Genomic DNA, 133,940 nt, shown 5'->3' on the forward strand with positions numbered 1-133,940 from the left:
CCCATTGATGCAGTAACACTGCAGGGCCAGCTTCAGCAAAACTGGGGCTTCCATTGGAAAGTAACAATTTCCATTTATTTTCTTAACTCCCATAGATCATGGATGGTTTTACAAAACTTGGTGTAGTGGTTAAGCGTGGTGTAGTGGTTAAGAGCTGTGGTTTGGAGCGGTGGACTCTGATCTGGAGAACCGGGTTTGATTCCCCACTCCTCCACGTGAGCGGCAGGGGTTATCTGGTGAACTAGATTTGTTTCTCCACTCCTACACATGAAGCCGGCTGGGTGACCCTGGGCTAGTCACACTCTCTCGGCCCCACCTTCCTCACAGGGCGTCTGTTGCGGGGGGTGGAAGGGAAGGTGATTGTTAGCCAGTTTGATTCTTCCTTAAGTGGTAGAGACAGTCAGCATATAAAATCAATCAATCAATCAAAGTTTTAGTTCAATATAGTATCAGCTCTGAATAAAAATCAAAGTTCGGTTAAAATAATAAAATAAAATAATAAAAGTTGATGATTTGGGGAAGGATGAGTTGAAGAAGAGGAGGAAAGATCTGGTGAACTGGATTTGTTTCCCCACTCCTGCACATGAAGCCATCTGGGTGACCTTGGGCTAGTCACACTCTCTCAGCCTCACCTACCTCACAGGGTGTCTGTTGCGGGGAGGGGAAGGGAAGGTGATTGTAAGCCGGTTTGATTCTGCCTTAAGTGGTAGAGAAAGTCGGCATATAGAAACCAGCTCTTCTTCTTCTTTCCACACTGCATTGGTGCAATTAACCTTCCCATTAGAGTACCACCTGGGAGAGCTGATAAGCATTCCAGCCATAAACAATATTGCTCCATGCTGCTTCAAGGAGCAGTCGACCACACTGGCAGACTTATTGATGCAGAAGTTGGCTAGAGCAGTCACAATCACAGTGCATTTGTGTCTCACAGCTTGGCGATATTCATCGTATTTGTCCCCCCGCTGTCAACGTTGGGTGGAATGGACGTTCCCGCATTGATTGCAGCTAGGGTTGCCAACTCCGGGTTGGGAAATACCTGCAGATTCTGGGGGTGGAGCCTGAGGAGGGCAGGGTTTGGCGAGGGGAGGGACTATAATTCCATAGAGTCCAGTTGCCAAAGCAGCCGTTTTCTCCCGGCGAACTGATCTCTAATAAGCAACGAGCAATTTTACAAACAATTTTTTTTACAAATTTTACAAATATACTCCAGTCAGAAGAAAAAGTCTAAAAAGAAGGGCTAAGAAAACCGGAAGAATACCAACTTGTTTTGTTTGTTTTTTAAAGTGGAAGGGGGGGAGTAGAACCATTATAATATTAATTAGCTTTTTTCTTAGATAATAAAGTTTTATAAGATCTAATCCATTATAATTGACAGAGATGAAGGCTTGGAAAATAATGTATTAATATATTATGTGTAGTCTCTTTTTTCTTTCTTAATGGTTTTTTGTTATTATTATCTTTTTTCCCTGCTTATTAATATTATTATGTTATTATTTTTGAAGAGGTATAATATAAGGGGGAATTATAATATTAAAATAATAAGGTAGCAGGATTAGAAGTTATTAGTACAAAGGAGATACCAATTTAATGCTGGGAGAGAGGTGGCCAGTGGGGAAGTTCATCATATTTTATTAGATTTAATATAGAAGACGAACGCCTAAGAATTTGTTAATATTTTTTTAATACGTTATATGGGTTGTATTGTCAAATGAATATATTATTTGTTGAAAAATAATAAAAAATATATTTTAAAAAAAATCTTCTATCCGTCACCTGCTCGTACTCAACAACAAAAAGTGTGATGAGTAGGGTGGCCACTCTCCAGATGGTGGTTGGAGATCTCCTGCTATTACAAATCAGTCCCCCTGGAGAAAATGGCCGCTTTGGCAATTGGACTCTATGGCACTGAAGTCCCTCCCCTCTCCAAACCCCACCCTCCTCAAGCTCCACCCCACAAAATCCCCAGGTATTTCCCAACCCGGAGATGGCAACCCTAGAGATGAGTTGGGTGAAGCCATGAGAAAAAAAGCAGAACACAAACACACAAGGCTATAGAAAAGAGCAAGAGTCCAGTAGCGCTTCTGAGCAGAAGGCTTTTAAAAATGAGGCTTGGGTTTCTCTCCCGCCTGCCCCCGTTCCTTTCAGATAGCTCCATTTTTGTGTGTTTGTGTGGGGGGAAACTTTTATCTCGCTACAGCTAATTACAAAGCAGCATTTCAAGGGGCGGGGACTGAAATGCTTCCTGATCTGAGCTTGGAGACTGCTGGTGCAGAGATTCCCAAGTGTGGGTCCAGTGAGCAACGGACCTCAGGTAAAACTCCCATGCATAAACAACCTTAGTAGTGCTCGGGCTGAGTCTGCATCTGAATACTTTGACCTCTCATACGCATACATCCTCAAAGCGGGTTTGATTCCCCACTCCTCCACAGGAGCGGTGGAGGCTAATCTGGTGAACTGGATTTGTTTCCCCACTCCTCCACATGAAACCTGCTGGGAGACCTTGGGCTAGTCACATTCTCTCAGTCCCACCTACCTCACAGGGTGTCTGTTGCGGGGAGGGGAAGGGGACTGTAAGCCGGTTTGGTTCTTCCTTAAGTGGCAGAGAAAGTCAGCATATGAAAAACCAACTCTTCTTCTAAAAGCTAGACGTGGCCAGGGTCTCTCTGGACCTTCTGAGAAGGTCTGGTTCCTTCCAGTCATATTCTGAGCAGGTGTCCATTTCCTCGTTTCTCTAGGAGTGGGCGCTCGTTGGAAAGAACCTCACGATGGTCAAAGTCAACTCCAGGGTTCCCAGGACAGAAAGCAGGAATGTGAGGAGCAGCCCCTGGACCATTCAATTGAAAATATCAAAGTTGCACTTACCTGTAACTGTTGTTCATCGAGTAGTCATCAAGCTGTGTGCCAGGGGCCTGCTGCCTGGATTGTATTATGTCTACCCTTCACCATTTTCATTGGTTGTCAGGCTGTTTCTGGGCACAATTTTCAGTGCTGGCTGGCTGTAACCTTTAAAGTCCTAAACCACTGCAATGCCCTGACAAACCTGTGTGCTCTTCCCAGGCCCTTCGTCATGCCCTCTCCTATTGGAAATATAGGGCGAGAACACATGGTCGCTTTAGCCTCCTTTAGTCCGTTTCAGCCAGGATCGAGCGCATGCATTTTCACCGAACGTGCGTTTGATCCTAGCTGAAACGGAACAAAGGAGGCTAAAGCGACCGTGCGTTTTCGCACATTGTGGTTGGCTACACAGAAGAGGGATTGCTCAAAAGCAGCACAGGAAAAGAGGAAGACCCAACAAGAGATGGATTGGCTCTGTAATGGAAGACACGGCCCGCAGTTTGCAAGACCTGAGCAAGGCTGTTACGGATGGGACGTTTTGGAGGACACTGATTCAGAGGGTCGCCATGAGTTGGAAGCGACTTGACTGCATTTCACACACACACAGCACAGGTATAGGTCCTTGGCTGTCTGCACCTCCTGCTGACATTGCTGGATCCAGCTCACTGTTTTGTAGCAAAGGAGCTGCCATTGTGGTTGTTTATTACTTTAAGGGTGATGGACTTGCCCCCACTTGCTCGACCCCGAGTCAAGTCTCCAGTTTGTGCCGTTGCCAGCCCGCCTCCCCTTGAGACGCCGCCGGCTCGGCCTTTCTCTGTGGACGGACTTTGGATCTTCCATGATATGGGACACTCTGGATTTACCTTGGCACTATAGAGCCGGTTTGGCCATTAAGTGCATCCCTACCAATCTGGTGTATTGGCTGATTCAGCCGTGTGCACTATAGAGCCGCCTTGGCCGAATTGTGCATCCTTTTCTGTTTAATTTTAGGTAATCGCCGGTTTAGGCTCCTTTTTGATTTCATGTATTGGTGATTGTTCTGTAATTAGCTATTGTAACTGAGGGATTTGTAGTGTTGTATGATTTTTTATTACATTAAGGGTGAGGGATTTATAAATGTAGACATAGGGGGGGAAGTGTTTATTGGTTTGTTTATTAATTGAGCCCTCGTACTGTTGTTTCTACTAGCTTATTCTATTACAGCATAGGTATTTGTTTGCATATAACCTCCAGGAAGTAACAGGAGATGATCTGCTATTTCAACTGATCTCCGGCCAATAGGGGTCAGTTCACCTGGAGAAAAATGGCCGCTTTGGCCATTGGACTCTATGGCATTGAAGTCCCTTCCCCCCAAACCCCGCCCTCCTCAGGCTCTGCCCCCAAAACCTCCCGCCGGTGGCAAGGAGGGACCTGGCAACCCTAGTCATGTGGGTGTGAGAGCGATCTGGCTGCGACATCTGTCACCCCATTGATTGCCAGGGTTGATTCAGCTGATCTGGCTGGCTAGGCAGGTGTCCCCTACCTCCCTCACCGCTCCAGGTGCGTCCCTCCCGAAGCTGCGCACTCGCTGGAAGAGGACGACCATCCCAGATAGAAGGAGTGTACCGTTCTTTGGTCAAGGATACACGATACCCTAGACATGTGGCTGCCAAGAAGGAGGAGGAATAGAAGGTTTTTATGCCCCTTTTTTCTCTACCTCTAAGGTGTCTCAGAGCGGCTTACAATCACTTCCCCTTCCCCACAACAGGCACCTTGTGAGGTAGGTGAGGCTGAGAGAGTTCTGAGAGAACTGTGACTGGCCCAAGGTCACCCAACTGGCTTCATGCGGAGGAATAAGGAATCAAACCCAGTTCTCCAGACTTGAGTCTGCAGCTCCTAACCACTACACCACGGTGGTTTTTCCATGGACTTTACAACGAAGGGAAAGGGGAAAATTTCCTTGGAAGATAGCAAAACCACAGCTAACTTTTGTTTGTTAGTTTGTAATTATTTGTCTGTGTATTACATGTTATCCTGTCCTTCCTCAAAAATGCACAGAGCTACAGATATGTTTCCCCCACCCTTCACTTTAGCCTCCCAACAACTCCAGCATGGTGTAGTGGTTAAGAGCAGTGGTTTGGAGCAGTAGGCTCCGATCTGGAGAACTGGGTTTGATTCTGCACTCCTCCACATGAGCGGCAGATGGTAATCTAGTGAACCGGGTTGGTTTCCCCGCTCCTACACACGAAGCCAGCTGGGTGACCTTGGGCTAGTCACACCTCTCTTAGAGCTCTGTCAGCCCCACCTACCTCACAGGGTGTCTGCTGTGGGGAGGGGAGGGGAAGGGAAGGTGATTGCCAGCCAGTTTGAGTCTCCCTTAAGTGATAGAGAAAGTCGGCATATAAAAACCAACTCTTCTTCTTCTTTCATCAGGTAGGTTAGGCTGAGGGAGAGTGTCTAATCACCTAGTGACCTTCGTGGGACATTAAGCATGTGAACCCAGACCTCTTTTTTCCTAGTAGAACACCTTAGCCATTACCCCACACGGGCTCCACAATAAAACAGAGGCCAAAATCATGATGTTGACGCTTGTAAATGTTCCAAAAGAGCAATTTTAAATCATCGTGTACTCCTCGTCGTCGGATTCGTCATCAGCCCTCATGGTAGGGTGATAGTACATCACGGTGCTTATGCCGACCAACCAAGCTGCAATCATTCCACCGATAAATATGCAGAAGGCAATTATGGCCATATTTAAGAAATCCTTGGTTTCTAAATGCACGAGGCAAGAGAAATGGAGTTCTTGTTGCACTGGGCCAAAAAGCTGGAGACCCTGAAAGGACTTGGGTTCACTGCAGATGATTTTGTCGGTGTCTGTGAGCATAAAACACGAGAAGGATCAGCATTTTAAGAAGCAACCAGTAAGTCTGTAATTGGTTTTCTACTTAACGCTGACAGAGCAAGGTCCCCCATAATATTCTTGTTGACAAATTGGGAAAATGTGGTTTAGATCCTATTACTGTTAGGTGGATCTGTAACTGGTTGACAGATTGCACCCAAAGAGTGCTTGTTAATGGTTCATCATCCACTGGGAGAGAAGTGACACGTGGAGTGCCTCAGGGATCTGTCCTGGGTCCTGTGTTGTTCAATATCTTTATAAATGATTTGGATGAAGGAATAGAGGGGATGCTTATTTAATTTGCAGAGGATACTAAATTGGGAGGGGTAGCAAATACGGTAGAAGACAGAGCCAGAATACAGGATGATCTTGACAGGCTGGAGAATCGGGCTAAAACCAACAAAATGCAATTCAACAGAGATAAATGTAAAGTTCTGCATTTAGGTAGGAAAAATCAAAAGCATAATTATAGGATGGGGAGACTTGTTTTAGCAGTGTGTGCGAAAAGGATCTTGGGGTCTTAGTAGACCAAACACTGAACATGAGTCAGTAGTGTGATGTGGTAGCTAAAAAGGCAAGTGGGATCCTGGGCTGTATCAACAGAAGTATAGTGTCCAGATCACTTTACTCTGCTCTTACTAGACCTCACCTAGAATATTGTGTTCAGCTTTGGGCACCGCAATTTAAGGATATAGACAGCTGGAACGTGTCCAGAGGAGGGCAAGGCACCTCCTCGGGAGGTGGTAAGGTCTCCTTCCCTGGAGGTTTTTAAGCAGAGGCTAGATGGCCATTTGTCAGCAATGCTGATTCTGTGACCTTAAGCAGATCATAAGAGGGAAGGCATCTTGGCCATCTTCTGGGCATGCAGTAGGAATCACTGGGGTATGTGGGGGGAGGTAGTTGTGAATTTCCTGAAATGTGCAGGGGATTGGACTAGATGACCCTGGTGGTCCCTTCCAACTCTATGATATGCATGGATAAAGAGCCCTAAGGAGAATGAGGGAAGGGTGCAAAGTCCTCTATCATATATCTAATTCTGGGCCTGCCCCCAGTGCAGATCGAAAAACCCAAAGAATGGGGCCATGTATAGACAGGAGATATTTTTTTACAAATCTGAGAGCCCTCAGGTTTGTGGGAAAATTCCAAAAGTCTTTTTTTTTTAATGGTGGGGATTCAAAATCCCCCAAAGCAGAGCAGCATATTATCTCTGCTTACACCAGCTATGTCAAGAAAAACAGATATCACGGTCTTTCCTTCCCAAGTTGCACCCCCCCCTTTTCTCAGAGAGCAGGCAGTAAGGCAGGGGTGGCTAGGAGGATATGGCGACCCCTCCACTGTTTTCTCCTTCCTCCCTCTCCTCTGCCTAAGAAAGGTGATCGAATGGCAGAGGAAGAGACCTGGAGAGGGAGAAGGCCACTGCAGCTCCCCCTCCACCTCCCATAAGTTCCTTGGGAGTGAGACAGAGAGAAAGGTGGGGCCAACCAGGCAGGCCCTCCTCAGGAATTTCCCAGCCCGGAGTTGGCAACCTAATGAGGAGGCCTGGCAGCAATCGGAGAAGCAGCAGTTAAAAGACGGAAGAGGCTGTGGGGAGGTTGAGAGAGGTTGTCTTGTTTGGGGGCTTCCTAGAGTCACCTGGTTGGCCACTGTGTGAACAGACTGCTGGACTTGATGGACCTTGGTCTGATCCAGCATGGCCTTCCTTATGGTCTTATGTCATTTGTGATGGATTAATATCTGTTTGATATGCATAAATATTCTCTCCAGGATCGGAGGAGCGTACTGAATATATTTGGTGCTGTGGAACACAGGCAGGATAATGCTGCTGCAGTTGTCTTGTTTGTGGGCTTCCTAGAGGCACCTGGTTGGCCACTGTGTGAATAGACTGCTGGACTTGATGGACCTTGGTCTATCCAAAAGACCAAGGTCCATCAAGTCCAGCCACGGGGCTCCCGGCAAGCCTAGAGCTTGTAAATATTCATTCAAGTTGTATGTGCTAAAAGGTGTGGGAGCAATTTGAGGGAGCAACATGCCATTTACAAAAAGAAAATGCCATTCTTACGGAATTGTGAACAATGGAAAGATTATGTATCTCACAGAAAAGGTCTCACTTGAAAGCTCAATTGTAGTCTCCTCTATCCAGGTACAAAGCTCCAGCAAAGCACAGTCACACCTCCAGGGGTTATTGTGTATCCCCAAACTATAAAGGTGGTGCAGGTTTTCAAATGTGTCGTCATCGATATAACGCAGGCTACAGCCGCTCACATCCAAGTAGGTCAGCATGCCATTGCCGCTGAACGCGACCGCGTCGATCAGCGTGAGGTTCGCGTTGCCTGAGAGATTGAGCAGCATCAGCTTTCCCAGCTGGGATAAAGTATGGTGAGCTATGTAAGAAATTCTGTTGAAACTGAGATCCAGGTAGATCAACTTGACTGTCCCGGTAAAGGAAAAGGGCGGATCCATCGTGAGCTGGTTGTGGCTACAGTCCAGGTAGACCAGTTCGCTTAAATAGTTGAGTTCTATCGGCGGTAAAACAGTGAGGTTGTTGTTCGCCAGAATCAATTCTTTGCTGGTCCGTGGAATGTTGCTCGGAACATTGTGCAATTTCTTTCCTTGGCAATTCACTTTCCCTGGCTCACAGGTGCATTCTGCTGGGCACCCAAAGCTCTTTTGTGTCCCTATTATTCCCATTAGAAGAGCCAGCCACAAGGATACGAAGCCGTGAAAAGAGGGCCGGACGCCGTGCCCCATCCTGTATATCTTTTCTCTTTGAGTAGGGAAGGAGAGGTCTTGGAAACGCCTTCCGAAGTTCGAAAGCCAAGGAGGGCCACTTACTGCTGAAACTGTCCCGTGTGGCCTCAGTTTCTACCGGTTACTTTTATGACATCACCAGCTGGGTGCAAACTGAAGTGATGTCTAGCTTAGCAACAGAAGAGGCACAGCTAGGGTTGCCAACCTCCAGGTACTTTGGCAAACGAGAGTTAGCGTGCTGTCAGTTAATTAGCAAACATAAAACAGCAATTAAACTGCATTCAACTCAATTTATATACATGAAGAATTAGCAAACATAAAACAGCAATTAAACTGCATTCAACTCAATTTATATACATGAAGAATTACATAGTATACAAAGCTTATAGCCAACGTAGTATTGTAGCTTATCAACAAGTAGTCAACATATATTTACAGTCCGTATGCACTAACATTGAAGTGCACCATAAAGTCCTGAATCAGGATTGTTTCCTGTGTCCAAGAGGAAGCGTGTTAATAACAGCTAGTGTTGGTCCCTGAGCAAGGCTGTGATAAGCTGAAACAGAAAGGATACCGGTCTTCTGTTGAAGTGAAAAGACAACTAACTTTACCTCTTGGACACAGGAAACAATCCTGATTCAGGACTTTATGGTGCACTTCAATGTTAGTGAATACGGACTGTAAATATATGTTGACTACTTGTTGATAAGCTACAATACTACATTGGCTATAAGCTTTGTATACTATGCAATTCTTCATGTATATAAATTGAGTTGAATGCAGTTTAATTGCTGTTTTATGTTTGCTAATCTCCAGGTACTAGCTGGAGATCTCCTGATATTACAATTGATCTCCAGCCGATAAGAGATCAGTTCACCTGGAGAAAATGGTCACTTTAGCAATTGGACTCTATGGCATTCATAGAATCATAGAGTTGGAAGGGACCACCAGGGTCATCTAGTCCAACCCCCTGCACAATGCAGGAGATTCACAACTACCTCCCCCCCCCAGTGACCCCTACTCCATGCCCAGAAGATAGTCAAGGTGCCCTCCCTCTCATGATGTATCCAGTCCTTTTTCATTGTCAAGATATAAGGTGAAAGATGCAGGTAGTTTTTGTTCCAATTGTCCAAAAGGAATGGGGAGGGCAAGCTGTGAGACAGCAGGAAGAAATAGTGTTTGTATGTCGATATTGTGCTATAGTGCTGTAACGAGCTATTACCACTTACCTATTTGAAATTGTAACAGAACTATCAATGTGCTATAGTATAAACATTGAGGCCAAAAATAAGATTGGAGAGTCAGTACAGCAGCCATCTACTGTATAAAACTAATCAAATAAAAATAAATCACCATGCTTCTCAGAGTCATTGCAGAGTTGCCGTGGAATACTTGTGGAATAGAAAAGTCGGGGTGGGGGGGACAGGAACACGGGCAGAAAAATCCCACTCCATCGCCAAAGCACATGCCTCTACACCTGCAGCAACGAAATCAGCACAGAGAATCCTCACTGTGTGGAAACAGCCAAATTAAGTTACCATTTGCAATTATGTTCCCCTCCGGATGCTAGCTGTTGGTTAGATTAATTTATTGCTGGTTTTAGACAACTGAAGGGAAATGTCCCGATCCTGCTCAAATATGGCTTGTGTTGTGTGTGTGTGTGTGTGTGTACATCTGTCCTCAGGAAAAGGTTTATGGGGAAAAAAACATGAATTCATTGTCATTATAATTTATTGCGGTTCTTGACCAGTATTACAAAGTTAAAACATCATTAAAACAACAATAGTTCAATACAACAACAAAATTAGCTGCATGAACATTTTTTTGGAGAGCGAATAAACCCAATACAGTTGAGCTAGCCAAATGGGTTTAAAACTCTGCCTCAGCTTTAATATCATTTCCCCGTGTCTTACATACCCCTAGATAGAATTTGGCTACTTGTCTGGATACCCAGTGGTTTCTATCAGACAAAAGATATTCCAGTTTAGCTGCATCAGATTCATCAAGAAGCCCAACTAACACTGGCTGGAGATATTTTGATCTGGCCTCCTTGTAATATGGACATCTCAGAAGCATGTGCTGTGTAGTTTCCACCTCCCCCATTGAGCATAAACATAATCTTTCTGAGTAAGTGATCTTTTTGAATCTCCCTACCAGTATGGCAGAAGGAAGTGCCATGCACCTTGCCAAGAAACCATGAGTTTTGATGATATAATTCCAACTAAACCCAAAAGAGCCATTGTTCCATTTCACAGGCCTCTGGAATTATAAGACTGTTTTAGGTCCTGCTGGAGATGGAAATTTTGGTGAGTCATTTCTTCTCGCTAGAATTTAAGGAAGTAAGGAGAGAGAATAAGACGCCATTGTTTCTTATCAGTGTAGTGGGAAATTATATCTTTAGATCTGCTTCTTGGAAGACACATCATTGTCTTAGAGACTATTAGGGTGTGGATAGTCTTAACAATAATCGCAGTTCTAGTTACCTTCTAGATAAACTTGCGATGAATAAACGTATCTTATCTGACACACAAAAACATCATTCCCTAGAACAGCTAAAGCTACAAACATGCAGATCTTATTGACCTAATATAACTTATAGGCCCAGTTCAGATTCGTAGCAGTCCATGCATAATCACTAGTAGAAAGGCATAGCTGGCAAGATCATGAGACACCAATTTATAGTGCCTTAAATGAAAAGCTGAACATGGTATCAACAAGGACATCTAGGAGCAGATGTTATCAAGTCTGCAACCTTCTCCCCCACTGTTAAACCAGGCATTCACCTCTGTGACGATACCTTTTTCCCATCTGGGGATCAACCGTGTCCCTTTCTGAGCAAGAAGGAAGCATGAGTAGTTCTGAGATGTCTTTGAAACTCTAAGGCTTTGGCTTTGACGTTAATTCTCCAGTCTCTAAAGATTGCCTTCAACAGATTAACCCTGAAACCCATCTCTGTATGACTCAGTTTGCCAGCTACGAACTATCCAGAATATCATCTTCCTTTTCCTTTAGAAAGGTTATTGAAAAAAATGCCTTATGGTGAATCAGCCCATTGGTCCATCAAGGTCAGCATTATCTAAGACTGACAGCAGCTCTCCTATGTCAGACAGAGGTTTTTCACATCATCTACTACCTGATTCTTTTAACTGGAGATGCCAGGGATTGAACTTGGGACCTTCTGCATGCCAAGCAGATACTCAACCACTGAGCCATGGCTCAGATCACTGTACATGATTATCAGTTCCTTTTTTTTATCATTTATTTAGAACATTTTTATGCCACCTCTTTACAAACCCTCTTGAAGTGTTTTTTTAAAAATAATTTTTTAAAATTTCACATCTATAAAAATACAAACAAAAGTAGGGTATGTGACAACATAACAAAAACAACACCATACAATACAAACATAAAACATAAATTTAAAAAACAAGCAATTTCTGGGTGAACATATAGAATTTTGTTTCCATTTCAGTAACTTCCCTTAGTTGTACTCTTCTAGCTATTTTTAACATTAGATGTGCTACTTTTTACTTACTTACTTTGCATTTACATAAACCTTCTTGAAGTGGTTGACAAGTAAAATGTGAGAAAAACTGCCACAGATAAAATTAGCTTACAAAAATTCAAGCCATTAACATAGTATATTAACTACGGAATAAAATGTCTAGCAGCATAAAGAGTCTCACGAAACCGACTGAAAAACAAATTGGAAAGACTGGTGCCAATGCCAAAAAAGCCCTCTCTGGAGGCCACCTACCTCACCCCTACGGGCATGGGCACAGGGGCTGGGGAGGAGGAGCTTAATTGGTGGGTTGGTAGGTATGGGAGGAGGCCGTTTATCCTCACAACTGCCCTGTGAGGTAGGTTAGGCACAGAGACAGTGGCTGCCCCAAGATCACTCACGAAGCATCATGATAGAAGGCGGCTTAGAGGAGACATGATAGAGGTCTATAAAATTATGCATGGTTTGGAGAGAGTGCACAGGGAGAGGTTTTTCTCCCTCTCCCATAATACTAAAACGCGGGGTCGTCTGCTGAAGCTGGAGGGTGAGAGATTCAAAACAGATAAAAGGAAGTATTTCTTCACACAACTCACAGTTAAATTGTGGAACTCCCTGCCCCAGGATGTGGTGACGGATGCCAACTTGGAAGGCTTTAAGAGGGGAGTGGATATGTTCATGGAGAAAGGGCTATTCATGGCTACTAGTTAAAATGGATACTAGTCATGATGCATACCTGTTCTCTCCGGGATCAGATGAGGATGCCTATTATCTTAGGTGCTGTGGAACACAGGCAGGATGCTGCTGCTGCTGCTGCAGTCGTCTAGCTTGTGGGCTTCCTAGAGGCAAGTAGTTGGCCACTGAGTGCTGGACTTGATGGACCTTGGTCTGATCCAGCAGGGCTTTTCTTATGTTCTTATGATAGAGTGAGGATTTGAACTGAGGTCTCCCAGTTCCTAGTCCAACATTCTAATGACAGCACCACACTGGTTCTCATCGTGTGAGGAGATCCCTTGAAGAAATTGCTTTGCTTACTCTGCCTACACACCCTGAAAAGGCACCTCAGACTGCAATGGCCCCTAAGGTAACATGACAAGGGTGGAAATAATACAAGGTTGTTAAAGGAATGAAGAATATTGAGAAGGCATTACCCAGCCTGGATCTCAGAGAAGCAGAAAATTGCCAGCTTCCAGGTGGTGGCTGGAGATCTCATAGAATCATAGAATTGGAAGGGACCACCAGGGTCATCTAGTCCAACCCCCTGCACAATGCAGGAAATTCACAACTACCTCCCCCCCCCAGTGAATCCTACTCTATGCCCAGAAGATGGCCAAGATGCTCTCCCTCTCATCATCTGCCTAAGGTCATAGAATCAGCATTGCTGACAGTTGGCCATCTAGCCTCTGCTTAAAAACCTCCAGGGAAGGAGAGCTCACCACCTCCCGAGGAAGCCTGTTCCACTGAGGAACCGCTGTCACTGTTAGAAAATTCTTCCTAATGTCTAGATGGAAACTCTTTTGATTTAATTTTAACCCGCTGGTTCTGGTCCGACCTTCTGGGGCAACAGAAAACAACTCGGCACCGTCCTCTATGTGACAGCCCTTCAAGTACTTGAAGATGGCTATCATATCCCCTCTCGGTCTTCTCCTTTTCAGGCTAAACATACCCAGCTCCTTCAACCTTTCCTCATAGGACTTGGTCTCCAGACTCCTCACCATCTTTGTTGCCCTCCTCTGGAGACGTTCCTGGGATTACAACTGATCTCCCGGTGACAGAGATCAGTTCACCTGCAGAAAATGGCCACTTTGGAAGGCGGACTCTATGGTATTGTACCCCATTAAAGTCCTTCCTCAGGCTCCACCCCCAAAATCTCCAGGTATTTTCCAACCCGGAGCTGGCAACCCTAGAGACACAGCAGCAAACAGATATGAATAAATCATATGTAGTCAGCACCTATACCCATTATTTAGACAAAGCAGGTAGCTTAATCAGGCATATATGGGTCTCCAGTTTTACCCTAATGATAACCCTGAGAGTTGAGTTGCCAGCCTTGGGTTGGGAAATACCTGGAGATTCTGGGGGTGAAGCCTGAGGAGGGCGGGGTTTGGAGAGGAGGGACTTTAATGGGGTATAATGCCATAGAGTCCACCTTCCAAAGCAGTCGTTTTTTCCAGGTGAACCGATCTCTGTCGCCTGGAGATCAGTTGTAATAGCAGGAGATCTTCAGCGACCGCCTGGAGGTTGGCAATCCTACCTGAGAGAGAGAGGCTGACCCAAGGTCACCCAGTAAGCTTCATAGGAGGGTGGAGGTTGTTGCTTCCAGTCTCTCCAGTCCAAGTATGACCCTCCAGCCACTGCACCACACTGCTCTGTCACAAGGGATTTGAGGTTGTCATTCATACAGTGTGTTTATACAGGAAACTACTTGATAGGGCAGGAGCAGACTTGGTAGGGTTCTCATCTTCAGCAGAAGTCTACCCTCCTCTAATCTCCTCCTGAGATGCCACTTTCAAACATTCAGTGACGCTTAACCCTCCAGATGAAAAAAATGTCTCATTTAATTTTTGTTTACTGTCTGGAACCTGATGCTTAAGCCGTGGCCCATTCATCTTGCAGCCCGACACCTGAGCACACAGGATTAGAAATGGATATTTTCTTCCTTTAGGTGATATGATATTTTGCTCACAAAGACAGCCCTTAACCACCAGTCGGTCTGAGAGACTCGGACTAAAAACAGAACTTCCAATCCTTCGGTTAAACCACCGGTGTGTCAGATCTGGTTATTCATTCAAAAAAGGCGAAGAAGTTAACGGAATCAATCTGTTTGCAACAGAACAAGTTATCCTGTTGATCCATGGTTATTTTCCCTGCGATCTTAATTAAATTACGGACAAGGTAAATAGGTTGCATTATCCCAACTCCACCTCTCTTTGGAGCTTTTAAAGGATTAGTTTAGGGCCATACATTCTGGGTGCGGGAGTCTAGCAGCACCCGAGAGACGAACGGGATCTTCAGGCTTTTGAGAGTCAAAACTCCCTTGCTCAGATCACCAGATATTTTGTGGTTGTCTGATGAAGGGAGCTTAGACTCTCGAAAGCTCATTCCCAGAAAACCTGGTTGGTCTCCAAAGTAGGCTTGCCCGGTCCCTCTTCGCCACCAGCGGGAGGTTTTGGGGGCGGAGGCTGAGGAGGGCAGGGTTTGGAGAGGGAAGGGACTTCAACGCCATAGAGTCCAATTGCCAAAGAGGCCATTTTCTCCAGGTGAACTGAGCCAGCGTGGTGCAGTGGTTAAGAGCAATGGTTTGGAGCTGTGGAGTCTGATCTGGAGAACCGGGTTTGATTCCCCGCTCCTCCACATGAGCGGCGGAGACTAATCTGATGAACTGGATTAGTTTCCCCACTCCTCCACACGAAGCCAGCTGGGTGACCTTGGGCTTCTCACAGCTCTCTCAGCCCCAGCTACCTCACAGGGTGTCTATTGTGGGGAGGGGAAGAGAAGGTGATTGTAAGCCGATTTGATTCTTCCTTACGTGGGAGAGAAAGTCGGCATATAAAAACCAACTTTTCTTCTTCTCTATCAGCTGGAGATCAGTTGTAATAGCAGGAGCTCTCCAGCTAGTGCCTGGAGGTTCAAACAACAAACCTCGTGCTTATTTAGGAGATTAACAAACGCAACAAAGCACTGATGTCACGCTGCTTCTAAGTATAATATTCTTCTGTAACTTTGTACAGACTCGGGAATTTGAAAATAGTATTGTATGTGTTTGTGGTACTTCTATTATATTTCTGTGTGCCATCAGGGCTTTGTTGTGTTTGTTAAGCGCCTGGAGGTTGGCAACCCTACTCCAAGGTGCTGCTGGACTCAATCTAGCTCTTCTACTGCAGACCAAGACGGCTACACTCCCGGAAAGTATATTCTAGGTGCAGCCTCTTCCTTATTTGGATATGTCTAGACGGCTAATTTCAATGGGCAGCGACTGACTCTCAGATGAATGACTCCGCGACTTCCGTTTTGCTTAGCTGGTGATTCAACCTGGTGGGAGGGGAGGTGCGGGGGAGGCAGGCCGCTGAATCAGCAAAACCATCGCTGTCATGACTCAGCTGCTTCTCCTCTACCAAAACAGGATGGTGAAGAAAATCTATTTTTAAAGAGGCGGGCGTTCGAGGAAGGCCCATAACCTCCAGGAATAGTGAACCACGTTACGTTTTACTCAAATCTGATAACGTGCTTTGCTTAATTTGTGGTTTTTAAAGAGTTGCCCTGGGCACGTCTAGGGTTGCCAGGTCCCTCTTCACCACCGGCGGGAGGTTTTTTGGACAGAGCCTGAGGAGGGCAGGGTTTGGGGAGGGGCGAGACTTCAGTGCCATAGAGTCATAGAATCATAGAGTTGGAAGGGACCACCAGGGTGATCTAGTCCAGCCCCCTGCACAATGCAGGAAATTCACAACTTCCTCCCCCACATACCTCCAGTGCCCAGAAGATGGCCAAGATGCCCTCCCTCTCATGATCTGCCTAAGGTCATAGAATCAGCATTGCTGACAGATGGCCATCTAGCCTCTGCTTAAAAACCTCCAGGGAAGGAAAGATCACAACCTCCCAAGGAAGCCTGTTCCACTGAAAAACTGCTCTAACTGTTAGAAAATTCTTCATAATGTCTAGATGGAAACTCTTCTGATTTAATTTTAACCCGTTAGTTCTGGTCTGACCCTCTGGGGCAACAGAAAACAACTCGGCACCATCCTCTATATGACAGCCCTTCAATTGGCAAAGAGGCCATTTTCTCCAGGTGAACTGATCTCTACCAGCTGGAGATCAGTTGTAACAGCAGGAGATCTCCAGCTAGTACCTGGAGGTTGGCAACCCTAGCACTGTGTGAAACACCTGCTCAATGAAAAGCGTGCTAGTTGGAACCGATAAAGCACGAGGGGTTTTATTTTTTAAGCAGCATTCTCTTTGTGCTGATACTCAGCTGAAGGCCTACCTTAGGGTTGCCAGCTCTGGGTTGGGAAATACCTGGAGATTTTGGGAGCGGAGGCTGAGGAGGGCAGGGTTTGGGGCGGGACTTCAATGCCATAGAGTCCAATTGCCCAAGCGGCCATTTTCTCCAGGTGAACTGATCTCTGTCACCTGGAGATCAGTTGGAATAGCAGGAGATCTCCAGCCACTACCTGGAGGTTGGCAACCCTACCCCATGTAGACACAGAGACATTCAGTGCAGCAGGCAATAAGTGGACAGTTGCTCTTCTGATGGTCAGAATCCCCCAGGCCAAAAAAGAAAGTGAAGATAAAACGATGGATTCTACCATCTTTTCTGTTTGACGGGGTATAATACCATAAAGTCCACCTTCCCAAGCGTCCATTTCCTCCAGGTGAACTGACCTCTGTTGCCTGCAGTTCAGTTGTAATAGCAGGAGATCTCCAGCCACCACCTGAAGGTTGGCAACCCCAGACTACCTTAGCCTCAAATATTTTTATAGCTGCTGGTATGAATCCCCTCCTCGCCTGAAATAAAACCTCACACATTTAACAGAACTTTAAAGAGCTGCGGGTTTGTAAAAATAATGTATCAACGGAGTTAGCCAGTGGGTGAGCAGGAACTCTGCTCCAGCAGCTTCATTGTTCTGTACTGTCTCTGGCATCAGAAAGATTTTGGAGTGACTAATGTTGTATTTATAAAGGATTACTCTATAAAGGAAGCCAGGGCCCTCAATTTGCAAGATCTGAGCAAGGCTGTTAAGGATAGGACACTTTGGAGGACATTGATTCATAGGGTCGCCATGAGTCGGAAACGACTTGACGGCACTTAAACACACACTCACAATGTTGTATTTTGAACTCCCTTTTACAGGGGCATTTTATTTTAGGACTTCTGGCTATTTTAAAACCTCTGCAATGATTCCGGCTATGCCATCAAGTGGAACGCCAGCCTCAGGGGGCAGCTTTGCATTTGTGGCTGCTCCTTCTGTAATATGTAGTTAAAGGTAAAAGGTAAAGGTCCCCTGTGCAAGCCCTGGGTCATTCCTGACCCATAGGGTGATGTCACATCCTGACATTTACTAGGCAGACTTTGTTTGCGGGGTGGTTTGCCAGTCATCTTCCCTTTACCCCCAGCAAGCTGGGTACTCAACTTACCAACCTCAGAAGGATGGAAGGCTGAGTCAACCTTGAGCCGGCTGCCTGAAACCGACTTCCGTCGAACTCAGGTAGTGAGCAGAGCTTGGACTGCAGTGCTGCAGCTTACCACTCTGTGCCACGGGGCTCCTAAATATGTAGTTAGGGCAGGGGTCTCAAAACTGCAGCTCCAGAGCCGCATGCGGCTCTTTGGCCCGTTGAGTGCGGCTCTTGCGCCCGCTGGCGCCGGCAGCCAGGCTGCGGAGCCGGCACGCCTGAGAGAGAGAGAGAGAGAGCGGGCGAGCGGACACGCTGTCTTTCCCCCAAACACACACCGTGGAGAATGGCCGGGTCCCCCTTTCCCTCAATGGTTGGGAGGCTAAAGCCTCCCCTACCCTCTAGCCGCGTGATTGCTGGGTGGGTGGCTCAGCGGTTCCTGCCCCCCCCCCCCGCCCGCCTATCACCTGTTGGGCGGGGCGGGCTTCCTTTGGTAGACCTGGCCTCCGGTTGAGTCCCATTGGGAGGCCATGTCTACCCACTGGCTTTCTTGGCGGTAGACCTGGACTCCGAGGAGGGGAAAAAGTCCCCCTTCAGAGGCCAGGTCTACCAATTGGCTTCTATGGGCCTCCGGAGGCCAGGTCTACTGCCAAGAAAGCCAACGGGTAGACCTGGCCTCCGCCAGAGGCCAGGTCTACCAATAGGCTTTTATGGCGGTTGACCAGGCCTCCAGACGAGGACACCGGACGGGGACGGGGAAATGGCAGGGACTTACCATTTAATTTTTATCAATAAATAAGATCACTATTAAGTATGATATCAAGTTTTATTCAGTGTACCTATAGTTTAATTAAGACTTAAAACGTTAATTAAAGTTTATTAAGTTAATAAACAGTGTGCCTACCTATATAGTTTAAGTTTAAGAAATTTGGCTCTCAAAAGAAATCTCAATCGTTGTACTGTTGATATTTGGCTCTTTTAACTAATGAGTTTGCCGACCCCTGAGTTAGGGCATTTTTATCCCGCCGTTTCTCCAAGGGTGGGGTGTACATCAGTCTCCCCTTCTCCAATTTACCCTCACGACCACCCTGTGAGGTAGTTTATCCAGAGCGTGACTGGCCCATGGGCCCCTCTCCGGAGCGGTGTCTGAACTTGGCTGCCGCAGCTTACCATACAGTGAAGAACCTTGCGCTTTGGTGGCAGCTACTGCCAAAGCACTATTTTTAAAAAACCTGCACAGCCGATCAAATGTTCAACAGACAATCAGAAGCCTTGCTGGACGAAAGCCCCAACTCACCCTGCCCACTTTTAAAAAACACTAGGTGGGCGCCAGGAAAGGTGGTACCCCCCCCCCCTCCAGCACCACGTTGCATTATCTATATAAAAACTTGTCTCTATGTGGCCTGGTTTACTGCTTCCTTTATCACAAGAAGACCTGCCGCTTTTTGAAGGAACTACGGATAGGATAACCACCCTATTTCTCCTCTCAAGGGAGAATTTTTAAACATATCTAAAAGTCTAGCCTCCTTGGCAAATCACGTAAGTAAGTAGCCGAGTTAAGCAAAGGTAACTAGATCGTTTTCTTGGTAACCGGATACCATTTCTGGACATTCACAAAGCTTTGTAAATATTTAAACTTTTTATGGAGAGCCAGATTGTTCCAGTGAGTCACCCTTAATATAAGCGTTTGAAAGCAAAGTATTTAACTTCACAAGAGGTCTATCTGAGTTTGACCCTGGGCTGTAGGGGGGATGCAGGAAAGCGAATCACAAGAATGCCCCCTTGGGAACAATGGGAGATGCCTGAAGGCCTATGGATATCATAGGAGACAGGGATGCCAATTGGCTTGCATGGGCTCCATTGACACAAATTAGAGGACAGAAAAGTTGCAATGAAAACGCGGAACAGATTTAGAGGTCCCTCTTGGCAACCAGCGGGAGGTTCTAGGGGCGGAGCCGGAGGAGGGCGGAGTTTGGGGAGAGGAGGGACTTCAATGCCATAGAGTCCAATTGCCAAAGCGGCCATTTTCTCCAGGGGACCCGATCTCTGTCGGCTGGAGATCAGTTGTAATGGCAGGAGATCTCCAGCTAGTACCTGGAGGTTGACAACCCTATGTGTGGCCCAGTGGTGAGAGAAAATGTTTTCCTGGTAGAAAGTCCCACTTTCACTCCCAAACATCTCACCTGGTGGAAAGGGCCATCAAGTCACCGCCAACGTATGACAACCCAGAAGGGTTTTCAAGCCAAGGGACACACAGAGGTAGCTTGTCATTGCTGGCCTCTGCATAGCAACCCTGGACTTCCTTGGTGGTCTCCATCCAAGTACTAACCAGGGCCAACCTTGCATAGGTTCTGAGATCTGATGAGATCCAGCTAGCCTGGGCCATCCAGAGCATCTCATTAGAGCATAAGAAAGGCCCTGCTGGATCAGACCAAGGTCCATCAAGTACAGCAGTCTGTTCTCACAGTGGCTAACCAGGTGCCTCTAGGAAGCCCACAAACAAGACGACTGCAGCAGCCCCATCCTGCCTGTGTTCCACCGCACCTCATATAACTGGCATGCTCCTCTGATCCATCACGACCAGTATCCATTTTGACTAGTAGCCATGAATAGCCCTCTCCTCCATGAACATGCCCACTCCCTTCTTAAAGCCTTCCAAGTTGGTAGCCATCACCACATCCTGGGGCAGGGCCTTGCTTGTGGGCTTCCTAGAGGCACCTGGTTAGCCACTGTGTGAACAGACTGCTGAACTTGATGGACCTTGGTCTGATCCAGCAGGGTCTTTCTTATGAGGGGAGGAACTTGGATGGGTATAATGCCATAGGCCATTTTTGCATGGTAATTAGCAGCGCATTCCAGGCTGAATGGCTCCTCATATTTTTTTGAATTTTACATGCTGAACCGTCATTCCGAAAGTGACTGCAAAGCCGACGCAGGCCTGCTTCTCATTACTAAAGAGCCCATTTAACGCAACCTTTGGTGTTTGCCGTGAAGAATCCCCCTCAAGGAACCATGCAAAATAAAAGCGGCGCGTTAGCTATGCACATGCTAATGGCTATGCAAACAGGAACGAAGGAGCAGCCAAGTAGGGGGTGGGTGGAATTTCTCCTTTTGTGCCGGGACCGTGAATAGGCATTTTTAAAGTCACATTTTTAAAAAAAGCTGTGAGCAAGCATCAAAACTGACCATGCAAAAATGGCCGAAGGCCTTTTATGCATGGGAGGTTTTGCCTTGGATTTGCTGCTTTCTAGATGCACATTTCCCCCATCCAAATTCTCAAAACTCAACAATAAGCCCCCATGCAGAGTTTTGAGGATTAGGATGGGGAAAATGTGCATCTAGAGAGTGGCAAAACCAAGGCAAAAACTCCCAGACATAAATGGTAGGGTTGCCAGATCCCTCTTCACTACCGGCGGGAGGTTTTTGGGGCGGAGCCTGAGGAGGGCGGGGTTTGGGAAGGGGAGGGACTTCAATGCCGTAGGGTCCAATTGCCAAAGCAGCCATTTTTCTCCAGGGGAACCGATCTCCATCGGCTGGAGATCAGTTGTAATAGCAGGAGATCTCCAGCTACTACCTGGAGGTTGGCAACCCTAATAAATGGCCATGGAGTCCGCCTTCCCAAGGGGCCATTTCCCCCAGGGGAACCGATCTCCGTCGCCTGGAGGTCAGTTGCAATAGCGGGGGGTCTCCAGCCACCTCCTTTGATCTGTTAGCTATATGCTTTTCAGCGTCTGAGATAGATATTCATCTCTCGCTATTTTCCACTTCCCCAATGGACAAAGCCACGGCGAAACGGGTCTTACCGGTCTCCCATCTCGGGATGAAGTCATTTCAATTCCAACTGCGGCTTTATCGCGATGTTATTTGATGAACTTTCATCTTACTGCGCTGGCCCAGTCGATGCTCAAGCGCAACGGAGGCAATCCAGCTCGGGTTTTCCACGTTTCTTTGGCGCTCGCCTTCTCTCCGAGCCCATTGGAGCCGCTTCGCCTTTTTGGTGTGATTCACACACACACTGCTCAATCACAGTTGATATTCCAACTAAAGTCAATGCATTTACCTGGGCTGAATAAAGACCTTGCACTCATGGCTCATGACCAATGCCGATTTCTCCACCCCCATCTCTCCCCTTGACATCACAGACTCTTCTGCAGACCACCCCTAATCCCATCATACCCACTATTCACATTTACACACTGTTAACATTTATATACTAATGCTTGCCTGAATTCACTCTCCTCTACTTAAAGACAGATGGATTCACTTTCTAGCTGTATCTGAAGAAGCGAGCTGTGGCTCACGAAAGCTCACACACCCTGCCAGAAAATATTTTTTGTTCGTCTTTAAGGTGCGACTGGACTCTTAACATTGACACACTAATGCTTGTCTGAATTCACTCTCCTCTACTTAAAGACAGATGGATTCACTTTCTAGCTGTATCTGAAGAAGCGAGCTGTGGCTCACGAAAGCTCATACCCTACCAGAAAATATTTTTGTTAGTCTTTTAAGGTGCTACTGGACTCTTGCCAGTGTTGGCATCGACAGACTTGGGGAACTCCTGCATATTGCTAGATGCTTAGATCGGATCGGATTGATGCAAACGGGAGTTGTGTGCCATCAGCGCTTGCTGTTCTTTGGCGAACCTCCCTGGAGGTTGGCAACCCCAGCCAGCACGGGACCGGCGACGCCGCCTCCATCCCCATCCCTCCATCCGAAGCCGGAGCAGCTGCCCGAGGGGGGCAAGGCGGGCTCCCCCGGGCCCCCGGGCCCGGCTCCGCCTCCCGCTCGGCTCCGGCCCGCGCTCCGCCTCCGGGGGCGGCCGCACCACGGGCGTCTCTGCCCTCCGTCCCCGCCCCGCGCCCACGACGCGTCCCGGGGAAGCGGAGAAGGCGACCCGCACCAAGGGCGGACCAGCCTCGGCCCGACCAGCGGGCACAGCCCCAGCCGCCCTCCCACGTCCCCGCCCGGGCAGCCGGCCAGCCCCCGCCCGGGGGCAGCGCGGCGCGCGGCCGTCCCTCCCTCCCTGGGTCCGTGCGCCCCGGCCGGCCATGGCTCGCGTGTGCGCGCTGCTCCTCGTCGGCCGCCTGCTGGCGCCGGGCGCCGCCTTCAACCTGGACGCCGACGGCCCCGCCGTCTACTCCGGCGCGCTGGGCAGCTACTTCGGCTTCGCCGTGGACTTCTTCGCGCCCCACCCGGCCTCGTAAGTAGCAGCAGGCGGGGAGGAAGGAAGGAAGGCGGACCTTTTCTCTTCCCCCCCCCAAAACCCCCCAATCTCTGGCAGGCTGGCGCCGGTTCCCAGAAGTTTTTTCTTAGACTCCAAAGTCTCAGACACCCCCCCCCAAACACCCCCAAACCCCCCCCAAAAACCCCAACCTCTGGCAGGCTGGCACCGGTTCCAAGAAGTTCGTTCTTAGACTCAAAGCCTCAAACGCCCCCCCCCAACACCTCCCCCCCCAAAAAAAACCCCAACCTCTGGCAGGCTGGCACCGGTTCCAAGAAGTTCGTTCTTAGACTCAAAGCCTCAAACGCCCCCCCCAACACCTCCCCCCCCCCAAAAAAAACCCCAACCTCTGGCAGGCTGGCACCGGTTCCAAGAAGTTCTTTCTTAGACTCAAAGCCTCAAACGCCCCCCCCAACACCTCCCCCCCCCCAAAAAAAACCCCAACCTCTGGCAGGCTGGCACCGGTTCCAAGAAGTTCTTTCTTAGACTCAAAGCCTCAAACGCCCCCCCCAACACCTCCCCCCCCCAAAAAAAAACCCCAACCTCTGGCAGGCTGGCACCGGTTCCAAGAAGTTCTTTCTTAGACTCCAAAGCCTCAGACACCCCCCCCCAAACACCCCCAACCTCTTGCAGGCTGGCGCCGGTTCCAAGAAGTTCGTTCTTAGACCCAAAGCCTCAAACGCCCCCCCAACACCTCCCCCCAAAAAAACCCAACCTCTTGCAGGCTGGCACCGGTTCCAAGAAGCTCTTTCTTAGACTCCAAAGCCTCAGACACCCCCCCCAAAACACCCCCAACCCCCCCCCCCCCAAAAAACCCAACTTCTTGCAGGCTGGCGCCGGTTCCAAGAAGTTCGTTCTTAGACTTCAAAGCCTCAAATACCTCCCTAAACACCCCCCCCCCAAAACCCAACCTCTTGCAGGCTGGCACCGGTTCCAAGAAGTTCTTTCTTAGACTCCAAAGCCTCAGACACACCCCCAAACACCCCCAACACCCCCAAAAAACCCAACCTCTTGCAGGCTGGCGCCTGTTCCAAGAAGTTCTTTCTTAGACTCCAAAGCCTCAGACACCCCCCCCCAAACACCCCAAACACCCCCAAAAAAACCCAACCTCTTGCAGGCTGGCACCGGTTCCAAGAAGTTCTTTCTTAGACTCCAAAGCCTCAGACACACCCCCAAACACCCCCAACACCCCCAAAAAAACCCAACCTCTTGCAGGCTGGCACCGGTTCCAAGAAGTTCTTTCTTAGACTCCAAAGCCTCAGACACACCCCCAAACACCCCCAACACCCCCCAAAAAACCAACCTTTTGCAGGCTTGCACCGGATCCAAAAAGCTAATTTTTAAGGGCACTTTCACACATGCCAAATAATGCACTTTCAATCCACTTTCTGTACACTTTCATGATGGTTTGCAAGTGGGTTTTGCCAGTTCACACAAAATCCAGCTCCAAAGTGCATCGAAAGTGGTTTGAAAGTGCATTGTATCAGCATGTGTGAAAGTGCCCTTATTAGTCTCCAAAGCCTGCACTCCCCAAGCCCCTGCAGGCTGCTGCGGGTTCCAAAAGTTCCTTCTTAGACTCCAAATCGTGCACCCCCCCAAAAATAATAAATCCCCATCCTCTTGCAGGCTGGCACCGGTTCCAAAAAGTTCCTTCTTAACCCCCCGGGGGCTGTTGGACAAGTCCCAGGTGGAGAGTCCTTGAGGGAGTCCTGGAAGAGAAACTGGAAATGCCTCTGTCCTGATCTCTATTCTGAGCACATCTCAGCTGTGGAAGCGGTTTCCTTGAAATGAATGGAGCTTTACTTTCGATCAGATGTGGCTGGAATGGAGATAGGAGCTTTTCTCCCTGCGCCTGCTCCCTCGCCTAGCTGTGTTAACAGCATCTATCTCTTCTTAAACCCTTGCAGTAAGGTGGGATAAAAAAATTGCTAATAAACAAGGTCCCCAAGCCCGCTTTCACTGCGGAGGGGGGATTTAAACCCCAGTCTCCCAAATCATTCTCTAACCACTGCACCACAATGGTGTTTGCATCTGTGTCCTGCCTTTCAGAGACTCCCCCGGGCTTATTAAGTAAAGTATTTATTTGCCAATGCAGTACCGAACAGTTGTAAAATAAAACTAATAAACCCCCATAATATTAAAAAAATACTCCACCCTTGGTAGTGAAATATTTATTTCTTTACCAGATTACTGTACCGTTTTTCTTTGCTGTTCAAAGTGACTTACAATGAAGAAGAGGAGTTGGTTTTTGTATGCCGGCTTTCGCTACCACTTAAGGCAGAATCAAACCGGCTTACAACCGCCTTCCCTTCCCCTCCCCACAACAACCCTGTGAGGTAGATGGGGCTGAGAGAATGGGACCAGCCCAAGGTCACCCAGTTGTGTAGGAGTGGGGAAACAAATCCAGTTCACCGGATTAGCGTCCACTGCTCGTGTGGAGGACTGGGGAATCAAACCCGGTTCTCCAGATCAGAGTTTGCCGCTCCAAACCACCGCTCTTCACCGCTGCACCACGCTGGCTCTACTTAGAGACCAACAAGAGTTTCAGGGCATAAGCTTTCACAAGTAGAGCTCCCTTTGTCAGACAGGAGTAGAAATGGAGATCTCTTGAGTCCTTTTATCTTAGAAGTTGGGAGAGATGTGGTAAAGAATGCTTGTAAAGGACGGAAAGCTTTACTGGTGTTCTTGACATTTAATTTAAGATGATTATTTTTGTTTAAGTGCTTATTATTTTTATTGGGGATTTCTCAATTTAAATGTGATGCTATTGTTGTATGTTGGTTTTAGGCGCAAAAACCGTCTGAGGAGCTTTTTTAAAACCAGAAATATGCCTTCCGGTCACAACCAACCTAAGGCGTCCCCAGCCAGGGGCTTTCAAGGCAAGTGGGAAGCCGAGGTGGTTTGCCATTGCCTTCCTCTGCAGAGCCTTCCTTGGTGGTCCCCCTTCCAAGTCCTGACCCTGCTTAGCTTCCGCGATCTGACCAGTTCGGGCTATACCGTGCCGCCTTCCTTTCCATCAGAAAGACAGAAACTTTTAAATTAAATAAGATCCAAAGGTCAAGAACCCTAAGCTACATCCTGCTTGAACCTCTTGACACCGAGTATGTCAGAGAATATTTTCCGCTTATGTATGATTCAGGTATTAAGAGGGATCCAGTTTTGGCTGAAAAGTTCAGCTTTGCTCTGACAGGTCTTCATATCGACTCCGGAGAAAATCATTAGGGTTGTAGTTAGACCTAACCTGGGGGGGGGGGGCGGGAACAGTCAGTGGTTTCATAAGCGGCTGGGCTTATGACTTTGAAGTGCATTGCCCTGATTTAATTGTAGTGGAGTGTAACATCAACGGTGTGACTGTGCGGCTATGTTGAAGAAGAAGGAGGAGAAGAAAAGTTGGTTTTTATATGGTGACTTTCTCTACCACTTAAGGCAGAATCGAACCGGCTTACAATCACCTTCCCTTCCCCTCCTCTCCTCACAACAGACACCCTGTGAGATAGGTGGGGTTGAGAGAGTGTGACTAGCCCAAGATCACCCAGCTGTTTGTTCCTTAAAACCCTTTTAATATTTTTTAGAAGCTGCAACGGTTAGAACTGAACATCCCAAGGTTGTTGTTTTTTTAAGTATGAAAAATTAAACAAATTTTTTTGGTTTAATTTTGGCGTGGTTTTGATGTCACTCCTGTTGTGAGCAGCCTCACTTGGCTTAAAAACAAGCCTTGACTCTGACTCCGGTAGGGGTCACGAGCAAAGTTTTCATCCTCGCATGATGGTAATCCAAGGTCTACTGCCCTGCGAACACAGACGTTGTGTCTAGCAATCATTGCTATCTGACGAAGGGAGCTTTGACTCTCGAAATCTTATATCCTGGAAATCTTTTTGGTTTCTTAGGTGCTACTGGACTCGAATCTAGCTGTTCTACTGCACACCAACACAGCTACCCTCTGCTAGTTGGACAACGTTGGTACTGTGGCTCAGTGGTAGAGCATCTTCTTAGCATGCAGAAGGTCCCAGGTTCAATCCCCGGCATCTCCAGTTGAAAGGACCAGGCAGTAGGTAATGTGAAAGGCCTCCACCTGAGACCCTGGAAAGCCGCTGCCAGTCTGAGCGGACAGAACTGACCTTGATGGACTGATGGTCTGATTTAGGGTTAGGGAGTTTCACATTTTGGGAGAGGGGCCGTGGCTCAGTGGTAGAGCATCTGCTTAGCATGCAGAAAGTCCCAAATTCAATCCCCGGCATCTCCAGTTAAAGGGACTAGGCAAGTAGCTGATGTGAAAGACCCCTGCCTGAGCCCCTGGAGAGCTGCTGCCGGTCTGAGTAGATAATACTGACTTTGATGATTCAGTATAAAGCAACTTCGTGTGTTCATGTGTTGTTTGCTGCCCTGAAAGCTCCGTAGCTGGAGCTCAAAAAGGCATTTCCAGACTTCTTTCCCCATTACTCTCCGTGACGTATCTACGAACTACGTAGAACTAGGCGGCAGCTAACTCTCTGGACCGCCACCTGATTGAAGAAATTGTAGCTTGTTAATCGTATGGGTTTAGCCAATTAATCAAATTTGCATGGACTTCTCACAGGTGAGAACAGCAGCATGCTTTCCTGACCTCCTTTTCCTACCCAGAATCGCTTTGGAAGCCCTATTCTATCGGTTGCTGGAAGTTCTTCGCCGCCTGGATGTATGCTGCATGGATTGGGAATAGCCCTGTTGAAACAGTTAGCAAAGCGGTTGTTCTTTTGGTTAAACATAAACAGGTAGAAGGGAACGCTATTGTCCTATGATTTATTATCATTCGCTCCAGATGTACCTCTGCGACTACACTGTGTGAAACGGCACTGTGTGTCTTAGGGACAGAGAGCTAATTTAACTGTGCTTGAACCCTGCTGGGCTGTTATGCAGGCCTCATTTCTCCCTTCCTTCCTCGCGTGGAGCATGATAAAGCAATCCTAGTTAAAAACTAACTCTGGCGACCAATGATGTGTGAACGCAAGCATGCATGATAACTGGAATTAATCTTCCCTTCCCCCCACCCCCGTCCCCAACAACTGGGATTCTAGACCAGTTTAATCCAGACAGAGAATTCCAGTTAGTGGGGGGAGAACTATAGAACTAACTCTTTGTACCTGGGCAAAGAATTGGTTTATGTATCTCTCCTCCCATACACAGGCATAAGATAATACTACCCAGCTGGGCACTGACTCTTTACTTTGTACGCTACGAGGAAATTCCTACCTGGGAAGTCATTGCAGGGATTTTCATGAGCTTTGCCTTTTCTGCGTGTCCCATTTGTTATGCATTTGTGCTAGGAAGACCATGGCTTCTCAGCATGGTGCTCGTGTAAATACTATGTGAGATTTGGGATGCTATGGTGTAGGATGCTATGAGATTAGTGTTGATTCCGATCAAAGTGCCTCCCATGAACGAACATCACCAGCTATATTAATGGACTACTGAGATGCAAGTGGCCTATTCTTGTGAATTGTTTTGGAATGGATTTTTTCATTGCTGGGGGAAAAATACAGAACTTCGATACTTGCCTTTTATGCATGGTTGGTTTCCATTGGATATGCTGCTCTCTCAATGCACAGTATTTGCCGTCGAATTCTGAAATCACTCTGCTCAACCCCCCCCCCCCCCCGACTAAGCTCCCAGAGTGCTTGGGATTACTCTGAGTAAATTTCTGCATGTGCTAGTGAAAATGCGGAGCGTCTGAACCAAGGGGGGAGTGGTTACTGATGTCATCGTTGTTATGCAGCTTGCTAGCGATAGATCAATCTCTCCATAGATCGCAGGCAGGGAAAAGGCACTTATGCATGAGACACCCCCCCTTGCAAATACTGCTTTGTAATTGGCTGTAGTGTTTTTTTTTAATACGTCACCAGCCTCATGGTGGGATTTTTTCATTTTAACCTAGCCGAGTTAGCCCCCTGTCTGGGAGGGGGGAGCAGTTGACAAGCACATTAAATGGAGACTGGAAAAATAAGCAGCCGCATAGGTCATTTGTGATTATTCCAGGGTTATATTGCTAGTCCTTCACACACAAACACAAAAAAATGGCTTTCATGTCTATCCTAAAGAGGATGGGTGGGTGGGGGGGGGGAAATGAGCCTGGCTCTATTCAATCAGGCTGAGGTCTGAAACTGACCACTTGCTGTGAAACTGACCAAAATAAGCAGCTGCCTAGGTGGTTTATGATTATTTCTTGCTAGTCCTGCATTTTTAAAAAATGTCTTCGAGGGGAGGGTTTGGATGAGAAAGAAAGACAAGTGGGAGGGAGAAGCAAAAAATGGGCGTGGGGAGAAAACTCCAAGTTGACAAGTATGCATAGAACCAGTTTTCGACTTGGGATTGAGGCGGACTTTAAACTCGGGCTAAAACAGCATCCAAAAAACCCAGGGAAAATGCAAGGGGACAGCGAGGTAGAGAAAACGTGCATAATGAAAACCAAGCCCCGAAGAAGTGGGGTGGGTGGGGGTGGATGGCGATGGAAACAGCCCGTGCATGAAAGGCCACTGTGTTTATTACAAGAGTTGCAATACTATCTTTAGAACATTGGAGTAGGGTTCTATATAATTTCCGATAGAGTCTGCAGAAAACGCCGACGAAAAGCGACATTTTAGAAGTTCTTCCATCTGGGTCCCCACCTCTCCACCCCAATGTTCAGTTTAAATCCAGGTGGGACAATGATGCATGTTCATAAATAATGTTTACTGCCGAGAGCATGGCCCGTATCGAAAACTCTGCACAATTAGTTTCGACTGTTGGTTGGGTTTTAGACTTCTCAGACAGTGGCCTTGTGTGTGGCAAACTGCTTTTTAAACTGAGGGGGAATTCCAAAAGCACTTCACAGATTTCACTGGGCAGGCCCGTACAGCTTACAACCTACTAGGCCGATCTCCGCCCCCACCAGGCAGGTATCACCTCTTCATGGTGATATTTGGGGTGCACCACCCAAGTGACCGAAGCAGCTGTTTTCGGAGCCAACATGGTGTAGTGGTTAAGAGTGGTGGTTTGGAGCGGTGATCTGGAGAACCAGGTTTGATTCCCCACTCCTACACACGAAGCCAGCTGGGCGACCTTGGGCTAGTCACACTCTCTCAGCCCCACCTACCTCACAGGGTGTCTGTTGTGGGGAAGGGAAGGGGATTATAAACCGGTTTGACTCTGCCTTAAGTGGCAGAGAAAGTCGGCATATAAAAACCAACTCTTCTTCTTCCTCCGACGGGGAGGCAAAGGGCATGGCTTGCACCAGTGATCACATCCCAGAAGCCTTGTCACTGCAGCCTGGACTGTGGCCACCACAGGAGCTGGGTACTCCTGTGCCACCTAGGGCTGCTGGTGCCACTTAGATAAGGATGCCAACCTCCAGGTGGGGCCAGGAGATCTCCAGGATCTTCAACTGGCCTCCAGGTTACAGAAATCAGTTCCCTTGGAGATGGCCGCTTTGGAGGGTGAACTCTGTGGCATTATACCCCACTGAGGTCCCTCCCCTTCCCAAACCCTGCCCTCCCCAGACTCTGCCCCCAGATCTCCAGGAATTTCGCTACCTGGAGCTGGCAACCGTTTGACAGTGACGTGGGAGGAAGCATGTGCCATACTAACCCCTGTCATCTCCACCTGGGTCCAACATAGGACAGAAGGACTAGCCCAAGGTCACCCAGCAGGCTTCATGTGGAAGAGGGGGAGAAACAAACCCGGTTCACCAGATTGGAGTCTGCTGCTTATGTGGAGGAGTGGGGAATCAAACCCGGTTGTCCAGATTAGAGTCCAATGCTCTTAATCACTACACCTGCATGACAGAATATGTTGAGCTAAGGGGTTCCTCACACACAGATCACACTTTGGGGCCAAGGTATCTCTCAGGATCCCAGAATATCCATTTTAAAAACGCTTTACAATCTAGCTGAAGCTCTGCCTTTTGAAGGGAAGAAAGCCCTCGGTGGGGAAGGAAGGGCAGGAATGACAAGAGACAAGCTCATCTTTATTTTTATTTTATTTTTTAAAAATTATTATTTTTTAAACTAGTTCACAATCTATTACATCATTCCATTCATATAGTATATACTATAAACAATTTCTGTCTTATCATTAAACAAATATATATAGTTGACTTCCCCTCTCCCCCCTCTGTCCATTTGATATTCTTATTTCTCTCTTTGTATTGAATGTCTAATTCATTGTAATAAGCCACCTTTACTGTTATCTTAAACTCTACTCTTTAACATAAGTATCTTAATTACTTCAAAAATTTTGAATGAGATCAAAACATATCCCTTAATGTTTCCCAAATTAAATTCATTTACACAGTTTGTTGTCCATGCCTCCCATTCTCCCACAAATTCAGCATTTTCTTTTTGATTTATTAATGCGGAAAGTTTTGCCATTTCAGCCAGTTCCATCATTTTATCTATCCAAGCGGTCTTATCTGGTATTTCAGATGTTTTCCATTTCATTGCATAGACCAGTCTTGCAGCAATAGTGGCATGTATCAAAAATGATCTCTGAGTCACTACAGAGTCTGGTATTATACTTAACAACACCACTTCCGGTGTTTTAGGGATATTATGTTGTACTATCAACCTTAGTTCGTTGTAAATCATATCCCAGAAATTTAAGAGACAGGCTCATCTGTATTGAGGCCTGTCAAAGGCTGTGCCGGAATAGCCTGCAAAATGGATTTGACTCTGCCAGGTTTGAACATCTGTAACCAGCTGTGTCTGCTCGGTGTGATGTCATTGGCCGAGTAGCACCACATAGCTGCAGCTACAGCTCGCTGGGGACTGAATCTTTGTCCATTCTCCCCCCTACTATAAAGCACCGTTTTGTTTTTTACTGTGCTGGTTAAATGTCTCAAGGTTTTGCTTTACTTGAAGACTGAAGTCTTTGCCTCAGCTTGTGACCCCTCAAGCTGGGTCTCAGGCAGAGGTCTTTCACATCACTTGCTACATTATCCTTTTAACTGGAGATGCCGGGGATTGAGCCCGGGACCTTTTGCGTGCCAAGCAGATGCTCTACGGCTGAGCCACGTCCCCTCCCCAAACATGACTGATGGAGTTACAAATTGTGTAGGGTTGCTTGACAAAAACTTCTTTTTTGCTGCCCACCAGATATTGTGCCCTGTTCTCACCTGCTGTCAAGAGAATCGCTGCTCTTAGGGGGGGTCTTACAAAACTGTGGATCATTCTGCTGGGGTTTCAAAGGCCTCGCTTCCCTTTCCCACCGGTCCTTTTGACCCTCTTGTCAAATTTTCTAACGTCCATTTTGCTGTTATGGATAGATGCCAGCAAGCTCCCTTTTAAGTTGTGACGTGCTTCCGATTAATTATGCTGTAGGCCGGGGTCTGCAAACTGCGGCTCCCGAGCCGCATGCGGCTCTTTGGCCCGTTGAGTGCGGCTCTCCAAACTTGGTTCGTAGCCCCTGCTCTCGCGCCCGCTCGCACCGGCAGCCGAGCCGGCGGGCCTGAGAGAGAGAGAGCGAGAGAGAGCAGGCGAATGGACGCGCTGTCTCTCCCCCCCCCTGCCGTGGAGAATGACCAGGTCCCCCTTTCCCTTGCCCTCAGTGGTTGGGAGGCTAAAGCCTCCCCTCCCCTCTAGCCGTGCGATTGCTGGGCGGGCGGCTCAGCGGTTCCTGCCCCCCCGCCTATCAGCTGTTGGGCAGGGGGGCCTTCCGCGGGGCGGGCTTCCTTTGGTAGACCTGGCCTCCAGCTGAGTCCCATTGGGAGGCCATGTCTACCCGCTGGCTTTCTTGGCGGTAGACCTGGACTCCGAGGAGGGGAAAAGTCCCCCTTCAGAGGCCAGGTCTACCAATTGGCTTCTATGGGCCACTGGAGGCCAGGTCTACTGCCAAGAAAGCCAATGGGTAGACCTGGCCTCCCAATGGGACTCAGCCAGAGGCCAGGTCTACCAATAGGCTTTTATGGCGGTAGACCAGGCCTCCAGACGAGGACTCCGGACGGGGAGGGGGAAATGGCAGGGACTTACCATTTAATTTTTATCAATAAATAAGATCACTATTAAGTACGATATCAAGTTTTATTCAGTGTACCTATAGTTTAATTAAGACTTAAAACTTTAATTAAAGTTTATTAAGTTAATAAACAGTGTACCTACCTATATAGTTTAAGTTTAAGAAATTTGGCTCCCAAAAGAAATCTCAATCGTTGTACTGTTGATATTTGGCTCTTTTGACTAATGAGTTTGCCGACCCCTGCTGTTGGCAAAGTCGAATCAGTGCTCTAGGAGCCGTTGACTCCTCTTGTTATTTTTAGTCCGTGACTCATTTCATACCGTGTTTCTCTTGATGCTTCTGTATTGATTCGGAAGAAAGGAAGCATGGAACTGTAAACCCAACAATTTGTTCAGCGAGTTCCGTTGAAGTAATTGGGGGTCATTTCTGACCAAAACTACTTGGGAACTCGCTGCCTGCTAGAGTTCACAATATCAGCCATGGGTAGAGAAAGGCATTACGGTGTCTGAAGGTGAAATCCCAAATAGCTTTCTCCCCAAACATGCTAAATTACATGAGTAATGGGTTAATTGCTGGTTTGAGGGAGGGGGTTAAGCATGTTAGATTAATTGCACAATCTTCGATTGAAAAGCCCAGTAAGGTAGGGTATGCAGTAAGTAAAATAATTAACACTGTCATCTTCTTGTGAAACTCTTGTTTGTTTTAGTGGTGCGTGTATAGCTGAATTTCCTGGCAGTGTGTGTCTCCGGTGTCGGTTATGTCTCTCTTCTGTCGGCTGGGAGCCAGCGTGGTGTAGTGGTTAAGAGCGGTGGTTTGGAGCGGTGGACTATGATCTGGAGAACCGGGTTTGATTCCCCACTCCTCCTCCACAAGAGCGGTGGAGGCTAATCTGGTGAACTGGGTTGGTTTCCCCACTCCTACACACGAAGCCAGCTGGGTGACCTTGGGCTAGTCGCAGTTCTCTTAGGAGCTCTCTCAGCCCCACCTACCTCACAGGGTGTCTGTTGTGGGAAGGGGGAGGGAAGGTGATTGTAAGCCAGTTTGAGTCTCCCTTAAGTGGTAGAGAAAGTTGGCATATAAAAAACAACTCTTCCTCTTCTTCTCTCCCATTTTATGACACATAATGGCACCCCAAACCCGACGCCAAACACATTTCTCTTTCTACTGTTACTTTTCTTGGAACAAGTTCTCTTTTTGTGAAATGTTTGGTTACATCATTAATAAATCCCGTAAAGGTTTTTGACATTCGAAACATGGTGCAGTGGTTAAGAGCCTTGGACTCTAATCTGGACAACCGGGTTTGATTCCCCACTCCTCTGCATGAGCGGCGGACTCCAATCTGGTGGACTGGGTTGGTTTCTCTGTTTTACAAGCTCAGCAGAACTGAGCAAGGTCCCTCAGAGCCCGGGTCTCTTCACACAGAGGGTTCCATCAGGTAGGGGCCATAGCCAAAAAGGCCCTGACCCTGGGCGAGGACAGCCGGGTAGACTTTAGGGCAGGGGTTACCAGGAGATTGCTTGTTGAAGAACGTAATGTTCTCTGGGGGACATAGCAGGAGAGGCAGCCCCGAAGGTACAAAGGCCCCAGGCCGTTTAGAGTTTTAAAGGTCAGCACCAGCACCTTGAACTTGATCCGGAAACCAATCTGGAGCCAGTGCAACTGGTGGAGTACCAGTTGTATGTGTGCCCTCCGTGGGGTCCCTGTAAGGACCCGTGTAGCTGCATTTCGGACCAGTTGCGGTTTCCAGAGCAACCTCAAGGGCAGCCCTGTGTAGAGCAAGTTACAGTAGTCTAGCCTGGAGGTGACTGTTGCATGGATCACTGTGGCTAGGTTGGAGCGGGACAAATAGGGCACTAACTTCTGTGCACGGAGAAGGTGGGAAAAACCGTCCCAGACACATTTGTAATTTGCCTCTTTAAAGTGAGAGAGGCATCCAAGATTACCTCCAGGCTCCTGACAGACGAAGATGGTACCAATTGTGTTCCCTCAAGGGCTGGGATCAGGCTGTCCTGCTCGGTCCCTTTCCGACCCAGCCAGAGGACCTCCATCTTTGATGGATTAAATTTCAGTCGGCTCTTCTTCAACCACTTCACTGCAGCCTCCAGGCGCTCAGCCGAAGTATTGGAGATAACTCCTGGCCGTCCATCAACAGATAAAGCTGGGTGTCTTCCGCATATTGGAGACATCCCAGCCCAAAGCTCCTGGCTAGCTGGGCGAGATATTAAAAAGCATTGGGGAAAGGATCGCCCCCCGAGGCACCCCGCACACCAAGGGGTGCCGGGTTGAGACCCTCTCTCCCAGCGATGCCCTTTGTCCTCGACCTTGGAGGAATGAGACCAGCCATTGCAAGGCTGTCCCTCGAAGTCCAATGTTGGCGATGTGTTGGGTCAAAAGGGGTGTCAAACTGAAGTCCTGAGGGCCGGATCCGGTCCCTTGAGAGCTCTTATCCGGTCTGCAAGGCAGCCCCCTCTCCCCCTCTCGATCTGGACTGGCGAAGCATGGCCCAGCCCGACCGAGTGACGTTTATGTCATATCCAGCCCTCGTAATAATTGAGTTCGACACCCCTGGCTTAACGCTTCGAAGAGCAAACTCAATTTAGGATTGCTCTATGAGAAACAAGAATGAAACAAAATGAAACTGGGCAGGAGCGCTCACGCAGACACCAAATTCCAGGTGTCGTTTTTTGGTGATCCCTCCCATATTGTTTTTTTTTTTTTTAAGTTGTGTTTGTAGATCTTCCACAGCCCTCTGAGAATGACAAAAGCCTTATTCCTTTCGGAGTATGTTGGCATGCATCCTATTTTGTGGTTTACCAGTACAGCGATTCATATCTGTAGGATCGACGTGTAGCACTCCAAGCCTAAATATTTGTGTTGGCCAGCATTGATGTCCTTGGCAAACAGTTATGCTGTGAGACAACAGGTTGGTATAGCAGCTCATAGGCCACATATTTTGCATTTAGTTGCTGGCTTAGAAGGTATTAGAATCAAGATATTGCTGTGAGGGTGTGCACGTTTGACTATTTCTTTTCCTCGCTGTGAAAACTATCATTTAAATCCTGTTAAGGCCAGGCTAGCCCAGTCTCATCAGATCTTGGAAGCTAAGCAGGGGCAGCCCTGGTTAGTATTTGGATGGGAGACCACCAAGGAAGTCCAGGGTTGCTATGCAGAGGCAGGCAATGGCAAACCACCTCTGTTCGTCTCTTGCCTTGAAAACCCTGTGAGGGGTCGCCATAAGTAAGCTGCAACTTGACAACACTTTCCACTGCCAGGATCAGGAATGTCAAATCAAAACCATTTGAGTGAGGCAAACAATTTTTGGTGTGGTTGATGGTAACGGTGTACAGGGGGGAAGAGTTTGCCCCTTTTGGGAGGGGCTGTGGCTCGTGGTAGAGCATCTGCTTGGCATGCAGAAGGTCCCAGGTTCAATCCCCGGCATCTCCAGTTAAAGGAACCAGGCAAGTAGGCGATGTGAAAGACCTCTGCCTGAGACCCTGGAGAGCCGCTGCCAGTCTGGGTAGACAATGCTGACTTTGATGGACAAAGGGTCTGATTCAGTGTAAGGCAGCTTCATGTGTTCATGTGTAAGGATTCACAGACATGATTTGGTTTATTTTTGGAGGAAATTTGTTGTTTTTCCATGTATTTCTGAGGTGAGGTGTTAAAGGCTGAAATTGCTTTATGTTACGTTGTATGAAATGGAACGCAAAGAATAATTTCCACAAGGTTGAGAAATCACTAATCCTCACATGTTGCTTTCTTCTTCTTTTTAATTTAAACACTAAAGATTCTGCTGTTTACTCAAGCCCAGTTGATGGAAACATCTGAGTTTCCAGATGACACCGCTGTCAGATAGAGTTCATCTTTCTGTTTCTTTTTGCGGGGTCTTGCAGCCCGGCTCTGTAGCCTGCCTGCAGTTGAAGGAGGCGCGTACCATGGGCTTTGCTGTTCCAGCTGAATTAGATTCTAGGCTTGGCAAGTGAAAGAGACATGTTGGGGAAAGTCGTGAAATACAGCCAAACCTCAGTGATCCAGACAAAAGGAAGTCTTTCTTCACACAGCGCATAAACTGTGAAACTCCCTGCCCCAGGATGTGGTGATGGCCACCATCTTGGAAGGCTTTAAGAGGGGCGTGGACATGTTCATGGAGGATAGGGCTACCCATGGCTACTAGCCAAAATGAATACTACTAGCCAAAATGAATACTAGTCACCATGCATACCCATTCTCTCCAGGATCAGAGGGGCATGACTATTAGCATTTGAGAGCCAACATGTTGTAGTGGTTAATAGCGGTGGTTTGGAGCGGTGGACTCTAATCTGGAAAACTGGGTTTTATTCCCTACTCCTCCACATGAGCGGCGGACGCTAATCTGGTGACTGGGTTGGTTTCCCCACTCCTCCACATGAAACCAGCTGGGTGACCTTGGGCTAGTCACAGCTCTCTTAGAGCTCTCTCAGCCCCACCTACCTCACAAGGTGTCTGTTGTTGGGGTGGGAGGGAAGATGATTGTAAGCTGGTTTGATTCTTCCTTAAGTGGTAGAGAAAGTCGGCATATAAAACCAACTCTTCTTCTTCTTCTCCAGGATCAGAGGAGCATGCCTATTATATTAGGCGCTGTGGAACACAGGCAGGACAATGCTGCTGTGGTCATCTTGTTTGTGGGCTTCGTAGAGGCACCTGGTTGGCCACTGTGTGAACTGCTGGACTTTATGGGCCTTGGTCTGATCCAGCATGGCTTTTCTCATGTTCTTACATTGCATGGGCTTCTGTAGCTCTTATGAGATTAGAAGGGGCCAAGCGACAGGATTGCGCCACACTTGCCGTGTTGTATGGCCAACCAGGAACTTGATACCCCTCCCTTCCACTGTGCCTAGCAAGCATCAAAACCAGGAATCTTGCTTAGCCTCTAATGTCTGTTGGATTGGGAGGGAAGGCAGCATGGTGCAGCCCGATCTTGTCTGGTCTCAGAAGCTAAGCAAGTTTGGCACTTGTTGAAGAAGAAGTAGAGTTGGATTTTATATGCTGACTTTCTTTACCTTTTTTTATAAGGAGAATCAAGCCGGCTTACAATCCCCTTCCCTTCCTCTCCCCACAAGAGACACCTTGTGAGATAGATGGGGCTAAGAGAGTTCACAGAGAACTGTGACTAGCCCAAGGTCACCTTGCTGGCTTCATGTTTCCCCACTCCTAGGGGAACCCAACCCGGTTCACCGGATTAGAGTCCACCACTCTTAACCACTACACCATGCTGGCTCACTTGGATGGGAGACCACCGAGGAATGCTGTGCAGAGGAATGGCAATGACATACCACCTCTGCTCCTCACTTGCGTTGGAAGCCCCTTGCTGGGGTGGCTAGAAGTCAGTTGCGACTTGGTGGCACGTACATACGTCTCTGGTAGATCTGGTGGGTCACTAGTTGTGCAAGTCTGAAGTAGCCGGTCCTAACTGTAGGCAAAATAGCACTTCAGTGGATCGCATCTCCAGAAACCAAGTCTTATTTTCTTAGCCATTACATTATACTAGTGCTCTTTCTGCTTCTCGATTCTCCTGTGCCTCGTATTGACTTATACTCACTCAGTTTTGCAGTTTGTGTACTTAATCGGTAACCTTCCGTGAAACAATGAGCAGTCTTGAACTGTCTTTTTTATTGGTTTGTTTGTTTGTTGCAGGACATTTCTTCTAGTGGGCGCCCCAAAGGCAAATACGAGCCAACCTGGAATTGTACAAGGAGGTCAAGTTCTCAAGTGTGGTTGGAATTCCAACAGAAACTGCCTTCCTATCATATTTGACTCTACAGGTAATGGCTGATACAGTAACAGCATCCGCTTTCCCGTGGTGTTTGAACTGTAGACGTGAAAACAGCTGATAACAGTTAAAGGTTTTGGATGGAGGGCCATCAGAACCAAAGCGCGTTGTGAGAGCCAGCTTGATGTAGTAGTTAAGAGTGGTGGACTCTAATCTGGAGAACTGGGTTTGATTCCCCACTCCTCCACATGAAGCCTGCTGGGTGACCTTGGGCTAGTCACAGTTTTCTCCAAACTCTCTCAGCCCCATCTACCTCACAAGGTGTCAGTTGTGGGGAGAGGAAGGGAAGGGGCTGTGGCTCAGTGGTAGAGCATCTGCTTGGCATGCAGAAGGTCCCAGGTTCAGTCCCCAGCATCTCCAGTTAAAGCCACTAGGCAAGTAGGTGATGCGAAAGACCCTGGAGAGCCGCTTCCAGTCTGAGTAGACAATGCTGACTTTGATAGACCTAGGGTCTGATTCAGTATAAGGCAGCTTCATGTGAAGGAGATTGTAAGCCGGTTTGATTCTCCTTAAAAGGTTGAGAAAGTCAGCATATAAAAACCAACTCTTCGTCTTCTTCTATTTTTATGAATATTCAAGATGACCATGGGCCTGTTGGCCAAGGGCCCCCTATATTACAAGACATCTTTAGGTTCCTGCTAGCATTGCAAAACTTTTATGTTGTAGGACCACAGAGATGCAAGGAATTTGAGTGAGAAATTCTGAATTGTTTTTGACATGTAAGCAGGGTCAGGCCGCTAACCAAAATATATGAAAATTCGGTGGCTGGGAAAATCAGCAAAGAGCATAAGAACATAAGCAGAGCCTGCAGAATCAGTCGTCCATTTGGTCCAGCATCCTGTTTCGCACAGCGACCACCCAGTTGCCTTGCAGGGCCAACAACAAGGCATTGAGGCCTTCCCCCAGTGCCGCCTTCCAGCACTGGTATTCAGAGGTTTGCTGCCTCCACGTTTTGAGGTGACGTGTATAGGAGAAGAAGAAGAAGAGTTGATTTTTATATGCCAACTTTCTCTACCATTTAAGAAAGAACCGGCTTACAATCGCCTTCCCTTCCCCCTCCCCACAACAGACACCCTGTGAAGTAGGTGGGGCTGAGAGAGCTCTAAGGGAGCTGTGACTAGCCCAAGGTCACCCAGCTGGCTTCGTGTGTAGGAGTGGGGAAACAAATCCAGTTCTCCAGGTTTGCGTCCGCCGCTCATGTGGAGGAGTGGGGAATCAAAACCCGGTTCTCCAGATCAGAGTCCACCGCTTCAAACCACCGCTCTTAACCACTACACCGCGCTGGCTCTCCTACACCACGCTGGCTGGTATAGAAGAAGAATGATATGTCTTTGAGGTGTAATGGTTGAAACTTGACTCTGTCATTGCTACATCTTCTGATCCAGGGCTTTGTTTCTAGCGGCCCCTCGCAGAAACCTGTAATCCCATCAGATAAGATGGAGAACTCACAAGGGCTAGGTAAGGCAGGGAGCCAGGCTTGTAACAAGTGATTAGATAAGGTCTGGGAATGGCTTGTGCAGAACTCTTTGTCGGCCCCTCTGAATGTGCAGCACATATGGGTAATTGTCATGTATACTTTTACATCTTTAAACCCCTGCATACCTGCATTTGGGAATCCCGGTGGGCCAGAGTAGCCCAGGGTGTATACCTGGAGTTTAAAGATAATGCGTGTAATCCACACTTGGTTTGCTGTGGGAAATGTTGGCCTAACGGCTGGGAACCATGGCAGAGGGGTAGCCTTATTAGTCTGCTGCAGCCAAAATAACCAGGAATCTTGAGAGTCCTTCAATATAAACGCAATACATAAATGAATTTATTTTCACATAAGCTTTTGTGGAACAGAGCCTGCTCTGTCAGATACATGTGCCCAGTAACTAGGTTTGCCCTACCAGCAATTCCAGTACCCACCATCTCTCTGAGTGGCAGCTGAAGAAGAATTAAAACAAACAAACAAAAAAACCCAGCCACATCTCCGATATCACTATGTCACTTCTGGGTAAAACCACAGAATATTTGGCAATTCCTAGAGATACCGACTGTCACTTCTGGGTTTTACCTGGAAGTGACAAGGCAACGTCACGTTGCACGCACCCCCATGTCCCCAAATTTGCCATCGGGCCTCCCAGAACCTCTACTCCCAGTTCATCTAGTTCCTCCTCCTCCTTGCCTCGCAACCCAATGCAAGAGAACGGTGACCCACTCCTGACCCACAGGTTGAGAACTGCAACATTTTAAAAAATCTCCAAACCAGCAGGCATGCCACTGCTGATATAAATACATAATATAAACATCCAGCATGGAAATATTTATATATGTATTAAATAATGTTGCTGCCCTCCTTTCAAGCTCTGTTTGATGTCATTAGTATTCTTTAGCTTTGCAAAAGTGAACTGTTACCTGCATCATGTGGACGTGTTCATGGAGGAGAGAGCTATTCATGGCTACTAGTAAAAATGGATGCTAGTCATGATGCAGTTCGATTCTCTCCAGGATCAGAGGAGCTTGCCTTTTATATTTAGGTGCTTTGGAACACAGGCAGGATAATTCTGCTGCAGTTGTCTTGCTTGTGGGCTTCCTAGAGGCACCTGGTTGGCCACTTGTGTGAACAGACTGCTGGACTTGATGGGCCTCGGTCTGATCCAGCGTGGCTTTCCTTATATTCTCGTGTTCTTATGTGTGTCTGCACTGAGACGCCTCGATGGTGTTGAATTCCTCCCCCACTGCCTTTTATAAATGAGCCCATGGAAAAGGCTTACGTGTCATGGGAAAGGATTATCATAGCAAGGTCTTAGTGAGTTCCGCCATTAATGGCAATGGGGGGGGTGCGGGATTGTGTAGTATGTGTATAAACAGGAATGTACTTCAGCTAAAGGCCTGTAAGATAATAGCTAAATTGCAAGCTATACAAAATAATCCAAACAGTTGACAGAGCTTGGATCGAGTGGCCAAGATCCAAAGATCTTGTGCATCTCAAGTGTTTCCATATGTTCAAAAGGAATTTGCCTAATGTTGCATGCAGCTCCAGCCCCTTAAGCTACAGTGCAGGGTCTTCTTGCCACTTTTACAAGGGAGACAAGCTGCTTTGGTGGGGGGAACCCGAAAAGCCCCAGTGTGCATATGGAAGGCATTTCAAAAACCTTCGGATCCTGGCCAATAGTCCTCAATCCTACAATTCACTCTGGCTTGATCGACCTTGGTATCATTATCGTCTAACCTATTTCAAAGGCAGTACGATTATTTCTGTTTTATTGTCGTCAGTTCAGGCCAGCGTGGTGTAATGGTTAAGAGCGGTGGACTCTAATCTGGAGAACTGGGTTCGATTCCCCACTCCTCCACATGAAGCCTGCTGGGTGATCTTGGGCTAGTCACAGTTTTCTCTGAAGTCTCTCAGTCCCACCTACCTCATAAGGTGCATGTCTCGGGGAGTGGAAGGGAAGGTGGCTGTAAGCCGCTTTGAGACTCCTTCAAAGGTAGAGAAAAGCAGGGTATAAAAACCAACTCTTCTTCCTCTCAGGGCAAGTCAAATGGCAGTTTTAAACTTACGTGTATTTAATTGAATTGTTTTAGAATGGGTGTTCGGGAGTGCTGGTGCACTTAGACCAATGTGTCATAATGCAGATATTAACAGATGTCAGCACAATAGTGTCTGCTTTTAGAAATAAGGATTTCTCCCCACCCTTTCCTCCTCTCTCACCATACATAGAAGCTATTGCCCAAGGATGGAGACCCAATTTAAAAAAAAAAAAACTTTACCTTGTAGTATTGGCCAGATTCAGAAGCCCCAATAGGGTTGCCAGATCCTCCTTCACCACCAGTGGGAGGTTTTCTCCAGGGCCATTTTCTCCAGGGGAACTGATCTCTATCGGCTGTAGATTAGTTGCAATCGCAGGAGATCTCCAGTTAGTACCTGGAGGTTGGCAACCCTAAGCCCCAACTAGGCCTCAATTAAATTCCAGTTTGCCACGATGACGGGTAGAAATGTAGCTCATTAATCACGTTCATGTGATCTCCTTGTTCCCTTCTCTCTCTCCCTCCCTTCTAGCACAGAGCTCAAAAGCAAAATCCAAATTCCTGTGGCCAATTGAAAACAAATCCTTTTAAAAAAATTAGAAAATACACTCTTCAGCTTTTAGCCTCACAGACTTTTCTAACTGCTGAGACTCTAGGAAGGATATATGATAAAATCAATGCCTCGTATCAAGCCCTTTTCATCAAGTTTGGGAGGAGGGGGGTCATACTCTGTCCCAGGTTCTGTCTGGAACCTATATTTGCACTCTGATTAAGATTTATTATTATGGTCCTTAGACCAAACATAAAATTTTTGCAGTTACATTGAAGTACCCAAACCAGCAATATAAAATAATACATTTTGGTTAAAACACTATAAGCAATCAATCACATCTACAGCTTTTCATTTCTATTTAGATTTCCGAAAATTAAATACTATTCTACGAAACTTGGCCACCGATAGGGCTGTTGAAAAAAAAATCGGTATAATTCGGATTCGGCAAAATTCGGCCCGTTTTGATTCAGGCCGTGCCGAAGTCCGAACTCCCCCACTTCGGATCCCCGAAATTCGGGCGAGATCTGGAGTTTGGGGGAAAATTGGCCCCCCCGTGCGCCTTCAGGGGAGTCCCCTGAAGGCGCGCGGGGGGGAGGTAGAACAGATTTGATAAAAGGCAGAAGTTTTGAGAGTATTTTGAAAGTAAAATCTGCCTAGGCTTAAATTCCTGTGCTGTGAATTACAGATTGCCCCAGCAAGGCCTCAAACCCAAGCAATGAACAGGGAGCAATCTCCTTCTGAAAAATTGCAAAACTTCTTCTGAAAAGCTGAGAACAAGATTTTTAATCACTGCACTACCATGGTATAGCGATTAGCATGTAGGACTAGGATCTGGAAGACCCAGATTCAAATCCCCACTCTCGAAAATGCCCTCTTTGTCCGGATCAGATAGACTCCCTAGTCCACATTGTTTTAGCATATCCACAAAATAATATTGCACAAAATAAATATATCACTCCTTGGATAAAACAGCTAAAGACATTTTCTGAGAAGCGGGCACTGCGTGATCTGCTGTCAAATAGATCGGTCAATTGCGTGAGAGATGCTGCAACCTTTCTCTTTATAGTGTCAAGGAAAAGTTAAATTCCATTTCGTCTTTTTAGAGTGTGAAGTGGTTGATGGATAGCCAGTGGCTGCTAAATCTAGGGGAAGGAAAGAAAAGAAACTTAGAAGCCATAAAGCTAGAAGGGACCCCCAAGGGTAGGGTTGCCAACCTCCAGGAGGTTGCTGGGGATCTCCCGCTATTACAACTGAACTCCAGGCGACAGAGATCAGTTCCACTGAAGAAAATAGCTGCTTTGGCAACTGGACTCTATGGCATTGAAGCCCCTCCCCTCTTCAAACCACTTATTGCACAAAATAAATATATCACTCCTTGGATAAAACAGCTAAAGACACTTTCTGAGAAGCGGATACTGCGTTATCTGCTGTCAAATAGATCGGTCAATTGCGTGAGAGACGTGGCAACTTTTCTCTTTATAGTGTCAAGGAAAAATTAAATTCTATTTCCCCTTGTTATAGTCTGAAGTGGTTGACGGCTAGCCAGTGGCTGCTAAATCTAGGAAAAGGAAATCCCTACGTTGCCATGAAACGTTCTGGGTGACGTTGGGCCAGTCACTCTCAGCCTAACCTACCTCACAGTGTTTTGAGGACGAAGGGAAGATGATGATGTAGCTGATTTTAATCCCCATTGAGAAGAAAAGGGGGGTATAAATATCTCAATAAACAAAAGTAAGGCTAAAAGTGGGGTATAAATATTTAAATAAACAAAAGTAAGGCTATCTTAGATTTGATACATAACTGTCTCAGGGGAGGAACAATAAAATAGGAAAGATGTGTGCGGTGGTTTTGTTCATTTGAATATCATTGTATCTAATTCTTGGGATCAGTTTTTTTTATGTCTGTGTGTATAAATATATAGTCATTTCCAGTGTGTTTGCAATGCCAGTCTCATGCAGTTACAGCTGGAGTCAGCTCACATGCTTCTTTAGAGCAAGGTGGCTCAGTAATCTAGTCTTCATTCCTTATTAACTGTTATTAAGAATGGAGAGACCAGGCCAAACCTAGGGATGCCAGCCTCCAGGTGGGGCCTGGAGATCTGGATTTATAACGGAAGAAAATGGCTGAAAACCCCACACTTCCAGGCTCCACCCCCAAATCTCTAGGAATGTGTTAACTGAGAGTTGACGACTCTATTCAAATCCTCCTGTTGACCTGAAAATCATTGGCTGATTTTTTTCCCCCTTTGGTCTATCTCACTTCACAGGTGGATGCGAAAATTAATGGGGAGTGGGGGCTACTTATGCTCTGAGCTCCTTTAGAAAAAGGTAGGGGGGGAATGCAGCGTGGGTATAATTGCATGGCTATTTCCCCCCAAATGAATACATAATTTTAAATTTCAGTGCTTGATTTGACACTCGCCTTTCATGTCTTGCGCCTTTAAAAGAACAGTTCGTTCGACCACCCCCTGAAAACCGGGCAGATCAAGCAGAAAGAGTCCATAAGGCATCAAAAGTAGGATCCCTGCCCTCCTCCCGCCAGGGCAAGCTGTCTAAAACCATTACTTTACTGGGTGCAATGTGGCAAAAGCCCATTGAGTTCCGCTTCCCTTCATCCAAGCATTGATATGTGCAGAAAGACCCCTTCGACATGCATGTACGACTCATGTCCCGTCGCCGTGTTAATAGGAGACCACGGCTTTAGAAATAATAAGCATTTCCTCTTCACCCGGGTAGCGTAGCCACATTCCAGGCTGCCTGTTAAGAGAGTGACCCCCCCCCCCTACGCCAACAACAGGAAGCTTTGTTGAGAGCCTATGCGGTCACTCTGGCCGCTTCTGTGACCCATTTAGCGTTGGACGGTGTTGCTTAAGAGCCTCGGGCGGCTGCATCTTTCCAACCACCTCCAGGGCAGAAAATGTGGGTCAAGAGTCTAAAAAAGGGGGGGGATTTGTGCAGAGCCGCACTCAGCCTTCCCTCCTCAAATAAGCTAGTGGAGTGGAGAAAATTCGAACGGGTCATGGTTAAAAAGCGGCGTTTGGCGGTCCTACAAAGGCCTTTTTCCCGTTTGTGGTTTATTCTGATTTTTTTTTTAGAATCTCGCCAGCAGCCGGCTGTGGCAGCTAACGGCAAATTTAAAGTATAAAAACACAATGCAAACATTTACATCACTGAGGCCGGCCTAACAAAAGAACGGCGATAGCAGTCAAAACCCCTTTTTCTGCTTTAGAGGAACTTTTCTGTTTGTTGCCGTTCAGAAGTGAGGTGGGTGGGTGGCCAGAGGAATTTGGCATCAATGAACCATTTATAATGATTTATGAAATATTTTCTGGTTTTGTTAGCTGTTGTTTGTTGTTGTTGGATTTTTTTGGTCAATATATATATATTGGTTTTTCAAAAAATAATACAGTCCAACTTATTCGGCATTTCATAAAGCTTATCTTTCCATATATCAGTAAAAAACAATATTTGCTCGATGCATGCCTTCATTAAATACAGATATTAAAATTGACTTCAGGGTATTAGCATTTTAACCTGCTCGCCTCTGTTTGGTAATGGGAATTTTCATGGCTTTTGAATTATGGGGGGATTGTTTTCCTCTTGTAAATTCGATCCTGCCTATTTTGTGTTTGTGGACTACCTAGACAACTTTGGTTGAGGGGCAGGGTTCCCAGTTCCCGACTGGGAAATACCTGGAGATGTGGGGGGTGGATCCTGAGGAGGGCAGGGTTTGGATTGGGGAGGGACCTCAATGCCATAGAGTCCAATTGCCAAAACGGCCATTTTCTCCAGGGGAACTGAGCTGTGTCGCCTGGAGATCAGTTGTAATAGCGGGAGTTCTCCAGCCACCAGCTGGAGGCTGGCAGCCCTGCTGAAGTTCTCCAAGGAAGCCAGCCAGATGGGCATCTCTGATGCAGAGTTGCAGGTAAAGGGTGCTCTCAAGGAGAAAGACTTCCTCCTCATTGTAAAGCTGCTTAGGCAGTGGCAGCACCCAGAGTGGAAATCGTTCTGAAGTTCTGCATACGAAGCTTCTCCTTTGGGTTTCCTAGACTTCGGCTTGCCAACTTCCAAGTGGTGCCTGGAATTATAACTGATTGCCAGTTGGCAGAGATCAGTTCCCCAGAGAGAATGGCAACTTTGGAGGGTAGCCTGTTGTATTGTACTGTGTTGAGGTCCATTATCTCCCCCAAACCCCACCCACCCCTAGGACCCACCCCAACATTTCCTGGAATGTCTCAGCCAGGATGTTGGCAGCCCTGACTAGATCCTGACTTTTTATGGAGCATGGCATGTGGTAACCTAAGGGCTTGTACTAGGACTTTCATTCATGTCATGGAGATCGATTAAATGTCCATCTGGTACAATATTGTTCAAGAGACTAAAGGAGAATGCTATCTAAAAGAATAATAGAAAAATCAAATATAACGAGAAGAATTGAGAGTAAACGTGGTGGACAAAATGTAGTGTGGCTAGGTACTGTGATACACTTAAGGAGAAAGATGACTGCACATTTCCCCATTATTAATTAATCATTGCCACACAGGAAACATTGCCTGTCTTATTAGTAATAGACCTTTAAATAGTTACGCCTTTTGATATATACAGCAAATGACTGATTGGGAGGTTGGCAACCCTAACAGTTATACTGATAATTAGGTCTATGCAAGGCATACCAATTCATCCCCCCTTGAACAATCTTAAGACCTACAAAAACCTTTCCAAATTTTAGTAAATAATTCAGCCTTAAAAGTAACATTTATCTGTCAATTAAAAGACGAATCAACATTTAGTCAATTAAAAGACGAATCAACATTTAGTTATCTGTCAATTAAAAGACGAATCAACGAATCAACATTTAGTATCTTATCAAAGAAGGACCCTAGTAGTTCCATTCTAGAGATTTTATACAAAGAACAGCATCTGACCTGACGTGTTAGATCTTCAGCTATCCCTCTGCCACATGAGCATTAAATCAAAATAGAGATTTCAACCAGCTGTATTGTATTTTGGCTGCCAACAGAGACTGGAATATAGTTCTCCAGAAATTTCCCAACAGGAAGTAATAAAGCGCCTGAAGAGATAAAGATTTCCTTACAAATCTATACCAGACAAAGATGTTTGGATGAGTCATATTAAGCTTCTGCCTCACGAGAAAGCAAGAATGTTCTCTCTCTGGGCTTGGTGTGGGGGCATGTTATCTTTGTGAATCCTGTTAAGGGGGTCTAATCACAACCTGTTTGCACTTTTGGGGGCCCGAATGCACACAGACGTGGTTGTTCTGCACGATCAGTTTCATTAACACCTATACATACGGTTGCCAGCTCCGGGTTGGGAAATACCTGGAGATTTTTGAGGTAGAGCCTGAGGAGGGCGGTGTTTGGGGAGAGTCCAATTGCCAAAGTGGTCATTTTCTCCAGGTGAACTGATTTCTGTCAGCTGGAGACCAGTTGTAATAGCGGGAGATCTCCAGCTAGTACCTGGTAAAGGTAAAGGTCCCCTATGCAAGCCCCAGGTCATTCCTGACCCATGGGGTGATGTCACATCCCAACGTTTCCAAGGCAGACTTTGTTTGCCAGCGCCTTCCCGAGTCATCTCCCCTTTACCTCCAGCAAGCTGGGTACTCATTTTACCGACCTCGGAAGGATGGAAGGCTCAGTCGACCTTGAGCCGGCTACCTGAAACCAACTTTAGTCGGGATCGAACTCAGGTTGTGAGCAGAGCTTTTGACTGCAGTACTGCAGCTTAACACTCTGCACCACGGGGCTCCTAATCTAGTACCTGGAGGCTACACAAAATGTGACACCTCTGTGTTCAATATTATAGCTGAACCTGAAATCAACACAGAACGGCAAAGATACCTAATATCTCTATATTATATCAAATCAAAGAGTTAACACAAGTAACAGCATAGCCACCATGTGAGTCACCAGCTCAATAGTATACAGGAGTTCACAATCCCAATATGGACTATTGGGATTGTGAACTCCTGTATAGAGATATTAGGTATCTTTGCCGTTCTGTGTAGATTTCAGTACCTGGAGACTGGCAACCCTATGCTGGATTGCCAACAGAAGATACAACTTCAGTTGCTTTGGAGGATAGTTCAGGCATGGGTTGTCCGTCACTTTTGACAAGGGAGTGTGTGAATGAGTCGTCTCGGATCAGATATGAGAGATAGAACTGTCATGCCATCTGATTCCACAACGTTTTTCTGTAGAATCAGCCTGCTGGTCATCAAGCGCTTCATGCTCAACGAGAAAACAGAGAACAGCCATGCATGACGCATGAAACAGCCCTAAGTCATTTTCCTTGGGCTTTCCCATGAAATCATCACTGAGATGTTCAGACATGGCAGCATTTCAAGATATTTTTCTCACTGAATTGTTTCTCTTCTTCAGGCAACAGAAATTTTGCTGAGAATGACCCGCTGGAATTCAAGTCGCATCAATGGTTTGGCGCATCCGTGAGATCTAAAAACGATACCATTCTGGTAAGGCTTCAGCAGAATAAACTAGGCTTCTATGGTCTCTCCCAACAACTACTTCTATCTATGGATTATCTGCAGGCCAGGGCCTTGATAAGGCAAAGAGTACTAGATGTAGAAAGACAGCATGATCTAAATAGACTCAAAAACGTGTGTTACAATCGAAGCACCCTTACTAATGTGGCCCCGATGCCTTATCTTATTCATTTGGATAACCCTGATTATAGGAGGGCCTTTATCTTGCTACGTGGTAATGCTCTTCCTTCAGCTATACTGGAAGGGAGATATAAAAAGATACCCTATGGTGAACGTTTATACCCTTGTTCTGATGGGAGCATAGAGACCCTTGAACATGTCATTTTTGACTGTAAAATTTATAATAAAATTAGAAAAGACATTTCCCTTGTAATAGCTGGCTACCCAGGGAGAACTAGAGCAACTCGTCTCTCTAACATGCTCTCAGATAAGGACACCGAGCTAACCTTTAAAATGGCCAAATTTGGATGGTGAGTAATGAAGACTAGGCGAGCATGGGTCGAACCTAATGGATGAGTGTTTTTATATTTATATATGGACTGTAACTGTGTTTTATTTAAGGTTAGTTTTTAATGGTTCTCTTATGAGTGTATGATTATATTTGACAAGTATTTATTGATGTATATAGCTATTATTCTTGTATTATGTAAAAGTTTTTATGGTTGGTCTTGGACCGTATTAAACTATATACATGGTAAGGCTTCAAGGCTTTTCACATATTACTGTGTTTAAACTCTGCAGGAATTCTGAATGTAAAAATGTGACGTATGCAGGGGTGGGGGGAAACTTCTTGCAGGTCGCGTGACTTCTGTCCCTACCCCTCCTTCAAATACACCTTCATCATTTTTTGCCCTGACATCATTAAACTGGCTAACTGTCCTCATGACATTACAATACTTTTGGAATTTTTCTCTGAAAGTCTTTATCTGCAGCAAAATGTTATGGGAATGTTAAGCACTGTGGAAATGCCAGGCTGTGGAGATTTTCTATGATCTAGAGCAGTCGTTTTCGGGCCACCGCCCCCCTTGGTTCCCCAAACTCAACCCCAGTGCCCCCTATCCAAAAACACAGTTGAAGGGGCCCACCTCTAGCGCCTGCCTGCTGCCCACTTGCCTCTTAGTGCCCCCCCAGGTAATCCCACCGCCCCCCAGGGGGTGATACTGCCCACAGATCTAGAGTATCATAGAGTAGTGGAGGCCATAGTCCCAAATCCAGCTCCTTGAGGGATTATATGGTTGCCAAACTCCAGGTGGTGGAAATCCCTATAAAGGAAGGTTATCAGAACACAGCCACTAATCACTCTAAATTTCCTTTTAAAAATTGTATTACACTTTATACACATCAACGTATGATGAATTATTACAATAAGACATACAATACTAAATTCGCAAAACGGACATAACATATAAGTGTCCATAAATCAAAGTTTGTGTTAGTTATCTGGATAAGTTGAATTTTTCTTTTTTTTCCTGGTGTTCCAACAATTACATGATTGCAATTCTGGATGGATGTTTGTTTTACAACTTTGAACATCAGTAACACGAACTTTGATTTATGGACACTTATATGTTATGTCCGTTTTGCGCATTCAGTATTGTATGTCTTATTGTAATAATTCATATGTTGATGTGTATAAAGTGTAATACAATTTTAAAAAGGAAATTTAGAGTGATTAGTGGCTGTGTTCTGATAAATAACCTTCCTTTATAGGGAATTCCATAAACTCCAGGTGGTGGTTGGAGGTCTCCCGCTACTACAACTTCAGACGATAGAAATAAGCTCCCCTGGAGAAAATGGCCACTTTGGCCATTGGACTCTGTGGTCTTGAATAAAACGAAGGCATTCGTGTATTTATATTTTATAAATTTGCCAAACAATAAATTTATATATGCTAACAAAACTGTGAATGATAGATACGTTTTATGTTCTTAAAGCTGTAATGCAAAGGTAAACTTTGAGCCCCGCGTGGGGGCACCCTCCTGTACCTGAAGAGAAATCCTAAGTAGGTCTACTCAGAAGTAATTTCAATTTAATTCAGTGGAGTTTACTCCCAGGAAAGAGGATTGCAGCCCTGAAGACCCCGGCCACTGTACCAAGCCTACTTCTCTCTGTATAAGCCCATCCTAGGTTGCATTTCTTGGTCATACTAGAATGTGAAGGGCTGTTAGGAACTAAGGCTGTGTAACACATCAGCATGTAGTTAAGAAGGGCCCTGCTGGATCAGACCCATTGCAAGGGTTGCCAGCTTCTGGGTGGTGGCTGAAGATCTACTGGAATTACAACTGATCTCCAGGTGACAGAGTTTCCTTTGAGAAAATGGCTGTTTTGGAAGGTGGACTCCGTGGCATTATACCTCCCTGAAGTCCCTCCTCTTCCCAAACCCTGCCCCTTCCCAGGCTCCATCCCCCAAATCGCCAGGAATTTCCCAACCGATAGCTGGCAACCCTGCCCATGGCCCATCAAGTCCAGCATTCTGCTTCTCACAATGGCCAGTCAGATCCCTGAGCACATGAACACATGAAGCTGCCTTCTACTGAATCAGACCCTTGGTCCATCAAAGTCAGTATTGTCTACTCAGACCGGCAGCTGCTCTCCAGGGTCTCAGGCAGAGGCCTTTCACATCACCTACTTGCCTAGTCCCTTAACTGGAGATTCCGGGGATTGAACCTGGGACCTTCTGCATGCCAAGCAGATGCTCTGCCACTGAGCAACGGCCCGTCCCTACAAGAGGAGGAATTACTACTCCATGAAATACAGATGGCTTGGAGCATTTCAACACTGATATACAGTAGATGTCCAGTGAACTGCAGAGCAAAACAAATGCTGATGCGGCCTCCTGATGATGCGGCGCCAGTAAATTAACAACTACAGCTCCCTGGAAGTCAGCAGACGTTATTTAATTTGGGCCCTCCTTGTCCTGTTGCAAAGCAGATAATTCACAAGCGCTTTCAAGTTCAGTAACATATCTCAAATTGCAAATGAGGCCGAGCTTTCCTTTTGATTCTCCGCATTGCTGCCCAAAACATAGGTAAGGCGGAAGCGGCGTATTTTTGCTCATTGGAGTCAAATCTTCCCTGTTGAGTCTTCCATGGTTTACGATACTCGCTCTCCCCTCTTCAGACATGCTGTAGCGGTTTCTAAGCGGCGATCGTTTTGCTTCATCTGCAGGCATGTGCGCCGTTGTATCACTGGAGAACCGAGCAGAAAGCAGAGCGGGAACCTGTGGGAACTTGTTACCTTCATGACGGGTCTAAAGCTGTTGAATATGCTCCCTGCAGGTCAAGTATGTGGAGAATGTCTTGCTGTTGTAATTATCTCCCTGAGCCTCTTTTTCTCTGCGCCATCACAGTTTATGCACAACGAGAAGGGATAAGTCATGCACTCTCTCTCTCTCTGGCTGCTTTCATTGTTGGATAAATGCACTCTCAATGCACTATAGCACTGGTTCCCAACCTTTTTTTATTTGCGTACGCCTTGGCAGCCCATTTCCATAAATTGCACCCTTCACATTACCAAAATGTTTGCAATTAATATAGTTGCCGTTATTTTAAATGTATATATGTTTGTAAATAAATAGCCCAATAATGGAATTAAAAAGCAGTGGAATAATAAGGTCAACAGACAGTGCATATATATTTACATTTACAACTCAAAAGATACAATGAATTGAAAACCACATTACATTTCTCCCTCTCCCATGATACTAGAACACGGGGTCATCTGCTAAAGCTGGAGAGCGAGAGATTCAAAACAGATAAAAGGAAATATTTTTTCACACAACGCATAGTTAAATTGTGGAACTCCCTGCCCCAGGATGTGGTGTTGGCTGCCAGCTTGGAGGGCTTTAAGAGGGGAGTGGACATATTCATGGAGGAGAGGGGTATTCATGGTTATTAGTTAGAATGGATACTGGTCATGCTGCATACCTATTCTCTCTAGTATCAGAGGAGCATGCCTATTATTTTGGGTGCGGTGGAACACAGGCAGGATGGTGCTGCTGCACTCGTCTTGTTTGTGGCTTCCTAGAGGCACCTGGTTGGCCAGTGTGTGAGCAGACTGATGGACTTGATGGTCCTTGGTCTGATCCAACAGGGCCTTTCTTATGTTCTCTTATGTTCTTATTCGTTGATACATAACATTTGTTACTTTAATTCGCCAAAATAACAAAGCAAGGGAACGGGGCTTTTCTCAAGGTTAAATAATGAGGAAAACCCACTCCGCCACTCGTCATAACGTTCCATTAATTTCACAGCTTTTTACTTGTATCTTGTCTTACACTGTTGACATGTGTTCCTTTTCCTGCCATTATTCAATTTTTTTAACGTACCCCTAAATGTCCTGGTTTGTACCGCTGGGGGTACTCATACCCCAGGTTGGGAATCACTGCACTATAGCAATCATTTGCAACCAAATTTTCCTGTGCGAAGCAGAAAAATCCAGTTGCAAACAATTGCTGTAGCGCATGGAGAATGCATTATCTGATGTGTGTGAAAGCAGCCTCTCTGTGTCGCTCACTCTTGCTCACAAGCCATACCATAGAAGAGGCTGTCCCATGCGTAGGGATGTGCTTCAGAAATATTTGTTCTCAGTTCCTTTTGAGTTTCATTTTTTTTATTTGTTATTAGTTGGGAAACTAATAACTGCAGTTGGAAAAGGATGGGGTACAAATCTAATAAAATAAATAATAAGCCATTGTTACATGTGCAGTGGATAGGGTTGCCAACCTCCAGGTACTAGCTGGAGATCTCCTGCTATTACTGCTGATCTCTAGCTGATCTCTAGCTGGAGAAAATGGCCACCTTGGCAACTGGACTCTATGGCATTGAAGTTCCTCGCCAAACCCCGCCCTCCTCAGGCTCCATCCCAAAAACCTCCCGCCAGTGGTGAAAAGGAACCTGGAAACCCTAGCAATGGAGATGGGGAGGCTGAAGTCCTTTCTTCTCACAGCCCCAATTTAATGCACCTAGTATAGGGTTGCCAACCTCCAGGTGGTGGCTGGAGATCTCCTGCTATTACAGCTGATCTCCAGCCGATATAAATCAGTTCCCCTGGAGAAGATGGCCGCTTTGGCACTCTATGGCATCGAAATCCCTCCCCTTTACAAGTCCCCCCCTCCTCAGACTCCAACCCAAAACTCCAGGTATTTCCCAACAAGAGCTGGCTACCTTTTTTCTTTGCCTACCCACTAATGGGGAACCATCCTCATCTGCATGGCCCAGGCTAGCTGGATCTCATCAGATCTCAGAAGCTAAGCAAGGTTGGCCCTGGTGAGTACCTGGATGGGAGACCACCAAGGAAGTCCAGGGTCGCTTCTCAGAGGAAGGTAATGGCAACCCACCCCTGTTCATCTCTTTCCTTGAAAACCCTACAGCAGTGGTTCCCAGCCTGGGGCTCACGTATCCCCAGAGTATGCAAAAAAATTGAATAATGGACCAACAAAAGCCAAAAATCTGTCTCAAAATGGTTGCTTTTATTTCTTTTCTCACCCCTCCCCACTACCATTTAAATAGCAACACCAGTTCGGGAGAGATTGTGAATCACCCCTCGGATCAAAAGGATAGGAAAAATGCACGAAGGAAAAGGAACATTTCATTGTATGCAGCGATAACGATAAGGGTCTATTAGCATTTATGTTGTAAAGCCCTGCATTCAGAGGATTAACCACATCATAAAAAATATCCTTGGTCTCACTCGTTGCATGTGAGGCATCAGCTCTGGAATGCCTTCTTTTCCTCTTATAAGACAAGCACTATCTCGAAGCTTTCTGTGGCTTACTCTTCTGTAAATATAGGCAAAATGGAAAGGAGCTCTTTAGATTTTCTACCAAGCCTCAGTACTGGTGGTGCTAGCCCCAGTTTTTACAGGGCTGCATGACATAATCCGCAAAGTCAAACAAAGCCCACCAGTTACGTAGGGCAGTCCACTAGTAGGGCTGCCAAGCCCTCAGGGAATCCCCCACCTCCAGGTCCCATTGCCTGGGAGTTAAAGGGTAGCTTTAATAATCCAAGCTGGGTCCGTGCAATCCAGACCTAACTTTTTTCAAAACAAATATCTAGTTTGACCCACAATCCCTGCAAGAGAAGAGACAACCTTCTGCATCCCTTTGAATTTGGTTACGTGTGAGGGATAGTGGGAAATGCCTGAGGTCACTGTTGCCTGGGGTGAGCAACGGCTGCGGATTTTGGCAGCTAGGTTTCTTGAAGGCAATGTTCTCTCATGGCTTCAGGAGCATGGGAGCGTGGGATCAGCCTCCCTGTCTGACTCCAGCTTGTGTCAATAGTCTGTTCAGATACTGAGAATTTTGAGGCTCTGGGGTATGGTTGCCAACTCCTGCTTGAGAAATACCTGGAGATTTCTGGGTGGGGCCTATAGAGAGCAGGGTTTGGGAAGGGGGGGATCTCAGTGGAGGATAATACCATAGAGTCCACCCTCCACAACAGCCATTTCCTCCGGGGAACTGATCTTTGTCGTCTGGAGATCAGTTTTGATTCCAGGAGATCTCCAGCCACCGCCTGGCGGTTGGCAACCCTACTCTGGGGTCAGGGTTCCATTCTGCTAAACAGGCAACGTTTGCTAGACTCCAATGCTTCCACGATCATTTTCCTCACATTGACCCCAGGGAACTGGGCACGGCCAAGAAAAATGAACACATGAAGCTGCCTTATACTGAACCGGACCCTTCGTCCATCAAAATCAGTATTGTCTACTCAGACCCGCAGCGGATCTCAGGCAGAGGTCTTTCTCATCACCTTCTTGCCTAGTCCCTTTAGCTTGAGATGTCGGGGATTGAACCTGGGACCTTTTGCATGCTAAGCAGATGCTCTACCACTGAGCCACGGCCCCTCCCTTTCCTGACTGGAAAGAGCAGATGCTGGAATGTATTTTATGCATCCTTACAGTCAATTATTTCCTCTTGTTCTGCAGCGAACATCGATGCCGAAGGACAGGGCTTTTGTCAAGGGGGATTCAGCATTGACTTTGCCCAGGTACGGAAACCTGTTGGAGTGTCTCTTTCTTCCATTCACATTGCTTGACGATAAAGGAGAGAGGTTGCAAAAATGAATTCGATGGCCTGTTTGTCCTAGCACCTTTGCGAGGGACTTCTTATCGCTTCAGTTCTGCGGTCTAATATTTATGCTTCTGGATGTAGCTGCTAGACTGAATGTTTTAGTCCGTTCCGAATTTAAAAGGATTTGTAAGGAAATGCAGGAAGAAATGACATTAATGCAAAGGAGATAGCTGGTCTACCTCTGCTTTCTTAATCTCGTTACAGAAGACTAAAAAACCTGTTTCAGAATTTTCTTTTCCTTTTGTCTTGTAACAACCTTGGTGAATCTAAAATTGTTAATTAAAAATACTGCTGTGAAATGAATGGTTCATGGTAGTCGAGGGAATTCAACAGTGCAACAAGATACGCGATGGTAGCTGAGAATGGAACCTCCATGTTCAGAGGCAGTATGCTTCTGATCATGTGGGGAAATTTTCAGTGCAATCCTAATAACACTTTCCTGGGGGTACAGAACTGCCGGACCTCCTACTATGGCATTTAGGAATCACCAGAAACTGATTCCTCGGAGGAAAAACGTACAAGCGTCCTTCAGTGCTGAAAGACCTGTACTGGCAGTCCATCTGTTGCCCAGGAAGGTCGGACCTGAACCAACAGGTTGAAATTAAATGAAAATAATTTTTGGCTAAACATTAGGAAGAACTTTCTGACAGTTAGAGCGGTTCCTCGGTGGAACAGGCTTCCTCGGGAGGTGGTGGGCTCTCCTTCTTTGGAGGCTTTTAAGCAGAGGCTAGATGGCCATCAGACTGCAAGGCTGTGAACATAGGCAGATCATGAGAGAGAGGACAGGAAGGGTCGCATCACTGCTTGGCTCTCGTGGCCCTTTCTTACATGCCCAGGGAAATGCTGATCGCCCCTTTGGTGTCAGGAAGCAATTTTTTTCTCTAGGCCAGATTGGTAGGGTAGCCAACCTCCAGGTGGTGGCAGGAGATCTTCCACTATTACAACTGATCTCCAGCCGATCAGTTCCCCCGGAGAAAATGGCCGCTTTGGCAATTGGACTCTTTGGCATTGAAGTCCCTCCCCTCCCCAAATCCCACCCTCCTCGGGCTCCGCCCCAAAAGCCTCCCTCCTGCTGGTGGTGGATAGGGACCTGGCAACCCTACAGATTGGCCAGGGGTCCTGGAGTTGTTGTTGTTGTTGTTTTGCTATCTTCTGGGCATGGAGCAGGGATCACTAGGGGTGTGTGGGGGAGGTATTTGTGAATTTCCTGCATTGTGCAGGGGGTTGGACTAGATGACTCTGGAGGTCCCTTCCAGCTCTGTGTTTCTATGATTCTATGATCAGTTTCCACCCACAATTCAAAGTGCTGGTTCTTACCTTTAAGGCCCCTTGGGGCCAGGATAATTGAAAGAGCTCCTCTTCCCATACTGTCCAGCCCACCAACTAAAATTCTCCTCGCAAACCTGGCTCCGTATATCCCTGCCTTCAGAGGCAAGGCAAGCGGTGATTGGCGACAGAGCTTTTTCAGTGTTGGCACCTCACCTGTGGAGTGCCCTTCCCTTTGAGGCTCACCTCGTGCCCAAATTTGAGATAAAACAGGTCTCTGAAAACACAGGCAAAATGCGGAGAAATGCAGGGGGAGAACGAGGTGACCTCTGATGGTCGGAAATGGAATGCATAATCCAAACAAAGATCCAAAGTCGTGGAAGGGTGACCGCGAGGGGAACAACCAAGCATAAAAGGCCAGAGTTATCAGGAGACCTTCCACACTGAGCAAACTGACTTGCTTAGGCCTTCCCTTCATACCCCAGATAAAATAACAACAGAACATTTATATAGCTCTTCAAAGAGCTATAGTTCAGTAATCTTTACACCAACTCTGCAAGGTATTGTACCCCTATTGCAGATGTTACGGGGATGGGAACTGAGCCAACTACTCAGTTCACAGCAGCGGTAAAATGTGGCCCAGGGATTTTCTGGTTCACGGTCCGGTCTCTTTGTTCGCTGCTATGTGACTCGTGCCAAGATTCTCTTTTCTTTAAATCAAGGTTTTTCCTAAAATCCGAATCATAGCAGCTTCCAGATCAAACGACACAAAAATGTAGCAGAAATCTCTGGCGTATGCCATTTAAATAACAAAGCAGGAGAAACCAATAAAAGTTGGTCTACCTACCTGGGGAAATTTGCTAGTTGTTTAGGCTGGAGAAATTCTCTGTAGAGAGAATTCTATAAAAATGCAGCATTAGCTGAACAGGCACTGGTACCATAACAAAGGTACTACAGCAAAACATGCTTACTTAACTCACTTTTTTTTCCACATTAGGGAGACAGAGTGCTTCTTGGAGGACCCGGGAGCTTTTATTGGCAAGGTGAGACAAGACTCTTTGCTGTCAAAATGATGGTCTTTAAAACCATCAATGTGTATGTGGCCCTGACCTGGATGGCCTGGGCTAGCCAGCTTTTCAGATGTTGGAAGCTAAGCAGGGTCAGCCCTGGTCAATATTTGGATGGGAGACCACCCAGGGATACCAGAGTTGCTACGCAGAGGCAGGCAATGGCAAAACCCGCCTCTGAACGCCTGGAAAAACCCTACGGGGTTGCTGTAAGTTGGCTGCGGCTTGACCTCACTTTCCGCCACCATGTATACGTGACAAAAAAAATGTGGGGAATCAGATCCCAGGGTAGGGTTGCCATCTCCAGGTTGGGAAATAACTGGAGATTTTGGGGGTGGAGCCTGAGGAGTATAATGCCATAGAATCCACCTTCCAAAGCAGCTATTTTCTACAGGGATATAATGCCATAAAGACCACCTTACAAAGCAGCCGTTTTCTCCAGGTGAACTGATCTCTGTCACCTGGGGAATCTGTTGTAATAGCAGGAAATCTCCAGCCACTGCCTGGAGGTGGGCAACCCTATCCCAAGGCCCCCTCGCTCCTGGAAAAGCTGCTTTGGGAAGGGGCAGTTTAGACTGAGGAAATGGCAGAGGGAGTAACTGTTTTCCTTTCTGTCTGTCTTCCAATCCGGCTCATCCTCCCAGTTACTTTTCCCCGCAAGGCTTCCTGACCTTTGCAAATGTTTGGAACCTTGTAGGGTGGGTTGCCAACTTCCATGCAGGGCCTGGAGATCTTCCAGAATTACAGCTTATCTCCAGGCGACGGAGATCAGTTCCCCTGGAGAAAATGGCTGCGTTGCAGGGTGGACTTTATGGCATTGTATCTTGCTAAGGCCCCTTCCTGCCCCAAACCCTGCACTCCCCAGATTCTAGCCCCAAATCTCCAGAAATTTCCAACCTGGAGTTGGCAACCCTCCCCTCCACCCATTCAAAATTCCATTTCATCCCTCTCTAAATTCAAAATTTCCCTCCCTCAAGTAGATTTTCTGATGGGTAAGAATCGGTGGCATGGTATGCTTACATGTGTAGTCTTTTTAAATGTAGTTACGGCCTTGATGGCTGAATCTTAATTTAAATAAGCCCTTACCTATGAAAGATCTTATATTATTAAACGTGTTACTCTTTAAAATGCTGCAATGCTATCTTTGTCTTTAAAATGAACACATGAACACATGAAGCCTTATACTGAATCAGACCCTTGGTCCATCAAAGCCAGTATTGTCTACTCAGACTGGCAGCGGCTCTCCAGGGTCTCAGGCAGGGGTCTTTCACATCACCTACTTGCCTGGTCCCTTTAACTGGAGATGCCGAGGATTGAACCTGGGACCTTCTGCATGCCAAGCAGATGCTCTACCACTGAGCCACGGCCCCTCCCAAATGCTACAAGGCTCTCTTATTTCTGCTGCAGCAGATTAATGGGGCTGTTCTTCTGGAAACCTACCTTGCAGTAACTCTCCAGTTTTCCCAGGTGTGATAATTTTTTTTTTGGAAGCTGTGCTTTTAACATAGCTCGAGAGATCAATATCATTTAAAAATTTGGACTAATAAGAAGCCCTGAGCTAGATAGCGCCAGGCTAGCCTGATCTTGTCAGATCTCAGAAGTTAAGCAGGGTCAGCCCTGCTTAGTATTTGGACAGGCAACCTCCAAGGAAAACCAAGGTTGTGATGTGGAGTCAGGCGATGGCAAACCACTCCTGAACATCTCTTGCCTTGAAAACCCTACAGGGCTGCTATATGTCAGATGTGACTTGACGGCACACAAACAAAAAAAGCCAGATTGGATAGCTGTTTTTACTTCCACGTAGTTGTCTCTTTTTGGCGAATGAAGAGACTAAAAACATTCCTTCAGAACTGTATCTGCGTTCCCTCCACCTCGTTTTCATCCTTCCTTCCTCTCCCCTTTCTCCAGGCCAGCTCATCTCTGATCAAGTGGCCGAGATTGTGTCGAAATACAAAGCCAACGTCTACACCACAAAGTATGACAACCAATTAGCGACCCGGGCAGCAAGTGCTACTTTCGACGACAGCTATTTGGGTGGGTCGCTCGGAAGTAAAATGATAGCCAGTTTGTGTGGATGATGGGACCACATTTGGGGCTTTCCCTCCAATCTTCAGTAAGACTGATGAAAGTCTAGTTTTCATGGGTTTCAGTTAGAAGATAGAACCTTCACAGACACATTCATACTAATGCTTACAGATGTTCTTCAGACCACCAGAACAGGAACATAAGAAAGGCCATGCTGGATCAGACCAAGGTCCATCAAGTCCAGCAATCGCTTCACACAGTGGCCAACCAGGTGTCTCTAGGAAGCCCACAAACAAGATGACTGCAGCAGCATCCTGCCTGTGTTCCATAGCACCTGATATATTAGGCATACTCCTCTGATCCTGGACAGAACCTAAGAACTTAAGAAAGTCCATGCTGGATCAGATCACGGTCCATGAAGTCCAGCAGTCCATTCACACAGTGGCCAACCAGGTGCCTCTAGGAAGCCCACAAACAAGACGACCGCAGCAGCATTATCCTGCCGGTGTTCCACAGCACCTAATATAATAGGCATGCTCGTCTGGTCCTGGAGAGAATAGGTATGCATCATGACTAGTATCCATTTTGACTAGTAGACATGAATAATGAATAGCCCCCTCCTCCATGAACATGTCCACTCCCCTCTTCAAGCCTTCCAAATTGGTAGCCATCATCACATCCTGGGGCAGGGAGTTCCACAATTTAACTACCGTATATACTCGCGTATAAGCCGAGTTTTTCAGCCCAAAAAAGGGCTGAAAAAGCCGAACTCGGCTTATACGCGGGTCAATACAGTAGAGGGAGGAGGGAGGGGGGAACTTACCTCCGCCGTCTTTTCCTGGCTGGGAGCGGCCTCCAGAGGCGCCCTGCGGCCGCGAGGAAGCCGCCCAACCGCCCCCACCGCCTTCTCCCGGCCGGGAGCGGCCTTTAGAGGCGCCCTGCGGCTGCGGGGAGGCCGCCCAGCGGCCCCCCCGCCTTTTCCAGGCCGGGAGCAGCCTTTAAAGGCGCCCTGCGGCCGCGGGGAGGCCGCCCAGCCGCCCCCGCCGCCTTTTCCAGGCCGGGAGCGGCCTTTAAAGGTGCCCTGCGGCCGCGGGGAGGCCGCCCAGCCGCCCCCGCCGCCTTTTCCAGGCCGGGAGCGGCCTTTAAAGGCGCCCTGCGGCCGCGGGGAGGCCGCCCAGCCGCCCCCGCCGCCTTTTCCAGGCCGGGAGCGGCCTTTAAAGGTGCCCTGCGGCCGCGGGGAGGCCGCCCAGCCGCCCCCGCCGCCTTTTCCAGGCCGGGAGCGGCCTTTAAAGGCGCCCTGCGGCCGCGGGGAGGCCGCCCAGCCGCCCCCGCCGCCTTTTCCAGGCCGAGAGCGGCCTTTACAGGCGCCCTGCGGCCGCGGGGAGGCCGCCCAGCCGCCCCCGCCGCCTTTTCCAGGCCGGGAGCGGCCTTTAAAGGTGCCCTGCGGCCGCGGGGAGGCCGCCCAGCCGCCCCCGCCGCCTTTTCCAGGCCGGGAGCGGCCTTTAAAGGCGCCCTGCGGCCGCGGGGAGGCCGCCCAGCCGCCCCCGCCGCCTTTTCCAGGCCGGGAGCGGCCTTTACAGGCGCCCTGCGGCCGCGGGGAGGCCGCCCAGCCGCCCCCGCCGCCTTTTCCAGGCCGGGAGCGGCCTTTAAAGGTGCCCTGCGGCCGCGGGGAGGCCGCCCAGCCGCCCCCGCCGCCTTTTCCAGGCCGGGAGCGGCCTTTAAAGGTGCCCTGCGGCCGCGGGGAGGCCGCCCAGCCGCCCCCGCCGCCTTTTCCAGGCCGGGAGCGGCCTTTAAAGGCGCCCTGCGGCCGCGGGGAGGCCGCCCAGCCGCCCCCGCCGCCTTTTCCAGGCCGGGAGCGGCCTTTAGAGGCGCCCTGCGGCCGCGGGGAGGCCGCCCAGCCGCCCCCGCCGCCTTTTCCAGGCCGGGAGCGGCCTCCAGAGGCCCCCCATTTTTGGGGAGAAATTAGGCACCTCGGCTTATACGCGGGTCGGCTTATACATGGGTATATACGGTATGCGTTGTGTGAAGAAATACTTCCTTTTATCTGTTTTGAATCTCTCACCCTCCAGCTTCAGCAGATGGCCCCGCGTTCTAGTATTACGCGAGAGGGAGAAAAGCTTCTCACCGTCCGCTATCCCCATACCATGCATAATTTTATGGAACTCTATCTAGTCTCCCCTTAACTGCCTTCTTTCCAAGCTAAACAGCCCTAAGAACAAACCCGCAGAACAAACCCAAACAGACGTCAAAGCATTCCAACAGATAAAGATTATATTAGCTGTCATGCAATGTGAAGGAAAAGAAATGCCTTTTAATCATGATTTGGTGTTTTTTTCCCCGTGTTTGTCTGACAGGATATTCAGTGGCTGTGGGAGATTTCAATGGTGACGGCACAGAAGGTATGGCTCATTAATATTCGTATGGAATGTGCAGAAACAGCAAATTCTTGTTCACAGGGAATAGATTTAAAGACCTGCATAATTAAGAATGCAGAAGATGGAATCCAGTATGCGGTATTATGTCTGTTCGTTCCCGCTGATTTCAGTAGAGCTGAACGTTTCAAGTGGGTGAAGGATTGTAGTCTTAATAGGGAGTCATACACTATAACTTGTTCTCACAGTATTTTTGTAGATGCTGTCAGGTTATTAAAGAGTGCTCTGTTTTTTGTTTTGCTTATGTGTGGGGGGAATTGTAAACTGAAAAAAGAAAGAGTAATAGGTAAAAAAAAAAATTCCCCATCAGATGAATTAGTTTTAAAGAAAACATCTTTACATGGATGCTACATCTCATTAAACTCAGTGAGACTTATTTCCTGGTAGGTATGGTTTGGATTTCAGGTTTAGGTTATGTTCTTTCATAATGGCTACCAGCATGGTGTAGTGGTTAAGAGCAGTGGTTTGGAGCGGTGGAGTCTGATCTGGAGAACCAGGGTTGATTCCCCACTCCTCCCACAAGAGTGGTGGACGCTAATCTGGTGAACCGGGTTGGTTTCCCCACTCCTACACATGAAGGCAGCTGGGTAAGCTTGGGCAAGTCACACTCTATCAGCCCCACCTACCTCACAGGGTGTCTGTTGTGGGGAGTGGAAGGGAAGGAGAGTGTAAGCCGGTTTGATTCTTCCTTAAGTGGGAGAGAAAGTCGGCATATAAAAACAAACTCTTGTTGTTGTTTTGACCAATGATGTGGCTTTATATATATATATATCGGCATATAAAAACCAACTCTTCTTCTTTGCGGCTGATTAGTGGGATCAATCCCATGAAAGTCAATGGAATGCATGCATGTATGACAAGTGGCAATATTGCTCTCTAAACTGTCGTTCTATTTGAAGGGCCTTTGTTTCTTCCACAGAGATTGCAGAAGAATGTATCTTCTCTTTTATTTTCAGATTTTGTCTCCGGTGTCCCAAGAGCAGCGAGAACATTGGGCTTGGTAGGAAATTTAAATAAGATACATGAAATTGTCAATTTTTTTACCAGCAGCCACTAGAATAATTCTCAATTTCTGTCTCTTGTATAGGTGTCCATTTATGATGGAAAAACCATGGCATCTTTGCATAATTTTACTGGAGAACAGGTATGATTTTCTCTATATCAGAGGACAGCATTGTGATTCACACTTCTGTCTTTGGCTAAAGGAAAAAGTGAAGGACTTATGATTTAAAAAAATAACCTGGACAGATTGAAATAAGGTGGAGAGGTGGGTTTGGGTTTTTCAGAATGAGGACCTCACTGATTTGTACCGGAGAGGTGCATTATTGTTATCTGGCCAAATATATCTAAAGTCAGTGAATTTACTTTGACGTAAGAGTTAGTCTTTTTTATTTTTGTAATCAAGTCACAGCTGACTTATGGTGACCCCGTAGGGTTTTCAAGGCAAAAGACATTCTGAGGTGGTTTGCCATTGCCTGCCTCCACGTCAAGACCCTCGTATTCCTTTGAGGTCTCCCATCCAAATACTAGCCAGGGTCAGGGCTGAGAGTGTGTGACTGGCCCAAGGTCACCCAGCAAGGTTCCATGGTGTGAGTCAAGTTTATTAATACAGTCAACTGACCAATCACATGCCAACACATCAAAATTTCCAGATACAATAGTTTTGCACCACAGAATCACAGACTGTTTGTACATATAAAGGTGTAAGGTCAATAAAAGCAACCCCTGGTTAAAATTATCACATTATAATAGATAAAATTTTAAAATATTCTAACAATCATTAATAAAGCTCTGTGTATTTTAATAGCAACAGCGCAGAACTTGGCAGTTTGGAGCGTAAGCTGAGGGTCTTCTCCTAATAGGAGCTTCTTTGCCAAAAGCTCAACTGACTCGTCAGGGAATTTACCAAGTAGGGGGGAAATAAGCTTTGATCTAACTTTGTGGTAGAATGGGCAACATATCAGTGCAGGTTCGATGGTTTCAATGTCCCTACGTGGCGTGAGTGGGGATTCAAAACTGGGTTTCCCAGGTTCTAGTCTGACATCTTAACCACTACACCACGCTGGCTCTCCAGAGTTAGTCTGCAGCAGTCAGACAAATGTTCTGTTCTATGGATTGTAAACAGTAGCACTCAAACCTTTTAGAACAGGCCTTTGACTCTAGGAGCTAACTCCAAAAGTTAGGAGTCAGTTTTAAAGTTGCCTTTTGCCATCTGGATGCCACTGAAAATGACATCCCTGTGGTTAACTTTAAACACATACATCAGTAGTGATGTGAAACTACTCATCACATGAATCGGAGCCATCCCACAATGAGTCTTGGTACTCCTGCTCCATGAAGGTGAAGGGCCGAGGCTCTGCAGCAGAGCATCTGCTTGGCATGCAGAAGATCCCAGGTTCAATCCCTGGCATCTCAAGTTAAAAGGATCAGTTAATAGGTAATGTGAAAGACCTCAGCCCAAGACCCTGGAGACCCACTTCCAGTCAGAGTACACAGTACTGACCAGCGTGGTGTAGGGGTTAAGGGTGGCGGTTTGAAGCGGTGGAGTCTGATCTGGAGAACCAGGTTTGATTCCCCACTCCTCCTCATAAGCGGTGGAGGCTAATCTGGTGAACTGGATTTGTTTCCCCACTCCTCCACACGAAGCCTGCTGGGTGACCTTGGGCAAATTACAGCTCTGTTAGAGCTCTCTCAGCCCCACCTACCTCACAGGGTGTCTGTTGTGGGGAGCAGAAGGGAAGGAGATTGTAAGCCGGTTTGAGTCTCCCTTAAATGGTAGAGAAAGTCGGCATATAAACACCAACTCTTCTTCTTCTTGATAGACCAATAGTCTGACTCACTAGAAGGCATCTCCATGAGTACATGCTATTGGCAGCTGCTAGTGGGGAGCAAGGAATCTCACTGTGGCCCCAATTTATATTAAAGGATGTGCTGTTCAGTGGTAGCAGCACGGTGAGAGGAATATCGATTGCAGAGCTGAGAAGTTTCAGAGCAAAAGTCTATAATCCATAATACAGAAGAGTCTCCATATTCATGATGAGCTTCTCTAGTCCCAGAAAATAGATGTCTAAGCCTCTCCCACTGCAACTGAGGAGCCGGCCTGGCCGTCTGTGTTGTGTATCCTTAGGCTTCTCTGTTCTGCATTTAGAAATAAATTTTAGCAGAGAAACTCCTGATGACTGGTTAGAAAGGTCATTAGCCTGGGAGAGTGCTTTTCAGTTCAACAAAAGGAGCAAAATGCATTTCTGTGTGTAGCTGCTTGTGCGGAGGGGAGGGAACATTCTGTTTTTTCTGGCTCTTGTAGAAAATAACAGGTTTTACAGAGGAAGGAAAAAAGTGAAACAGGAAATCAACTGTTTTAGCAAACAAAATTTGAAATGTGCGTGGCAGGTGTAAGGGAACTTTTATTGGGCAACAGCAGAAAAAATGCTTAAGGGCCAAAACAGAACTGATGCTGGGAAATCCATGATTGTGTTCCAAGCATGTTAAAAAGGCCACTGCTGCTGTGTAAACCTCTGATTCAGATTGGGGTTGGGACACAGGGAGAAAAGGGGAGTTTGAACTTCCCCATATGGTTTTGTTAATCTAAGGTAACCATTCCACTCCCCCAGTTCTGTTTACAGGCTCAAAAGGAAAAAAGACAGGCACTTTCTCTTAGCTTGTCTTTTTCCCTGGCTCATGCTAAAAATAGTGTGGATGGACCTCTGATTCAGATCGGGGTTGTGACACAGGGCGGACAGCGAACAAGGCAGTTTGAACTTCTACCCCACATGTTTTCGTTAATCGAATCCAACCACTTCCCTTCCCCAGTTCTGTTTACAGCCCCTGAAAGGAAAAAAGACAGGCTACCTTCTTTTGTCTGTCTTTTTCCTTATCTCATGCTAAAAACAGTGTGGGTGGGATGTCAGTGTCATTTGTTTAAACTCTTCTTCCTCTCTGAATCAAAGCCACTCACAGCAGTTCTTAGCATTTCTTAAACATGGGGAAGCATTTTTAAAAGTGTCTTCAAATATTACATCTATTTCATCCTGAAGGTTTTTACTTCAGTATTTTCATCTAATGCAACAATTGTCTGTTTCATTTTGTCTCCCAGATGGCTGCATATTTTGGATATTCTGTAGCAGCCACAGATATTAATGGAGATGGGTAAGTTATGCTTTTTTGGGGAGGAATTCTGGATAGAGCTATCAGTCTTTGTAAGATAAAAATAGAATATTTGATTAACAAAGAGCAACAGGAAAGCCCAACTTTTTTGCTTTTTGCTGGCTTGTTCTGTTACATTCCTTGCATAGTATCTTATTCAAAACACTTGGCATGAACTTTTGAACAGTTCATGCATTACTTCTTCATCCTGTGAAGACAGCATACACAGCAGAACTTGAGATTGGGGCCTGTTTGTGTGTTTGTAAATCTAGAACATTGGTTCCCAAACTTTTCGGGCCACTGCCCCCTTGGTTCCACAAACTCAACCCCAGCGCCCCCTACCCTATCCTATAAAAATCATTATTCAAAGTAGGGGTTTGCATGACTCACTAAAGAAGATAATAACAATAGAATTTCAAAACAGTCACAATTAATTGCACATCTATTCAAAATCAAATTAAAACTTTTTAGTTGAAATTGATTCCACCAATTCAAAGTCTGGAAAAAAATCGGATAGTTTCCACCAAATTTGCCAGCATGGTGCCATAGCTTGATCTATTATAAATTAGTGAACAATACAGTTGAAGGGGGCCACCTCTAGCGCCCCCCTGCTACCCGCTTGCCTCTTAGTGCCCCCCTAGGTAATCCTACTGCCCCCAGGGGGTGGTTCTGCCCCCTTTGGGAACCACTGTTAGAAGATCTCAAGCACAGATCACCCATTATCACCCAGGTCTCCCTTTCAGCATGACTGTTTTCTTTCCCATCGTCCCTTATTTTTCATTCCCCTCCTGCAACATCCCCATTCCCTGAATAACGTTGAATCTGTCAGCTGCAACGTTTTGAATCAACAATGGCTTGCTTTGTAGAAGGTTTTAGCTGATTTTTATCACACTGCAACGGGATTGCTTTTATGGCAACACTGAAACTGGATTGCCGCATGTTGCTTTGGGGATCTTGTTTGTCAGACAATGGGAATGTGAAATGTTGGCCGCCATCCAAAGAGCTGTATGCAATGTGCTGTGAGAGCACAGAGGCTTTTCAGCAGGAAGAAGGCTCTTCTGGCAGAAAGTCTTTTAGTCATTCAGAGCCACCCAAAAGCCCAAGATCTGCCTCTCAAGTCCTGTTCTCTGCGCCTCTACCTTTAGAGGTGAGGCAGGTGGTGACAGGGCATTTTCTATGGTGGCCCCTCACCTTTGGAATGCCCTCCCCTTTGGTAGGCTTTCCTGGCACTTGCTTTCCTTTCCTTGAAGCACTTGGCTAAAACGTAGCTTTTGCCCTGACTTCTAGTTAGGGGTTTTTTCTTATCTTTTTAATGGTTTGCTTATGCTGCTTGCTTTTTTTATGCTGCTTGCGTGTTTTATGCTGCTTGTGATTTTCATTGTAAGCTGCCTCAAGCAGGACTCTGAAAAGGTGGCATAGAATCATCCTAAATAAATAAAAAGTCTGTGTGACCCTCTGAGTGGCGTTCCTTGAGGTATTAGGCATGGCATCTTGAGGGGGAAATTGGCAAAAGTATCATTTGTTAGTATCAGTATCATTTGTTAAACCCCTCTCCGTCTGTGATAAAGCCTTCCACAGACCCCCATCCTGTGCACAGGCAGAATCCCTTGGCATATGTGCAGAGAGCTTTTTTGTTGTTGTTGCAGTCCCACCTCTTATAAGGGGTGTGGGTTACTACTTATTGACAGAATTAAAAAATATAGCTCTGATATTCCAATATGATCATCTAATATATGGACACTCCGTTCTTGAACCAAAAGCATAGAAACAAAAGTGTAGTCCCTAACGATGGTTGTGATCAGTTTGAAGCCAGGCACTTCTCGGTCTCGTGGATTTCAAAGGATAAGAAGCTAAGCATTGACGCGGGAGCTAGTGGATTAGCAGTTATCCAGAACACACCACCAGAACTCCTTGGCTTTGTAGTAAACAGTACTCGTTTATTTTTACAGTGCACAGATAAAACCAACCATCACATACACTTACTCCACTATACTTCCCGACACAGAGTAATTATCATACAGTCTTATATACATGTTCAGCACCAGATACCAATTAGGCCACCTGCAGACCTGCCCACAGTATTGCATCAGCCTACTGCCTTAATCTGGTTTGCTGCAGTTCACTCTGGAACCTCCAAGGCTCTTGCTGCCTCTTGCATCAGTATAGATGTCCCAGATCTGACAGCTATCTGACAACTGTCTCTGTCAAACTATTATGGTCAACTTGTATCTCTGACAAGCATATGCTTAATTCTCACACTGAAATCAGTAGGCCTTAGAAGTGCCCGGATTGTGGCTGTCTGTGATGTGAGCCTGTGTTTCTGAAAGCAGGAAGGGTTGTGTGTGTGTGTTCTTTTTTTTTGCAGTGGTTGAAAGACTTTTTTTTACAGCTACACAGATTTGCTTATAGGAGCCCCACTCTTTATGGACCGTGGTTCTGATGGCAAACTTCTAGAGGTGGGCCAGGTGACTGTATATCTGCAGCAAGCCTCTGGAGGCTTCCTCCCCACGAAGCTGAACGGCTTTGAGGTCTTTGCACGATTCAGCAGCTCCATCGCACCTCTGGGAGACCTTGACCAGGATGGCTTCAATGGTAAGGCATAATTAAAACATAACTTGGTTCAATTGTCTCACTGCTATACTTAAGCAGCTTACAGCAGCGTTCACTTCAGGCCAGTTGCTAAATCCGGCTGTCCGCTTTACACCCAGAAAGCAAGATTAGATGGCCCTTAGTCTGATCCAGAGTTCCCCAGCATGGTGCCTATGTAGGTTGCCAGGTCCATTGAAGTCCATCAGCTCAGAAGGGTATAACTCTGTTTAGGATAGCTTGTTAGACATCTCAGCAAAACACTATATTGGTGCTTTTGGGTAAGTGTCTTCCTTAAAACTGTGTGTGTTAAGTGCTGTCAAGTTGCTTCCGACTCATGGTGACCTTATGAATCAATGTCCTCCAAAACATCCTATCCTTAACAGCATTGCTCAGATCTTTCAAATTGAGGGCCGTGGCTTCCTTTAAAGAATCACTCCATCTCTTGTTGGGTCTTCCTCTTTTCCTGCTGCCCTCAACTTTTCCTAGCATGACTGTCTTTTCCAGTGACTCTTGTCTTCTCATAATGTGACCAAAGTACGACAGCCTAAGTTTAGTCATTTAGCTTCTAGGGTCAGTTGAGGTTTGATTTGATCTAGAAACCAATTATTTGTTTTTTTGGCAATCAATGGTATCGGTAGCACTCTCCTCCAACACCACATCTCAAAGGAATCTACTTTCTTCCAATCAGCTTTCTTCATACATTTTCTTCATATATTTTGGTAAATACAGTATGCTTCACATATGTTTGTTTCTATCTGGAGATCCCAAGAATTCCTTTTTTTTTTTTTCTTGTTTTCTTTCTATTTTCTTTTTGGTCTAAGACATTGCAGTATCTGCTCCTTACGGTGGAGAAGGAAAGAAAGGGATGGTTTACATCTACAATGGGAGAGCCACAGGTCTGAATGGAATACCATCTCAAATCCTCGAAGGGCAGTGGGCGTCTCAAACCATGCCCCCGAGCTTTGGGTACTCGTTGAAAGGAGCCACCGACGTGGACAATAACGGCTACCCAGGTGACATTTCAATGATGAGAAGGTGGTTTCCGCTGACCCTGAATTTCATCAAAGTGCTTGATTCAAAGTCACATGACAACAGAAAGGGTTTAGTACAGGGATGTCGAACTCATTTGTTACGGGGGCCGGATATGACATAAATGCCACTTGGTCAGGCCGTGTGATGCCTCGGCAGCCCAGATCGAGAGGGGTGGGTGGCTGTCTCAGCTGGCTCACGGACCAGATAAGAGATCTCAAGGGGTCAAATCTGGCCCGTGGGCCTTACGGTTGACACCACTGGTTTAGTACATTTGGATCTTGTTTATATCTCAGTTTAAATAAAAACAATGTTTTGGAGGAAAGGGTGTCTTTCAGTCTTATATGCTGGGGGCATACCAATGATCAGAATAGGACCCTTAAAAATTAAGAAACTTCCAAACCTGTATTAATGTATTTTATTTTCAGACTTGATCGTTGGAGCTTTTGGCGTCGACAGAGTTGCCTTATATAGGTAAGAAAGCTTCCGAAAAGTAAAAGCAGAAAGCGTGGTGATATTCGCATTGCAGTAGTAAACTTAGTGAAGTTCATCTTATTCTATCAGGCCGTATTAGGGTAAGCAGGCAGCAAGGAGAACTTTAATGTTCCAGGATGCTTTGTTCTCCTAGCCCATCAAAAGGATAAGGTGTGGGGAGATCTCTGCTTCATGGAAGAATGACCACAAAAGTCTCACAGGGGTATTTTGTGAGATTTTGGGTACGCATGTATACATACACATGAAATCCATTAAGGTCAGTATTGTCCACTCAGGCAGGCAGCAGTTGTCCAGGGTCTCAGGTGGAGATCTTTTCACATCACCTGATCTTTATAAGTGGAGATGCTGGGGACTGAACCTGGGACTTTTGGCGTGCCAGGCACATGCTCTACCGGTGAGCCGCACCCTCTCCCAGGCCGTAGACTGCATCTGTTATAATATGTCTTATTAGTCTGTCATCCTATTTTAAGGGAATCAAGTATTTTAAGATATCCCGCATAGGATTAAGTCGAAGTGTTCATATGTTGTTTTTGTTTGTTTGTTTACTGTTCGTTTTTTTTAAAAAGGGCCCGGCCAGTAATTACTGTAAATGCGGTGCTAGATGTTACCCCGTCCATTCTCAATCCAGAGAGCAAATCCTGCGACCTGTATGAAAATAGCCAGAAAGTTTCCTGGTAAGAAAACTTGCTTTTACTTTCGAGTATCTGAAATTAACGTTTTAAGACTGGCTAACGGAGAAAGGGCCTCTTCCGGGGGTGGGGGGGAATTAAGAGAGAAAGTTTGAATTAAATGTGTTTGCTTCTGTACATTTCCAAAAGTGGAAAGATGCATAATATCTCTGTAGGGAGATGCATGGATGCATGCAAAGGTTGGGGAAAGTCTTGCCTAGGAATTTACCACCTTCTAAGTTTCCCCCAGCCCTGATTTGGATGGCCCAGGCTAGTCCAATCTCCTCAGATTTCGGAAGCTAAGCAGGGTCAGCCCTGGTTAGTTGAAGAAGAAGAGTTGGCTTTTATATGCTGACTTTCTCTACCACTTAAGGCAGAATCCAACCGGCTTTCAATCACCTTCCCTTCCCCTCCCCACAACAGACACCCTGGGAGGTAGGTGATGCTGAGAGAGCTCTAAGAATGCTGTGACTAGCCCAAGGTCTCCCAGCTGGCTTCGTGTGGAGGAGTGGGGAAACAAATCCAGCTCACCAGATTTGCCTCCGCCGCTCATGTGGAGGAGTGGGGAATCAAACCCGGTTCTCCAGATCAGACTCCACCACTCCAAACCACCGCTGTTAACCACTACACCATGCTGGCTCTCTTGGATGGGAGAGCACCATGAAGTCCAGGGTCACTATGCAGAGGCAGGGAATGGAAAACCACCTCTGTTCATCTCTTGCCTTGAAAACCTCAGTGGTTGCATCTTGGCATGTCATCCCTAAACGATAGGGTTTTTAAAAAACTATTCTTTAATTCTTTCCAACAGCTTTAAAGTGAAATTCTGCTTAAAAGCTGATGGCAAAGGAAGCCTGCCCAGAGAACTCAGTAAGTACTGTGTGTGTGTATGTATGTATGTATGTATGTATGTATGTATGTATGTATGTATGTATGTATTTAAAGGTTCTTACTTTTCCCTGTTACCCCACACTGTTTTCCTGACCTGATATGGCCCAGGGATGGGTGGGAGCTATCGGCCCATTTATTTATTTATTTAATTGGTTTTGTATCCTGCCCTCACTCCCCAGCCAAAGCCAGGCTCAGGGCGGCTCACAACTTGTAATAAATACAATAAAACAGGATAAAATACAATAAAATCCCCGAAAACTACATAGTAGAAACAATCAATAATTTAACAATTAAAATAGCAGATGGCCCTCACAGAAAAAAATAGGCGTCGCTGCAGGGCCTGCAGGCAACCAGGTCCCCCATAAATTCCAGTAACGTAAGGGGAGGGGGTAGGGAGGCCAGCATAGATGATAAAACTGTAACCTAGAAGGGTATAACTGTGCTCGGCATTGCGCTGTTATCCCGGCCCCCTGGCTAAAGTGGTCGGCCAGGGCATGCTAGAAATCAGCACCCATGAACTTGAATATATTGGTCGAAGAACCCACCAGTAGATGACTAATGGACAAAGTTGGGGGAGGGCAGAGGGGTGGTTGGGAGAACAGAAGAAGTCGAAGAAGGCCAAGCAAGAGAATAAGTGGCTCCTGGGCCCAGCTGCTGCAACATCTGAAGGGGGATTATCTTTTACATCATAGCGCTGAAATGCTTAAAGGCCTCCTTTGCATAAACAAGCTGTTTCTGTGCTGGACTGTTACAGCCAGGAGTTCCCATGACTGAATGTTCCTTCATACAGAAAAGTTCCCTGCTTATTAAAAACATAAGACATTGGAGAAGCCTAGGCTAGAGTTCTGCTTCCTGACAGCCTCGCTGGTTGAGACCCCAGCTTATCCCCTCGTCTGCCCTGCCACGTGTGGGCACCAGGCTTAAGAGGAGCCACTGAGAGGACAAAAGCAACATTACGCCTTTCTAAGTCTGCTACAAATTGTACTGTAAGATTCCTAACATATGAAGCAGGGCGAGAAACTAGTGAGAGAGGTTAAGAGTTGAGAGAGTTGGCCGCCACTGGGGGGAAACAGAGGGTGTCGGGGACTTTATGCCCGTATCTTATGCAAGATGGAAGGGGAGTAACGAAGCACTTGGAATCAGAATAGTAGAAGAAGCAGAAGAGTTGGTTTGATATATGCCAACTTTCTCCACCACTTAAGGGAGGCTCAAAACCGGCTTACAATCCCCTCCCCTTCCCCTCCCCACAACAGACACCCTGTGAGGTAGGTGGGGCTGAGAGAGCTCTAAGAGAGGTGTGACTAGCCCAAGGTCACCCAGCTGGCTTCATGTGTAGGAGTGGGAAAACCAACCCAGTTCACCAGATGAGTGTCTGCCGCTCGTGTGGAAGAGTGGGGCATCAAACCCGGTTCTCCAGATTAGAGTCCACCGCTCCTAACCACCGCTCTTAACCACTACACCACACCGCTTCTCTCACATTGGACATGTGTTGGACTGCTGATTGGCTAGGAGCAGCCAGCCCAAGGTCAAAAACCGTTAGCAGCCCGCACTTTAGCGCTCCTAACCAGTCAGCTTCTCCGCCTCCTGAAGCTCTGACTTAAATCCACTTGGATTTAAGGGCACTGGGTCCCTTTTCCCTCCCGGACTCCACCTAGCTCCTCACCTCACTGAGTAACACAAACGTAACCATTCCTTATCTAAACAGATCTTTGCCTCTGTTGATAGCTTTCCATGTGGAACTTCTGCTGGACAAGCTCAAGCAAAAAGGTGCCATAAGGAGAGCCCTCTTTCTCCACAACAGGCAGTCCGGCCATTCGAAGAACATGACCGTCCTCAAAGGAGGGCGGATGCACTGTGAGGAGCTGCTAGCCTTTTTAAGGGTAGGTGACCATGAACCTCATTCGTTCTCAACATTGGCTCAACCTTTCTGAGGCCCACCGTCAGGGACGTGCAGACTAATGCTTATTTGTTCGTTTTGATTTTGTTGAAATTTGATTGGAGAACCACAATAACAATATGCAATTACAGCAACTAAAAGAAGCAGAAAAAAAAGACAATCTTCGTGATTTAAAATACAATATATCTATATACACAATAAAATAACAACCGGATTCCTACACTATAGCTTATTTCTTTGTCTTCATATTCATCGTTCCATCCTGACGGAGCACAATGCTTTCCCCTTCCTCACCCTTATTTATAAAATTCTCTGTTTTATTTATAGTTTGTGACCATAACTCATCTAAACTTACTGTATCTCTGTTTTTCTGAAATGTTAGCTTAATTAAAACATATATTTCTTTAACCAGCCGTTCCTCTATCTTTGGAGTCGATTTTTGTTTCCAATGTCTGGCAAAGGTCGTTCTAGCAGCAGTTACTGTATTTTTCGCTCCATAAGACGCACCTGACCATAAGATGCACCTAGTTTTTAGAGGAGGAAAACAAGAAAAAATATATTCTGAATCAAATGGTGTACTGCCCCTGGGGCATCCCAGGCAGCGCAGAGCACTTTCAAGACCCCCCCGCCCGGCTTCTAGGGACTCCCTGGAAGCCCGGGGGGGTCTTTAAACTTCTCCATGCTGCCATCCCAGGCAGTGCAGAGCACTTTCAAGACCCCCCCCCCCCGCCCGGCTTCTACGTACTCCCTGGAAGCCCGGCGGGGGGGTCTTTAAACTCCTCCGCGCTGCCATCCCAGGCAGCGCAGAGCACTTTCAAGACCCCCCCGCCCGGCTTCTAGGGACTCCCTAGAAGCCCAGCGGGGGGTCTTCAAACTCCTCCGCGCAGAGCAGTTTAACCTCCCCCCTCCGTCCAACAGCTGAGCCTCAGGACCAGGAAGTGCGGGGGGAGGTTAAACTGCTCTGCGCTGCCTGTCCAGGCAGCACAGAGCAGTTTAAAGACTCACCGCCCCCATTCCCGGGGCTCCCTGGGCAGGCAGCGCAGAGCAGTTTAACCTCCGCACACACACCCCGGCGCTTCCCGGTCCCGAGGCTCAGCTGTTGGGCGGGGACCTGTTGGAAGGGAGTCCTGGGAAGCGCGGGTGGAGGTTAAGCTGCTCTGCTTCCTGGGCAGGCAGCGCAGAGCAGTTTAAAGACCCACCGCCTCCCTTCCCGGGACTCCCTTCCTGGGCAGGCAGCGCAGAGCAGCTTAACCTCCACACACACACACACACAGTGCTTCCCGATCCCGAGGCTGTGCTGGGTGGCTGGGAGGGGCCTCCCCCAGCTGGGTGGCGGCGTCCCAGCCAGCTCCCGGGGTGGCCCGGCTCCGCGCCCCGCTGCCACTGGCTGGAGGCTTTTAAGCCGGCTCCCGGGGCGCATGGGCTCCGCGCCGGGCTCCCGCTGCGCTTGGCGGCTGCTGGGAGGGGCCTCCCGCCCCCCATCTGGCTGGCGGCTTCCTAGCTGGCTCCCGGGGCACTCCGGCTGTGCTCTGGGCTGCCAGGGCCGGGGCTCCCAGGGTCTCTCGCAGCTTTGCCCTTCTCCCTGGGGGGCGGATTCACACACATTCGCTCCATAAGACACACAGACATTTCCCCTCACTTTTGAGGAGGAAAAAAGTACGTCTTATGGAGCGAAAAATACGGTATCATATGTAGCCCCATACAAAGTTGGTCTTTAGTTAGATTAGGTACCAGGTTTTTTGTTTTGATTTTTATCCCACCCTCAATCCCCAGCCAAGGCCGGGCTCAGTTTGGTTTTGGCCCACAAAGACTTTTGTCTTGGGAAGGGTTTTATACATAAATTGGAGAAATGGCCCATTTGGCTGGGGAATTTAAGAGTGGTTGGATGCTCTACTGACTTCAGTGGGACTTGAAGGCCATAAAAACATGTTTCTTTCTTTTCGAGGTGGCTTAGGGCAGAATCTTGACTTTAGACTAGCCACCATGGACTTACTGTTTGATTTGTAGCACTGCAAATGGCACTTCGTATAAGTATTAGTGCCAGTTAATTTCATCTCTTTGAGAAGCACATTTTTGCTTTAGATAATCTGTAAAACACTATGTTGTGTATTATGATAGATTCTTTGGATGCAATCCAGAGGTTTTTAAGTTTTATTGAAAACCAAGGGTCTTCAGCACACAGCAGTTGCTCCATTCATTTCAATGGGACTTGAACTTTTTTTGTGGATTGTGATCCCTATTTTTTTCTTCTGTGAAGGCTCCCTGCTTTTTTAATGCACACACACACAACACAGACACACACACAACACAGTGGCTGACCTTTTTTTAAAAAAAATCTGTCTGTTAAAAGAGTTACCCTTCCCATTAAAGTGCTGTTCCCAGTAAAACGGTAGATAGTTTTGAGGAAGCTAAAATGATTCAGCTGAGGCTATCGTATTTTGGTCACATTATGAGAAGTCAAGAGTCACTGGAAAAGACAATCGTGCTAGGAAAAGTTGAGGGCAGCAGGAAAAGAGGAAGACCCAACAATCAGCAATGCTGATTCTATGAACTTAAACAGTTCATGAGAGGGAGGGCATTGTGGCCATCTTCTGGGCATGGAGTAGGGGTCACTGGGGTGTGTGTGGGGGAGGTAGTTGTGAAATTCCTGCATTGTGCAGGGGGTTGGACTAGATGACCCTGGTAGTCCCTTCCAACTCTATGATTCTATGAACAAGCGATGGATTGACTCAATAAAGGAAGCCATGGCCCTTAATTTGCAAGCTCTGAGCAAGGCTGTCAAAGATAGGACATTTTGGAGGACATTGATTCATAGGGTCGCCATGAGTCGGAAGCGACTTGGCGGCACTTAACATACACAGTTTTAAGGAAGAATCATACCCAAAAGTACCAATACAGTGTTTGCTGAGATGTCTAACAATGCTATCTTAAACAGAGTTATACCCTTCGGAGCTGATGGACTTCAATGGACTTAGTGAATTTACAGTCCAATCCTGAACATAATTACAACCCTCTATCAGTGAGCAATATTATTGTTGTTGTTGTTGTTGTTTTATAACGCTGATCTCATTTTTGGTTCATTTCAGGATGAATCTGAATTTAGAGACAAGCTTACTCCTATCACCATATTCATGGAATACCAGTTGGATTATAAAACAGCTTCAGATTCTACTGGTTTACAGCCCATCCTCAACCAGTTTAGTCCTGCGAACATTAGCAGACAGGTACAAAATTAATAGATTTATTTGTGAAATGACTGGCTTACCCTTTTGCACCTGCAAATTCTCCTGAAGTTGATTATTGTGACCATTCTTAGAAATAGGCCTATTTAGTCTGAACGATTTACCAGAGAGGGGTTGTGTGGGGCTAGGAGCAGTACGGTCTCAGAACAAGGTGGTTTTTAACATAATAAGTTTTTCCCTGTATCATTGGACAGATACCAGTACATATAACCTTGTAAAACTCCTTGGAAGAAGGTTGGGATAGAAATGTGATAAATTCCCCACTGTCTTCTCAATTTAGACTTTAAAGGAAAAATAATTCTTCATTATATGCTTTTCTTTTTCGGTGGTCTGCGAGGGAAGGGATGGGCCAGCTTTCCACTATGAAAAACTGTTCTTCCTAAGCCTAAGTCAATTTCTTTCTTTAAATTTAGGCTCATATTCTTCTGGACTGCGGTGAAGACAATGTCTGTAAGCCAGATTTGCGGGTGCAAGTCAACAGGTAGAGTCTTAGCAGGAGAGCCAGCGTGGTGTAGTAGTTAAAAGCGGTGGTTAGGAGTGATGGACTCTAATCTGGAGATCTGGGTTTGATTCCCCACTCCTCCACATGAGCTGCAAACACTAATCTGGTAAACCAGGTTCAATTCCCCGCTCCTCCACATGAAGCCAGCTGGGTGGCCTTGGGCTAGTCACAGTCTCTCAGCATCACCTACCTCCCAAGGTGTCTGTTGTGGGGAGAAGAGAAGGTGATTGTAAGCCGGTTTGAGTCTTCCTTAAGTGGCAGAGAAAGTCGGCGTATAAAAACCAACTCTTCTTCTTAACAGTTGTGCAAACAGCAGAGAATTGAGTCTGAAGCCAGTCATAGCATGCATTTCACCTTGTGTATGCATATCTATATTCTAGGGTTAGCTAAACTTGTTGCCATGCGAAAGAACATCTGAAATGTGGGATATTGAGCTCTCTTCCTATGGCCCTAACAGCAAACTACATGTTACATGCTAACATGTTTTGCAGTGCCCAAACACCTCTTGTTAAAGCAAGCAAACTATTCTTGGAAAAGGGGAATTCAGAGCAAGGTAGTGGTGGAGACACAGGGCTGCATAACCTTTTCATCACTGTGATTTCTACCCCCAACTGTAAATTCTTCCCAAGTGCTTTTCTCCCTGCAGGATGTCAGACATATTTGCTCTCCCAAACACGTTTTAAATAGGGTTGCCAACCTCCAGGTACTACCAGAAAAAGAAGGCTCTGTGCTGTGCTATACTATACTGTGTAGTATAGAGAAGACAAAAACAGCACAAATTTCCAATGCAATTAAATATATTAAGTGCAAAAAGGTGTACAGTGAAAACACACACAACAAACAATATACACAAAATACAAAGGATCAAAAAGATAAGGTAAGTACTAAACTTTGCTTATCAATAACTTGACAATTTCTTTTACAGAGTTCAAACTTCCAGGTAAGTGCAATTGTCCAAAAGTTTTGAGGACCTATGTTTGTTGTATGTGTTTTCACTGTACACCTTTTTGCACTTAATATATTTAATTGCATTGGAAATTTGTGCTGTTTTTGTCTTCTCTAACCTCCAGGTACTAGCTGGAGATCGCCTGCTATTACAACTGATCTCCAGCCGATAGAGATCAGTTCCCCTGGAGAAAATGGCCGCTTTGGCAATTGGCCTCTATAGCATTGAAGTCCCTCCCCAAACCCCACCCTCGTCAGGCTCCGCCTTAAAAACCTTTGGTGGCAAAGAGTGACCTGGCAACCCTAGTTTTAAACCTTGTTTTGCAAAAAAAACAGCGATGGGATTGTGGAGGGAAGTATGTGGAATCGGGAAAGGGTGAACAGTTAAAGAGTTAGGCCCCTTCTCCTTTCATTGCTGCTTCTTGTGTTCTGAAATCCCCTCTCTAAAGAGGGGGAGGCAGTGTCAAGGCATTGTTACATACGTTTGCACAGAACCCAAATTTGGCCCCTGTACCATATTTGCCTTGGTTGCTAGGAATCACAGAGATGGTTCTGTGTGGTTTCATCCAGCAGAGGGCAGCACTGTTTTTGTGCATGTGTTTCAAGTCGTTTTCGATTTCGGATGGCCAAATTCTCCTGGGCGTTGGACAAGCTACAGCTGCCTAGACTGCCTCTTTGACACATCCCAGGCCAACATCCCTCTGCCTTGCTCCGGATCCCTCAGAGACATCTGGTTGGCAGCTGGCTGAAAGAGAAAGCTAGATCAGATGGGCTTTGATCTGATTCAGCCATGCATTTTTTAGGGGGTTCTTGAATGTAGAAAAGCATCTGTTGCATTTGGTCACCATGCTCAAGCTCTGAGATTGTGTCCCTTTTTTATGTGTAGGAGAGTCCTTTGTAATTTCCATGTGAAATTATTGTAGGGGTTCTCTAGGAGAAAGTTGCCACAGCTTTCTTTAATGTCATATACGCAAGCCTTACCTTTTCTACCATTGCAATTTTGTGCACTTCTCCCTTTCCCCCAGGAACCAGCCTTGTTCAGTTTGCCTGTCTGCTTTAGCAGCCATTGGTCCTGGCTTTCCATCCCCTTAGGTCTGCTGTAACTGGGATTGCTAACTCTGGGTTGGGAAATACCTGGGGATATTGGAGTGGGGAGAGAGAGAATTTGGGGAGATGAGGGACCTCAGCAGGGCATAAAGCCATAAAGTCCACCTTCCAGAGCAGCCATTTCCTCCAGAGGAAGCGATGTCTGTCATCTGAAAATCCATTGTAATTCCAGGAGGTCCCAGGCCCTACCTGGAGGTTGGCAACTGTAGCTGTAACACACACATTGGGGTACAATAACAATGCCTGCCAATCCCAGCTAGGCAGTAGTGTAAGAGATACCTTTTCCCCATGAGTCTTCCAATTAATGTAATTAGAGGAGGGGGTCCTTTCTGAGATGTCAAAAGAAACAGTACTAGAGTAAAAAGAGCAGGGCCTTAACAGTAGTGGCTCCGTCACTTTTGGAAATCCTTCCTAAACGCAGTTTTCACCATTCATCAATGCTTGAATTAAGCCAAGCAACGCGAACATTTTTTGTTTGAAGGGTTTTAACTTTTCAGTGGATGTTTTATCTTTTTTCCGTTTATTGTTTTAATTATTGTAAGTAGCACTGTTTTCGGTAAGAAGGGAGAGAGAGAGAGAGAGAGAGAGAGACATAATTTAATTTTTTAAAACATCCCTGTTGATTTGTTCCCATTCCCTCACTATGGTATTGATGCTGTTCATACAACGTTATTGTATCCGGCGGTACATGGCAGTTCTTCAGCTCTTGGTGTCAAAGAACTCTGTGTGTGTGTTACACTAAAAGAAGTAATTTATCAGGGATGGGCCTTTTTTCAGCATGTAATTTATGATTATCAGATATTTTTTGTAATTGTGTTGTAATTGAGTAGATGAATGTCCATTCACCTCTTCAAGGGCACTCTGCTAATCTAGATCAACGCTAGGGTGACACTAGGCCATTCGTTTAATGTAACTGAGCACGCTGTGATTTAGAGAGCTCTCTTCTCTTCCATGTTGGCCTTGGGCAGCGATCAGAAGCAGATCTATATCGGCGATGACAGTCCTCTAACTCTGATCGTAAATGCCCAGAATCAAGGGGAAGGAGCCTACGAAGCAGAACTCTTTGTGACCGTCCCTCCTCAAGCTGACTTTATCGGCATCGTTCGAAACAACGAGGTAGGTCCAGTAAATATTGCAGTCGCTCGGTGTATCTGTTGTGGTATAGCTGTTGGGATGCTAGGCCTTTATTCAGCATACTGTTGCTAACTCTTGGGAAATTCTGCAAGATTTGGGGGCAGAGCCTGGGGAGGGCAGGGTTTGGGAAGGGACCTCAGCGGGGTATAATGCCATAGAGTCCACCCTCCAAAGCACCCATTTTCTCCAGGGGAACTGATCTCTGTAGTCTGGAGATCAGTCGTCATTCCGGGTCGTCTCCAGGTCCCAAATGGAGGTTGGCAATGCTAATTTAGCATCACATTAAACTTTAGCGTGTTGTTCATCTTTATACTGAAACGTTTTTGATGTCTGGCTGATGGTAAAAAAGAATGTCTGGAAAATGACTATTTTGGCTTTGATGTGGGGCCTTGGCTACGGTAGCCAGCGTGGCCCAGAGCAGACAAGCATATTTGACTCGAGAAATCTCAATACTATCCGAGGATAGATGGACTAGATAGTTCACTGCTTCTTGAGAACTCTCATTGAGAACCAACTCTTCTTCTTTCTTTCTTTCTTTCTTTCTTTCTTTCTTTCTTTCTTTCTTTCTTTCTTTCTTTCTTTCTTTCGTCCGTCCATCAGCTAGTTAAATTTATAATCCGCCCACCCCAACCAAGACTGGGCTCAGGGCAACTCACATAAATAATAATTATCATAAAACACAATAAAACAGTTAAAACTGTGGTTAAAAAACAGCCCTGTACATCACGAAGCAATAATATATTATCCAGCAAGGCACAACTGGTATGATATATTGGCCACAGCAGAGCCTGCTCTATTCCACATCCCCAAAGATAGAATGATGCTGGGGCGGGGGGGAGTGGAGTGTGCATTGTAGGGAGGCCAGCATTGATGGAAAAAAAAACTTAGCTGGCCTCAACCATAGGCCTGGTGGAATAGCTCTGTCTTACAGGCCCTGCAGAATTCCCTACGATCCCGCAGGTCCTGGTCTCATTTGAGAGGCTCTTCCACCAGACAGGGGCCAAGGCAGAGAAAGCCCTGGCCAAGGCCAGCCGGACACTCTTTGGGCCCGGGACCACCAGCAGATTTGTATTTGAAGATCTTAATGTTCTCTGGGGAGCATACCAGGAGAGGCGGTCCCGCAGATACAAAGGTCCCAGACCGTATTTGAAGGAAGGAGGCTGTTAGACAAAGGGAGCCCACACCCTTCCCTTAAAGCTTCCTTGGTTTTGCCTTGACCTGCCGAAGCTATTTTAATTTCATCCGTTTAAGAGTCACAGGGCCCAGCATGAGGACAGCCAGCTGGACCTATAAAATAGGATGATCCGTACCTTAAACGGGGAGGGAGGTGTCTGCCTAGTAAAAATGCACAGCCTGCATGCAGCACACCAGGTTAGCTACTAAGACAAAGCTATTTCTGTTGAGGCGCTTCGAGCCACACATGTGGTAATTAAATTAATTCAGGCTCATCCTCTTACAGCTTGGGAAAGGCGCAGAGCAATCCCAGGAGAATAGCCCCCGTGTCTAGCGCTTGCTGTTCTCTTCCCAACATGGCAATAATTAACAGGGTTTTTGAAAAACTCAGTTAATTCCTCCAAAGATTCTGCCACTGGGAATGTTCCTCCTCCGAAAGCCTTCAGGATTACCTTCACAAAGAAGTAACGATTGTCGATATTACTATCTCAAACACCGTATCTGCAATTAAACAGTTTTGTACATTAACTGAGCAAAATATTTTTTGGTCGATTAACTTGACAATATTGCTGCCGAATTCATAGAACCGAGTTACTGTGTAATGGCATCATGCAAAGCTTTAATTAGTTTATGAAATGGGAAAAGACATCATTGACATAATGAGTTAGGCAGAAGCTTCGTTTAACTTGGGAGCCAGCGTGGTGTAGTTGTTAAGAGCGGTAGTTTAAAGCAATGGACTCTGATCTGGAGAACCGGGTTTGATTTACTGCTCCTCCACATGAGCGGGGAAGGCTAATCTGGTGAACCGGGTTGGTTTCCCCACGCCTACACATGAAGCCAACTGGGTGGCCTGGGGCTAGTCACAGCTTCTCTTAGAGCTCTCTCAGCCCCACCTACCTCACAGGGTGTCTGTTGTGGGGAGGGGAAAGGAAGGTGATTGTAAGCCGGTTTGATTCTTCCTGAAGTGGTAGAGAAAGTCGGCATATAAAAACCAACTCTTCTTGTGTGACTTTTCTGAATTTGATAGTGGCATTTCTGATTTTCATAAATTAGGTAGGGTCTCGATTCATACTTGATAATACTTTGCTGTATGTATAATATAATTGGAGTTAGAGTGAAGTAAGGACTGGTGGAATTTTATATGGCACAGCAGAATTTATTACTGTATAATGTTGAAGAGTCCCCTAGCACCTTAAAGACTAACAAAATTTCTGGCAGGGTATGAGCGTTCGTGAGCCGCAGCTCACTTCTTCAGATACTTCTTCAGAAAGCTCACACCCTGCCAGAAATTTTGTTAGTCTTTAAGGTGCTACTGGACTCTTGCTCTTTTCCACTGATGCAGACAGAGTAACACGGCTACCCATCGTGTATAATATTGAGAACAGATTTGCTCGAACAACTTAATTTGTTCTCTGTAAAGATCATTTCCCACCCAGATTGGGGGAAAGTATTCATTTAGCGGAGATGTCATGGGAGAGCAGAAGGTCCCAGATTCAATCCCTGGCGTCTCCTGTTAAGAGATCGAGAGCGGGTGATGTGAAAGGCCTCTGCCTGAGAGCTACCGCTAGTCAGAGTAGACATTGGATTGGATCCTACCGGGATTTTCGCCGGTTGGTGAAGTGTGGCAGTTTGTATGGGCCAACTTCCATTTGCTGGTCACCTTTTTGACCATCCATTTCTTCTTTTGTGTCAAAGCTTTCACCCAGCATGAGAGCCGGCGTGGTGTAGTGGTTAAGAGCGGTGGACTCTGATCTGGAGAACTGGGCTTGATTCCCCACTCCTCCACATGAGCGACAGACGCTAATCTGGTGAACCGGGTTTGGCTTCCCCACTCCTCCGCATGAAGCCAGCTGGGTGACCTTGGGCTAGTCACAGCTCTCTTAAGAGCTCTCTCAGCCCCACCTACCTCACAGGGTGTCTGTTATGGGGAGGGGCAACGAAGGTGATTGTAAGCCGGTTTGATTCTTCCTTAAGTGCTAGAGAAACTCGGCATATAAAAAAACCAACTCTCCTCTTCTTCAACTCTCTTATTATAGTCCCCATCCCACAAGGCTTTTCTCCATGCAGGTCCCATGATCAGCCGCACAGATTTTTGGGTGGGCAAAAGGGACTCCCTTCTTTCCTTTCCGCCAGTGGAAAAGCCTGTTGGATCCCCCATGATAGACCTACAGCAGAAGTCAGCTTCAACTAACTAGACTGAGAGACTTCTGTGTACATTGGAGGAAGTATATTTAGAACTTTCTATCTATGACTTTCTTTGGGATGATGAATCATGCTGTGCTGTTGTTGTTTTTTAAAATAATCACCTTTGTTCCCCTGCAGGCTCTAGCAAGGCTATCCTGTGCGTTTAAAACAGAGAATCAGACACGACTGGTCGTCTGTGACCTTGGAAATCCCATGAAAGCTGAGACCAAAGTAAGAAGGAGGAACCTACTTACTAGTTTGCTGCTATGTACGCAGTGAAAGGAAGGGTACATGGTGTATGCACCAAGCCTGTGTGTGCAGGGCAGCCAGTGTCTAAAGAGGGGCAGCACCACATTCTTGAATTTTGCCGGCTGGTGAAGTGTGGCAGTTGGTATGGGCCAGCTTCCCTTTGCCGGTCACCTATTTGACCTCCTGTTTCTTCTGTTGTATCAAAGCTCTCGGCAGGTCTTCATTTCAATGTCCACCAAGAGTCTGAGATGGATACTTTTGTGAAGTTTGATCTTCAGATACGTAGGTAAGGAGCGCTTACGTCACCTATGGGCCCCAGGAAGGTCGGAACAGAACCAGCTGGTTGAAATTAAATCGAAAGAGGTTTTGGCTAAACGTTAGGAAGAATGACAGAGTGGTTCCTCAGTGGGACACACATCCTTGGGAGTTGGTGGGCTCTCCTTCTTTGGAGATTTTTAAGAAGAGGCAATGCTGGTTCTATGATTCATTATGAATTTAAGCAGATTGTGAGAAGTAGGGCAGGTAGGGATGAGTCAGTGTTTGGCTCTCATGGCCCTTTCTTACATGCCCAGGGTAATGTCAGTCGCCCCTTTGGGTCAAAAAGCCATTTTCCTCCAGGCCAGATTGGCCCAGGGAACCTCTGGGCACAGAGCAGGGGTCTCTGGGGGAGTAGAGGGGAAGGTAGCTGTGAATTTCCTGCATTGTGCAGGGGGCTTGACTAGATGACACTTGGGGACTTTTCTAGCTCTATGTTTCTATGTTTTATCTACCTAGTTAATAACTGTGGAGAGCCAGCATGGTGTAATGGTTAAGAGCTGTGGTTTGGAGCGGTGGATTCTGATCTGGAGAACCAGGTTTGATTCTCCACTCCTCCACATGAACGGCAGAGGCTAATTTGGCAAAATTCAAACTGGCTTACAATCACCTTCCCCTCCCTGCAACAGATACCCTGTGAGGTAGATGGGGCTGAGAGAGTATGACTAGCCCAAGGTCACCCAGCTGGCTTCATGGGTAGGAGTGGGGAAACAAATCCAGTTCACCAGATTAGCCTCCGCTGCTCATGTGGAGGAGTGGGGAATCAAACCTGGTTCTCCAGATCAGAGTCCACCGCTCCAAACCACCGCTCTTAACTACTACACCACGCTGGTGTAGTAATATACAATGTCTGGATGTTTGAAAAACTGTGTGTGTGTGTTAAGTGCTGTCAAGTCGTTTCTGACTCATGGCGACCCTATGAATCAATGTCCTCCAAAGTGTCCTATCCTTAACAGCCTTGCTCAGATCTTGCAAATTGAGGGCCGTGGCTTCCTTTATAGAGTCAATCCATCTCTTGTTGGGTCTTCCTCTTTTCCTGCTGCCTGATTGTCTTTTCCAGTGACTCTTGTCTTCTCATAATATGTCCAAAGTACGACAGCCTCAGTTCAGTCATTTTAGCTTCTAGGGTCAGTTCAGGCTTGATTTGATCTAAAACCCACTGATTTGTTTTTTTGGCGGTCCAGGGTATCCGTAACACTCTCCTCCAACAACACATCTCAAAGGAATCTACTTTCTTCCTATCCGCTTTCTTCATTGTCCAGCTCTCGCACCCATACATAGTAATAGGGAATACGATGGCATGAATTAAAACTGTAACAATTAAAAAAAAGTAATCAGAAATGAGGCACTTTTCAGTCATCACAGGAATAACGCACTAGAAATACCATGAAGTATTAGATTCCCAGGAAGGTGGCTTGGTATAGCCCAGTCTCATCAGATCTCAGAAGCTAAGCAGGGTCAGTACTAGGAAGGGAGACCACCAAGGAAGACTCTGCAGAGGAAGGCAATGGCAAAACACCTCGGCTTCCCACTTGCCTTGGAAACCCTTTGCTGGGGTCATCCTAAGTCTGCTGTGACTTGATAGCACGTTATACAAACATTAGGTTCCCAGTATGATGTTGGAATATAACGACCGAGCCTTCCCTTTGATGGCGGGTCCTGGCTTGAATCCAGATGTTCTCTCTATGACGTTGTACTTTTTTTCCAGCTCCAACTTGTTTAACAACCTAAGTCCAGTGGCATCTTATCAGGCGGACCTGGCAATCTTAGCAGCTGTTGAAATCAGAGGGTGAGTCCTGAGTCTTGTGCCGCTTCAGTCAGGGGTTTATTTTCTGAACCGTGTAACAACTTCCACAGCTTGTTCAGTGTCTGACATGACTGTGTGTGTTCCTTATTCAGGGTCTCCTCTCCCGATCACATCTTTCTCCCAATACCCAACTGGCAACCCAAGGAGAATCCAGAAACAGAAGATGATATTGGGCCTCTGGTTCAACACATCTATGAGGTAAACCTCGCTATAGCAATGTAGGCCTAATCCTCCTTTTCTTAGAAGAAGAAGAGTTGGTTTTTATACCCCGCTTTTCCCTACCTATAAGGAGCCTCAAAGCGGCTTACAATCACCTTCCCTTCCCCTCCCCACAACAGACACCTTGTGAGGTAGGCAGGGCTGAGAGAGTTCAGAGAGAACTGTGACTAGAATCATAGAATCATAGAGTTGGAAGGGACCACCAGGGTCATCTAGTCCAACCCCCTGCACAATGCAAGAAATTCTGAACTATCTCCCCCCCCACCCCCAGTGACCCATACTTCATGCCCAGAAGATGGCCAAGGTTCCCTCCTTCTCATGATCTGCCCAAGATCATAGAATCAGCATTGCTGACAGATGGCTATCTAACCTCTTCTTAAAAACCTCCAGGGAAGGAAAGCTTACCACCTCCCAAGGAAGCCCCCTTCCAAGACTTGCCCAAGGTCACCCAGCAGGCTTCATGTGGAGGTGCAGGGAAAGCAACCCAGTTCACCAGATGAGCACCAGATTAGTGTCCGCTGGTCATATGGCAGAGTGGCAAATCCAACCTGGTTCCCCAGATTAGAAGCTACCGCTCTTTTGTTTTGTTTTTTGTTTTTTTGAATTTTTTTTATTGGTTTTTATAATATAAGTTTTCCATGTTAACAAACAACAATATACGTAGTATTAAAAACTAAATCATAGGTAATGTTGTTATAATTGTTTAAGTGCTAAATAAAAATAAAAAATAAAGGAAAATTTATTGACTTCCCCATCACCTCCGTCCGCCTCTTAATAAAGTATTCTATCCCATCGTGATATGGTCTGATCTTAATTATTCTTATATCTCAATTAGGTTTCAATCACATTATACTATCAATATAATTAATTACGTTTCTTTATGTTAACAATGTCATCTAGATCAGATTAAAAGGTATTCTTCCATTTTCCCCAGTCCTAGTTCTGATTAGAAGCTACCGCTCTTAACCACTACACCATGCTGGCAAAATCCAAAAGAGAATAGTCCCTTATGACCCACTTGCTTTTCTTTCTCCCCGCTAGCTCCGAAATAATGGCCCAAGTGCCTTCAGCAAGGTGATGCTCAATCTCCAGTGGCCGTACAAGTACAACAACAGCACCCTGCTGTATATCGTCCAGTACGAAATTGAAGGGCCCATGAACTGCACCTCGGATATGGAGATCAACCCGCTAAAAATTAAGGTAAGAGGAAGCTGTTTTGAAAATATTGGTGTGCTGAGCGGTCCTTTTTCCCTATATGTCTGAGCCGACATGGCTCATTATTAGTAATAATAACTGCAAAAAAATAATGGAAACGTCACCAGAGAAGGAGATATTAAGACAATCCAATGGGGTGTCAATTTGAGTACCTCTAGCGCTATATTTCTAATCACACCTGATCGTGTTGATATGACCACTTGCCCGTCACCTCCAGGTGACTGCGTCATCCTAAGCAAAGTTACTTTCTAAGGCCATTGAAGCGCATGTGCTTAGGAGGGTGTAACTGTGCTTAGGACAGATCTGTAAGTGAAGCAGCTTCCCCATGCAGGTGGCGAGATGCACTCCACCATCCCAAGACTTCATATTCCTTCCCTTGAGTGGGAATAAGGTAGAATGAAGGGGTGCCACCTGGACGGCACTTAACAGTATATTTGGGAACAAGTGCGCCGTCATGTTGGGGGTTTGAATGTTTTATTGAATGTTTTTATGTGCTGAATGTATTGAATGTTTTTGTGTTTTTAAATGATGTTACCCGCCCTGAGCCAGCATGCTGGGGAGGGCGGGTTATAAGTCTGAAAAATAAATAAAAATAAATTAGAATGGCATGTTGCCATTGTCGAAACGTGGAACAGTCAGCAGACTTAGTTGTATCTCAGCATCTTTTCTGGCAGGAGCTGGGAGCCTTCGCATTCAGATGCAGTAAGCCTCTGAATACCACTGCCAGGAGGCAACATCAGTGGGCGTGCTTGACCTCCATGCCCTGTTGGGTCTCCAGCGTAACTGGTTGGCCACTGTGTGAGACAGGATGCTGGACTAGACGGACCACTGGTCTGATCCTGCAGGGCTCTTCTTGTGGTCTTACGTCATGTTCAGGGCTTGGGATCTTATGGTGGCATTTTTTTTTAACAACAAAAGGGGGGGGAACTTAACCCTAAAAAACTAGAATAAGGTACCCTAAGGTCAAGCAGCAGGAAAAGAGGCAGAACCAACAAGAGATGGATTGACTCTATAAAGGAAGCCACAGCCTTCAATTTGCAAGATCTGAGCAAGGCTGTCAAAGAAAGGACATTTTGGAGGACTTTCATTCATAGGGTCGCCATGAGTTGGAAGCGACTTGATGGCACTTAACACACATACACAAGGTCAAGTATCAACATGAAACTTGGGGCTAATATTGGTACAAGTGATCTTATAAATGGTGTGTAATAAATTTAATTCAAACACAAATAAACAACTTATATACATTCCTGTATATAAGTTTTTTGTGTTTGTATTGAATTTATTAGACATCATTTATAAGATGACTTGTATCAATATTAGCCCCATGTTTCATGTTGATTCTTGACCTTAGGGTAGCTTATTCTGGTTTGTTTGTTTTTTTGTTTTAAGTCATGCATTCTACCCCAGGGTGTCCAACTCAATTGTTACGAGAGCTGGATATGACATAAATGTCACTTGGTCGAGCCTGGCCATACCTCGCCAGCCCAGATCGAGAGGGGGAAGTGTGGCTGCCTCGGCTGCCTAGTGGGCCAGATAAGAGCTGTCAAGGGGCCAGGAGGGGCCATGGCTCAGTGGTAGAGCATCTGCTTGGCATGCAGAAGGTCCCAGGTTCAATCCCTGGCATCTCCAGTTAAAGGGACTAGGCAGGTAGGTTATGTGAAAGACCCCTGCCTGAGACCCTGGAGAGCCTGCTAGTCTGAGCAGACAATACTGACTTTGATGGACCGAGGGTCTGATTCAGTATAAGGCAGCTTCATGTGGATCCGGCCCACGGGCCTTACGTTTGACACCCCTGTTCTACCCCATTCCTCTGTCTTTCTCTTAATCAATGAACTGTATATGATGCACTAAAGAGGGTGGGAAGAAAAGCAGGTAAAGCTCTGGTGGGACGTAACATTAAAAAGAATTAGAACTATATATTGTTTTAAATGGCTTGTTTTTTATATTGTGGTTTTTAATTATAAGCCGCCTCACACAGTACTCTGAAGAGGTGACACAGAAATACCCTCACGAAGTAAATATATGCAGCAATTTTGTGCCTTGGTATTCTCAATTCAAGAGTTGTATTGCCTGGAGTTCTATGTGCGATCCCTTGATTCGCACCTCCCTGTTCAGTAAATCACGTTTGTTTTTACAATTCTTTGTCAGATTTTTTGGGGGTTTTTGCTAAAGAAGTTGAAAAGACAGGCTTCATGTTTTCCACAAGCTTAGCTGAACAACAGGAAAAAAGTCTTGTTTTGGTTATGCCTGACTAAGGGCATTTTCGATTGTTCAGAATGCTAGTCTCGGCCTTCTCTTTAATCCTGGCCAGAGATACTTGTGTGGAATGCAAATGTTGCTTTATTCCATTCCAGGAATAATGGCATTTTTTTTGGAAGCAGTGAAGTAATTCACTATATATAGTAGAATTCTTGAGTTATGAACACCTCGAGAATAAGGGTCATACATCCGCTTCGTACATTTCAAATGCCATTAACACCTGCCTCTGTCACACCACCCAATAAAGACTTGCTAGGGCACTGTGCCCAGAACTTCTAGGGCAGTGATGGCGAACCTTTTAGAGACCGAGTGCCCAAACTGCAACCAAAAACCCACTTATTTATCGCCGAGTGCCAATGCGGCAATTTAACCTGAATACCACCCCCAGAGGGGGCCCAGAGGGAGAGGCTAGGGTTGCCAAGTTCCTCTTCGCCATGAGTGGGAGGTTTTTGGGGTGGCGCCTGAGGAGGGGCGGGGTTTGGGGAAGGACTTCAGTGCCATAGAGTCCAATTGCCAAAGTGGCAATTTTTTCCAGGGGAACTGATCTCTATTGGTTGGAGATCACCTGTAATAGCAGATCTCCAGCTAGTACCTGGAGATTGGCAACTAGTTCCTTAGTGTTTTCTCTCTACATATCAAGATAAATGGAAAGGTGTTTGGAGGATGGCTTGTGGGCACTTCAAAGGTGGAATAGGACTGCACGCCCCTCCGCCCGCACAGACCCAGAGGGTGCCGGAGAAGCCGCTGGAGGGAAAGAAGGAAGGAAGGAAGGAAAGAAGGGAAGGGAGGGGGAAAGGGAAGGAAGGGAGGGAGAGAAAGAAAGAAAAAGAGACAGAAAGGGAGAAAGAAATGGAGCAAGGGAGAGAAAGAAAAGGACAGAGGGAGACAGAAAAAGAAAGAGGCCATTTATGCATGGGAGGTTTTGCCTTGGATTTGCCACTCGGTGGGGCGCGGCGGCAGGCTTGTGAGAGGCAAGCAGGGTGGGGCAGAGGGCGCCTCCTTCGCACCCACCGACCAGCCATGCCCCTCCGCCCGCACAGGCCCAGAGGGTGCCGGAGAAGCCACCGGCCATGCCGAGTGTGAGCGCTCGGCTTCTGTTCCCCGCTCTCCCACCCGCCTGGCTGGCCGCGCACGCTCCAGCGGCGGCAATGGCGGCAGCTTCTGTGGGAGAGTCCGGGGGCCACCGCCAATCATGTCGGAGGTTCCCCACCCCTGGGCTACAGCCTCCCCCATCCGGGGTGGGGCAGAGCTGGAAAAGCCAGCGGCTTGGAGGAACCGTGCGTGCCGGCAGAAAGGGCTACGCGTGCCGGAAGTGGCACCCGTGCCATAGGTTCGCCAACACGGTTCTAGGGGATGGTCTGTGATCATACTGGCTGTATTTTGTGCATTCCTTTTGCTCTTGTTGGCACAGTATTACCGGGCCTGTCTCCATCACCCCATGCTTCGGAGAGTTTCTTTTTCCCATGAAGAAGAAGAGTTGGTTTTTACAAGCTGGTTTTCTCTGCCACTTAAGGGAGAATCAAACCGGCTTACAATCACCTTCCCATCCCCTCCACCCCACAACAGACACCCTGTGAGGTGGAGGGGGCTGAGAGAGTGTGACTAGCCCAAGGTCACCCAGCTGGCTTCATGGGTAGGAGTGGGGAAACCAACCCAGTTCACCAGATTAGCCTCCGCCACTCATGTGGAGGAGTGGGGAATCAAACCCGGTTCTCCAGATCAGACTCCACCGCTCCAAACCACCGCTCTTATCCACCACCACGCTGGCTCTCCGGAAGTTCCATTTTTAAAGAATGATAAGAACAGCACATTGGTATTGAGGTGCGTTAGGAGAATCCAAGGGAGCTGAAGGACAGAGCATAAGAGTAGTCTTGCTGGATCAGGCCAGCTGTCTGTCTCATCCAGGGGCCCCCAAACCTTTTCAGCCTGTGGGCACCTTTGGAATCCTGACACAGGGTGGTGGGCAGAACCATAAAATGGCTGCAGCCGGAGGCAGAACCACACACACACAGAGGACTCCTAAATGCAGGGGAGAAGAGGGATGGTTTTTTAAAAATACACTGAGAAAGAGCACTACTTATGCTTTATTCAGGCAACCGTTCCGTTTCAAATTTCTGCAATTCCTAGTCCTATTGCATTGCTTATTAGATGTATGGTCCTAACGATTGCAATGATTTACACTGTATAATCCGCCGTGAGTCGCGGTGAGAAACGTGGTTTTTTAAAAAACATTAAAAAATACATGAAGTATAATAAAGAATATATATTAAACCAGTCGGCATACAAGTTGCTTTGCACAAATGCTGAGGGAATTCTTTTCAAGATGAGAGACGCAGGGAGCAAATAGATTTTGGAAGGCTGCGATTCAAGCACACTCTAATTCAACCTACCTGGGCAGACCTTGCCTGCACAAAATCTGGTCATGGAGTCACTCGCTTATGGGCTCACCTGGTGAGTCTTAGTGAATAAGCAGCTTGCCGAACGAGGCAGGTCAAGAGAGCCCGGATTTTTTGCAGACTTCGTATCACATTTAACTCTCAGGTGCTCCTCTGTTGGCTGCTTATCAGCAGATAAAGTATTTAGGGGTGCATGTGTTTGTACAAAAACCATTGAACTTTTTCTTGACGCTGCCTCTCTAGATGTCGGCTACTGGACAAGATGAAAAGAATGAAACATTGAACGGAGAAGACAACCGCGATCACCATATCAATCGGAGGGATCTGAGCGCTGCAGAGGGAGACGTACAAACTTTGGTAAACAGCTTTGCACTGATTTCTTTGCCAGTAATCATTTGCCATTTATTTTAATTATGGTGTGAGAATTTTAGGAGCACTTTTTGTGTCATAAGGTTGGTGGAAAGTGCTGTCAAGTCGCAGCTGACTTACGGCAACCCTGTAGGGTTTTTAAGGTAAGAGACATTCAGAGATGGTTTGCCATAGCCTGCCTCTATGTAATGACCCTGGACTTCCTTGGTAGTCTCCCATCCAAGTACTAACTAGGGCTGATCCTGCTTAGCTTCCGAGATCTGGGGACATCAGGCTAGCGTGAGCCATTCAGGTCAGGGCCTGCTAGTCATACCCCTATCGAAAACACTAAAGAGAACCGATTTATAACGCTGTCTACTCATAAAGCATCTTGGGCACCCTAAACCCATTTCAGGTTTTCGGAATACATAGCTCAAATCAAATCAAATTTATTAATACGGTCAACTGACCAATCACATGCCAACACATCAAAATTTCCAGACACAATAATTTTGCACCGCAGAATCACAGGCTTCGCATACAAATAAAGGTGTAAGAGCAATAAGAACAAACCCCTGATTAAAATTATCACCTTAAAATTGATAAAATTGTAAAATATTCTAACGATCATTCTCTAATAAAGCTCTGCGTACTTTAATAGCAACAGCGCAGAACTTGGCAGTTTGGAGCATAAGCTGAGGGTCTTCTAATAGGAGCTTCTTTGCCAAAAGCTCAACGGACTCTTCGGGGAATATACCAAGGGGGAGGGGGAATAAGCTTTGATCTAACTTCATGGTAGAATGGGCAACATATCAGTACATGTTCAATGGTTTCAATGTCCCCTGTCCCACATGGAGAATAAATAGCCCCAGTCTGCACCATAGGCCTTTCAGTGCACGCTTGGAACACACAAATGACACATTTCCATCATTCACCTCGAGAAGAAGAGAAGAGTTGGTTTTTATATGCCGAATTTCTCTACCACTTAAGGGAGAATCAAACCGCCTTACAATCACCTTCCCTTCCCCTCCCCACAACAGATACCCTGTGAGGTAGGTGAGGCTGAGAGAGCTGTGACTAGCCCAAGGTCACCCAGCAGGCTTCATGTGTAGGAGTGGGGAAACGAACCCAGCTCACCAGATTAGCCTCCGCCGCTCATGGGGAGGAGTGGCGAATCAAACCCAGTTCTCCAGATCAGACTCCACTGCTCCAAACCACTGCTCTTAACCACTACACCACGCTGGCTTAACCACTACACACCCTGTCTCTGGCACATCCTCCTCGGCTTCTGCGTTCTGGCAGACGCTGAAGGCCATTCGAAACGCAGCATACACGCTTCTCTGGCAACAGCCCCAATAGCATTTTTCCCCCGAAGGGGAGGGAGGCGCACGGCATTACCTCAGCCGCTGCAGAGTAGCCAGCAGTGGGTGTTAATGGCCCTCGCTAGCCATGATTGAATGCCCCATGTTTATTGCAATTCGGATGCCTGTGATGTACAGCGGGCAGGTTACCCCGGCTGATTCATTCACTGAGTCACCAGGCTTGACAAATGACTCCTCCTTCGAGGCCTTTCCAGGGATGGGAAATGTCAAGGACTCTGGAATTCTAAAAGAATGCGCCGAGGGTGTATCTTTTTATCCAGCTCTCTCAGTTCAAGGACGAGGCCTCCTGTGGCCCAAAAGTGTTTTATTAGTGTCGGGGAAAGACATTGTGGGAGGAAAAAAGAGGACCTTGTCCCTCTCTTTTTAATTTTGCTTTCAAGTTTTTAGCGCATCGTCAAACATGAGGATGTGGTGACATCAATTTGCATTCTGAACGTAATCAGTGTTACTTACACACATAAACACATGAAGCTGCCTTATACTGAATCAGACCCTTGGTCCATCAAAGTCAGTATTGTCTACTCAGATCGGCAGCGGCTCTCCAGGGTCTCAGGCAGGGGTCTTTCACATCACCTACCTGCCAAGTCCCTTTAACCGGAGATGCCGGGGGTTGAACCTGGACCTTCTGTGTGCCAAGCAGATGCTGTACCACTGACTTACGGCCCCATCATCAACACAAACTGCTGTTGTTTTACTTAGGGACGTGGCAGATTGGGAGGCCAAAAAATGGACCTTAGACAGGTCCCTGGCCCTGCACCGCCCCTCCTATGGAGGTGGGAGGGATGGAGGAAGAGCAGACAGCCTGCCTTGCGCAGGGAGAGAGCCATGGTCTTGTGTCTGCCTGACCACACAAGCGGGTGGAGGCTCCCTTCCGCCTTGCTTGGGGCCCGGTGACCTTAATGACCAATCTGCCTCTGGTCTATGAACACTGACTTACAATGATAATATCCCCCAAATGATCAAATGCACACGCTTCAATCACTGCCCAATGTATTCTTAGCGGCAGCAACATTTTATATGGCCCTGTGGCGCAGAGTGTTAAGCTGCAGTACTGCAGTCAAAAGCTCTGCTCATGATCTGAGTTCGATCCCGACGGAAGTGGGTTTCAGGTAGCCAGCTCAAGGTCGACTCAGCCTTCCATCCTTCCGAGGTCGGTGACATGAGTACCCAGCTTGCTGGGGGTAAAGGGAAGATGACTGGGGAAGACACTGGCAAACCACCCAGTAAACAAAGTCTGCCTTGGAAATGTCGGGATGTGACGTCACCCCATGGGCCAGGAATGACCCGGTGCTTATACAGGGGACCTTTACCTTTACCTTTTTTCTTCCAAAAAGCTTAGGGTGGTCTATATGGTTCCCTCCCATTTTTATCCTCTCGACAACCCTGTGACGTTGAAGAGCAAGATTCTAGTCCAGCAGCATACTAATTCCATCACAAGTAACCTTTTTTTTTATTGAATCGAGACTTCTGAAAACCTTTCTTAACCACTACAGATCAAAGAACAAGTTGTCCAGATACCAGAAGTACTGAACGCGTGGCAAATTCTGTGCTACCTGGCTTCTCGGAAGATGAAACATGAACATTAAAACCATTGTACATTATTTGTCTCTTGTTTTAACCTCAGGGCTGTGGAACTGCTGAATGTTTGAAGATATTCTGTCAAGTTGGTCGCTTGGAAAGGGGAAAGAGTGCGATTCTGTATTTAAAATCTCGCCTCTGGACTCAGACCTTCATGAATGTGAGCATCTGCTGCTATTTTATTATTCCTGCTGTCTCGTGAGACTTCTAGATCTTGCTGACATTCCTTTTTTTTTCTCCTTCCCATTAAAGAAAGAAAACCAGAACCATTCATATTCACTTAAGTCGTCCGCATCCTTCAGTGTGATCGAGTTCCCATACAGGAATCTTCCCTTTCCTGAAGACGTTCACAATTCTACAATAGTAAGCCGTTTTGATATTTGAAATGGGTTTGACCCGTAGCGACATAATTAAGGTGAAAAGATCAGGGGAAATGAAACGCTCATTTGACCAGCTTCCACCAATTTTTTACCAGCTGATATTAAATGGCGCACCGTTGAATGAGCTTGATTTCATGCTGCTTAAGCTTTTAATTAAATTTTAGCCTTCAGTTAAAAGCTTTAGATGAATAGCTTGATCTTTGCATTGTTGTTTTAGTAGGAACTGGCTCTGGCACGCAGATTAACATTTTGGTCTGATAGCCAGACAGTGAAAGCCACAAATCATAGGCACCATAATCCTCTGCCCTCTGGCTTGAAAGAAAGTCCCCCTGGGTTCAATACAGCTTCCTCCCAAGCGTGCGAGCATAAGACTCCACTCAATGTAGTTTCTCAAAGATCCCTAAAGCAGCTTATGATATATAGCGATTAAAAGCAGCGAAATCACTGAATAAAAACTGCAACTATTCAAACAAACATGTGACGTTGAAAGATGTTAAAAACAAATCATATAAAAAAGGTAAAGGTAGAAGAAGAAGAGTTGGTTTTTATATGCCGACTTTCTCTACCACTTAAGGGAGACTCAAACCGGTTTACAATCACCTTCCCTTTCCCTCCCCACAACAGACACCCCGTGAGGTAGGTGGAGTTGAGAGAGCTCTAAAAGAGCTGTGACTAGCCCAAGGTCACCCAGCTGGCTCTGTGTGTAGGAGTGGGGAAACCAATCCAGTTCACCAGATTAGCCTCTGCCACTCATGTGGAGGAGTGGGGCATCAAACCTGGTTCTCCAGATCAGAGTCTACCTCTCCAAACCACCGCTCTTAACCACTACACCACGCTGGCTACACCACACTGGCCCATAGGGTAACGTCACATCCCGACGTTTACTAGGCAGACCCTGTTTACGGGGTGGTTTGCCAGTGCCTTTCCCAGTCATCTACACTTTACCCCCAGCAAGCTGGGTACTCATGTCACCAGCCTCAGAAGGATGGAAGGCTGAGTCAGTCTTAAGCGGGCTACCTGAAACCGACTTCCATCGGGATTGAACTCAGGACATGAGCAGAGCTTTTGACTGCGGTACTGCAGCTTACCCCTCTGCACCATGGGGCTTCTTCCCAATCATATCAAAAGGTGGTCTTTTGAAAACCTTTTTCAACGTGAAATGTGGCTATTGTTTTCTAACGATTTCAGATCCAGGCACAATGCATCTTTTCCCTTGATTCTAAGGCTTTTATTCACTGGCCTTGTGTTTGTCAAGGGAGTGAAGCATGGTTCTGCAGCACGTGATATAACGTTGGTCTTGAATGAAGAGCACAAAGGGGTGCACCAGGAAAACACAGTTGCGATGGCAGAGTATTCATTATTTGTTTTTATTTATTTGTGTTCTTTATTTATTTAGAACGTTTCTCAGCCGCATTTCTCTCTTGCAGAACTCGCGGCGGCTTACAATATAAATAAAACCTTATTTAAAGCACCATAAAAACAACAATTATAAAACCCACAAAAGTCACAGTTTTAAAAAGTCCAGTTAGGACTGCCAATAATAGAAGTTATTTTACACAGTTATTTCACCCTACTGATAGTTTTTGTATTTATTTTTTCCCTTCGTTTATACTCCACCTTTCTCCCCAGTGCGGACCTAAAGTAGCTTATGTTGTTCTTCTTCCCTTAAGGAGGGGACCATGGCTCAGTGGTAGAGCATCTGCTTGGCATGCAGAAGGTCCCAGGTTCAGTCCCCAGCATCTCCACTTAAAGGGATTAGGCAAGTAGGTGATGTGAAAGACTTCTGCCTGAGTAGACGAGTGACTTTGATGGACCAAGGATTCATGTAGAAGGCAGTTTCATGTGTTCATGTGTTAATTTTATCCTTACAACAAGCATCCTGTGCGGAAGGTTAGGCTGAGAGTGTGTGGCTGGCCCAAGGGGCACCCAGTGAGCTTCCATGACAGAACAGGGATTCGCACCTGGGTCTCCCAAATTCCAGTTCAGCATTCTGACCACTACTCCAGGCTGGCTGCCACGCTGTCGTGTTTGTGAGAAATTTTCACAGCTTGTCATTCATGCCATGATATCCTCATGTTGTATCTCTCTCTCAAAAAAAATGTTTTCTTTTTTTGTCTTTTTGTTTTAGGTTACCACAAATATCTTGTGGGGTATCCAGCCAGCTCCCATGACAGTGCAAATATGGGTAATCATATTGGCTGTCCTGGCAGGGCTATTGCTTTTGGCCCTCCTGATTTTTGTAATGTACAGAGTAAGTGGTGTATTTAATTGTTTAATTGTTTTCTTTTTTTAAATCTTGGTACTGATGTCAGGCCCTGACCTGGGTGGCCCAGGCTAGCCAGGTCTCATCAGATCTTGGAAGCTAAGCAGGGTCAGCCCTGGTTAGTCCTTGGATGGGAGACTACCAAGGAAGTCCAGGGTTGCTACGAAGAGGCAGGCAATGGCAAACCACCTCTGTTCCTCTCTTGCCTTGACCATGAGGGGTTGCCATGTCTCCTGCGACTGGACAGTACTTCCCACCACTGATCTCACACTACATGTGGCCTGAAACTGTCTCCTGTTTCAGCATTTTGCAAAGTCCTTTCACTTGTCATATGCCAGGGCCAGAGGCAGAGGAGCATGGTCAGGAGCGGTCCAAGGTCACAGTCAGGCGATCTATAGAGTCCAGGTCAAAATGTAGTCCATGTGATCTATAGAGTCCAAAATGTAGTCAGGTGATCTATAGAGTCCAGGTCAAAATGTAGTCCATGTGATCTATAGAGTCCAAAATGTAGTCAGGTGATCTATAGAGTCCAGGTCAAAATGTAGTCCAAGAGAAAAGTCGGTTCAATTCAGAGTCAGAGGTCCATACCTGTGGTTTCTGTTAATTTACCAGATAGACTACCGAGAAAAGGGGGGGGGGGCTCAACCAGAAAAGTACAGGGAACCCAAGGGTTGAGCTGGAAACTGAAAATTCTTATAAAGTAATATATTTTATTGGTGTACACAATAAAATGGATTAAAACACTGGCCCTGGAATACAGGCTACATATAAAACCACCAGGATAAACTGTTACAGAAATAATCAGGGTTGTTGATGATATACAAAATATAAATGGCCAATAGACCCTACGCCTCTTGAGCCTTCCTCAGTGGTCAAATTATACAAAACATTATTATTAAAAACACAAGTATCTGGTCCAAAAATAGTTTATATTTCCAGATGTGTTGGCTAATATATTTTGTCACTTGTTGATGTTACAACACATCCGGAAACATAAAAAATGTTTGCAGTAGATACTTGTGTAAGCAAATTACCAGGCTGAAAGACCTGTGATTGGTGTTATTAATTTACATCTAGCCACACGGGATATAAGGTTTATAAATTTCTGATATCATACCTTGTAAAGTGCATTTCCAGAGGTGTTTTTAATAATCGTGTTTTGTATAATTTGACTCAAGAGACTGAAACACCTCGGGTCTATTGGCTATTTATATTTTGTATATCATCAACTGCACTGATTATTTTTGTAACAATTTATACTGGTGGTTTTATGTGTAGCCTGTATTCCAGGCCCATTGATTTAATCCGTGTTATTGTATATGCCAAATAAATATATTACTTTTTTCTGTTAATTTACCCCCAGCCATACAAGTGAATGAACCTCTGTTCCCAATATGCAATGTGATTTTTTCTCTTTCTCTCTTCGATACAGATGGGATTCTTCAAACGGGTGCGGCCACCTCAGGAAGAACAAGAAAGGGAACAGCTGCAGCCCCATGAAAATGGAGAAGGGACATCAGAGGCCTAAACAGTGTTTTAGCTGTGTCATTTACTGAAATATTTTACAGTTGCCAACGTCTTCCCTTTAAAATCTGCCTTTTTCTCTGTTAAGGGTCAGAGAAATCGAGAACTGCGCTGCAAAATGTCCCTGAAACATCGGGAGTGGTCTTAACTGCAGAATCAAAGCAATACGTTTTTAACTTCCCTCATATTAATCATGTTCACACATGTGACTAACACTTGAGTACACTGATGAGCATATTTTAGTGCCACAATTTTCCTTATCCAGCTTCGGAAGGTAAAAAATGTTTTCATTGTATGGATTGGTATGACTTGAGCGGTTACCGAGATGGCATTTATAGTTTGCAAACCTGCAGCTACTACTACATCGGTTTAATGAACTACACGGACATTAACTAGAGACCTGTACTCTTGAATGTTCCCAACTGGACTTTCCCAAGGTTCCTACAAGTTCTTCAAAGTACTACTCACCATTACAGATCTGCTTCAGTGATCTCCCTCCTGATGATTTTATTGTAGATGAAAACTGGGCTATCTCTGTTGTATGCTACATATTTAAGAAGTTGCTGACCGGTTCACAGAACATTTAATGTGGAATATGTGCTTTAATTCCTGGTTTTTATGAGAGATCGATAGCCCCTTTTCTAGAAATTTAAAATCCCCATCGTCTGTGGCAACGTTAGACTGATCCTTGGAACCATTTTTTAATAACCTTCTTAATGTCCACGGGGGCATGTTAAATATGTTCCTGCTTGCAGGAAGAAGCAGCTTTGGGTTTTCTGCATTTAAGAAAATTCAGAATTCTGTGCGAGGAAATCCCAATTCTGCATCCAGAATAAATTGTGCAAATTAAATATAATTTCCTGCATACACAATTATTGCTTTCAAAGGTTTTTGGGTAGAATAGGATGCTTTTTAGCAAAGAAGCGGTTATCAGAGAACAAGGAAGGCAGAAATCAGAGGGATGATATGATTGTGACGGCCTTTTTGAGGCAAGGAAATGTAACTATGGAAAGTCCTTCAAAGCTGTGTGGAGCAATAAGCCCCACCTCTTTGCCATTTACAGTCCTACCTTGTCCTGCAGGCCTGTACTGGACACTCCCCACACAGTTCTAAGCTCTTCTCGACAACCATGAGAGTAGAAACTTCCTTCTGAAACTATTGAAAACTTAAAAATGAAAGCAGATACTCTGGAGGTAAAAATCCAGTGTGAGATGGTATGTTTCTCATTCACAGAGGGAATCTGCAGTTATGCAAAAAAATTAAAAAGTGCACATCCTGGTCTGTAGAACAAAGGAAAGTGAAGGTGATCACCTGGTCGTCACTGTAGAACCATAACGGGCAGCTTTGTCTCCGACTGAGCACAGTCCCATACTGCCATGGCTGTTCAGTCCTTGGTTCTGAACATTCCCACGTGAGGCACCTTGAGAAAAGTTGGGTGGTTTGGAATTTGCAGTAAAGCCCATCATTTTCTGTACTAAGTTTCCTGATTCCTCCCCCTCCCACTACCACGCTATCCTTTTCTGTTGGCCAATGTAACTCTATGTAAATAGTACTCTGGTTTGCCCAGATTTCTTTATCCTGGCTACCCCCCAGGCCATTCAGAGGAATGAGCTTGTACTGTATGTAAATATTTTTTAAAAGGAAAGATGTCACAGAAAGAAGTAGGCACAATAAAACCTATTCGGTCTTTTCGACACGATACATTCTTATAAAGAATTTATATTTTGTACACAACGGATGTTAAAACACCATCCCTTTTTATTTTATTTTTTAAGGTCAAATTCTATCCCTAAATCTGTTTTTGTGGAAGGAAATTATACCCAGGATCGGGCCTTTTGTCGTTTAACACTGTCGGGCATTTTTCTAACAGATTTCTTTTCCCCGTGAATTCTTGTACTTCGAGGATACAGTGAAGGGGACGTAGTTGCCCATATATTTGTGGTGGTTGTGGAACGTGCCGTCAAGTCACAGCTAACTTAGGGTTTTCAAGGCAAGAGACCTTCAGAGGTGCTTTGCCGTTGCCTGCCTCCGCATGGGTTGAGAGAGTTCAGAGAGAAATGTGACTGGCCCAAGGTCACCCAGCAGGCTTCATGGGGACGAGTTGGGAATTAAAACCAGTTCGCAAGGTTAGAGTCCACTGCTCTTTGAGACTCCTTTAAGGTAGAGAAGAGCGGGGTATAAAAACCAACTCTCTTTTTCAACACAACACCATTTCCTTTTCACGGATGTGACTCCTCCATCCAGCACTAATGGAGACTTCAGCCGACTTAACATGCCTGAAGTCAGGCCAGGACAAATTTTCTTCCTCGATGGCAGTGTGGTCTTATGCCCACCATCATCTCTTGGACCTGCAAAGTCCCTTATTGGGTCCAAGGTAACCCCCTGGGGTGCTGGTAGTGCCCCTGGGGCACAGTTCACTCTCAGAGCATCCATCCAAGTACAATCTTCCTGTCTCCCTCCCCTCTTTTGTTTGCTGGCACTCCAACTTCCATAGGTAAACATTGCAGGTGATGGTGGTGTGTTTGTACCAAAAGGGATTCATGCCCCAGATCTAAGCCCATGTTCCGTTCCAGGGTCTAGCTTTTGTTAATGAGAGACAAGACTATCCAATGAGCCTATGAACTCTACTGAAGGTAACTTGTCAGAGAGAAGGCGCTACGATACAGGCATTGTTGCTGTGGCGCACATGACGTGATTATTTTTGTTCTGCTGTCGTCTCTGTCTAAACACATTTTGCTGGGTTTTGAAGCCCTGTCAAAACCTGCCAAAGATGTTTGACCAAAGATCTTAACAGGACAGAAAGAAAAAAGCCCCAAACAGTGTGTTGTATGGCTCTTATCGTTTCCTCTATAGATCTCTGACAACCTGTTCTTTGTAAACACTAAAATGTGGAATTGCTCCATGAAAATTCCAACAATAATCCACTGCCCAAGTCCGCATAAGACTTTGCCTTTGTGTTGGAGATAGGGATGTTATCTATCTGTTGATTATAATTTTATATGTTTAGTATCGGTACACAGTTGTTTAATTTTCTTATCAATCTCTAAGAGGTACTGAATTAATTCAGTTTCCACTGACTTCAGCATAATTTACTGTAATGGATGGGAACTGAATTGGTGATTGGTAGAGGCAGCATGAAATTTTATGATGTTTTTTTGTTTTTGTTTTTTAGTTATTCAAGTGCAATATGATTTTTAACCAGTTCTGAGTAATTACTTACCAAATTATCATTGGCAGCCTGACTAAGGGTTTGCCTGATCTGTTCTCCCATGAAGATAGCCAGTTAATACATAACTTCCGGCCACTTTAAAGTCAGTTTGCGTATGCATATTCATTGTTCAATGTCATCCGTTAAAAAAGCATCGCGTTTGACGTGATGTGAAAACTTCCAAGCTTCTCTGTTGCTTATGATCCATGACAGTCGTTTCAAAAGCAGCATCAAGTCATTCACACAAGCATGAGTGATATTGCTTGTCTGAATGTAATGATGAATATGCGTGTGTGAATACGCACCCAGAGAGCGTACAGGTGTGAATTCATCCTGAATGGATGAATTGCCTCAACTGAGAACCAGAGATTACGAGAAAGTGCTATTTGTGTTGTTTGATTTGCAATGTCTGTTTTGGTCATGCATTAAATCATTGATGTTGAATGTGCATGTGTAAACTCATCCTGTGGAGGGCTCTGTATGAAATAAAAAGTTCCAGGAAGCTAGCGAAGAGGTTTCTGTACTTTAGTGTTCCTTGTGAGGTCCCTGAAGATTGTATGCTTATACAAATATTTTAGATTTAACATACATGTATACTTTCAATTTTCTCCTCCCCTTACAACTCCCTGCCCAAGATTAATGTGTGCAATCAAGCTGAAGAATCTCACTTTGTAAATCAATGCTGGAGTGACATAGGACCCCAAAACCAAGCCCAGAAAGAGCATGCAATGCGGTACAGCCTGCTTAAGTTGCCCTGAACCGAACAAGTCATATATTATCTCCCAGAGATCTCTAATTGTAAGAACAGAGAGCAAAGATACTAAAAGGAGTTGCTATGTGATTGCTGAAGAAAGTGTGTCGATTGCCCACATCGGGTAAAGCACAATGTATGCTGTGAAGATTGCAAGTTGCTAACTCTTTGGCCATTTGTGCATGGTAATTAGAAGCGCATTCCAGGCTGATTTGCCCTGCATGTTTTTTTTTTCAATTCACCCTGAACTGTCATTCTGGAAGTGACTGCGAAGCCGGCACATACCTGCTTCACATTACTTAAGAGCCCCTATAACGCGTCCTTTTGTGTTTGCTCTGCCGAAGCCGAGAAGAATCCCCTGAAGGAACCATGCAAAACAATAGTGGCGCGTTAGCTATGCATATGCTAATGGCTATGCAAACGGGAACGAAGGAGCAGGCAAGTGGGGGGTGGAATTTCTCCTTTTGCGTGGGGACCGTGAATAGGCATTTTTAAAGTCACATTTTTAAAAAAGCTTTGAGTGAGCGTCAAAATTAACCATGCAAAAATGGCCTTTGATTTACACTGCAATTCTGTGCATAGGATTGTACTATCCATTGGAGAAGTTTTGCAGCTAGCCTAATGACTGTATGGTCACTGATTTGATACTAAAATGCTTCTACTGTTTCCAATTTGTATTCTCCCCCCTCCCATGTCTTTTCCTTGTCATGATTGTATTCCTTGTCATTTCAGTATGAATTGGAACACAATCCATCATAAAGAGTAATACAAATTTTACTTAACGCTAGCAGTATCCCTTTCTAACACAGAGACACAATGCCCAGAATCCAAAGATAGACTGAACTTAATCTATGTGCCCAAGAGTGCTTTGGGATCAGGAACTCCCCATATGCTGCATGGCCAAAAATAAAAACCACAACATTTATAACACATCTGTGCCTTCTCTATGTAATATCTAGAAAAACTCAATGCATGACACAATGTGATTAGTAAAAATGGATGCTAGGCATGATGCATACCGATTCTCTACAGGATCAGAGGAGCTTGCCTATGACATTAGGTGCTTTGGAACACAGGCAGGATGGTGCTGCATTCGTCTTGTTTGTGGGCTTCCTAGAGGTACCTGATTGGCCATTGTGTGAACAGACTGCTGGACTTAATGGACCTTGGTCTGATCCAGCATGGCCTTTCTTATGTTCTCATGCTGTCTCGGTTCCTGTACTTCCCTTCCGCTTGCGTATTATGTTCCACTGTTGCGCAGCATGCACCTCCAGTGCTAGCCGCTTTCTGTCCATGCAAGGCATAGCACTTTTTGTGAGTCGAAAGTGCCTAGTGTTGGAGGAACACACTGAGCAAGGAGAAGAAAAGTCTAGCACCCCCAGTCCTTTTGCTTTTTGTTGCCTTGGTCCCATGGCTGGTTACGTGAGATGTCAGGGTGCATGAGATCATCGCATCGTGTTATGTTTACCTTTCTAGACATTACCTTTCCTTTCCTTTTATCCCTTAGAAGCTCCTTGATCAATTGATCTTGAGCAGCATATATCTAGTGTTGGAGGGATATAAGGACTGAAACAAATCTTGCCACTGACCATGTAGCCTTGGGGTCCCTGTCGCTTAGTAAAAAAGGCATTATGTCAGTCACAGAGGCATTGGATTTGTATATTAAAAGGGGGGAAATATAGTGCGATCGAAGTTCCTCGTAAAAGCGGCATGCCAAAAGGGCATGGGCTAATGTGTCAATAGAGCCAGAAGAGCAAGGGCAGATCCTGTCTGAGTATGGGATATTCAGAATTCTGCCCTGCATTACCCTAGAAGGATTAGCATTCAATCTAGCCAAGCAAAAAGCTCTACAGAGACGAGGAGTTGTCAGATAATATGTATAGGCAGGCAGACCACGTGGAGGGGGTATTCCGAAGAACTGGGATGAACAGACACGACGAGCACGAAAAGTCGTGCTGTTATAATCGAGCTCTTTAATGCGCTTTTTAATTTTGGCAAAAGCTTCAGTTTTCCCAAGATCTGATATCATATCCTGCGAGAAGCCCAGCAACGCCAGTTTCTCATCTAAGATTTTTTGCCATGAGGATTTGAAAGGGTCATGCTTCAGAGAAGCTAGGAACCCCTCAGTGCTAAAGCACAGTTTAAGATGGAGTTTAAAGGCGGCCAACCACGCCCTAGCTTCAAGTGACATTTGGCCAAACTCGGAACGAAGAGTAACGCCAGCAACACATCGAGGGGCATTTAGGAGTTTTCGTAAGAACTGAAGCAGTGGACGATCTATAGATTCATTGATGACTGTAATCCAGATGGCAACACCAAAGAGGATAATTGGGGTAATTTTCAGGTTAAAAAACTGAATAGCCCCTGGAATATATTTGCCACCTTTGGTGTGAAAAAAATTGACAATAGCACCAACCCCAGGTTTAATTTTGTTGGACACTGCTTTTTGATGGGCATTCCAATTTAGGTTACGGGAAAAAAGAATGCCAAGGTAAACAAACTCCTTGACTTGGTCAACCTCAAAGCCATCTAATACCCAGCGAAAAAGAGGCATTTTTCTCCTCTTAGTGAAGATCATGATCTTAGATTTATGATGGTTTATTTTAAGACCTTCCCTAGAGCAGTACTCAGAAAAAGTTTGCAAAGATCTTTTCAAACCAATTCTTGTGCGGGACAGGAGAACTGCATCGTCAGCATAGAGTAGAATCGGGGTGGAATGGCTTGCAAGCTTTGGGGGGTGGCAAAACTCTGAGAAATTGGTTGCCATATCATTCAGGTATAGATTAAACAAGAGAGGAGCAAGGAGGCAACCTTGTCTAACTCCCTTGGCCAGTTCAAAAGGCTCGGTTAGTTCTCCTTGGTTGCCACAGCGAACCTGAGCTGTGAGGTCAGTATGAAATTGCTGGATAAGCCATAGTAACCTCCTATCCATAATAGAATGTTCTAGACATTACCAGGTAGAGGACAAAAGAGTCTTGGTGCAACAGTAGCTCTGTTATGTCCTATGCTATCTGGCTAAGCCTGTAAAAGTAATTCGTGGTACATCATGGGGAATCTTGCAATTCACAAATAAATGTCCAAAATCCCACTGAGATAACACCGGCCTTTTGGCTAGCCTATAACAGAACTTTGGCATCCTAGCCTACGTTCATGCTGTTGAGATTGGGAATATTTTGCAGTGTATTTTTATTTACATGCAACTGCCCTATGAGGAGCGGTTAAAACGCTTAGGGTTGTCTAGCTTGGAAAGGCGGCGAGATCATCTGCTGAAGTTGGAGGGTGACAGATTCAAAACTGATAAATTGAAGTATTTCTTCACACAACGCATAGTTCAGTAGTGGAACTCCCTGCCCCAGGGAGGTGGAGATGGCAGCCAACTTGGAAGGCTTTAAGAAGGGAGTGGACAGGTTCCTGGAGGAGAGGGCTATCCATGGCTACTAGTAAAAATGGCTACTAGTCATGATGCATACCTGTTCTCTCCAGGATCAGAAGAGCATGCCTATTATATGAGGTGCTGGGGAACACAGGCAGGACAGTGCTGCTGCAGTCGTCTTGTTTGTGGGCTTCCTAGAGGCACCTGGTTGGCGACTGTGAACAACCTGCTGGAGTTGATGGGCCTGGATCTGATCCAGAATGGCCTTTCTTATGTTCTTATGGAGGATGGGGCTATCAATGGCTACTAGTCCAAATGGATACTAATCATGATGTATATTCTCTCCAGTATCAGAGGAAGCATGCCTATTATGTGAGGTGCAGGATTTGCCTTGTTTGTGGGCTTCTTGGAGGCACCCGGTTGGGCACTGTGTGAACAGACTGCTGGACTTGATGGACCCTGGTGGAATAGCCTACCTGAGGAGGTCAGGAAGGATGCCTCATGCCTATTATTCCACAGAAGATGTAAAACAGAAATGTTAAGGAGGGTATTTTTATGAAGAAAATATGGCTGTAGTGTTATGGAATGGTTCAGGCGGGTCCTTTTAGAAAGTGAGTTTGATTGTAGTCTATTGCACTGATTATTGTATGTATTGGGTTTGCTGTCTTGTATTCTATTTTGTAAATTATTTTCTGGACTTGATGGACCCTAGTCTGATCCAGCATGGCCTTCCTTATGTTCATGATGCACACCTATTCTCTCCAGGATCAGAGGAGCATGCCTATTATATGAGGCGCTGTGGAACACAGGCAGGATAGTTCTGCAGTTGTCTTGTTCGTGGGCTTCCTAGAAGCACCAGGTTGGCCACTATGTGGACTTGATGGGCCTTGTCCTGATCCAGCAGGCCTTACGTTCTTATGGATACCAGTCATGATTCATACGTGTTCTCTCCAGGATCAGTGGAGCATGTCCATTCTGTGAGGTGCTGTGGAACTCAGGCAGGATGGTGCTGCTGCAATTGCCTTGCTTGTGGGCTTCCTGGAGGCACCCGGTTGGCCACTGTGTGAACAGCCTGCTGGACTTGATGGGCCTCGGTCTGATCCAGCAGGACCGTTCTTGTGTTCTTATGGATATTAGTCATGATGCATGTGTGTGTGTGTGTTAAGTGCCGTCAAGTCGCTTCCGACTCATGGCGACCCTATGAATGAAAGTTGATGCATACCTATTCCCAAACCGAAGAGGCTGAGCTGAATATACTGAATGGGAAAGTCTTGCCTACGCTAGAGACCTTATGTTTTTAACTCAATTGTGGACCTTATTAAAATTTATAGATTTCTAGATGTCTCATTTGAGGGCTTCCTAGAAGCCCCTGGCTGGCCACTCTGTGAACAGACTGCTGGACCTGATGGGCCTTCGTCTGACCCAGCGTGGCCTTTCTGATGTCCTGATGTCCCACCTTGACTCCTGTCCGCCGGGTCAAGCGAGCCCGGCAGGGGTCGGCAAACTCATTAGTCCAAATAGCCAAATATCAACAGTACAACGATTGAGATTTCTTTTGAGAGCCAAATTTATTAAACTTAAAACTATATAGGTAGGTACACTGTTTATTACCTTAATAAACTTTAATTAAAGTTTTAAGTCTCAATTAAACTATAGGTACACTGAATAAAACTTGATATCATACTTAATAGTGATCTTATTTATTGATAAAAATTAAATGGTAAGTCCCTGCCATTTCCCCCTCCCCTTCCGGAGTCCTCGTCTGGAGGCCTGGTCAACCGCCATAAAAGCCTATTGGTCGACCTGGCCTCCGGCGGAGTCCCGTTGGGAGGCCAGGTCTACCCATTGGCTTTCTTGGCAGTTGACCTGGCCTCTGGAGGCCCATAGAAGCCAATGGGTGGACCTGGCCTCTGAAGGGGGACTTCTTCCCCTCCTCGGGGACTTCTTCCCCTCTTCCCCAGCGCCAAGCCAGTGGGTCGGCCTGGCCTCCCAACAGGACTCAGCCGGAGGCCAGGTCGACCAAAGGAACGGGCCAAAGAGCCGCAGTTTGCAGACCGCGAGCCGCCTTACGCGCAGCCGCCTCTCCTGCTAGGCGTCTCCAGCCAGCCGGCCCAGGCGAGGAGGGGGAGGCCCCGGCCGCCGCCTGGCACCTCCCCCGTCACGTGGGCGAGGGCGGCGGCGGCGGCAGCAGCAGCGAGGGAGCCCCTCGCGCCGCGGCGGCTGAGCTGCCGGCCCGCAATATGCCTCCGCTGCCCTCCGGCTGCTGCTCGCCATGCCGGGGACGCCGCGCGCCGGACGGGACGCCGCCGCCGCCGCCTTGCTCTGCCTGCTGCTGCTGCTGCTGGCGCTGAAGGGCCGCCCGGCCGCCGCCGCCGGCCGCCCGCCGCCTCCGCGCGCCCTGCCCGGGGCAGCCCCCCCCTCCCCAGGTAGGGCTCCCTCCCTCGCCTTCCCCGCGTTTGCAGAGGGAAAACCCCCCCTCCACCCCAAGCCTCTTGCGACGTCTCCTATAGCTCCCCCCCTAAGTTGGGGGTTTGCACCTTTGGACGATGCATCCCCCCCCCCCCGCCTTCCAAGCCGCCTTTCCCTTCTGACCCCGTTTATTATTTTTCACTAAGGTGCACCAAGGCCAAACCTCCCCTGTATCAATAGCCTGTGCTTTACCAGCCTGGGCATCCCGGCAGGGGCGTGCAAGGGGAACGAGGGGGTTTGCAAGGGGGCAGGAGTGTGGCCGTTGACGCAGGGGAGGTTTTGCCTTGGGTTTGCGCTCTCCGGATGCGCCTTTTCCCCATCCGGATTCTCAGAACTCTGCAGGGGGTGGGGGCTTATTTTTTAAATTATTATTATTGTTGCTTGTATTTATTTTCATGATGGGATGCGGAAGGAAAAGGGGAGGGGGGATGCAAAAAGAGAGAGGAGCAGCAACATAGGGACCGCGCGCAAGCATTCGCCGCCTTCATCGTGGCCCCCAGCCGATAAAGCGAATCAGGATGCATTCAGCACCTTCAGCAGCAGATTAATGCGGTCATTGGAAAGCAAAAGAAATACTATAGATTGGGGCTTATTTTTGAGCTTTGAGAATTGGGATGGGGGAAATGTGCATCTTGAGAGCGGCAAGTGCAAGGCAACCCCCCCTCCGTGCGTAAATGCTTCACTAGGGGTCATTCATCTGCGGGTGTGCGGTGAGCTCCTCCACCAATTTGCATCTTTGGAGTGCTGGGGTTTTAGGGGTTTTTTTGCCGCATCCCATCCACTGCCGCCTTTGGATCGCGCTGGACCGCTTCGCTCGGCCAGCCAGCAAGTTGCGCCGACGCCTGGTTTCCCCCGAGTGTGCAGCAAACCCCTGGTACTGTGCATGGGAGGTTTGGCCTTGGGTTTGCCGCTCTCTAGATGCACAGTTCCCCCATCCCAATTCTCAGAGCTCAAAAATAAGCCCCAATCTATAGTATTTCTTTTGCTTTCCAATAACCGCATTAATCTGTCGCTGAAGGTGTTTCCGCCATCCCGATTCTCCAAACTCAACAATAAGCCCCCCCGAGCGGAGTTTTGAGGATTCCGATGGGGAAAAGGCGCATCTGGAGAGCGCAAACCCAAGGCAAAACCTCCCCTGCGTCAACGGCCACACTTCTGCCCCCTTGCAAACCCCCTCGTTTCCCTTGCACGCTTGGCGCCACCTCTGCCGGGATGCCCAGGCTGGTAAAACACAGGCTATTTATACATGGGAGGTTTGGCCTTGGATCTGCCGCTCTCCAGATGCACATTTCCCCCATCCGAATTCTCAGAACTCAACAATAAGGCCCCATGCAGAGTTTTGAGAATTCGGATGGGGGAAATGTGCATCTGGAGAGAGGCAAATCCAAGTCCAAACCTCCCGTGCTTAAATGGCCACATTTGCCTAAACTCAAAGGCCAATATTTTAAACACACACACAAAACGTCGACTAAATAGGTCTAGAAGGCTGGAACAGTGTGCCTGCAAGAGCCCTCTCTAGGCCATTTATGCATGGGAGGTTTGGACTTGGATTTGCCGCTCCCCAGATGCACATTTCCCCCATCCAAATTCTCCAAACCCAACAATAAGCCCCCATGCAGAGTTCTGAGAATTTGGATGGGGCAAATGCACATCCGGAGGGGGCAAATGCACATCTGGAGAGCAGCAAATCCAAGGCCAAACCTCCCCTGCATCCCTCTCCCTTCCCAACCCTTCTTTCTGCTCTCTTCTCCCTCCATCCCTCCCTCCCCTGTTGCTTTCCTCTTCGCTTTCCCTTCTGGGGCTTCTTCGCATTTAATCCTGGCCTTGTTTGCACAGCTCCCCCCGGGATACATCACCCCCCCACCCTCACAGCTGCACCTGTACCCTGCTTTTCCTTTAAAAAAAGAAACCCCCACATCCTTTAATCGCTCCCGGTTCTGCATCCCTTCTGAAGCCTGCAGTCTCTCCAGCTCCCAGTAGGCCGCCCCTAGACATGCATGTGTGCCGCTTGTTATTTATGGCTAGTGTTGCTGGGGAGAGCGGCCTGGGCCGCTGCGTGTTTAATGAACCGGGGTTGGTGCCTCTTGGGGACGTGTGGATTGGCTCTCCAGTTGCTCTTCCTTCCCTGTGATGGGATTTTAATGGCTCCCTTGGAGCAGCAGCTGCTGTATTTTATAGCTGATGTGAAAAACGGCTCTGTCGGTGATTAGATCTTCCTTCATCACGCTCCTTGCACCGAGAAAAATGCCTTTTTCCCCTCTCCTGGAAGGTGCTTTGGGTTCTGTTTCAAGAGCACAGAAGTGTGTTGGTTAAACAGGGGGGAACGCGACTTGGATTTTTGTGTGGCTCAGAATTCATTATTTCCTCTTTATTTTTCTCACCTGGATGTTTTTAGGATTATAGGTTGGGTAAAACGGGGCTGAATTTCAGTTGCAACATCGTTTAAAGCGGATCTGGCTCTCATGTTTGTTGTGTACTCCAATACATGACTAGGGGTGCCAGGTCCCTCTTCACCACCAGTGGGAGGTTTTGGGGGCGGAGCCCGAGGAGGGCGAGGTTTGGGGGGGGACTTCAATGCCATAGAGTCCAATTGCCACAGCAACCATTTTCTCCAGGTGAACTGATCTCTATCGGCTGGAGATCAGTTGTAATAGCGGGAGATCTCCAGCTAGTGCCTGGAGGTTGGCCACCCTATACATCACACCTCAGACAGGGAACTTGTTCATGAAAACGTCTGCGACACACCTCCCTGTTGGCCTAATTTGCAAAAATAAAGTTCCAGTAGATGTCTGTATTTTTGATTGCCAAAAATGTTTTCCAGCTTTTTTTCCGTTTCTAATTATAATGGGAGAGCCCCATGGCGCAGAGTGGTAAGCTGCAGTCCAAGCTCTGCTCACGACCTGAGTTCAGTCCCGACGGAAGTCGGTTTCAGGTAGCCGGCTCAGTGGTGGACTCCGCCTTCCATCCTTCCGAGGTCGGTAAAATGAGTACCCAGCTTGCTGGGGGTAAAGGGAAGATGACTGGGGAAGGCACTGGCAAGCCACCCCGCAAACAAAGTCTGCCTAGTAAACGTCACCCCATGGGTCAGGATTGACCCGGTGCTTGCACAGGGGACCTTTACCTTTACCTTTTAATTAGAGTGGGAGGTTAATCTGTCTGCTGTTTGGATACTGCTGTGTTTGCTTATTGGGGAAATGGGTCAGGATCTTGGGGGTGGGCAGGCTATAGGTCGGTTGGAGGGCGCGGCGTTCAGTTCCCCGATAATGTTCTCTGGTAAGCATGGCTCAGCAGTTTTGTGCTGCTAGAACTATAATCTCCAGATGGATGTAATAGCCAGCGTCCGTCTTAATTCCAGAAATCTGTGACCTCACTTGTTTTTCTGGGCGCTTTGCTGAGCAAGAGAACGTGTCATTTTCCCTTCTGCTGGTTGCATATACATACAGAAACGTGGTGGTGATTCAGCCTTTAGAATTTGTCCTGCATCACATGAAATGGTGCATAAGAATTGGTCCTTGAGGCTTTATCCGTAATGAAACTTTGTTGTCTGTAATGGTGTTGGCGCAGAAACAATGGGCATAATCACTAAAACATTACTTTCTCATAGATTTGGAGTTCTTTCAGACACATTATGCATAAGCCTGGAAGGGCTACTGCCCTGATTCAACAGAGCAGGTAAACAGGGCCTTAATTCCATTCCACTTCAAACGAAAGTCTCAAGGACAGAGGGGAATGGCTAAGTAGCTGCTTAAGGGAGATGGCATCTATGTGTTAAACGTAGGTTCGTAATTGGAACCACCAGTCTCAAACCTGACAAAAGGTTTCAGAGCCAGCACATCCTTTCTCATCCCAGAATTAAAACTGAGCAATATAAGTTGTGAACTGTAGAAAAAACAAGATATGGGGGGAAAACCAGCATCAGGAAAATAGGGATATTTTGCTAGGAAAGGTTGAAGGCAGCAGGAAAAGAGGAGGACCCAACATGAGCTGGACTGACTCAGCCAAGGAAGCCACGGACCTCAGTTTGCAGGACCTGAGCAAGGCTGTTAATGATAAGATGTTTTAGAGGACATTAGTTCATAGGGTTACCTTAAGCCCAAAGTGACTTGACGACACTTCTCTCTCACACACACACAGCCTGTTTACTCAAGATAACATAGTTTGCACCTAGGGTGCCAGCGTGGCGTAGTGGTTAAGAGCGGTGGTTTAGAGCAGTGGACTCTAATCTGGAGAACCGGGTTTGATTCCCCACTCCTCCACATGACCGTCGGACTCCAATCTGGTGAACTGGGTTGGTTCCTCCACTCCTGCACATGAAGCCAGCTGGAAGACCTTGGGCTAGTCACAGCTCTCCCAGAGCTCTCTCAGCCCCACCCACCTCACAGGGTGTCTGTTGTGGGGAGGGGAAGGGAAGGTGATTGTAAGCCCGTTTGATTCTTCCATAAGTGGTAGAGATAGTCGGCATATAAAAACCAACTCTTCTTCTCTGCTTATGCCAAATACCTTGACCATGACCAATAACATTATTTCATTTTTTTCAGTATTAGTGACTTTGTTTATTTTTATATTCCTCATGCATTACTTTATTACTTTCCACAAATGAAGCTGGTTGAGATTAGCTTTGGGATGCTTGGTTGGTAATGAAAACCATGAAAAGATGAGCTAAGAGTTTATAGCACAAATGAGGAAAGGTACACAGAAGGACAGTTAACTGCACAGTCATAAAAGGCAAGAAGGTTTTGAAAAGGTGGCTACCTTGCCCAAATGAGAGAAATAAAAAGGTGCATCAGTTCCATCAGAACTAATTAAATGGATAAAAGGCAATTTTTAGGAGTATATTGCTGTGAACATTGGTACAATAAAATTATTTAAACACACAAAGCGCTGTGGCTCAGTGGTAGAGCATCTGTTTGGCATGCAGAAAGTCCCAGGTTCAATCCCCAGGATCAGGTGGTAGGTGGCAGTGAAAGGCCTTAACCTGAGACCCCAGAGAGCTGTGTCTGAGTAGACAATAACGACCTTCATAAATCACACAAGGTTGGAAGAGACCACAAGGGCCATCCAGTCCAACCCCCTGCCATGCAGGATCCCACGATCAAAGCACTCCCGACAGATGACCATCCAGCCTCTGCTTAAAGACCTCCAAAGACAGGGACTCCACACACACACACCCCAAGGCAGCGCATTCCACCGTCAAACTGCCCTCACTGTCAGAAGGTTCTTCCTAAAGGTTTTTCCTTGATTGGACCATTGGTCTGAATCAGTATAAGGCAGCTTCAGATGTGTTCACATCAGTAGCCAGAAACTAGCCATGGTGATGATCAAACCTTTGGACAGACATGTAGGCCAGCATGGTGTAGTTGTTAGGAGTGGTGGACTCTAATCTGGAGAACCAGGTTTGGTTCCCCCACTCCTCCACATGAGCGGCGGACTCTAATCTGGTGAACTGGGTTGGTTTCCCCACTCCTACACATGAAGCCAGCTAGGTGACATTGGGCTAGACACAGTTCTCTTTGAACTCTCAGCCTCACCTACCTCACAAGGTGCCTGTTGTGGGGAGAGGAAGGGAAGGAGATTGTAAGCTGGTTTGATTCTCCTTTTTAAAAAGGTGGAGAAAATCGGCATATAAAAACCAACTCTTCTTCTAGGCTGCATTCAGATATCACAATAAACTGTGGGTTTTGCAACAGACTCTAGTTAGACTACCAGCCCTAAATAACAAATTCTAGTCTGTGTGTTAACCTTGGTTTGTTTGCTTCTTGCCTCTCAGCAGGAAGGATAGTATACTGTTACTTTTTGTTGGGCCATTTGCATTCAGACATCACAAAGAGGTTTAATTAGATGATTAAAAGAATGTCTGAATGAAGCTGCTAAAGGAGGGCTGGAAAATTAGAAGATGGGTTTATTCATTTTTTGCATTGGTCTTCACTGAGTTGGACAGATCGGCATCATCGTTTTTAGGGCCCTCAACTGAACAACTCAATCGAACAGAAGCGACAAGATGAAATTCTAGAACTAATGATTAATTGAATAGGAATAAGTCACTGGGTCCAGATGGCATGTAACTGAACGTTCTTAAAGAACTCAGATGTGCAATTGTTGACCTTAGTAAATGCATGAACTTGTATTGAAATAGGTCTCTTTACTGTAGGATCAGAAGGCTGGCAATGTAACTCCAATTTTTTAGAAAGGGATCCAGGGTAGAGTCATGACATTACAACTCTGTTAAAGGCAAGCTGGCCAAAGCATTGTTAGAGCTAGAACTATGAAACATACACAACAGCAATTCTTGCTGAAGTAGAATTAAAAGGTAAAGGTAGACCCCTATGCAAGCGCCAGGTCATTCCTGACCGATGGGGTGACGTCACATCCTGACGTTGACTGGGCAGACTTTGTTTACGGGGTGGTTTGCCGGTGCCTTCCCCACTCATCTTTCCTTTACCCCCAGCAAGCTGGGTACTCATTTCACCGACCTTGGAAGGATGGAAGGCTGAGTCAACCTTGAGCCGGCTACCTGAAACCGACTTCCGTTGGGATCGAACTCAGGTCGTGAGCAGAACTTAGACTTCAGTACTGCAGTTTCTCATTCTGCGTCAGGGGGTTCCTGAAGTAGAATTAGCATCACTCTTTTGGAAGATAAATATAGAGATAGGAATGATCTGGTAGACCAAATGTTTTTAGATTTATAAAGTTAGGAGTTAGCCAAGTTTGTGGATGATACATACGGCTCTGAGAGCCCAGTGCGACCAAGGTGTAGGAATCATGAACTAGCTTTTATATATAAATACAGATCATGACACACTCCCCCACTCTCTGTCCCCATATTTGCAACAGGGCTTGTATCCTACCACCCCACTTGGCGTATTTTACTAGTTGTGTGGTTCTTCCAATCCCAGCTGTTCATAATGTCAGGGTGTAAGACGTTTAAAAGTTTTACAACTCTTTTATTTTAATGTTAAAGTTTAAAAGCCTACCAGCGTTTGGGAGGGATTATCCTGATGCTGTTTTTCTTAGACATGTATCAAAACAATTAATTTTTTTTTCTGTCTCATATTTATCCCTAGCTCATTTTATAGGTAATTGCTTCAAATATTAAGAAGCACACTCTTAAACTAGCAGCTGTTTAAAACCTCCAGTGTTTGCAATTAACATACAAATAAATTTACTTTCAACATCTTCCCCAGACTCTAATGCTAAATGTTGCTCATTAAATAATCTCATTCACCCAGCTATGAAATTAGCTTGTCTTGCACACAACGATTCTGTTTTCACTAATGTTAACAGAATACTTGCATTTCTTGCGTCAAGAATGTCTTGGAAGGTAACCAAAAGTATAATTCTGTGCTGGAGAAATTAATCTTGCCACAGATCTTAAAAGTACCCTGAACTGATGTTTCACTCTTGCCTTTCTCCAAGGGAGTGAGAATCTTGTTGCTGCAATAACCAAGATTGTTGATTGTTTACCTGGTTTGCTGTTGCATTGTAAGAATTGCATCAAAAGTTGCTAGAGCAACTAGGATAATTGTTATGCAACATTTTTGTACATATATACAGAGTGAACCATGGTTTGCATTACTTACATGGTGCCATAGCGTACATATATATTATGGAATTTATGAGCAAAAGATAGACAGGTCTCAGAGACAGCATTCCATCACAGGGAAAATAAGGAAGACTGGGTAGAGTCTTGTTAGAGAGATTTCAGGGAAGCTGAAAGGCCAAGGATGTAATGGGGAAGCAAGGGTTGAAAGGTAGACTGGGAAAGGTTTTGAAAGTAGGAGCAGTGAAATTTGAGCTGAACGTGGTGCGGATGGGAAGCCAAGTGAAGGCATTTGAGTAGGGGCGTCATGTAAATGTTCAGCGACGGGAGAGAGAACAGTTTTGACAGTGAAATTTTGGGATAAAAGTAAGACCCCTCAGGCCTAGCAGGGGCAGGCTAGAAAGGAAACGTTTGAGGTCATCAAGGTGGAAGATGACCAAGATCAGGAACCAACGTTTTAGCCAATGGGAGGGAAATGGGTGGGAGTTTGCAATGTTTGAGGGAGAAGCAACATGAAAGCAAGTTGAGAGCCAATAGTTGAGGCTGGTAAAAAGTGATAGGCACTTCTCTCATAATGAAGCAACAGGAGAGTGGGCTCCATCCAATCCCTTCCAAATCTAGATCCTCAGTGAATTCAAGGGAGAGGGGTGGAGCCTCTTATGCATCGTGTTTGGCCCCCATTGCTAGTGCTAGGACGAGACTTCTGATCTCCAGTAGCAACCTGGTAACTGCATGTATGGAACCATTACAAGTATGTCCTGGGGTGTTCTCATTGTGTTGCAGCACAAAACATAGGATCAGGGGGAAAAAGCCGCAGCCAGTGGCAGCTTTGTTCCACACTGCTGTTGAAGTAGCAAGTTGGGTTGTGTAGAGGAAGAGTTATTATTATTATTATTAATTGTACCTTGCCCCTTTTTAAAAAGACGCCTAGGTGCATGGTGGTCGAGCCGTTACATTTTCTGTCAGCCTTGACAGCAAACCTGTGGTTGTACAGTGAGGTTCGTGGCTGAGGAGCAGCCGATCCAGATCTCCCCCTGTGCATTACCGCGCACTGATGCTCACATTTGCCAGGTACAAAATACTGCAGTGGTAGAAACTGCTGCCAAGTACTAACTAGGGCCCACTCTGCTTCGTTCCCAAAATCTGAGAAGATCGAGCTAGCCTGGGCCAGCAAGGTCAGGGCACAAAGTACTGTATTGAACGTTCAGAAAAATGTGTGTTTTCTTCACAATTTAGGTGCTGTCATAAGGGAAGATGCTGAGACCCAGTGTGATATAGTAATAGCCCCTTTGTCTTTGCACGGGGCGTGGTGGGGGGGATGTGCAGAAAAACAGTTGGTTTCCTGGTTGTTTTAGCTTAAGTAAGTTTCTTTGTTTTTGTTCCGATAATATTTAACCCTTCTAAGCACATAAAGCAGCATCCACAGCAGCAAGAAATTAGAAGCAGCGCAATTTATAATTCTGGAATTACTGCCTCTTTTTTTCCAGGAGATCTATTTTCCCAGGCACTTTAAATAAGAAGTAAAGCCAATGAATTCTTTTTGCTTTTTTGAGAAGCCTGTTGGTCACCTGCCCTTTTCTTCACTCTTTGCCATTGATTAATTTTTGTATGAAAAATTTAGTGAACAACGTTGAAAGAAAACACTGTTTGCACAAATCAGCCTGCTTCCATGTAAATATCAACTTTGGCCTCTAAATATTTCATAGGGCATATATTATTTATAGTGGATGTGGCTTTTAAGTTTCATGTGCAGAGACTGAATTAATTTGACAGCGGGCATCTCATAAATAAATGTCTGAAACAGAAGAAGGGATTTCAAGGAACAGCAAACATTTTGATATTTATGCTTGTGAATACTGCAGTGCCCTGGTCATGAAATGCACAATATAAAGTGAAGTGTTACATGATATCTGGTTCAGTAAATGTCAATAGATGTGAAATCTCCTTTATATCTGTACATGAGTTAGAATCACAGAGTTGGAAGGGACCACCAGGGTCATTTAGTCCAGCCCCATGCACAATGCAGGAAATTCATAACTACCTCCCCCCCACATCCCCTGTGACCAATAGTCCATGCCCAGAAGATGGCCAAGATTCTCACCCGCTCATTATCTGCCTAGGGTCATAGAATCAGCATTTCTGACAGGTGGCCATCTAGCCTCTGCTTAAAAACCTCCAGGGAAGGAGAGCTCACCACCTCCCGAGGAAGCCTGTTCCACTGAGGAACCGCTCTAACTGATAGAAAGTTCTTCCTAGTGTCTAGACGGAAACTCTTTTGATTTATGGTAATTTCAACCCATTGGTTCTGGTCCATCCTTCTGGGGCAACAGAAAACAACTCGGCACCATCCTCTATGTGACAGCCCTTCATGTACGTGAAGATGGATATCATATCACCTCTTAGGCTTCTCCTCTTCAGGCTAAACATACCCAGTTCCTTCAACCTTTCCTCATAGGACTTGGTCTCCAGACCCCTCACCATCTTCGTTGCCCTCCCCTGGACACGTTCCAGCTTGTCTACATCCTTCTTAAATTGCAGTGCCCAAAACTGAACACAATACTCCAGGTGAGGTCTAACCAGAGCAGAGTAAAGCGACTTTGCATGATGTGGACATTATACCTGGCTTGGCTCTCGTGACCCTTTCTGACATGCCCAGGGTAATGCCAATTGCCACTTAGGAGTCAGGAAGGAATTTCCTCCAGGCCAGATTAACCAGGGATCCTAGAGGGTTTTTGCCATCTTCTGGGCATGGAGTAGGGGTCACTGGGTGTGTGTGGGGAGGTAGTTGTGAATTTCCTGCATTGTGCAGGGGGTTGGACTGGATGACCCTTGTGGTCCCTTCCAATTCTATTATTCTATTAGTGAATTTCCTGCATTGTGCAGGAGGTTGGACTAAATTATCTTGGAGGAAGCTAAGAAGGGTCGGCCCTGGCTAGTATTTGGATGGGAGACCTCCAGGGAATACCAGGGTTGTGGCGTGGAGGCAGGCAATGGCAAACCACCTCTGAATGTCTCTTGCCTTGAAAACCCTGAGGTGTCACTATAAGTCCGCTGTGACTTGACGACACTTCCCACTACCACACCTGGCCTGATATATTACATTTTACTTATTGTGAGGCGTTGCTCCTTTTGATTTCTTAAGAATGTGCATTACTATATTTCTGCAATAGGGTTTTTACTCTGTGCTTCCATAAAAGCATGTGAAATTGATATCTTAGAGAAATCCAACAGCTTTTTAGGCCATCAACATGATGCTAAGAGATAAAAAGCTTCTGTGTACGGCTGTGAGTGAGTATATGTAGTTATGTGTGCGTGTGTGTATATATGTATATGCATATCTATTTATGTAGTATATATGTAGATACGCAGTATTGTTTTTGATTTCAGATGTGTTTATGGTACATATATGTCCCAATGTGATTTTTAAGTCTTGGAAGACTTCCAAACCATTTACATTTCTCTGAATAATTATTTCAGAGTGCATGTTATTCAAACACATTAGCTGTTGTAAAAGCTGAGATTAAAATACTTCTCAAAAGTGACTATGGATCTCTTTAGTCTAGCCCAAGCAATACTGGTTTTTTCCATTATGGCATAGTGGTCACTACACATAAACTGAGTGCCTTCAAATGAGATGTAGAAGTGGTTAGTAATGAAAGCACCATGCTTTTAAGTCAGTGTGGAGGGAAGGTGTGTATATCTCTCATGATGCGCATTTTGCCCATAGCATGTATTATGTCTCTTGCTATAAGGAATGTGTAGAACTCTTTTCTCCCTTCTTATCTCCTAATGGATTACTCTACTCAAAACTCTGCATTTGTGGAATTGTCTCCAGAGAAAGATGAAATCGGATGCCATACAGCAGATGGCTTTATGGATTAGCAGTGTCCAGAGTGAAGTGGAAATTGGATTGAGTAGGAATGGTGAGATGATATTTCAGACCTATCTTTTGGGAGGCATATAGCTAAATTAAAATTTTCATTGTTCTCCCATTTGTAGTGTGACTGTTCAAGGAGAAGAGGTCTCTTGTAAATAAGTTTTACTTCTATTGTATTTCTTTAATTAGTGGACATAGACATGTCCCTGGAAACTTATATAGCAGGGAAAATATATTCAGTCCAATTTTATGCTTGTACACTTAGAAGTAAGACTTACTTTGGGGATTACTCTCAGATATTCAGATAAGTGGGAGACGCGCCAGGACTTGCAGGGGGCATCTTATTTTCCCCTCTGCCACTATTTCCTTTTCCCCTTCCCTGAAAGCCCCCATAGCCTCTCCCCTTTTCCTGCTTCCTCCTCCCCTGTATCCACCTTCTCACACTATTTCTTGTCCCTTCCTTGTGGTTACTCCCCTATCCTCACTTTTCCCTGTCTCTCCCTCCCACCTACCAGCTGTCCTGCCTTTTATCTGCCCTTCAACTTCAGCTATATTTAATATGTGTTTACTTTACATATACTCCACCTTTCTCCACAATGGGGACCCAAAGTAGCTTTTGTCATTATTTCCTCCATTTTATCCTCACAATAACCCTGTGAGGTAGGTAGGTGTGTATGACTGACCCAAGCTCACTCAGTGAGCTTCTGTGGCAGAGTGGGAAATCGAACCTCCCAGTTCCTATTCTGAAGCTCTAGCCACTATACCACACTGGCTTTCATATGGAGGCTGCTGTTGAACAGTAGCTACTAGCAGCTGGGCCTAGGTGACTCATGCAAGTTGCCTGGTATTAAGTCGCCCAGTGGTTGTTACCAGGCCTGGCCACATGAATCTTCCTCAAAGGCCCAAACAGCACTGGATAGGACTCTGCCTCCTTCCCCTGCCTTTTACTGAAAGAAAATAAGGCTTCAACTGGCAATGCAGTTGTGGTTGCCTCTACAATGACCACTGTAGAGGGCATCTGTTTCTTAAAGGTACAGGCACTGCTTCTTTTATTTTGGGGGTTTAAACATCCTAGTGCAGGGGTTGGCAAACTCATTAGTCAAAAGAGCCAAATATCAACAGTACAACGATTGAGATTTCTTTTGAGAGCCAAATTTCCTAAACTTAAACTATATAGGTAGGTACACTGTTTATAAACTTAATAAACTTTAATTAAAGTTTTAAGTCTTATAGGTACACTGAATAAAACTTGATATCATACTTAATAAGGATCTTATTTATTGATACAAATTAAATTGTAAGTAAGGTATCCATAAAATTAAATCATGACAATGACTGACAAACACTTAATGTGAACAACGGCCTTGCATCTCCATGGAAAGTTTGGGTAAGTCAGGTTTGTATTTCAGCTAGAGCACAGCTAGTCCCCAAGATGTCACGATGTCTATTAATGTTCTGAATAGCATAAATTGAAACAAAGTCAGCTCTCTCACATGAAAGGCAGCTACATTTATTACTTAAAGAAGAAGACTTCTAAAAACAAGCTCTGCAAATTTAATGTATATAAAACACTGGATTAAGGGTTGCTTTCCCCAAATTTAATAATTAAGAACCCTATGATGGTCAGTACAGTCACTCAAACACCAGGCCGTATACTAGCAAAATCCCGGGCTGCGGACAATCTCTCAAATTTGCAAAGTGCAACAAATACAATTTGGGGGAAGGGGGTGGGGACAACTCGGCTGCGAAATTCAAACAGGTGAAGGCCATTACAACATAAGAAAAGCCAAGCTGGATCAGACCAAGGCCCATCAAGTCCAGCAGTCTGTTCACACAGTGGCCAACCAGGTGCCTCTAGGAAGCCCCCAAACAAGACGACTGCAGCAGCACCATCCTGCCTGTGTTCCACAGCACCCAATACAACAGGCATGCTCCTCTGATCCCGGAGAGAATAGGTGTGCATCATGATCCCCAAATCCTCTCACTCCTCCACTTAAGTTTGCCAGTTTATCAGCCCTCCCTCCATTTTGGGTGCCTGCCAGAATGTGGTGGTGGTGGAGGACAAGCGGCGGCTCAGCTCTGCCGGGTGCCTCCCGGAGGTGGTGGGGCACGGCGGCGGTGGGGCATCGTCGGGGCCTGCCTAGGTGGCCCAGAACTGGCCGGTGCCCCGCTGTGTGCTTTCCCCTCACACACACACAGGGCCACACATGCGGCCCCGCAGCCCGGTGCAACCGGGCAGAAGCCTTCAGCACTCCCTCTCCGGCCACGCACGGGCCCCGGAAAGCCCAGAAAAGGCCGGGGGAGGGGGGAAAGGGGCCCTTTCACTGGAGATGCCGGGGAATGAACCTGGGACCGTCTGCATGTCAAGCATATGCTCTACCACTGAGCCACACGGCGTCCCAGGCAAACATGGCGTCCCATTCACTCTTCGCCAAGCAGAGAGGAGGCGCTCAGTGAGCCCCGGCTCCTGCCCATTCCTTCCGCCGCCAGGCCCCGAGGAGCCCTCCGCCCCCCTCTCCGACCTAAATGCACCTCCGCCAGCCAACCACTTTCTGCCGGCCGCCTCCCGCCCTGGCCGGGCACGATCCCCGCGCGCACGTGCAGCAGCTGACAGCCCCCCCCAGCCAGACCCTACGGCGTGCGTGCCACCCCTCCCAGCAGTGCGGCGCAGTCCACGTCCCGCCACGCACCCACGGGGGGGAAACGTGCCTCGCCACGCACCCGCCTGCAGCCTCCGCTCAGCTGGCGGATCAACGAGGGTAGGGGACCGCGCTGCGCCAGCCTCCTCCCTCTGCCGCCTCCCGGCGGCCTCGGCTTGGGGCCCGCCGCAGTCCCAGGGGCCACGTGGTGTGGTGTGGCCGGGGAGGCGGATGCCGCCACTCGCCAGCCCAGGTCGCCCTGCGCCCCACTGCGGCCCCTCCCCAGCCCCCTTCCTAGATCCCCCCGCCCTCTGGCCACGTATTGGGTCGTTTGTGCGAGAGCCGCACGCAAGAAGCCAAAGAGCCGCATGCGGCTCGCGAGCCGCGGTTTGCCGACCTGTGTCCTAGTGTTTTGTGGGTCTCCTCTCCCCAGATTTCTTGCTTGCTTGCTTGCTTTCTTGCTTTTGCAAACCTGGGGCTTTTCTCAGGTTTGTAGAAAGAATTGTCTTGTCTGTTCATGGCTCCAGTCTCTGGGATTAAGTATCCACATATCTGGCCATGTCGAGAATTACATATATTGATGTGTAAAATGGCAACCTGAATCACAGATATTCAATCATAGTGTAGATTGGTCTGCTGCCGACATACTGCACTATTCAGCGCTGAAATGAGAAGCAATACCAAGAAAAGGACAGGCAAAGTTGGATTTCTTGCCAGTAGCTTTAAAACAAACTAAAGCTTTAAACACACAAAATATTTTGTTGTACCTAACTAAATGGGGGGGGGGGGGGAAACCAGATTCTCTATGTTTCTAGCTAAGTTGTGTTGTGAAATTTGTCTGTGTGTACCTATTGCCTCAAAACAGCTAGTAAGAATTAGCTTTCACAATAGGGTTGTCAGGTCCCTCTTCACCACCTGCGGGAGGTTTTTGAGGTGGAGGATGGGGTTTGGGGAGGGGAGGGACTTCATTGCCATAGAGTTCAATGGCCAAAGCAGCCGTTTTCTCCAGGTGAACTGATCTCTATCGGCTGGAGATCGGTAGTAATAGCAAGAGATCTCCAGCTAGTACCTGGGGGTTGGCAACCCTAAGCCAGGGAAGCTTTATGCCAAGATGTTTCATTTAGCAGAACACAGTCATCTCTATAATTAATTATGACTGCTGGAGGATGTAATTTAATGCTCAAGCTTGCATTTTTTTAAAAATCTTCATATGCTTATCCATTTCTGTCATGTGATCTCCTTTCTGATTTGTCCTTTTACTTTCTACACTATTAAAATCTGGTTAGGTTTTAACCACATTCCTTGTTTAACGGTTTCCAATTGGCAGCTCTTGAGCTCATACATCCTTGCCTGCTGCAATTGCCTAAAAATTTTGGCTCTTTGATTTTCCGTGTACTCGCACAACGGTATCCTGTCAGTCACTAAGAATTTTAGCCCAGTTGATCAGCCCCTGTGGAAGTAATTGTTTCTAATTGTTTGACAGAGTATTTGGCAAGGAGTCGCTTTCGCCCAGAGGCTCCTGCCATAATACCAGATTTGTGCTGGTAACAAGTTAAAGGCTGTGCAAATGACAGCTAGCAATATATCCACCAAAAGACATGTTCAGACTTCAGACAGATAGGATAAATTTGTTGTCGCTTCTGCTGGAATTAATGCTAAAGTTTAGCAGTTTCTTTTAGTCAGGAGTCTTGCGACAGCTTTATTTTTGGAATTCCCATATGGCGACAAGGGAGTTAAAAATGGAAGAAAAACTGTTTTCTTTGTATCTTACTCTAACGGTGCTGTCTACTCTTTATAAGAAAGGGAGGATTTTCTTTCCTTTTTTAAAAATTTTTATTTTCTTATACAATCCCATACATTTAATTAACATTGTCATTATAATCCCTTCTATACCGACATTTTAATCTATAAAATAATTCTACATGTTTTCTCTAACTTCCCCTCTTCCCTCCTCTAACTCTAACATATCTCAATAATCCTCTTTGCAATTATCTTCTAATTCATTGTAAAATATTCTATACTTATTTTTAACTACTTAATTTCCTCTTTCTTTTAAATACAATATTACTATTTTTAACAGTTGAATTAGACTAAAACGTAACCTTTAACATTTTTCATGTTAAGTTCATTATCACAATATACTGGATTTTCTTTCTTTACACACAAAGTCAACTCGGGTTCATTCATACTGTCACCTGCACGGTTTCTCATGCTCGATACCTGTAAACCACACAGGTAGGGTTGCCGACCTCCAGGTAGTATCTGGAGATCTCCCACTATTACAGCTGTTCTCTAGTTGATGGCGATCAGGTTACCTGGAGAAAATGACCATTGAACTCTATGGCATTGAAGTTCCTCCCCAAACCCTGCCCACCTCAGGCTCTGCCTCAAAAATCTCTAGGTATTTCCCAACCCAGAGCTGGCAACCCTACACACAGGGGCCCAGGTGATAAGCTTGATCTTATCCCCATAATTCCATACGAAAATTGGTGTGGGAAGTAGGTTGGGGAATTCCTGGAGATTTGGGGATTGAGCCCTGGGAGGGCCCTCAGTGAGATGTAATGCCATAGAGTCCACCCTCCAAATCGGATTGCCAGGTCTGGGTTGGGAAATTCCTGGAGATTTGGAGGGTGGAGCCTTATCACGCCACAGAGTCCACTGAGCTCTGGCTCAGTGGTAGAGCATCTGCTTGGCATGCAGAAGGTCCCAGGTTCAATCCCTGGCATCTCCAGTTAAAGCAGGGGTGGGGAACCTTTTTTCCGCCAAGGGCCATTTGGATATTTTATAACATCATTCCCGGGCCATACAAAATGATCCGCTTAAAAATTCCGACCAATACGTTTCTCCATGGCCTGGGTGGGAAAGGGTTAACACAGTTTCTTGGGTGGCCCTAGCAGCTCCATAGCTAATGACTCTTCTGCAAGTGGGATGGGGGGGGGAGGTTCCTTTTCTCAGCAAAACAAACTCACATCTGCCTTGAATAGAGGCTATTCCTGTCCGCGGGAGGGTGCAGATCACCAGTCTGATCCTTCTGAGCTAGAGATCTGCCAGGACCCACGAAGGGCCAGACCAAATGATTTTGCATGCCTTAAACGGCCCCTGGGCCTAACGTTCCCCACCCCTGAGTTAAAGGGACTAGGCAGGTAGGTGATGTGAAAGACCCCTGCCTGAGACCCTGGAGAGCCGCTGCCAGTCTAAGTAGACAATACTGACTTTGATGGACCGAGGGGTCTGATTCAGTACAAGGCAGCTTCTGGAGTTGTAATTCTAGGAGATCTCCAGGCCCCACCTGGAGGTTGGCAACTCTAGAAGGAAGGATTCCACAATTAGTATGGGAGGCACAGCTCAAAACTGTGCGGAGATGACGAATTCTGTGAACTGCTTGGTACCTCTTCCTTGAGATGCATATCCCCTTCCCCATTAGAAGTAGGAATGCAGACTCAGCCCTGGGGAAGCTGCTGCCTGGACAACTAAACAGACTACATTAGCACTCTGTTCATGCTTCTGAAATTATGTGATTGCTGTTCTCAAGGAGCTGCAAGCCCTTCTCTGATTTTCCACCAGATCAGTTTAAGTTCCTCATTCACCTATTCCACCTTCCCAGTTTTCTCTCAAACTGTGTTCTGTCCCCTTTCCTTGTGTTTGCTTTACAAATAAAACTTTCAAAATATCAAATTAGATGCTTCAGACATACGCAGATATTTCTAAAACTGCTTGCTTTATATATTTACTTGCTTCATTTATGCCCCACCTTTCTTCCCAGTGGAGACCCAAAGCAGCTTACATTGTCCTCATTCCTTCCAGTTTATCCTCACAACAGTCCTGTGAGGTAGGTCAGACGATGAACGTGTGACTGGCCCAAGGTCATCCAGCACACCTCCATGGCAGAGTGGGGGTTCGAATCTGTGTCCCCCAGACCCTAGTCTGACACACGCCAAGGTATTTTCCCTCCCAAAAGCCAGCAGAAAAGCAAATTCTTCATCCAGCGGAAAAGATCAAAGGCCCTTGTGGCTTAAATGCAACCCATAAAGCAACCCTGGTTTTAAATGGCTCTGAGGTTTTTAATCGAACATTTCAAACCTGATCACAATTACGGAAACTGAAGAAGAAACACAACTGGTACACTCTGCTGTTGAATTATTGATACTGATCAATACTTAATGAGCAGCAAGTATGCCAGGTGCTGCGCATCATGCTCCCGGATGAGAGTGTTTACAAGCGCATACAATGGAGCTTTACTGCATTCGAGACCTAGTGAGGGGTTAGCCCCACATTATTTCTTATAGGTCCATGTTCTCTTCCCAAGGGAACTGTTAAAAATCTAAATTCAAAAGGTTGTTACATCAGGAGAGGAGCATTTAAGAAGGAATCCTACCAGAAATACCAAGGCTGTTCAGTCATTCAATTTTTAATAATATTTAATGCTTCAGTAATTGAGAGCTAGTGTACTGAAGTGGTTCCATCTTTTTCTTAATTTAAATCAGCTGATTTAAAAAATCATCTCTTTCTTAATTTAAAATCAGCCGAGTGCCCAGCCCAAAACTCAAAACTGCTTGTGGCCCTACTATAACCCCAAACTCCACATTCACACAGTGCTCTCAACCCAGTTAGTAATTTACTTTAGTTCTATATTTATTTACTTTTATTTATTTTTTTAAATTTGCGTTATGAATAGACCACCTTTCTCACTGGGACTCGAGGTGTATTACACAGAGTGAATCGATACAATCAGTAGGATGGGAACATTCAGTAAACAACGAAATAGGATTTGGGTGGTGGAACCAACCAGAAATCTAAAAAACAGAATTGAAGCAAAGCATAGTTGTTAACGTGACACATATAATTATGCACGATTGCATGGAAGGATCCATTTTACAGCAAACTATACACCGTAGTATAGATCACACTCCTAAATTTGTCCAAGTAACTGCGAGTAATGTGGACGGAGCTATCCTATTGCCCATGTAGAAATGCCCTCCTGGATAATTCAGTGTTGCATGGTTTGTGGAAAGCCAGGAGAGCGGGAGCCTTCCTAACCAATTAGTTCTTGACCCTCGGGAGGAAATGAGGACGGGGCTTGGCATGCCGGCATCATGCTTGCAAGCTGACATCACTTCCGGTAAAGACCAGATGTGACTTGGGAGATGTGCTTCTATTCTGTAAATGTTCTGGCTTCATTACCCCCCCCCCCCCGCGCGCGCGCATGCCCGCACGCCACCATTTTTTGCTGCCAGCACCTGAGGCACTTACAGGCAACGAGTTCGGATGCCAGGAGGTCTCTTGCTATGGCAGCAGACCTAGCATCCCTGTGCCCACCTTTCAGGAAATTTCAGGGCTGCCTTCTTTTTTTATATATGCAAACCATCAGTTAACATAAGGTGGCGTATGTTGAATTTTTTCAGCTTCCCTTGCTGTTTGGCTCTACATGGTCCTCTTTGTGCTGAACTAATGCGTGGGAAAGCCCGATAGATATCCTTGGGACATCTGATTTCATCTTTATAGGTCAATGCACTGTTCGTATCTCTAACAAGGCGGAGCATGTTCTACACAGGCAAGAGCAAAATGCGGAGAATGGAGATTGTTCATTCAGCGAAGACCAATCACCCTGCATGGGAGATCGCAGCTGCTTACCATGTGAGATGGAAAGATATGTTGGAGGCAGCCTCTGGAAAATAAATCTTAAACACATGCCTGCCGTTTTGAAATTAGGGCAGACTTAAAAAAAAAAAGATTTATACGCTGACATAAATCAGTCTCAAACGCAGGGATGGGGAAGAGGGAGCCAAGGAAATAAGTGTGGCTGCTTCTTCTGACGGCGTGCAGTTTCAGGAAAGGAGCTTTGGAGCTAGGGTTGCCAACAGGCCTGGAGGAAAATGTCCTGTCTTTTAGTGGAGATTTAATGTCTAGAAATGGGCAGCTAAAGCTTGTGGTTGGCATGCAGGTAAATAACATCACCCGGTAAATAAAATCCCATTAAGCCTCTGTTAAAGAGGTAAGACTTTTTAAAATTCAGGCAGTTGGCAACCCTATTTGGAGTGGGGAAAGGATACGTATTCCTTCTCTTTTTTGCCACTTTCCCACTACATACCCACTTCCAAAACCCACCCCTCCCCCAAGTTGCGGGCCTTAGAAATATGTGCCTGAGGTTAAGAAATGTTGTTAGCTCAAGAAACATGTGCCTGAAAATACAGCAGTAGGGAACATAAGAACATAAGAAAAGCCATGCTGGATCAGACCAAGACCCATCAAGTCCAGCAGTCGGTTCACACAGTGGCCAACCAGGTGCCTCCAGGAAGCCCACAAACAAGACGACTGCAGCAGCAGCATCCTGCCTGTATTTCACAGCACCTATTATAATGGACATGCTGCTCTGCTCCTGGAGAGAATAGGTATGCATCATGACTAGTATTCATTTTGCCTAGGAGCCATGGATAGACCTCTCCTCCATGAACGTGTCCACTCCCCTCTTAAGGCCTTCCAAGTTGGCAGCCATCACCACATCCTGGGGAAGGGAGTTCCACAGTTTAACTATGCGTTGTGTGAAGATAGTGTTTGGTGTTTGGAAAGATAGCGTTTGGAAAGTAGTGTTTGGTCATTGTTCTGCCCAAACACCCAGGAGAACAACATTTCTTACTTAGGTCTTTGGATATTCTTTGAAGATTCCAAATGCCAGCTTGCTCAATATTTTATGGGAGGGCAGTTGTTGTCCCAGGTAATATAAGAAAATATTGAAAATGGGGTCCCATGGTGGTTGAGGGCATAATCTCACAGGTAGACCTGAATCCCTTTCTTTGCTTGTAGATGTTTGTTAAATTGCCTAAAATTCACAGTACTGAAGCAAAGCACAATCATGTTATTGGAAAGCTTTAAGGGTATTGCGGCCTGATACTTTCTATGCTTTCCTTGGAAGTCCCGTTTAAATCAGGTGGGTTTATTCTCTGAACTAATTAGCATAGGATTACATACTTAAATAGCTACTGTAGGTGTAAACTGTTTTAGCAAAACGTTGAATCCCTCGCCCATTATAGGTGTTAACTGTGTGTGTTAAGTGCCGTCAAGTCGCTTCCGACTCATGGCGACCCTATGAATGAAAGTCCTCCAAAATGTCCTATCTTTGACAGCCTTGTTCAGGTGTTAACTAGCTTTGCAAAAATACTGAATGGCTTCTGTATTTCTCCTGGTTAGATTTGAGTTTTGCATAATTACATTTCACTCTGTTCTTCCTGCAAGTGCAGCAAGCTCCTTGCCTCGCTGTTTCTTTGTTTTGTTTCTTTTTTTGTCCGGTTTCTTTACCCCCTACAGAAAACGCTTGAGTGATGAGTATCTACTCATTGAATCCGAAGAAGGGCACTATAGGCTGCAAACAACTAGAAACACATTTTATTTGTTTTGTTGCGACCACAAGGTGCTTATTTATTTGTGCTACCAAAGACTAACACGGCTTCTGGAACAGTCAATCTAGAAGGAGAGGAGGAAGAAAGGTCCGTAGAAGCATCGTCTTGTCTTCAGAAGCAGGGAGAAATATGTATTTGACTACAGAGTGGTGCTAGCTTTATTAACTGTGGAGGAATTCTTACATTTGAAATTTGCTTGTAGGCCAATCATCATGTGGAAGTTGAATGAGGGAAAGGGCCATGTAAGCTGCCCTGAGATCCTTTCAGAGAAGGTTGGATAAAAATGTAATAGATGCTGAGTGGTGATGATGGATTGGATAATGCTGCCTGTACGAGTAGGGACCATATGATGATGGATTGGATAATACTGCCTCTACGAGGAGGGATCATATGGTAAGGTCCATGCATTTCCGTGCGCTGAGCATTAAAGAACCCATTGCCTCTCCTGAGGGACCCTGAAATTTACATCAATATACGTCTGCATATACCCTCCATCTTCCAATGTCAGCCTAGATTTTCTGGCATGCTGTCTAATTGAGAAAAAAAGAATACCCAAAGTCTATGATAATAATAATAAATATTTCATTGCAGTTGTATCTTCCCTTCCTTCCATCATAAAATTCAAGGTGGATTACAAAGGATTCCTAGGACTTCTTCCATCCAGGCCCTTGAACAGGTCCCAAACTGCTTATTTTCAACAAGATTGCTGTGTCACGTGTTGAGATGCGAAGGCCCCGAAAAAACGTGTGTTTTTTTTCCCAAGGTCAGAAAAATTTGAATTTTTGGGGAGTGCTTAAAAACCACCACCACCTCCTACGAAATATTTTCTCTTTTAAAACGAGTGAAATACTTCTAAAGATAAAAGGCAATTTTGTCAAGCCTGGTAGTCGATTCCACGGGGGGGGCATCTCCGGGGTGTCAAATGGTCTGTTCAAAAATAACCGAAGGAGCTATTTGGGCAGCTCTCGCAACAATTACCTCAGGAAGCTGACCTAGTTTTGATCTTAATTTAGCAATTGATTTAAATCTAGCATTTTAAAAGGAACATTGGACATACAATTAATTTTTTTTAATTGTCTCCCCGAGTCAGAAATCCGTTACTGGCTATTCTCTTCCCCCCGAGGCTGTGATCGAATATTAACAGGATGAATCTGCCTCTTCCAAATGTTGCTTCTTCCAGCAACTTATTGGGAAAACCAGGATTTATTACCTCCACTTTGGAATACGCTGGGCTACGCTGGCTTTTGTAGCTGAGC

The 133,940-nt window shown here is 46.2% G+C and overlaps 2 protein-coding genes across 2 annotated transcripts; one reads left to right on the forward strand and one right to left on the reverse strand.

The window, feature by feature from the left end:
- Window positions 1–5,428: 5,428 nt before the first annotated feature.
- On the reverse strand, window positions 5,429–8,461 carry LOC130487700 (leucine-rich repeat-containing protein 52-like). The gene is made up of 2 exons (XM_056861200.1): window positions 7,822–8,461; window positions 5,429–5,688 (listed from the first exon to the last, which is right to left on the reverse strand). The coding sequence occupies exons 1-2, from the start codon at window positions 8,459–8,461 to the stop codon at window positions 5,429–5,431; spliced, it is 900 nt and encodes a 299-aa protein (XP_056717178.1).
- Window positions 8,462–23,116: 14,655 nt separating this feature from the next.
- Window positions 23,117–101,513, forward strand: ITGAV (integrin subunit alpha V). The gene is made up of 30 exons (XM_056861201.1): window positions 23,117–23,268; window positions 38,926–39,053; window positions 49,522–49,613; window positions 52,812–52,926; window positions 56,568–56,629; window positions 58,976–59,021; window positions 60,954–61,079; window positions 63,425–63,469; window positions 64,459–64,502; window positions 64,590–64,646; window positions 67,596–67,648; window positions 70,035–70,237; window positions 71,056–71,247; window positions 71,692–71,737; window positions 72,325–72,432; window positions 73,235–73,293; window positions 75,040–75,194; window positions 78,298–78,435; window positions 78,867–78,934; window positions 81,976–82,123; window positions 85,637–85,729; window positions 85,954–86,033; window positions 87,771–87,851; window positions 87,962–88,067; window positions 89,130–89,288; window positions 94,205–94,318; window positions 97,316–97,429; window positions 97,522–97,632; window positions 99,778–99,900; window positions 101,345–101,513. Exons 1-30 carry the CDS (start codon window positions 23,117–23,119, stop codon window positions 101,438–101,440), a joined length of 3,114 nt encoding a protein of 1,037 aa, XP_056717179.1. The 3' UTR covers window positions 101,441–101,513.
- Window positions 101,514–133,940: the final 32,427 nt, after the last annotated feature.

This window comes from Euleptes europaea, chromosome 15, assembly GCF_029931775.1.
Source record: "Euleptes europaea isolate rEulEur1 chromosome 15, rEulEur1.hap1, whole genome shotgun sequence".
Lineage (NCBI taxonomy): Eukaryota > Metazoa > Chordata > Lepidosauria > Squamata > Sphaerodactylidae > Euleptes > Euleptes europaea.

Excerpts from the sequence above, each read along its gene's own strand:
- ITGAV (XM_056861201.1), top strand. The coding sequence starts at position 23,117 with ATGGCTCGCGTGTGCGCGCTGCTCCTCGTCGGCCGCCTGCTGGCGCCG. Across the intron at positions 52,927-56,567 it reads ATATGCTCCCTGCAGGTCAA|CGAACATCGATGCCGAAGGA; the intron begins GTATGTGGAGAA and ends CTTGTTCTGCAG. Across the intron at positions 94,319-97,315 it reads AGGGAGACGTACAAACTTTG|GGCTGTGGAACTGCTGAATG; the intron begins GTAAACAGCTTT and ends TTTTAACCTCAG.
- LOC130487700 (XM_056861200.1), bottom strand. The coding sequence starts at position 8,461 with ATGGGGCACGGCGTCCGGCCCTCTTTTCACGGCTTCGTATCCTTGTGG. Across the intron at positions 5,689-7,821 it reads GACTACAATTGAGCTTTCAA|ACACCGACAAAATCATCTGC; the intron begins GTGAGACCTTTT and ends TTATGCTCACAG.